The following is a 144,179-nucleotide window of genomic DNA, read 5'->3' as shown; positions in this document are numbered from 1 at the left end:
ACTGTTTTACACTAAAAGATCACTATCTCTAGAAGTTCTCAAGTCAAGGAAAACCATAAGCATCTGTATTTTTTGCTTAGCTCAAGAGACAACTTTGTTGGCAGAGGTAGTACTTGAACAAAAGATGCAGTCAATAATACATTATTAACCTGCAGGAAAAGGGTCAGCTCTGTTGTCCCACCCTTTCTTAGATTAACCTAAGAAAAGCATACACATAGAGTACCATTTGATAGTGAAGAAAACATCTGAGCTCTACTTTAGCTATCTATCATTGGATCAGGAATGTTTTAGACTTCTTTTTTCATGCAGAAAGCCAAGAAGCAAACAAACAATAGATCTGGAAAATAGAAAAACTAACCTTCCTGTGACCACAGACATTCTTAAAAATTGCAGTCAAATGTTATTGCCCCCATCAGAGAGAGAACAGAGATACTGTTGGCTTAATGACCCATAACCGTATACTTATTTCACAGATATGTAGTTTCTAGCTCTCTGTTTGGCTGGAGAGATCTCATCTGAATAATGACTGCACAACTGTTTCTGCCAAACCACAGTGCTTCTGCATCTCCCCTCGCTCTGGTTTTTCCATGTGAGCATGCTCCCAGTGGTACTGGCTTCCTCCTGATGTGCCCACCCCACCATCGCTCCTCCGTGCTCCATCGCATCCATCATCGTGCCTGTCCACTTCTTTTGCAGATATTTAATTATGGAAGAGGAGTAGTATGCTAGAGCTGTATAATGGAACAGGAGGGCACTTAACCTGTTCCCACACACACAAAAAAAAAAAAAAAAGATTAAGTGTTGTATTAAATAAAAAGGCACCAGGAAATTGTCAGAGCAGAAATGAAGTTAAAAATCCTCAGAGAGGATAAAGCAGAGGTTTGTTGCCAGGATATGGCTGGGGAATTTTGACGGTGGTAGAAAGTCAGAGCCACATAAATATTCAATAAGGAATGCAGAGATGAAAGAAAAAGTAATGTTTTCAGTAGTTACTTATAAGCTTGGCTCTTAGCAAGTTTTCAGTCCAATATGCAGCACTCCCCAACAGGCAGAGTAGGATGCGAGTAGTTGCTTGGATGCAGTTTGAGGAATATAAAAAATAAGGAGTACTGGATGTTACCATCCCTTTTACCTACCCCAGAGCTCCCAGTGTTGTCTTTGTGTCAAGAAAGCATGTTGTTTTTCTCCTAAAGAAACAGGCTTCCTTTGTAACACAAAGCTTGCAAAGATGTCCCTCTTATGAAAGGGAGAAGTTATTTTATGTTCTGTATGGGAAAAAAAAAAGTCTTTCCTGAGCTCTGACACTGTGACAGCTAGCTGTCTCAGAGCTGGTATTTTAACCTTATTTCTTCCATTAATAGAGCAACAGCTACCCACAGGCTCATTTCACCTTTGGGTTGCACTTGTTTATAAGCTATTTATTTCAGTGACTTTTTGTCCTCCCTCTGCTTTCTCTCCCCTTTGCACTGCAGTTTGCTACTGTTGGCTTCTGGGCCAGAGAAAGTATCTGTGTCAAAAGATTAAATTGGTAGTCTCAGCTACCAATCTCAGCTACTCTGAGTTCCACTTTAGGAGATGATGTAGGATTCCTTGGTGCATGAACTGAAATGAACCTGAAGTAGAGCAGATATGTTGCCAGAAGAAAAACAAAGAAGCCCACATAAATGAGCAGAGTAAAAATGAGAGATGAAATAGTAGCTGTAAGGCTGGCAACCTAATCAGCCTCCAGAACATGTTGAATTTTCAGTCATCAATACATTACTAACAACAACTTTCAATAGGGGTTGCTAAGAGAAAGGTTTTTGGGACACTGTATGAGTGTGTGGTAGATGGCATAAGGATGCCCTGCTGGAAGACATTTTGAAAGGAAACTGGGATTTTTCTTCTTTATTCCTTTACATATTTTGCTTTTTCCATTTTCTTTTCCATTATACTGTGCTCTTCCTCCTTACTTTTCTTGCCAATCGTCATTATATTCCAGTGTTTTGTCTTTATAATGAGCCCAGTATGTCCTTTTTTACACATAAAATCATACTCAATACAAATTATTGTGAATTAGAGAATCAGCTACAGAGGTTTATAAGTCATTTAGATTCCAGACCTGCCAAGTGTCAACCACCCTTTTCCCTTAGTTATACTGGTAGAGATGGGTGTTCTTAACAAAATTAATAATAACTGAGATTGTAGCCCAAAGAGCATGCAAGGAGCTATTTCCACTCTAGAGCTGAATGTTTTCTTGTCTTTATCTGTATTGTCAACACAAGAACCTATGAATGCGTAGAAGCGGAAAAAAAGCACAAGTAAGCCTCCAGATCAGAATGGTATCCTTGTACTGTTGTTGATCAGGAGTATTCTCCTGCCTGTGAGGCCAAGGAATGATTTGTGATTTGGGCCCTGTCCCAGTGGATCAGCACTCGCACGGTAAATCCCGGCGTGTCATTTGGGGCATTTACGGGATCGAGGGCTTTCCCACTGCGCCAGGCTGGCCACCGTCACATGACAAATCATGAAGCTCCAGCTGTGAAAATTATGGACTTAGTCAAACTGTCAATCCAGTCATGAAAAACAACTGCTGGTACAAGTAACCTTGGCAAACGTTTGTTTTAAATGTGGTAATATTTGCGATCTGCAATAGGTGGGTTTCTGCGGCAAGATACTCACTATCCCTCTTCTAGTGACACAGTATACTGCTCCTATCAGTGTTTGGAAAACACCCATACTCAGCAGACACCATGTGAGATGTGGTGCTCACATTTCTTGACAATTCTTGACTTTTGAGTTCAAAAAACCCCCTTCAGTGTGTGGTAGAATGAACACTGTTATTATGCTGAACTGAATGTACCATTTTCGTAATTGAAGCTCCACAAGAGTCCATGTTCTGTTTGAAATTCAACTTCAATTAACATATCATAGTTAATTTTCATGCTCTGTGAAGTTCTTAGTATTTTTCCTTTCTTATAGCTAAATTTAATTTAAATATATTCCAGATTTACCAGGATTTCATTTTTAATAAATACATTTATTTTTAAGAATGTGGGAGTGGAATTGTTTGCATATGCTTTTCTACTAATAGGAATGTAGATGAAGAACCATGTTTTAAACAGAGAAAATGAAATAGAATAGCTACAGCATAACAATGTATAACCTAATGGAGTTCTCTTTTGGAGCTTCTGATGTCTCCTTTTAATATACCAGTGAGGAACACCAGGTTCAAGATTTTACATTCACTTTACTTAGCTAGCAAACTTTTTTTTAAAACAAATGTTGCTTTGCTTTTTGTCAAGAAAATTTCACAAAGCTTTTAATCCTTTTTAATTCGATGGATTTTATGTAAGGCTGAACTAAAAAAGCACAGTTTAATCTTCTACTTTATACTTTCTTGATTTCTCTTTTTAAATCTCTTTCTTTTATATCCATAAAACTGGAACTAAGAAAGAAGAAGACAAAGCAATCAAATATTTATGTTTCATTAATATAGTGGAAATTTTATACCTATGGAAAACATTTTCAGATCAGTCATGATTTTTTATGCCTAATTATGTTCTTGATGCATCCTTCTTCCGGGGTTACAATCTACATCAGTTTTAGTTTTGTCCTTTCAGACATGACTTACAGTGTTTACTGCATGTTCAGATTTTTATTTCTTTTTTTTTTCCTTTTTTTATTTTTCTAATTCCAAGAGGTGTTCATATATTATAATTATTCTAGCAAATATATGGAAGTTTTTAACAGCGGTCTGAAGAAAATAAAACTTCCTTTGTTCTGAATAGCAGAATGGTCAGTGAAAAAGATGTCATGATTGTAAGATTATTACACCTTGTAAGAAAGAATGTAACAGGGCCTCTCTGCATGAGCTTACTCAGCTGAGGTGTGTCAGGGCTGTATGGAAACAGTAAAGGGAGACATCAACTTTGAAAGACGTAACTTTGGAATCAGACAAACTTCAACCTTCACCCTTAAATTCTTTCAGAGCAAAGAAAAAGAGTGTATTAAATTGCATTATCATATGAAATCATTGCATTAATTTATTATTACAATATAGCAGAAAATGTCACATTAGATAAACTGCTGGAGGATGACTAACATATACCCATTGACTTCAGATTGTTCAAGACCTGGATGACAAGAAAAAGAATACAACTTGTCACAGCTGAGGAGTACATGGGAATGGCTGGAATCATAGAGTTGTTTGGAAGCAGCGTGAAAATCTGTGGAGAGCAGGGAGCCTTACTACTAAGTCATTCTGAAGACTTTTGTATTTGCTCACTGTAGTTTCACTGATAAAGCCATGTCAAAATATTATGGTTGTGAACAACCTTTTTAAGACACTGTAAGCACTGTTTGTGTAGGAAAAACTGCTACATTTTTTCAGGCTCTTCATAGGTAGAATGGGACAACTGGGACCATACCTAGTCCATGTGTAATCTGTAATTATTACCTCGAATCTTTAGTCCATCTGGCAGGTTTTATTTTTTATACAGTAGGTGGTTTTAATTATGAGTGCATATGTAGAGAAAGGCCAAACAAAGGCTTACAAAATCTTTGTGACTACACAGCATTTTCTACTAAATGTAATTGTTTGGTTAGATTTTTTCCTAAGTATTCAAAACATTGTGATTATGGAAATATCCCTCAGTCTTGCAATGTTTTAATTTTATAATGGGTTTTATAACCTTTTCATTCTCAAAATAGAAGTTCCTGCAATACCGTAAAAACAGGCACTAATCTACTATAAATGAAACTGCCAGCAACAGTATTTGTCATATCAGAAAGTATTCTTTGTTAGCACTGGAGCTGTGAGGGAAAAGGGAAGAAAACAAAGAGCTGAACACAGGCAGAGAAGGTCTTAACATTCCCTTAATTATTATTCTGCACAAAGCACGTTTATTTTAACATTGCTGTTGACCAGCATTCATTAGGTCATGATTGTAAAGCACATGGGCAACAGAAAATTAAAAGAGAACATTCCCCAAACTGCGACAAAGGTTTTGTTCTTGTAGGATTCACCCAATAACAACTGGAGTCTGGCAGTCCTGTGGAAGCTGGTGCAGGTTTGGTGCCTGATTCGTGCACAGCCTCGGTGCTGGGAGTGTTCTGCAGCACCGCAGCGATGGCAGCTGCACAGGCAAATGTTTTAGGTAAGCTTCAGTCACTGGGATCTCTAATTCCTCTCTCACAATCATGTGAAGCGTTTTCTGGCCTTGATTATTTTAACTCATTGGTCTCTGACAAGGAAATGGCAGAGATCATCCCCTTCAGATATGCCTGGGGTTCTGTAACAGCGGGGACACCATTTGAATACACACATAAGTCCGGCTTTAGGGTTTATGTCACACTTGACTCTGGGCCTGGTTTCAAGCTCTCTCATAAAGCCAGGCATCTCCTCCTGTAATTTTTCCAACAATGGGCCAGTGCTGGTGGCAGCAGGCAGCACTGAATAACACAGATGGTGGCGCATCTGACAGTGCGGATTATTCTACAATAAAAAAAATGGTTGTCATTTTTATGCTTGCTATTATGAGGCCACCTGTATTCAGTCTGCTCTTGGGCAATAGGGAGTCATGGGAAGTATGAGTATGTTGTGCTGAGTGTTGCAAATGTCTGCACTCTGTGTGTGTGTGTACAGAGAGCCAGGTACATAGACACATGTAAATGGTGTGTGTACAGAGACAAGTGTACAGGCATGTGATGAAAAAGCATAGTAGTTTTTTCCCATGGACAGCATAAAATTTTGAATTTTGACATTTGAAGAAGCATTTGATCATATTTATTGGTTCTTATAAACCAGTTTTAAACAAGAGCGTCATTTTCTGAGAAAAAGAATTCTTTCTCTGTTCTGTTTGGGGTGGGGCACTTATTTAATAATTGTGTTTAAAAAAAGGAATTGTTTGGTGTCTCACAGGCTAAGAGAGATGCACTGCAGCTTGCAGCCATCAGCATGTTTTCCATGCTAAGTAATTCTGGTAGACACAACTGAACTAAGAAGCAGAAGTGCTTGGAATAATCAGACCACTGACACTGGTCCCCACCCTTATCCAGGTCTCTTCTCTATGAGAGGTTTGTGAGAACAGCATTCTGCTTTCTCTGATAGTTTCTGTCAAGAAATATTTTGACCCTGTGGACTTAGATATTTTTTCATCACATTAGTCTGTTAAAAAGGACTGGAGTCCAATGGTGTGTGTGATGTGATACTAAGTGAACAGTCATGATTCCAAAAAAGGTTCTTGTCTGGTCTTAAACTAATATTAAATAAATATTATTTTCTTAAAGAAAGAGAGTACATAAAAAGATCAGTGAGGAACAATCCAGAAAGAAGAAACACTGTAATCAAAAATCCAGTCATTTGACCCAGCTGCTTCTGGGGATGGACTACATTTAAAAGGCAATGCAAGGTAGGACTTCCAGTCCCTCTTTAGGAAAAAATATCTACAATAATGGGAATTTTGACCCTCGAAACCAAAGCTTTTCTGGAGGACAACCTTGAACATTTGCATTTTACACAGGATCTGCAGGATAAGTCAGACCTCCTGCCCATTGTACCCTTGCAAAGAAGGCCATCTTTTCTCTCAGTCCAGAAATGTTTTCTAGATTCCTTCAGTACAGAAAACCTCCCCATATTAACATCTGGGTCCTCAACTGGAGGATCTTTGTTGTTTTTTTAGAGCTCTGGATGGATACCTGCTGTTGCTATCCACAAGAGTGATGACCCCAGTGCAAACATGTTGATCTGTTTGAGGTTTGGAGACACTGGTTCGTCTTTTTTATACTGGTAAACAGTTTTCATATCCTAAGCAGAGTAACAAGACCGTAGAGCTTTGTTTTTCAGACCTTTATCTGTTTTCCTGAAAAGAACATCTCTGACCACAGCGATATAAAAAAAACCCTCTGAAAATCAAATGAAGGTCAAAAACATTTTAGTTTACAACCATTTCTGAAGATTATGAGGCTTTCACTCTGTCGCAGTTTCATTTTTAACCATTTATCTGCCTAAGTATAAAATGACAGCTACAGGATTCTCTTAATTCATGTGTTTCTGAAAATTCAATAACAAGAAATCAATAGAGAGAAACAAGTACATGAATTAAGATTCAGCACACAAGCCTTTACTTGTGTATTGAACTCAGGGAGGGCGATAGTCACCTGCAGGAATTAATTTGTTAATTTGTAGGAACTAATATGTTTCAGGACAACATAGCTGCTTCTTTCACCTTGCACTTCACGGGAATGGCATATTGTCCTCTTCACCCCAGGCCCTAGAAGCCCCCAAAAGGAAATGCCTTTTAGGCCTTAAAAAATCTACCCTTAATATTTCAGTAAGTTGCAGAACTGTTTGAACTGCATCAGCAATGGGGCAGGTACGAAGCAACATTAAGGCTAAGCCTTCCACCTTAGAAATATACATGAACATTGAACATCTATGGGGTCAAGAGATCATGGACAAGTTACTAAAATGTCTAATGACAGGCAGGATAATCAGAGGGCTCAGCCTATTCACTGTGGATTTTATAAAACTGTTTTTACCAGCTTAGGCCATTAGCATGACTGTGTGAGGTCTTCATTTGAAAGCCTTGTTAAAGGAATCAAAAGTGATGAACACTGACAAGCATTTGCAGTATTTTTTTTCAATAGTGATTCTGTGTCTAGCAGAACAGGTTTGAGTAGATATTAGTAAATTATTTGAAAGTTCCCATAATACCTGGCTCAGTCACTGTCACACGCACTGGGAGTCCTTCTTTTACTCTTTCAAATGTGAAACTTCGATTTGGTTCCAAACTATTTGTCTGGGGTATGGTTTGATGTATTTAAAATCTGCTATAGTATATGTGGGAATGACCAAACCTCAATAGAAAGCAAATGCTGGTTTGATGTAGAGCCTAGATGACTAGACAGAATGAGCGTTTGTTACTAAGATTATGTAATCAGTAAAAGAAAATCCTCACACTGTATTTAAAAACTTTTTACAACTGCATTTAGTACTTCCTTTTCCCTGGACCCAGAATCACAGAATAGATTCTTTTCAAAATAAGACTTTATGTTCTCATGCCTGAGTTGGATTCATTTCCCCAAAGCAAGTGTCATTTCCTTCCACTGAAATTATTTGATTACATTTATAGTGATATACATCAGGACTACAATGGAATATAGCTCTGTGTGCACAAACTGTGTTGTGTTCCAAAGTGTAAGTTCAGCTTACCTGGAAAGGAACATATATCTAACCTTTGAACTGGCCTAAAGGGTCTGAGTGTCAGCGCATCAGCTGTAGCAGGCCAGAGAGCAGGGTGGGCCACCCTTCCTTTAGTTTCCCTGGTCTGTGCACTTAACTCCACATTTTACCTCTACCTGTACCCATACCCAAGCTGGTTAGCTTAAAAGTAACTTGGAGATTGTGAAAAAATTCCTACTGCATCTTCATCTATTACGTAGTGTTTCTCTTTTTAAATATAAACCCACTAAAAGTCGTCCATTCAAAGAAGTGTTAAGTGATCATTGTGTCTTCAGACATGAGCCTGTGCCTCTTTTCTCACACCAGACTCAAACCCGTTGGGATTACTCAGTCAAAACTGAACACAGCACATAATTTTGAAAGTTATAAATGCTGCAGAGCTGTTTGGAAATACGAGGCTGGGTGGAGAAGAGAAGCTCTGTAATATCCTTGATTGAAAAAAAAATACTACAGCATGAGCTCATACCTACCAGACACCAGAGAATCCACACAGGAGATGTTCATTTAAGCAGTTCCACTCATAGAGAAAAGCTTGCATTGGAGTTTACATCATCCTAGACGTGAAAGTCAACAAAACTTAATCCAAGGAAACCAAGCCTCATTAGTTCTATTTTTTTTTTTCTTTCTAGAACAGCAATCTTGGGTCAGGTTTTCTTGCTACATTGTTCTGCGAAAAGAGTAGTTAATAATGTATGAGATGGTAAAATAATAATTGAAGCAACATTAGTACCACAACTGCAGTAAGTTAAAAATTTTACGGTGGTTTTTTTTCGAAATGTTTTTTGGGATGTGTTTGATATGACCCTGTGTTGCAAGGCTGTATCTAGCTTATGTTTAAATTTAAAGCTTTAATCCTGTCTGTGTTTAGCTTTAAAACATCATAGTCTAAATCTCCAAATCTTCTTATCTTCAAAATTATGTCAGCAGCTATGACAAAATGACATCTGTTTGGAAGCTGTAACAAGGATCCTGCATTACTTGACACAAGGCTCAGTCCTGTTACAGAGCAATGTCTGCCTCACCCCATACAAATGCAGCAAGTCCTCTGCTGTGTGTATGTGATTCAGCTGGCAATCATACTAACTGCTTAATAATTAGTATCTTCTGCTTCCATTCCAGTGAAAAATTTCAGTATTTTGTATATTTACATTGGTCAGAGGAATGTGAGGCCTTTTTCCAGAAGTAGGGTGGGGCAACACTTTTGTTTTTATCGTTTCCAGAACTTGAAGGCTGGAGAACTGAACAGCAAAACCGCCTGCTATCTCTCCTTGCTATTTATTGTGTGCATTTAGTCTGTCAGAAACGCTCTGCTGCTGCAGTTAATGCTGAGCAGAGATTGATTGTGGGCTGTTGTTCCACAAGACATGGCTGAGGCAAATTAATAGCTCGTTGCTACTGAAAGGGAGTGGGGGTCTCATTCCCACCTTTCCTATTCCCCCTAGTAATCATGGCCCTGGGCTCTTGCTCTTTAACTTGTCTTGGGAATTAACCTCGTGGTTTCTTCAGACCCCCACCCCCCATCTAAAGGGGCTACAGGATAGTGAGCAATCCCCACAAAAACCTGGATGGGTCTCTGGGGAAGGGGAATAGCGGGAGCAGGATGGACCCTTTCCCCTCATGGGAGCAATATGCTGTTCATGAGCTAAATTGTCCCCAGAGCTGTCTCCCCTTTGCTAATGGCACATCTGGACAATAGTCCCTCCGAATCAGGGGGTGGGTTGTTTTTTGCTTTGTGCAGAGCCTGGCTGCTCACTGCTGTGTAATCTAACACTCCAAACAGCACAACAGCCCCAGCAGTTCAGATCCCCAGCCAGCACCGACTTCCTACAGGTACAGCTTCCCATTCCTGCTTTCTACAGCCAAACACAGTGATGTTAACTAGTGACAGCAAAAAGGATGGTGAGGTTACACAGACATGTTCCCCCCTACAAAGCAGTAACGTCCCTGTAGCCTCTGAAGTGCCACGTGTTGCTCCAGAGACATCTGTGTTTCTCCATGGACTCCAGCAGTGCTATTTTTCTGGTCTCTCCAAGCCCCAAGCCCAAGCAGTTGTCAGCCTGTTGTGTCTAACAGAATGGTGGGAACACCAGCTCTGGTCTTCCCTATTATCTCCCACTGTGGAAAGGGATATTTGCTTTTTCCAAGTGCATCTTGTGAGACCAGGCCTCCGGTGCTAATTCCCAGATGCTACCGCTGTCCGTGACCTTATGACTACTAACTGTCTTTTTTGGGAATGAATGGAAGTTTCCTCACCTCCAAATCACAGTGAGAGTTTGATCTTGTACATCTGGAAGTCTCTAGTGCTTCTCACATAAGTGCAGAAATTCTTATTTTATGATTTCTGTCAAACCAGAGGTTATCAACTTGCAATCTATATTACACTAGTCCCAAACTGTAATCTAGCACTGCTAAATATGGAGAAAAGTCTGGCTTTAGAGTGGTTTTCCATGTATCATATTTAGATTTTCAGCAGCTTATGTGAAAACATGTAATTTTCTAAAAATTACATAGTCATACCCACTATTTCAGAGATAGTGGGTAGCAAAAATAACTGTTGAACTGAAGTATTGTCTAGTAGGTCTGCCTGAAGGAAGTGAGTCTAAGTAGCCTAGAACAAGGATGTACTTTCTTACAACCAATATAAAAATGTCAACTACGACCTGCTAATTTTCTGCTAACAAAAGAGCTCCATTCATGATTCAGTTTTTGCTGTAAGATATCTTCTGCACTTTTGAGATGAACATAGAACTCTGTAATCTTCTTTTTATTGTTTTCTTTTGTTTCAGTCCCTAACAGACTTCAGATTTCCTTTTAGACATCTTTATTTCCAATGCATTGCAATCATCTGACTTATCCTTTTCAGGAGAATTCATTTCATATCTCATGGTTTCATACTTTGTGCTACCGAGGTCATTCCTGACACTGGAGGTGTCAGGAGAAAAATCAATTTCAGTTGTCTGCCCTTGGCCAGTTATCATTGTATATAACAAAAAAGTTTTTTATATATGTATATATTTTATTTTATTAAACTCCCCACATTTTACTGGTTATGGAGGGCACTGAGACTTTTGATCTTTGTCTTTGCTTTCTGTTTCTTGAAGCTTCAAAAACAAGGAGAACTTGACCATTGACTTTAGCACCTAGTTCTTCACATCCCTTTAATAATTTGTTGAGATATTTTCTGTGCCTGTTAGATTATTTCTCCAGTGGCTTTATCGCACCTTGCAAATTGTAGTGGACCAAGGACTGCCATGTTCTTAGCCCACAAAAGTATGTTTTTTTCTTTGAGATTATTCTGAGTTTTATCTTTTCTCATTCCTATTCAGGAATGTCATGCATAATCTGCTTTAATGGTCATGAACTCTGCCCTTGGTACATTTAACAAATTCCTTCTCTGTTGAAAAAATTAATGCAGCTCTTTCTTCTCACTAAGGGATATTGCCTTGGCATGTTCCTTTTGCAGCAGCCTGTGCAATCTTTTGCAGACTCCAGCCTTGCACAGCATATGAGATTCTTTTCATCAGATGTCTCCTCTTGAAGCGTTTTGGTTGACTTCTTTGATTTCTGAGTTCTTTCTATCAACTGTTCCTGGTTGATTCAGTCAGAATAACTTCCTGCTTGGTCAAGTTGGGCCTTTTCTTTGGATGAAATTGTAGTTCCAGATTCAGTATGCTTCCCCAGGCCCCCTTTATTTTTTCCCAGTTCTACAATGACTTTTCAGATATTCAGGCATTCAAGTGCTTTTAAACAGAGAACAACATGGGGGAAAAAAAAGAGTCAAAACACAACTCATTTTGCCTTTGCTTTATACTAAGTAAGTCTCTTTTTTTTCTTTCATAAATGATTCCATGCTTAGTCTTTTTTGCCTGCATTAACTAGAAAAATGTTAAGAAAATTCAAGTATGTCACGAAAGTCGTAGCAGTTACCAGAAATAATATCACTCATTCCTCAAGAAAAAGAAAGTGCAACTTGAACAAAATCCTACTAACAGCAAGGCTGTAGAGACTTTTATGAGTTAAGGAGCTTTTCAGACAGATAAAGAATAAGACACTGGAGGGATAAAGCATAGCAAATTGTTAGAATAAATATTTTTGTAGCCAGTTGCTCAGGAGTCTTTGGAGTGGATACTGTCAATCATTACATAGTGGAGAGCAGCTGGTGAACGGTTTTTTCAGGAAAATATCACCACAGAGAGAAAGTCTTTGCTGCCCTGCAACAAAGAGTGAGTCACCCAATCTTCCAAAGTATTATGGCATCATTTTGCAAGCTTTATAATTACCCTTTATTGTAAAGGGGGAAAATTGCATCGAAATTATTTCTATATGCAAGTACAAAGTTTGATATTATGGTTTACAGATGCCTGAATGCTTTCTTTGTGCATAACATACACTCACTCTTGCTTCCAAAATATTGGAAGTCTGTAATTTCTAAATAGTGTGGTAATCTAGGTGTTGTTATGCAACTGAGCAAAATGCATCATGAAGTTTTAGTCACTGAGTTTTGGTGTCCTGTAGTTGCAGCAATATTTTTCACTCATTTTGTCTATGCTAGTATGTACAACAGATAGTTTGTCTTTCCTTCTGGATGTGGACTGAGGCACGTGCATGTGGACTGGATGCAAAACAAGCTCAGGAGGAAAAGCCCTGCCAAAATTAAAGGTATAAAGGGAGGTTTTCACACAAATAGTTGTTTTTATTGAGGGTGCTCTCTTTCCATGAATGGCCTATTAATTCTCAAGGCCATCTGGGTTAGAATTCTTAAACTGAATTACGTTTTCATTCGTGGCCTCATTTTGTGTCTTTTCATCAACTTCTTTGTCTGGTGGCTATTTTAAATAGGTTTTTAAGAATAGGATGGGTGGCAACAAAAGAATGTGTTTACTTTATCCATCATTGTGGCCTGATTCCACTATACTTACCCTCACTGAGGCATGCATTAGGTTTCAAGTGCCCCATTCATCCCAGTGAAAATAATTGCAGAGCAAAACAGACCAAATGTGAATGAGGATTCAAAGAATCCAGTTTGCAGCAATTATTGAAGCAAATAAATAAATTTTGTTTTGGTGACTTCTCCTCTAGTGCCTAATGGCTGGATATGAGTCCTATGGGGAATCATTGTGCTCTTGAATAAGAAGGATGACTGCTGTATACCAGAAAAGATGTGACTTGGCAGAAAAAGCTGAGCTAATCAGAGAGGATGAGACCTTATGATACTGGAATTGAAATTTCTTCATGTGCTAGATCGAGCCTAAAGTATTGTCTCTGTTCAGTAACAGGAAATGTTTGCATAGTCAAAAGGTTTGAAATAGTATTTATTTTGTTTTTCATAAAGGTATATATGGAAAAAACTGGGTAAATATGAAGTTTTGCTCTGGAAATTCTTAAGGAGGTTAGCTTTCTGCCCAGTAATTTTTAGTCAGAGGCAGATAACATCTTTTATTAGAACTGATAGTACAGTTATCAGAGGAGATAAACTTTCTTGCACACATTTCAAGTTCAAAATAGAAAATTCAAATATAAGCTGACTTAAATTAGCTGAATCTCAGCTAGACCAGGAGACAAACCGTAGTAGGTCTGTGGAAGTAGAGGATGTGTCAGTGCTGGGGAAGGGTGATAAGCTGGAGGAACAGAAGAGAATTGTTCAGACCTTCCAGAACTTGAAGAAATTTGTAAGACTGCAAGTGAGTATGAGACCAAGAAAGATTTTTAACTAATAACTGTGAGGGCTATGAAATTTACAATAGACTTTCAAAAGTTTTAGTTCCCAGGTTCGTGTCTGGAAATGTTTTACCCTATTCTCTCGAGATCAGGGCTGGAAGATCACTGACAGAGTGGTTGCTTTGTGGGAAATACTCTCATTTGAGTCACTTGGGCTTTCTGTGCTTTAATAATCTCCCAGGAGTTCATTTTAGTGTGTTACTGTCTTGGTGAAGACTTTTGGTGCCTTGGGAAATGCAGCTGTCAGACCTCAGGATCCTGATAGCTCTGTTTCGGGGGGATATTTATTATGATTATTTTAAAGGTATGTCAGCAAGTTTGCCAAAATTTATGGTCTGGAATTATTCAGCACATGTCAGATTGTGACATCCTCCTCCTATACATAAACATGGTCAGACCCATGAAGAGCTTACAGTCTAAATAGCTGACACAGGCAAAACACTACACTAGTGTAACTCAGTTTTCTTCTTCTCTCTTGAGTAAAATAAGGCCTGTGCTGTGTAAGAGCAGGCACAGAAACAAAAGCTGGCTCTGAGCAAGGCAGCAGGCTGGTGTGGCGTGCTGTCTGTGTTCTGCAGATCCAGGACAGCCACTCTGTAATGTAGTAATTACTCCAGGGTGGCACTACATGACGTGGCTGTGCTGCATCCAGAACCTCAGCTAAACTGTCCTTAGTCATAGGGTGTCCCCGAGCCGTCTCCCTGGGCTTAATTTACCGTTGTTGCACTCACCCTGCACTCCTGCAAGGGAGCTCTTTGTCTTGGTAGCACTGACGGCCTCTTTTCAATTAAATCCTTGAGCAAAGCACTCTTCTAAGGAGAAGTAATCAGCCCAGGAGAAAGTCACATCCATGTCTGATGTAAAATGGATTGTCTCCATCTGGTTTGGACTCTCCCCTGGTATTTTGTGTCTGACTTCTATTATCTGTGTCTGATTTAGAGGATAAACACCCTAGGGCAGTGTTTGCACAGTACCACATGCCATGACAGCACTCAATAAATTATAGGAGAAGGTGGTCACACCAGGTTGTTCCCAGTTTCACATCCATGATCCCACTATCCATAGATCCCAAGCAGTGCAGAGGAGCTGTGTTTTCTGAGTGACACTGTTCTACACTTGATCAGATTTCTCTTAGAACTAGGATTTTTCTGCTAAGGGGCATGAAAACATATTCATTCATAATTTAATGAGGAGGTTTTTTGCTAGTTATTCATGCTTTAATAATTCAAATCTTTTCCAGACATTGAGACACCTAGGACAGTTGTAGACAGCTAAACATTTAAAAAAACCAAACCCTAAGCAATTCCCTCATCCTACCTTAAAATCAAATGACTTCAAAATTACTTTTTCTCTTCCTCTTGATCTCTTTTTTACCCCCTTCACTGCCCATCTCTCTGCCCTTTCATTACACTCCTTTTTCTGTGCTCGTTCTCCCCCAAACCCAAGCTTCTCATGCAGTTTTTCCTCTTGTGTGACACAGAAGTATAGCCACAAATATTCACAATCATCTTCAACATTTGAAAGTGCTTAGGCATGACTTCAACACAAAAGAAGCCCTTAATTGGGTAGGTTATATTCTTAATTTTAGCTTATTCTAGCTCTCTCGCAGAAGCCTGATGTTTATGCTTTCAGCATTTTTATTGTTCTTCCTCAGGCACTAATGAAATACAAAATACTGTTGGTTTGAAAGGCAGTGTTTACATTTAAGGGACAGGATGCACAAGGTCATCGAAGACTCTGTCCCATATAGTTATTTTAACCTTTTTTCCAACTGACCCCTTGGGTTTTATGGTATACTGTGTTGTTTATTTCCATTTCCCTAACAGGCATAAAACAAACACAGCAAGAAAACCTGATTTTTCTCACAACCTCTCCCCCCTCTAAAGTGCAAACAACGACAAAAAAATCTATCTGTATGGATATGTTAAATGTTTGCAAATTATTAGGCATGACGTCTAATGGGTGTGCTTCTTATTTTAAATGTATAGATTCCTTTAAATCCCTTGTTAAAATCTCAGCATTACTGAAATACTCATTCTCTGGGTTTCAGAGAGTCAGACTGAATGCTTTTCTACTTACTCTGCAGTTCCCATTAATGTTAACAGGCATATTTCTTTTTTGCTTCCGTTGGAGATGACTTGATACACATGTGGGATCCTTTGATAACCTCTTAAAAAGACACCCTTCTGCTTTACATGCACTTTAGAGCTTTAATGAGCTCACGGTGCTTCTTTGTGTCTCTGTGGCCAAAATGTTATCTAATACTTCTTGTAAATAATACAAGATGGCTTTTTACTCTGTGAGTGACCTCTGTAGCATGTGCTAACAGTCTATTTGAATATATTTGCCCACAGGCTGTTTTGCTGGAGTCAGGGGAAAGCATTAGGAAGCAAAGCAGAACCACCATTCCCTTGCTTTTCCACAGCCCAGAAACAACTGTATCTATTCAGCTACTGGGCAAGACAAAACCTGGGAGAAGGAAAGGTGAAAGAAGGAGGAGCCAATATCCTTATCTATGCTTTCCAGTTCATTGGTCCAGAGCCGTGTAGGAGCAAGTCATTTCTCCTGGGGAGCCTCTGAGCAATCCCTATTGTGATAAAGGGTTTTTTTATACCTGCTTCAAAGGCCACTGCAAACACAGAACAGTGAATTGAATGTGTCTGCATGTATATTTTTTCCTCCTGTTTATAGATTCAGTGTTTAAAACTCTGAGTCCTCAGCTCACATCTTATACTAACCACGATTTTTGGGTAGATTTTCCATAAAAAGCATGAAAATCAGAGCTTTGGATTCCTTTTTCTAGCTATGTTGTAGATGTGTAGGAAGTGTTAAACAACTGTTGAAATACAGCCTTATGTGCAGAGCTGTCTGATCTAAAGGTGTTCAAAGGAGTAGGCTGCGAGGCTTTTGAGTTCCAGCATGCACGTGCACATCCCACACTTCGGAATGGCTTTCCCTGTGAACAGTGGGGGCTTCTGCCATCTGTGGACCGCTTGAGCAGGATGGCTTTAGCAGTGGGACATGAGATGGGCTCATCTGTTCACCCTCTGGCTTTGGCCCCTGCACCAGTGGCGCCTCAGGAGCACTTGGAGAGCAGCCCTTGCGCCCTCGGCTTTGGCCACCAGACAGCAGCTCTGCAAGAGAGACAAAGTAATGGAAAGTAATGGGGAAAAGCCTCCCTTCCCTCCCTGAAGGCCTGCAAGCATGTTCCTGTGGTGGGATCCAGGTGGGAGAGGGTGCTTGTCCTCCCTCTGTGCTCCTGAGCCTCCTGCTCCCAGACCCCACCCTTGGCTGGTGGCAAAGGTGGTAAAGCTGCAGGATCTGCTAAGTAAAATATGAGTGCTCTGCTCTGTACAGTGGCACTGGTGGCTGCTTTACAAGTGTCAGCAATGGAACAGGTTGCTTTTGTAAATTAAATAAACCAGGAGAGGCATAATTCAGATCTGGGGTCTAATGGAGGAGACTAGAAAGGGTGATACCTGCTGTGCATCCCTTTGCATGCTTGTCACGGAAAGAGCGCTAAACACACGCATGTGGCTTTGGATTCCTGCAGTTCTCGAGCTTTGTTTGATGTCAGTGGGAAGTGTGAAAATCTAAAGTAACTGATCATCTGCATGTGTAACATCTGAAGGCAGAGGAGCGAGCTTCTCTTCAGTTCTCCAAATATAGATTCTGTTTTGTTCCTTTTCACCACAGCTGGCCAGATAATTTGCACTTATCTTTTTTCCATTTTCTGTGCTTCTGGTAGTGTCTCTAAAAGATTTGAACCAACTGAATACTGAGGTTGTTAACTCCCAGCATCACTCAAATCCTCCTCCCTCTCTAACCTGTATAAAGCTAGTGTGACTATTATTTAGGACAGAATAAGGTTATTAAAATTATGTTCACTTTTTCTGATGCTTACAGCAATCCCATGTTTAATAAGTTCAATGTTAAAACTATGTTTTAGTAGTTGGTAAATTCTGGGGTTTAGGTTTTTTGTAGATACTTGCATATTGAGGCATGACATTACAATGAATATTAATTTTGATTGCATTGCACATGCCCGTCAATGACAAGACGAGATTAACTAAAACAATATTTTATTTCCTACTTTAATGGTGAGTACATAGTATTAATTATATTATTAAGCCAACTAGAAACTCTTGTTCAAAGCTATTTCAAGCCATTAGTTGCCCCATTGTAATTGATGGATTACTGCATTACCATTTAATTTAGTATTGTTTTCAAGGCATTACATTCAGTTTCATTCAAGTTAATTGTATAGCCAAATAAGGAAAGAACTTTCTTCATGAACATGAGTGATGCAAGCACGGATTCTTCCTGATTTTGGATGTAATGGGATGTGATCCATATAGCAATTCTGTACAAGGCCCTCCAGTTAGCATTACCTTGTAATTTATGGCATCAAGAAATGAGGGAATGGACCAGAAGATTGCATGGCATTTGGATTCAACATTATGATAGTCTTCTCTGCAAATGGAAATTAACATCAATTATTCAAATCTAGTTATGCTTTCAACCCTCTTAATTGCAAAGTGTTTTCCATTCAGTGATCAAGCCCAATTCCCTAAACATAATAGCAATTATAACTGTGCATCCAGAGGAAGATATACTCTCTTTGGCCCAATTTTCAGCTTTGATATGACCTCTTTATGCTGCTTTTTGCACTGTGGGGTTGTTAAGCTGGAGCAACCATCCTCTTTGCAGAGAACACATCCCAGGGCCATTGAGGAGCCTGGACTATAATCTTCTTTATTGACCCAGCACAAAAAAAGAGAAAGCATATTTGGTGGGATTCAGCTGTCCAGATTTAAGTATGTAGATAGAAGCCCTTAGGTAGCTCAGACACCTTCACAAGGGTAGAGAATGTACTGTGGGACTGGGGAAGATCCATGGCAGCTGGAGGCAAGGCTGGAGGTAATACTCTAGGGTATCTAAAATAGCACAGTGGTTACTTGCCTGAATTACCCTGGTTTAGCCTGGCAACTGGGACAGCTCTTCTGGGCTAAAAAGCCTAAATGTAAATTGTATTACTCTTGGAGCTGAAAATTGCTTCATGCACTGGATTGGATAAAGGCATAATGAAGCTTTTTTCTCCTTAGTGCAATTCCTATTTTTTCTTAAAGAACTTCAGGCCACTCTTGTCCCTCTTCTAGTTGGGTTTTGGTTGGTTGGTTGGTTCTTTGTTATTTTGGTTTTTGTTGTTGGTTGGTTGGGGGGTTTTGTTGTTGTTTGGGGGAGTTGTTTGTTTGTTTGTTTATTTGTAAGTTTGTTTTTGTGGCAGAATTGATGACTCCGTTGCATTGTCTGAGTCCCTAACTGGTTTAGGATTTGAAAGTACTGCACCCTTTACTGCAAATAAACAATAATGCATACTGTGTGCCTTGAACTACAGTCAGATTTTACTGAACGGACAATAAACAACAAGGCTTAATATAAAGTCCCAGCCCTCTGGTTAACCACAATAAGAACTTGGTCCAAATGGGCCATGTCACCTTCCCAGGCACCTTTCCTGACTATTTTTCTATGTAGAAAATAGAGAAATAGAGAATAGAAAGGCCAGGCAGCAGCTGGTAATATCTTTGGCGTAGAGAAGGTGTCCTGTCTTGATACTTGGGGACAAATCTAGGTCTTTTATTCCTTTGCCTTCAGTAGGCAGTTGCATGAGACATCAAAAATCAATGATGTCTACTGACAGGGAAGAAAACATTAACCCTTTTGAACCAAATATTTTGTTGAAATTGGTGTCCTCTGGCTTATATTCATTAGAGATAGAAGCAGTTGATGGAGTCAGATCATTCCCTGCTGAGTTCTCCTTTGATAAAAAAAAAATCAAAAAAAGAGAAAAAGTCTCAGTTTTCTGAATTCTTTAGGATTAAAATCTAAGTTTCATTGTTCTTGCTTACAGTTGATTATTTCTTACAAATATATAATCTAGAGCTCTACATGGTTTACCACTTGTGTTTTTGACAGATTATTTTCTTGCTGCCTTTTCCATTTCCTGATTTGATGTTTTAGATTCATCTGACAGCAAAAACAAAAAAATTCATTCAGTCATGACTGATTAGATTTCAGCCAGTACTGGTTGGCCTGCATTTGGGCAGTGATTCCTGCTTCAGCTCTTTCTGGCAGAAAAATTTGGTTTATATATTTGTTGTGAACAAAGGTGTGTTGCTTTTCCGACCATCTTCAACTAAACTATAGCTTCCTACTAAAACAGTGCAGAGAGATGAATAGTCAGTGCCAGGGATGGGCTTCAACCGAAAAAGTGGGATCCTTATTTTGAAACTCTGGAGCTATGTGTGCTTAGACAGGAGATTTTATTAGCTACAGTCTACCCTTCTCAAAGAGAAAGACCGCTTGCTAATGGTGTTAGAGGTTGGAACAAGGACCTGTCTTACCTCCAAAAACAATCTGTAGAGATTGGGAAAACTGCCATGGTTGGTGACACTTTCTCCTCGTCTCCAAAAATGGTCCTTCACTTCCAGAGGATTAGCCTGAGATCTATGAAACACCTCCTGCAATGTAAGCCTCATATTGAGGGATCAGAGAGGATTTCACTTGTGCCCAGAGGATTTATGTTTTGTTTCTCTACAGAGGCATGATTTTCAAGCTTTGAAAGAGCTGGAAATGCCATTTGACAGAAGGAAATCTGAATCCCATGCTAATGCTTGTGCAGAGCCTACTCCTTTTATGAAAGACTGCTGATCATATATGCTGAAAGCTTTGTTTTGTTTTACTCTCCAGATACATATGATGGGCTATTATGCTTATTATAATTGGAGTCTAGATGTAATGATAGACATAGTGAGCTTACAGTTTAGTTTATCTCTTCTTGTAACTTACCACAGGGTGTGTATATATTTCTAGTGGAGCATATTACTGGTGTCTGGACACTGCTCTTCAAGAAATGAGATGCATTAACTGCAGTTATCAGACTGTTGTCCCAAAACCCAATACAGTATGATCTACTAATTTTAATAGGTGTCTTCTTTTACTCATTATTACTTTAGAATGAATGTCTTATCCGAGGGAAAAAGAAAATAAGGGAAAAACTGCGACACAGAGAAATTACTTTAGTGGTGGTAGCACTCGGAAACATTTGCCATGGGCATTGATTAGAGCAGTTGTCATATATTTATGTCATGATATAATGGCATACTGTGGGCTATTCTTGTATGCATTCTCATTCCAAGCTCGTTTGTCACTTGTCTGTGTAAATTCAACATCTTCCTCATCTGGGGGAGTTTATATATGTCCTTGCAGTTGGCTGTAAACAAATTGCAAGTGCTGCTTGGCAGGTGACAGATAGATCCAGTTGGTTAGGTGAGGCTGTTGCAGTCTCAGTGCAATATGAAAAATTTACACATTTGAGAAATTCCGGGCTGCTGCTTTCTGGCGTGCTATTTGGGATATGACAGCAGATGTTAGCTTTAAAAAGGAGAAGAATGAGATTCTGTGGGGGATTGAACTAGTTCGTTTCATTCTTATGAAAAGAAAAAAAAAAAGCTCAGACACTTTGCTGGCTTGCTGCTGTAATTGGTTGCTTTGTGCACACCCTGTGAAGTGAGCCCATATGTGGGGACTGAGTTGCTACATTTTGCTGAGGCTGAGGTTGGTTTCTGATTTCCAGCATGTGACAGCCTCTGAGCCTTACATGGCAGCTGAGCAAAGGCCTCCATTGGGTACAGCTGGATCAGGGTGCTCAGATCCCTCCCAGCCTGTCTGTGAACACATTCTGCCACAGAGCTCACTGCAGCCCTGAGGCCTCAGCATATCTCTGCCTTGGATGATGGAAAACTTTAATAACACGTACAAAATTAATTTGGACCTTCTCCTAACATGGGTCTTTGAAGTCAGTGGGAAGCACTGAGGGCTTTTGGCAATGGCATCTCTTTATTTCTGTGTATTCAGCTACCATACCTACTGACTTCAGTTGATGTGAGTCACTGTTGATTCAATAAGTACCTCTTTTAATATGTAAAAGCCATATGTATTTGTTACTTCTTCTTGAGCAGCCTCTCACCTCTCAGTTGCGATGAGAGGTGCTATACAAATAGATTAAATTGGTAGTGCAGCTCTTTGTGCCTTGCTAAGATAAGGCTCCAGCCATATGGCTTAGTGCTGGGCACCAAGAAAGCAGCTGAGAGCTGGTGGGGTTGGGAGAGTTTGTTTGCTTCACTGTGATTAGGCACTTCTTTTAATTATTTCTTTTTTTCTTCTGACCACTGAGAGATGAGACCTTGTGGTTCTGTATGTAATTGTGCTAGCCTTTATTCAGGAGCAGTCATATGGTGGTCTATAAGAGCATAGGAAAGGCTCCTGGGGTTGTCAGGGGCAGCCACAGTCTGCCTTGTGTTATCTAATGACATTCACAGGTTTGCTGAATTCCCTTTTCAGTCAGGCTCCTTGTGCTGCCTAATACTCCTACTAGAAATGTGCTTTAAAACTTCACTTCCCTGGAAATCTCCTAATTTTCTGTGCAAACTTATTTCTGGACATGTTTTCCTCCTCTTTGTTCATGTGCCAAAGACTACACTGTCATTTAGTGTAAATGGTTTTTCTTTTGAATGTTTATCTCTGTCTTCCCATAACACACACAGACACACACACACATTTGCAAAATATACATATCTACTTACATGAACAGAACTTTTTTTTCTCTGAGCAGAACAAAGGAATCTCTATCAGTCCTCATATTAATCTAGACAATGTTCTTCTTTCTGTCCCAGTTTGAAGCTGTCTCCTTGAATGTACATGAACTACACAAAGTATCCCCATAATATTCTACATAAATTGCTGTCAAAACCTTATACAATAGAGTTAATGTTGCATCTCCCTATGGAAATATTTGGCTTACATTGTTATACAATCATATCAGCTTTTTTTAAAATAAGAAATGCACCGATGGTTCATGTTCATCCTACTTATACATTTAATCAATTCATCTGGGTTATGTAGCTAGTATACGTATATTTTCTTCTCAGTCATTTAGAAACCCTGATTGTGCATAGTAAGTTATAAACCAAGGTAGATGGAACAATAGAAAAATACGTATTCCAGTACACAGCAAATAGAGTCGGAGACTCTAGCACCTGGCCCCAGCAATTTTTTTTCCCCAAAGACAAAGCGTGTAGAAAATGTATCTTCCAGCTGCTTTTTGAAAATGCAAATTGTAACTCAGGTTAACAGGTTAACCATTTCGAATACTATTGTATAGTCGACATGAACCAACCTAATTCTTACTTCATTAGTTGAAAAAAGAGTTATTAACTTCATTGTGTATAATTTTGAAATATCATGCAGGTCAAAACAAAGAGCATTTTCATTAGTAATCACTCTGTGTCATCATTTCAGTGCAATATTCCAGAATATTTGAGCTACAGATGAAAAAGTATTAGAGATTTGCTTATAAATGTTATTGTATCAGAATCCATCTATTCTTAATAATATCATTTGTTCAATTCAACAATGTGTGTAATTGTCATTTTTATAAGAATAATTTACATCTTGACTTTATTTTCCATGTTAACCTTTACCAAATATTATTCATAAACTTGGCAGTGTACATCTCATTGGAGTAAGTCACACCAATCTCTGTGTTAATTTTGTCCCCTTTGCTTATATTAAATCTGTTAAAATAAGGTTTCATTCTGATTTTGAATTATCGTAAATACGCTTTGAAAAGATCCTTAAAACCTTCCGTATTTGCATATCATTCTAGAAACACGAAAAAACACACATAGACAAAGAAACCTGTAGTATCCCAAATCCTTTGTTTTAATGCTCTGCTTGTAAGTTTGAAACCTCTGCAAATCAGCAATGTTTAATGTGCTGACCACTTTTTTTAGTGAGAAAGTGCATATCTGTGTGCATATATCTAGATAAATAAGGGTAGTTACCCAAAGGACTGGCTACGGATACATTATTTATTATGAGTTACTGATGATCTTATAGCTCATGAGTGACAGAGCAAAACAGAATGACTAGTTGGTATGAAAGCTCATCAATAACTTGAAGTAATAAATAATGTATCTGCCGTCTGCCAATTGAATATATTTTTTATGCATTATTAGTATTTTTTCAATGTGCTTAATAATTATTTTGGAATAAGACAGGGAATTGCATCATCCAGATTCAAGGAAGTATTTAAAAAAAAATCTCATTTTATTTTGTGGCCCATGCTTGTTTTTGTTTAAATTATAAGGAGACATACTAGAGATATGCAACTAGTCTCAATGAATAATTTATTTGAATTTAACCTCCTTTTCTACTGTTGGAATATTCAAGCAATAGGCCACAACTTATTCTGATTCATACGTTATTAAAATTTTATTTGACAGATGTCTTTTTGAATTTTTATTTTATGTCTTCACGGTGATTATTTGAAAATGGAGCTATGTACTATAATTCTGCTGAAATAAATGGGACGCTTTTTATCTGATCCTTGATTAGGTGCAATTGGCCTCATGAATCCCACGGTACTTTGTTCCCTGGATGGATGAGAATACAAGCAATTCTTATATGAGCATTTTATATACAGGCATAAAGGCTGGTTTCTGCCAAGTCTCAAATACATAATTTTGAAGTTGCTTTGAAAGAATATATTGGTCAATTGAGAAAAGCTACTGCAGATACAGAATGAAATAACTTTCTCTAAAATTTCAAACATTTTTTCCTTTCAGGTTTTTAACTTAGTTCACCATTAAGGCTTCATATTATACATAATTTTCCCTACTCTGTATGATGTGGTCTGTCTTGCTGTTCTCCTGCCGGGTCCTGAGAATATGATCTTCCAGTAGCTTCTTCTTCTACTGTGGAGTGAAGGTGAAACTAAGTGTTACAGGTAAGTCACAAAAACCAGTGATACAGTACTTTGTCTGTTCTTGTTCCTCATGTGTTTTCTATAAAGGCAAATTGTTAAATTAACATCTAAGATTAATGTATAGTCCACAAATCCCTGTTAGACAGAAAGGCCCAGATGCCTTCCACCTAATTCCAGACACTTAACTGAGAATTTTACGTGAGCCTCAAGAGGTAAGCCTCACTCTCAAAGTGTTTATTTCATGATAACCACCAGTTTTGGTTCCCTTTTCAATCAATACAGAGAGAGACAGGAACCACACAAGGACAATTCGGATCACAAACACTCTGGGTTGTTCTTTAGATCATCTTGCTCACTCTCATCACTGATTGCAGGTGAAGACCAGGAGGACAAATCCAGGATTTATCTAACTGAAGTGTAGAGGGCACCAGTGAAATAGGTATTTTGAGACAAAGGTAGTTTTTATCCTAAAGTAGCACAATGGTGATTAGCTTAAGGGGAAATTTCTACATTGCTAGTATCTGAATTTAGGTTAAATGGATCAATACAATGAGGTATTTTACATCACAGACTTTTTTTAATGCAGCAAAGTATGTGAGTGAGGACCCAGTTCTGCCTGGAGAAGCAAAATTCACATTGCCTCACTGGGGCAGCTCTGCTACTTACCTCACTTCTGGTTGTTAAGGTTTTAATTACGTGTTGCAGGTCTGAAGTCCAGGCCAAATTTCTGATTTGATTTGAACTCAAAACTCAGCAAAATGGCCCCATGCTGACTCCCCAATCCAGGGTGTATCCTCTTGGTACATGATGATTCCCAGGCCATCTTGATAACCCCCTGCTGCACTGGGGCAGTTGTTCACAATTAATACAAAGTAATGCAAATGGTCTCATAAAATTAATTTGGAAATATGCCCCTTTTTCACAAACTCCCACAAATGGTTTGAGAAGATGCATTTTTGGGAATGCTGGGAACAGGCAGCCTAATAATTTCATTTTATTTTCTGACAGAATAGTGTTTGTGGAATCTCAGAGGCAGAATCCCAGCTAGTATAATTTGCCGTCTCTCCCTTGGATTGCCCCTGTTTTATTGCACCTCAAGAATCTGGCCCATGACTCTTGTTCCACTCTGACTTTTGTGATTCCTGTGTGCCCCATATATCCCTGTTTTATTAAACCGTACTGAGGAGGAGGGGTAGCTTTCCTTTGTGCCACTCCAGAAATACAAAACAACTTAATTGGCCAGAGCAGGCAGGTTTACAGCTGCTTTATGTTGACAAAAAGGCACAGAGGAGCCAGGCAGTACTACTGAAATGAGGTCTGTACCTGATAGTGGCAAGATGTATAAAGGAGTGTGTGAATCATAAATACATTTAGATTTGACAATAAGTCTTCTCACGCTTGATTCTCTTATTCACTGCAAGAAAAAAAATATTTCTTTGGGGAAGAGTTCTGTTCTGAATTGACATTAGAGCTCTGTTCTCTGCTGTGTGATGCAGGCTGCTCCCACTCCATCACAAAGAGGGCTGGGAAGTCAGAAAATCTGTAGTAAAACCCAGGTCAGTGTATTTTTGAGTTGTAACACGATGGTCAGTCCCCACAGTAGTTGAAGGAGCTGTTCTGCATGTTCTGAAGCACCTAAAACACTTGCAGACACTAAGAGCTCCTACTAGAAGCCCTGCTGTCTTTAAGGACCTTCTCCTTGGAGGAAGCCCTTTTAATTAGGTTTTGCTCCAGTTCTCAGACATTGCATTTCAGAATACTGAAAATAAGTATTCTGAGAATCTGATGTGCACATGACACTTCTATATTTTCTTTATTCATAGCACTGCTGAAACCCAAACAATTAAAAAAAATGTTAGCAGCAAATAAACAAGCTGCATTATGGGAATGACTTTCTGATCAGTCATAATTTATTTTTCATGACATTATTTATCTGATATTCCCTCCCTCCACTCCCCTTGCCTAACCCTCAAAGGAAAAAGGGTGAAGGAGGGAGGATGGGAGGGAGTTCACAAGCAAACGAACCTCTGTGTCTTCAGAAGTCTGCAGTTACCGAGGTTACAAATCACATTAGTCCCCAAACAACAAAGAGGATGCATATGCCATCAGCAGCAGTGGGGTTAATAAAAGTGTGTTCTTCTGTATCTAGCTTATTTTATAGATCTCTGTGCTTTTTCAAAATTTCTGTAATGAGCATGTTGTGCCTGTCAGGGGTTGGTTTTCTCAGTGAAACCTTCACAGTCACTTTCATCCCCAAAGTCTCAAACTTCTTGTCAAAACCTATAATTACCTCCCAGAGTCAAACCTGTCATTAATCATCTCAGAAAGACTTTTGCTAAGCCTTATCACTAAGAGTGCTGAAAATGAGTAGGGACCTCCTGTATCTGCCACTTCTCTGGACTCTGTTGTCCTGTTCTGGGAAAACTGAGAATTAAATAAGCTTTGCTGAAATAACAAGGCTTTCAAACCGTAATACTGTACAATGGGAAGGTAATCCAGATGTCCTTCTTCCTCTTTTACTCCTTCCTTTTTTTTCATCAAAGGTAGACAGGTGCCTTCCATCCTTTGCAATAATAGAGCTATAACAATTACAGGGGCATAATGTGGGAAATATTTTTCCCAGTGTCTATATTTTACAGAGAAGACCCAGTCAAAAGGCTACAAAGAGGATTTTTTTTCCGGTCAATTATAAAAAAATCAAGGTAAATGCCATGAGGTGGCCTGAATATTAACATCAAAATACATGCAGTTATTTGAATGAATATAAAAGCAGAGCAACACCCTCTTGCCTGTATCCCTAACCCCAGTGTATACACTGAATTAAAATTACTATGAAAATAAGAGATTCAAAGACAGTAATATTTTGATATTGTAAATTTTCATCTACTCGATGTGGATAATTTTCCAGCATAGGTAAAAGAACAATGTGGACCATTAATGCCATTTTCAGGGCATCTGCAAACTGAGAGCTCCATGGTCATGTCTACACCGCAATCATGATGTGAACAAAGGCCAGTGATAAAAAAGAAAAAGGAGTCTTGATGACTCTCCCTCACTACCTAGCATTTGTTTTTAGCACCTGACAAATGTAGTTGATTTAACTAGAGTGGATTAAAGGCAAAGTTCAGTCTTTTATTTTTTTTCTGTCTACTTTTTTCAGCTTTTATTTCTTTTTTTTTTTTTTTTTCCCCCTGGAAAAAGTGAATTAAGCTCCATGGAAGATGTTTATATTTAAGACATTTATCAGCATCTTTTTTCTTTTTTCCCCAGTGTATTCGAAACTACTATCAACATTCTGGTTGATAAAACCAAAATAATGTGATGAGGTGTGATGGAGGAGCTGTGATAGAGTATGGATGGTCAAGCTCTGGAACAGGAAAAGGTTGCCTGTCCATCTGGCCTCTGGTACTCCTCTCCAGATTCTGCCGTGCCTCTGTGCCTGCATTAGAAGAGCAGAGTTCGTTGTAAAGACACCAAATTGGTTTTGGTGCTCATTGTGAACAAGTTTGTGTTCAAAGAAGCGAGTGCATTTATGATTCTTCTCTGTTTGTACTAATGCTGGTCTGGCATCCTCACAGTTGAGGGCAGCTCGAAGTCTCAGATGTGCCCTGTGTAGCTGGACAGCAGGCTCAGGACAATATGCTTTGGGCAAGACCTGGTTCCTCAAGAACCACAGTTTTAAATCTTTCCCCAGGTTTTCTGTACTCCAATTTAATCCATTACAGAGGAATGCAAAGGCAATCCATATATTCACCCTACCCTGCCTGGGATTTCCAAAGTAAGGGGTTCCCAATGCTGAAATTCTCCTAGTGTATTTCCAAGCTATTCTTATCCCATTGAACACACGGGAATTTTAGAGTTTTAAAATATGAGGTAGTGCCATCAGTTTGGAACATCTGGGCCTTGATGTAAATGATCTCATAATTCCCTGAAATTCAGAACTCAGTTGAAGTTTTCTTTCCAAATTCATCACTATTGCTGGATTCTAAGACAACAGTTAGAAAAATTGTATAAAAAACTTCACTGTCTAAGTGGCTGAAGATTTTGTAGCCATTTGTAGGTAGATGGACACTGTGAAAGTTCTACCAGAATGGAGTTAATTTATTTGTGTTTGGATACTCATTTAAGTGAGAACCATAAGATTAGTTGGAAAACGATTATTCAGCACAGGCCAAATGCTGGTGAAGATAATGAGCAGGTTGATTACTGAGCTGAAAGAAATCCAGAGTCACAGGGTCACAGAATATTCTGAGCTGGAAGGGACCCACAAGCATCATCTCTCTCTTAAGAGAATGGCCTGTATGGGGATCGACTGAGAAGGATGGACCTGCTACAGACTGTTGTGATCTCTGAAATGAATAACACATGGCAAATATACAAGCAGAAATATTTTAGAAATTCATGTGTCAAATTGTACCTGTTTAGAATAGCCCATGGGAAACATGCCACTGGAAATATTTTAAAAATTCATGTGTAGAATTGCACCTGCAAACATGGAAGGGAGTATAAATATTTTTCTATTTTTTGCTGATGGTAGGTGAAGTAAAAGAAGAAAAAACATTAATTTAGGGAAGAATCATGAATATGGTCAGGAGTCACAGAGTACATAACTCCAAGTATTTTTAATGACCTCTGAAATTTTCCACCTTTTGTGTTGAATCCTGCAAAAATCCCCTTGATTTTGTGCAGGCTTTTCATCCTACTTATACAGGTAACCTCCCTGCAATTCCAGCTGTCTTTGTGCTCTTCCACTGCCTGAGACAGCTCTCAGCTACTGCCTTACTTCAGTGACTGGGATATTTTTCTCTCTTCATACCCCAACATCCTCACTCATGCATTGCACCCTGAGAGCTGCACCCCCATTTTTCAATGACTCTGGGATCTAAAATCTAATTAAACTGTCTTCTGATCTCTGTTTCTCTGTCTGTCTGATCTATCAACACCCATTTTCCACTTGAAAGATTAAACAGATATCCATTTCTACCAACAGCAAGGAAGAATCATGAGTCTGTGACTACAAAATCTGTAATTCGACTAAGGAAGTCAGAGAGACTTTAGTATGGCTTTCAAATTAAATCCTGAAGCAGTAATTCAAATTCTTTTCTGCTGTGTATATGCATCTTGCCAATGTTTTTCTGTGCACTTATATTATGCTTTTATATTTTTTATACTTTATATATGTATATATAATTTTATAATTTAAATACATTTAAAAATAATTTCGCAAAGAAACCTCTTATAATATGAAGAATACAGAATCTGCCAAAGGGTTAAGTAAATTAAAGCAGTAGGTAAGTGAACTTGCTAGGCAGAACGTTGATTTGTGAAAAGAAATATTGTGGCTGACATAGAAATCTGTGTGGAAATTAGAGCCATGAAATGGTAAGTTGGTTCTAGGATGCTGCAGAGAGAGTTTACATCTCTAGGGTAGTTAAAACAAAATAACACAGAATCAGCAAATGTTTTTATACATTGGAGATTTCTATAACAAGGCAGGATGTTTGATCCTGACAGAGTTTTAATCACTCAGATGTTGATTTGGATGCCACTCAATACAGAAATGAAGAGGAGGAACACATTTTGAGAGGTATTTCAGGATTGCTTTCTTCCATGGATTATTGAAGTATTCAGATGGTTAGAGGCTATTTTGGACCAACTCCTAGGAAAGATATCAAAGATGATTAATAGGACTGAAGCAAAGAAATGCCCAGACATTACAACATCATGACTTCAAGATATTCTTGGGGGCTGGTGGAAGCAAAGTGAACATTCTGGACCACAGGAAAGTTGACTTGGAGAAAACATGAAATGGCCCAACAGGTTTTGGTTATTATTGTATTGGTCAAGACTTTATCATACAGGGGGAGTCTAGTGGAAACTCTAGGAAGTGTTTTAGAAACAGTTGGTGATGCAATTAAAATCCATCCTGGTTCAGTCTAGAGGGAAAAAAGGCAACAGATGCAAGTTTGTTTAAGTGGCAATGTAAAAATAATTATAAACAGAAGACTTCTTTAAAAATATACACAAAAAAAAAGTGAAGGGTGGATTGGGAAATCTCTTAAATAAGCATAAATAAGTCAAGAACATAATTAGCAGTACTGAATGTTCAATTTTAAAGGGTATTTCAACTAACAAAGGATTCTGCTGCTGTATTTTCAATAAATGAAGAATACAATGGGAAAATGATCTACTTAAGATGGAGACTGGGGAGCCAAAAAAGAAAAACCACAACAGATTTTGAGAAAAGACAGGAGATGACAAACTGCTCAGGGTAAGGATTACATTTCCTAATTAAACCAATTATCAACACTTAACACTGCACTGAATGAATTTTCAATTTTTTACAAACCTTTCCACACTAGCAAACAACTTTCACAGCCACAGTGATGCCAGCCATTGGGCAGGTTCCCACCTAACTGGAATTGTTTGCAGGAAGGGGATCTAGTGTTCCTGTAGAAAACAGGAACATGTTGAATAGTTTGTGATATGTGAGGAGGTGATAACCTGGTCACACTCACTAGGGAAGAGAGAAGATGTGTATTTGTGTCATATGGAACCCAACCTGTGTGCCTGGGCTGCAAGCAGGCTTCCTTCCATCCTTCCTTCCATTTTCCAGTTCTCTTTTCTCCTACCACTGGCTGACTTGTACAGCCCAAGAGAGAAAAAAATCAGACCTTGGCTTGTAAAACACATGTATTACTTCAAATTATAAATTTTTCCAGCAGCTTCAAAAAGACCGCGTATCTTCTGAAGTTGAGAACAAGTTTGTATTCTTAAATGATTCAGGGCCATAGTCTTCATGATGTAGACCTGATCATAAAGGAAAATTTCTAGTGTCCTGAGAAAAGAGAGTTACTAGAATGCAAATAATTCATAGCTATGAGAGTTCAAGAAAATGAAGAAAGAAGTAGATGAAGTCTTTGGGAAATTACTTTCCAAGTTCCTTGATGAGAGAACTAGAGACTTGCAAACATAATGTCATTAGTCTGAGATAGGTCTTTGACATCAATTATGGAAAAATATTAGCAAAAATGTGCAGGGTCATTGATGGAGCATGCTGTGGTACTTAATTTCTTTAGAGACAAGTTACATAAATTTATGAGAGTTTGATATTGCTTAATTCAGTTGTCATTTACCCCCCATTTTTTTATTGTGTAGTCTTGTCTGCATTCAATATAGAATGGACATAATTTTATTTTTTAACGTATACCATTTTCACCTTGACAGTGATTAATTTCACGAAGGAATCATCTCAGTGAAGAATGTAAAGATATTCTTATCCTTTTCCTTTGAAGACTGAGCCTGTTTCCACCATTTCATGAGGTGATGCTTCTAGATGTACGATTTGGGCTTGCCCCTTCCTGAGTTCTGTCTGTAGCAGAGAGGTGAGATATCACCTTACTCTCTATGGTCCTTTATGGCTACCAACATGGGGCTTGAATGGTTCAGGATAATGACAGATTTGCTTGGAACTTGCCTGATAGGATTTATAACTGTTATTGCCATTCAGCTGTTAATGGATGGCTCCTGTGCTTGCTCATTTGCCTGACTGTGTGTTAGAGCCTAGTGCTTATCAGTGCTGCTCTTTGCTTTCTCTGCTTGCTGAAGTGCTGTGCTGCTGATCACCTCACTCTGCTGTGCCTGGGAATGTTTTGATAACCACAGTGGGGATGCACCTGGGCTGGCAAATGGCCAGGGCAGCGCTGCTGTTCCCGTGCCGTTGTACTGGACAGGCTGGAACTCCGGTGTGAAATTAAGTTGAAGGGACTCCACTGTGTGAAAAAGACCACTCCAGAGTTTGTGAAGAACTGCAGCCTATGAGATGGACTCACATTGGAGAAGTTCATGCAGAACTGTATCCCATGGGAGTAGGGGTGAGTGTGAGATTCCCCTGCAACCTGTGGTGAAGACCATGAGTCTCTGCAGCCCATGGAGACTCATAGTGGTGGCTGTAATTACTATAACAAGAACCCTTTGTTGCAGTCAGGCTGAGAACAAGGACAGGAGTTCATTGCATTATATAAAATCTGTTCCAAAAGGACCAGGGGTGGATATTGCCATGGGTATACCTTTAAATTGTTATAATTCATGATTTGAGCTGCATGTTATAGGAATTGCTGTAGCAGGAACCACCTGGACAGCAGAGAACAGGTCTTACAAGAAGCAGTTGCAGTGCAGCAGTGACCTGACCTGAGCTGGCTTTGGTACCCAATAACTCCACACAACAAAATGCCTCCCCTTTGGGGATCCCGAGTCACCACCATAACAGATGGAGCCCCAAGTCATGCATAAATGAACTCAATGGGCATTTTATGGACATTTTGTAGATATGTTCCACAGACTAAGGGAATGACATTTGTGTATGATATCAAAGCATGGGAAGGGTGGTGGTGGTTAATGAGGTTGTACTGAAGAGTGTGAGACCTGATCATGATGCAGGTGATATGGAGTAAGGGGTGGATAATGCATTTGTTTTTGCTGGGCAGAGTTGATTTTCTTCACAGTGGTTAGTGAGGGGCTGTGATTTGGGTTTGTGCTGAAAACAGTGTTAGTAGTGCAGAGGTTTTGTTATTGTTGAGCAGTTTTTGTACAGCAACAAGGCCCTTTCTACTTCTCACACCATCCCACCAGCATGTGGGCTGGGGGTGCACAAGAAACTGGAAGGGGACACAGCCAGCACAGCTGCCCCCAACTGACCCCAACCCCATACCATATGGTGTCATGCTCAGCATCTAAGGCTGGAGGAAGAAGAAGGAAAGGGGGGAATGTTCAGAGTTATGGCGTTTGTCTTCTAAAAGTCACCATTATGTGTGACAGAGCCCAGCTTTCCTGGAGTTGGACAAACACCTGCCTGCCCATGGGAAATGGTCAGTTAATTCCTTGTTTTGCTTTGCTTGCATGCATTGCTTTTTCTTTCCCTATTAAAGTGTCTTTATCTCAACTCACGAGGTTTCTTACTTTTAGTCTTTCAATTCTCTCCCAGATCCTGCAGGTATCAGTGTGAGCACTGCTCCTGGCTGCATTTAAATGATGACACTCTCCCTCCTGTGCGGCTCTGCATGGCTACAGCTCAGCTCCTCATGTCAGATGCTGCTGAAACACATTGCTTCTGGCTTTGCCATATTACACATCACTTTTGAAAGCAGGACTGAGGCTATCAGTCAATTATTTTTCATCAAAGGTGATGATTTCATGGTTTTCACATTGCTCAAATTGTTTCTTGAAAATATCAGGCAAAGGGTTACTACTGAAGGACCATAATTAAGACCAGCCAAGGGGAAGTGTCCAAAAATACATCAAAATAATTCAGATTTTGAGACAGATTTTACTTTTAGTCAGCTTTATGATGCATTTCTCTTTTTCAGTTCTTTTTTTTTCTCCTCTTCAGAAATTTTCCTAAACATCTGATGCTGTAGTTTACACTGGACTTGGGAGGGGAGTTTTCTCTGTCCGCCAGGCAGCAGGATGGTACTGAGGTTTCAGAAGACTTTTTCTTTCACACAGTTGTAAAGTACTGATTGTATTACTGTTCAACAGGTGTAGAGTATTCTTGGTCAAGGACTGCTACACATGCAATAGTCACCTCAGAGCAGAGTGGCAGGGTTACTCTTCCAGGTAGAAGGCAGATTGCTCTATACATACTCACCATAGTGTCTGGAAAATCACATTTGTAGGCTATAAGCAAGTTATTTGTTACTCATATAAATATCTCACTCTTTATTTGTTCTACCTGATACCTCGTTCCATTCCTCTTATGTTGTGGCTCTTCAGAATGCAGCACTGGGTTTTGTGCTTGAGAAAGCAATATGGTTCAGGAACCCAAGTGACATATTGAGGTAATTCTGGAAATGCAGGGAGATGAATGAGTCAGTGATTTCACTTGCAAGAGCGATTTTTTTTCGTATTGGAGCCTTGCTTTGCCACTGAGGACTGCACTGAGCAGTAGCTTACCTGTGGAGCTCATTGTTTCACTTGCTTTTCCAGTTCCCTGTCCTGAGCTTTCTCCAGCTGCTTGCACATACTGACTCATACTTTCTGAGGATAGAAAAATCCTTTAATGATGATAAATAACTTCCTTACAAAAGCTTCATGACCCAGTTAGACACTGTACCTCACCCTGTCACATTACATCTAGTGTCGGTCGAGTCTCTGACTAAAATCCTTAAATAGTTGTGTTTTAGACATGAGTATGAATTATTGACTGCCACACACTGAACTGAAAGGATTTGTGACACTAATCAAAAAACCAAGTAGAGAATATTGCTGAGAGATGTGAAAATGCTTCAGATATTTGACCAATTGTATTCCCATGCAGTGTGTCTAGCTTGAACCTCACCTAGTAATTATCATCTCTGGGTATTGTTAGTATGGGCTACCTCTTCTTCCATGTGACTGATGAACACTTGCCAGCTGCAACACTGGTCATGCTAGCACAGTTTGCTACTGGGAGCACATCTGTAAACAATGAAGATTTTAAAGAATGGTTGACAACAGGATCAGAAGATATCGTGTTATTGGTCAAACAGATGAAAATATAATTAACTTATTTAGTTAGAACATCAAAAATAATATTTTTAATTAGCAGCATTTTTTCCTCTTCAGAAAACTTCATAATGGTGAATATGACCTTGATATCCTCCTTTGGCCCCAGTTTCTGAAGCTGCCACATGTAGGCTGAAATGCTTGCCTGCGTGTGAGAGGAAATGGATGACAAATAGTAACAGCTATGGGAAATTGAAGACAAAAGTGACAAAAAAGGGGTTTTATTGTCTGATGGTCCTTGAATTTCTGACTGCAGGTAATGGCGCTGGAAAAGATAAGCAAGCTATAGAAGCAACTCCATCGGGAAACTAGAATTGAAATGCTATTGTTTGGAACACAAGCTACTGGCCAGGTTTCAGCTTGCTCACCATGTTCGGTTTCAGTGACCTTTTCTAACAAAGAGTAGTGCCCTGCTGAAGGTACAGAGAACAACATCAAGGATAATTCAAAATGATGGGAAGAAGATGTTCTTTATGGTATGTAATAAATAACAGGACAATGCCTGGGTGGCTATACTGTGGATAGTTATATTTATGATCCGATAGAAGTCCCTGACATATGTGTTTGTGTTGTGCTTTTTAGGAGGAAGCAATTTTCTAACTGAATGGAAATTATTCTTACTGGGAAAGATTGAAGGAAAAATATAAATGAACCTTCCTCTTTTTATTCCTCTTTAGATAAAGCATCTTATAGCTGAATACTGCTATAAAGCTCCAAAAAGAGATTCATAAGTTTTAAGCTCCTGACCAAGGAAAGTCGTTAAACACATCGTTTAAGTTGAAGCACATGAATTGCATTTTGAATTCAGTAGGTTTACCTGAAGTTTTATATTTATTTAAGTTCATGGCTGCACTGGGACCAAAGCTGTGTGGGAAAGGATTTGTGACTTTCTGTTGTTGCTTTTACTGCAATGCAAATATTAACAAGTAGTAGTAATTATTGTGCTGTTTTGCAATCATTATCAAAATAAAACTTTATGTAGCTTGTTGAGTGCTTTGATTAAAAAGCATCTTTTTAGTATTTTATATTATATACATTTGTCTCATTCTTTCCAGGTTCTGAAGCAATTTTAAAACATTTCCTTGCAGTTTCTTTTGGTCTTAATGAGAATGTTGCATGTAGCAATTACTTTGTAGAACAACTAAAAGAGGAGATATCAAGCAATAAAAATTAGCAATGGCAAAGATAAACAAAGACATTTAAAAATAACTGGTAGCTTCTTCCTCAAAATTTAAGATTTGATAGGACTGGGCTTTCCCCCCCACTGTAAATGGCATTACCTCCTGTAACATATTTCAAGTATACAGAGCTGTATGTCGACATGAAACACCCAACTAAAGTTTGCTGTCAATACTCAAAATTTAAAAAAAAGACCAAACAAAACCAACCAAAACACCAAAACTTTATTAAGTAAAAGGCTCTCTGATTTTTGTCTCAGAAAAGTTTCTCACATAGCATATGACATATTAGCAGTGTTTCACATGTCCAGAACTGATTAGCTATGCAGTGCCTGCTCCATATAATTGATCTGATGTGGACAGACTAACCTACAAGAAGTTCACTCCAGGACCCCCTAATCACATTTATTGCTCATATGCATGCAGTCTGCGTCAGTTCTGAACTGCACTCACAGTGGGACTTCTGCATTCCAGAGTCAGTTCACACATGTATGATGACTGCTTGCCTAGGATTTTGTGTGAGCTACCATCTTGCAAAGAACTTAATAAAAAAAATGATTAGCCAAAGGGGTTTATTGAGTGGTAAAACCTGCGAGTTAACTCCCAGTGTTTTCACAGTAAACCCATTACAGCTATGTCCCTCAATTACTTACCAACAGTTCCATGCTTATTTTGTTTCCCTGTGGAATGGTTTAGTGTAAAAAGCAGCGATATATTTCACAATAACTAATTATTGTCAATTAATAAAACAATTGGCGATTAAATCAAACATGGTAATAATTTTGCATGGATGATCCTTCATACGTGTGGTGCAAGCAGGCATTCCATTTTCTGTGCCCCCATGGTGAGACAGGCAATTACAGCAGCAGACATTTTTTGGGAAGGGAAATTTTATTTGATGGGGTGAAATTTGGACTATGTACTTATCTAAATATAACACAAAGGATGGCACTCCACGCAGCTTGCAAATGGAAGGGAAGCAAATTTTTGTCAGGATTGTGCACCTGGAAAAATTATGGAGGTGAGAAACATGAGATAAAACTGTGAGCTGCTGACAGCCTTAAAAATTGCCTAATTGAGAATGAGACTGTGAGGCACATCTAACTGTTGCTAGGACCTTGAAAGGACCGGCACTCAATCTTCTAATTCCATATTATGGAGTGAACCTGCAGTGTTTGTGACCTTGCAAAATCAGTTTGAGCCTAGCTGACTTTTAAAGCCTTAAATCAAGATCCTGCCAGAATGAGATGATTCTTGTAAGAATGATAACCCACAGATAAGGCAAAATGAAATCTAGTTGGCTCTTGAAATGACTTGGACAAACTCAGGCAATGGAAATGTCAATCACAAGGCCTTCTGCCAAGGTTAAATCTCAACTTCCCTGTGATTCAACAGTCTGGACACCTTGGCAATTGTTTCCAACAGAAATACCATAGGAAAGCAAGATATTTCTGTTAACAGCTGGTGTGAGGAGACTTGAAATAGGCTTTTTAGCTTTACTTGGGAAGTAAGTGTTAGAAAAAGGGGGAAAGTGATTGTTTTGGACAGCAACTGGTCTCCAGACATATGGACCCAAAATACTTTTCTGCTTGCTTATATATTTGAAATGTAGAGCCAAGTCAGAGGGCTGTATCTCCCAGGTAAAGCTGGGATAAAGATACAGTAGACAAACACCCTAAATTGAACCTATTCATTCAGGGCTCCAGGTAAATTGCCTTTTTCAAATTCTTATCATAAATTCCAAACATCACCTTTTGCTTACCGGCATTTTGCTCCACAATTCCTCATTGCTCATAAATTAGACGTGCCAATTTTTAAAATGTGAAAACATGAGGACTTCCGTTGATTTACAAGGAGAGTATAGTAATAGATTACCAGTGCTGCTCACCCCAAGTTTATTCTCTATCCTAGTATTTCCAGAACAATGACATCTGTCACTTCTAAGTGTCAGTCAACGACATATTTTCTTCCTTGTGTTCCTGGCTGGAAAGTTATAACTAGAAACACCTTTCTCTTAAATTAAATGAAATTACAGTACAGAAAATGTTTCTGGCTGGACTCCAAACTTAATTTTATTGAAACAGAATTGTCTTTCATTACAAGTAAAAGCAGAGAGGTACATAGGACTAATTTCCACTCCGTGGCACCTAGTTTCAAATCACTTATTTATCTTTATGGGATAAGAAGGGTGGATAACAGAAGTAAGCAATATGTTTATTAGGAAGTTTTAAATTCGTGTTCCAGAGGTGGATTTAGTACTAGATACGTTTCCACACTTAGTGGGGAATAAATTTCCCATGGTGAGGAAAATTATCAACAGGCGGTCCAGGTTTGTGTTATCTTCCCTTGCAGCTCTTTACAGAACTGGTTACATGTACTATAATATCCTGTAATTCCTAAGTGCAGAGAGGTTCATTAGTTCCTGACAAAGGTTTTTGCTTTCACCAGCCAGGCTCCTCTCACCATTACAGACCCAGGTTCTCCACCATACCCCACTGTTCTGTCTCTTCCCTGTCACTTTTACCATTTCTCTACCACACACCTTTTAATCTTTACAATACTCACACAAATGGAGTGCTTGAATTATTTGAGCCTTTCTTGGGTTAACAACTAGCCAGCATGGATCTTTATTGTTCTCTTCCACACCTCGACCAGGCATGTCACAGATGCAACACCTGCCTAGAAATATGCTTCTCTCCCATTTCCTTCCTCCCCTGTATTTTCATGCTGATGCCTGGTAGAATGTATTTCCCAGGGAATGCTTTAAAACCTTTTGCTTCTCTGCTTCCACTTCTTTGCTGAATCTGTTCTAAGCAGGTCAAATCTGATAGATAGATGATGTTATAGGAGGAACTCTGCTGGAGTTTTCTGAAAGGCAGAATGTAGTGCAGATCTGTACGAAAATAGAAAATTCTGCAAGGCAGTTTTGCTGGGTTCAAAATCATTTTGCCTGTAAAGTCTTTTTGAGTGTCTGTGCAAAGAACCCTGTTGGGCCATTTGATCTGGGATGAGAAGTAAAAGAGACTATGTGGATCAGTGAATTTGTTCTCTTTAGGAATTGAGAACTCTCCATAAAGCACTATATTTTGTTTCTCCAGGCACCTATAAACTGTTGTGTTTGATGTTTCCTTGTCCTTCCAAGCAAGTGAGGTTTTAATTTATTTTCCAAGATTTTGAATATGTGTCATGCCTTTTGGAATAGGAAAGAACTGCAAAAGATTATTGATGTGCCTCAAAACTGAGCCATTCAGTATTTGAGAATAATACTTTCACCACTGTCACGGAATCAGAGTAACATCTACTTTAGCAGGTTAGTTCTTTGTTTCACAGCATTCATGCAAACCCTTGTTCCAGTTGGGCTGCATTGAAAAAGATACCAAATGTATTAAAAAGGGTTGGAATGCATCTCCTACAGGCTTTATGGAGAAAAAAAAACAGGTTTCAAAGTGGTGTTTCCAGTGTTTTCCTCCTTATCTGTTACCAGATGTTCCATGCAACATACGTGCTAAATTATATTGGTTATTTCCTGTTTTAGGTGATGGTGTGGAGCTAGGTCAGGATGGCCAACCTGCATCTTTTGCTCTCAGAGATCATCTCTGGTCTCTCAGGTATGTGGGATGTGATAAATGGACCTCAATCATATGTTTTTAGTAAGAAGTTCACATGGCTAAAAGGATTGTCTGTCTCTTCTTGGGTCGTAAGTTGTCTTGGTAAGGAGAACCCTATGCAAAAAACTTTCCATCTTTCTCCTGCAGGACAATATAAGACATGGACATGATGGCTGGCATTGTACATTGTCCCTGCCTCTCCTTCTAGGGAATAAAACATTGAGAATAGGATAGGAGATGCAAAGAGCAGGCATGATCTCCAAAGCATCCTGAATACGTGTTCTACATTTTCATCCATGCCAGGTTTTCTGGTGGAAAAAATGCACTTCTAAAAATATGGAATTAAATTCTTATTATTACATTTTGACTGACTATTTTCTGTGCCCTTTTTGGATTAATTCTGATCTGCTTAGTGAAAGTATGGTTGCAACAGTTATTGAAATGTATCATTTTTCAAACACTAGCTATTTCAGTAAATTAAAAATATTGATCATGTGTCATTTTCAAAAAAGAAGAGTAAAAAGTAAAAATTAATATCTCTTCAGTTTCAAATGCTTTAAACTAATATAAAAATAAAAGATATTTTTTCTTTAGCACTGCTTCTAAATATTCGAAGCCATGAAACACTTATCAACACCCCTGGGAATATTCTCTGTAACTGAATCAATCTTTTTCTCAAGTGCATTCCTGAAATTCAGTGTAAATTATCCTTTTCTTAATATCATTTTGCAACTCCTACATGTCTTCAATCTGCTTTTGAAGTATTTGTCATGAAGCTTCAGATACAACCATTACTAGGGTTTCTTTTTCAATTATTGAAAACATCTTCCATTAGAACCTACTTAATATGGGCTCCACTGGCTTCAGATTAGAATTTAAAGGACAAATTTGGTTTGAACAAGTAAGTGGAGAGAATCAGTGAAATTCTGTACAAAACTTTATTTTCTCATCTTTTTGTTTCTGAAAAGGTGGAGAGAACTTTTTTGTAAGCTCCTGGGTCAGTGTTCTTAGACAAACACTGACTCGTGCTCCAGCAGAGGATATCAGTAAAGTACTGTAAACACCTATCAATTACATTTAAGCTGTTTTATCAAAACCCAGGTAAGTCTGTGTTTTGATGGAGTCTTAAAGCCACGTAAAGTTTAAAGCTCAAAATACTTTTCATTGAGCATGGAAGTAATCCAATATCAGATTTCATAAAGACAAAGAATCTTTTATCTTGAAGTGTTGAGAACACCCTAAAAAAATGTCTCATAGAGTTACAAATTCAGTAAGATAAATCATGGTGTCTGTGCCATTGAAAATGAGTTCCCAGTTAAAATTCTAGCCAAAAAATGGGATTGTTTAGAGCAAAAACATAGGGAACTGATGATGACTATGGTTTTTCTCTCACCGAGAATAAACATTTGTAGAATACTCAAGTTTACAGTACAATCCTGAAGAAAATAGTTAAACATTAGAAAAGGTTCAAATAAGAATAAAGAAAATAGTTAAAGAAAATTGATTGTTTTGAGAGATTCTACATGGTCCATTTAGTTTAACAAACCAGTATTTAACTTCATCTCCTTTTTTCAGCGGGGAGAAAAAATTTGGTAAAGAACAAGATCCCATGACTGAAAGATATAAAAAGAAGGAATTGGATATTCAATTTGAATATGAATGGCAACTTGTCACTTGGAATATCGCATATTGTTTGGAATTCCCTAAAAATTTACATGAGGAATTTAAGGGACATAACACTGTTCACATCTGGCTATTCAACTGAAAGTGGAGATCGATACAGTCCTCTGTATTGATTCACAGATAGATGTGATCCCAGATCTTTAATTAGAAAGCTTTAAACATCTAATACTGAGCACAGTTTTTGTGGTTGCCATACTTAAAAATAGCAGCAAAGCAGAAAACAGAATGGAAAATAGAAACTCAATGTGCTTTCCCACCCAGCTTTTTCAATGTGACATTTGTCCTGGCAGGGCAATTTTTTACCTTTCAACTTTTCTTAGAAGTGGGCTGTGGTATTTTTAAAACTTTATCTTTCTCTGCCTCTCTCCATCCCCCTCTTCCTCTTTATGCTGGTTTTTTTAAACAAAAAAAAAAAAGATTCACTACTTATTTGTGCTCAGCAGTCTCAGCAGAAAAATGTGCCTTTAGCATTTTGCAGAATGATTGCAACAGCAGCATTCGAGGGATTGTGAGTAAATAATTGTTCACAGGCACAAGTGATGCTATGTTTAAGATTCAAACATTGGAGTGTATAATTCTGATATCAAAGACATGTAGAAATATTGATATATATAAAGAGATACATTGTGATGCACTTACAGTTTATTTTCAAGTGTACCTCAGCTACTTCAGGAAATCAAAATGTAGTGGTGGCCCTAAAGAAGAGTGAAAAGTCTCCATACCATTCATATTACATATGAAGCAAATGCCATTATGAAAACTTCATTAATATGTAAATTGCAACATTTTGATTAGCACTTGCAGACCCCTTTTGTTAAGAAAAGAGACGGAAGGAGCTAACCAGATTGCAATAATTTACATAATAGCTCAGTGGTGGCAATGCCACCAAGAGAACCTAAGGAAGGTTATTATGACTTTTTTTTAACAGCTTAACACAGTATTAAAACCAATTGTACAAAAGGAAGGACAATATTTTTCTTCAAAATGACAAACTCTTTCATGGAGTAGTAGGGTATATTAAGGATAGGCTGGAGCTTATTTTAAAATAATAGGATATTCATTTGCTCAACAAAGGAATACTAAAATTTTGTGTCATTATGCAGTGGTTTGAAGCCAAGTGAAGAGTAGCTTTTGTAACTTGTTTCTCTACAGTGATTTTGCAGTGTGCTAGATGCTATCCCTTTGGAAACAATGCAAATTTGTGCATTGACTTCAACAGCCGCAGGATTTATTCTGTGGTCTTAGTTTTCAAGCTGGAATGTGTCAGTAGGACAGGTAAATCACTCAGGTGACCAAATCACAGCATCATAACCCTACAATATGGCATTTAAATATCTAAATTTGGATAATGCATCCAGATATGCCCTTTTCTGGCAACATCTGTAAGTGAGTTTTATAGGTCTACCAGGCTTTGAGTTTCTTAAACAATATAAGAAAGCTAATACATTATGGTTTTGCTTATTCCTTACACTTCAAATATTCAGAGTAATAAGTTAATGAAGCTTCTAAGTATGAGAAATTCACTTCTTTTATTTGAATTTCATAATTTGAAAGATGTTTGCATATTTGGACACCTTAAAGGGAGCTCAATAGCAGTCATGTTTGCTGGGCTCTTTGGGTCAAGAGACACTGGAGCACCTACAGCTGGCTTAAACAGCGTGGCTTTTTCAGTAGTAACCCAGAAGATGGTGAGTAACAGAAGAAAGAGAGAGAAAATCGTGGGGATTCTGAGGACTTTCATATGCTTGCCAAAGTTCAGAGACCTCAGGGCAAAACAGGAAAAAGAAAAGAAAAGAAGATATTTGAAAAGCAAAGTTCAACAGCTCTGCTTGGTGCTACTTGAAAGTATATTACAGGCATCATACCAGATTTATCAGAAAAAATAACTGTGATCTTTTAAAATTAGTGAGCTAGGTGGCACATTCTATTTGTTACTGTTCCATAGGGACTTTTTTGCCCCAGCTGACTTCCATAGAAAGTGTTTCATTATGATGTAACTAAAGCAAATATTGGTCTAAGAGTTAAGAATAACAATACGGCTTTTTGCATTAAAAGGATATTCTGTTACATTGGGAAAAGAGTTTCTGTGAAGCAGTGTGCCCACAGGGAACTTCAGAATTGGAACGGATGAGCCTGCAGAGATTTTTTTTTTATTTGGCTTTGTTAAATCTTTAAAACATTTACAGAGATTTTTACTGTTTTTAGAACTCATTGTAAAAAGCATGAAACTTTTGTCAAACTTTGTAAAGGTATTCAAGATACAGTTAAAAAAATACACCCAAAATAACTTGTCATGCTTATAGGACTGGGCTTTCAGCTGGTGATAATCAGCCTTGCTCCATTAAATTCAGTAACCTTACACTGACTGTCTGGTGTTGCAGGCATCTGTAGGAAGGAGTCTTTCACAGAAACATCAGCCTAGCTCCAACTAATGCCAAATTTTTTTGAGTTGATGGGTTAAGACTCATTTGCAACAGATAAGTATATAGGATGCATGGGAGTCAGTATGCATGAAGAAATTACCTGAAAAAGTTCCTAAATGGAGTTATTAGGTATTATTAAGCCTTTAAGACCAGTAAATTTTGACTTGTCTGTGAGTCATCAGTGTTTGTGAAATGAACTCCTAACCAGATTAGTAGAATCTTTTGAATGGATAACACTGTGACCTTTTGGGTTTCAGATATATTAACAAGTATGTAGCACTTTCAGGGGGCATTTTAGGTCCTGTAAAAGTTATGAGCTGTTGTATAATAAACCAGTCTTGATAATGGGCATTTGATGAATTTGCTTACAGAAAAACCAGCATCAAAGTCCCCATTGTATGTCCTTGAAAGCAACAGTTCCTAAACAGATGAAGGGCTGAGGGAGAGTAGTAGTTGGTGATACAGTGTGCCTGGCACCCTCTCCTCCTAGGTGGGAGGTGACCAGACCTTTTAACTGCCTGGTCCAGGTTCTGTGACTTGGCTGAACTGTGCTTTGTGCAGGCTCAGAGGGGAAAATGTGACATTTCTGTTACCTTTATGCTTCTTCTTTCAGGACCCGCTGGGTGCCAGTTAAATCTGTGCCCTAAAACATTTATCCTCAAGCTTGTCTGTTTTATGACCAACAATCCACAGCTGCTGGGGCCATTCCAGCACAAAGAAACTAGGAACTCCAACACACAGGAGACAAAACAACATCTCCTTTTCAGCTGCATTCATGTTGGCAAAGTGGATGCTTTAGGAGCTATTGAGCTGCTGTACATGCAAAGGGGTAAGACTAATGAGGGACTGGGATGAATCAGACTTGCTAATCAGGTCTGCTGTCCACATTGCCAGAGCTGCTGCTTCATGATAGCGTAAACATTTCCCCCAGCCATTATTTGTGTGTAACAGAAGTGGCTGGGATTGTGTTTGCATTTTCTTTGTGACAGGGCTAGAACTGCTTCGAAGGGAATTGCAGATCGTCCTACCTTCCCAGGCATACATTTGGTTCACAGTTAGTCTGCTGTGTGCAAACTTGAATCCTTTCAAGGGAACTAAGCTGGATGTTCTCCTTCTGGTATGCACCAAATGTGCTCCAAGTGGAGGACACAGGGGTGCAACACAACGACTGTCTCACAGCAGCACAGGGGCATCCTGTGTGTGCCAACCACTCACGTACCACTTGAAGATCCACAGACCAGTGGATGCAATGTTCAGAACAGCTCCTTTATGGTATGCTAAGGGACAGAAGACATATGCTCCTTCACATTTGCAGTCAGTCTTTTTGTTCAAGATCCTTTCCTTAACTGCTTTGCTGAGCCTTTTTTTTGTATTCTACCACTGTTTTAAAGAATTGTAGCTTCTTTCTTCCTGATCACCGTGAGCAGGAAATGGCAACACACCTCCCTTTATTCTCACACAAGCTGCAGAAACATACTCCAGTGACACTGACATCAGCCTGTGCCCTAAAGGCCCAAAACTTTTTCTGATGGCAGAATAACATATTTCATTGTTAAAAATCCAAGCAATCCACTAACCTTATGACAGCAATCACATACACAATGAAGTGATACATTACCTTCAAGAAGATGAAGTCCCTTTTATTGAAAATATGGCGCATCTGTGTCTCTACTACAGACACTTCTTACAGGTGGTCAGGTGAGAAAACTCAGATGAACCAGTCAGACTATTGGGTGCTCTGTGGCTCTTGGGCTCATACTGTGGGGCACCTAGGGGAAGCAGAAAGTTTTATGGAGCTGAAACAGATCCCTATTTCTGAGCCACACAGATGTCAACAAAGGAATATCTGGAGACTCCCCATCATGGGCTACATCAGGACCCTGTTTGGACCCTTGTTTGGACTCTGCTTCAGATTTCATCCAGAGCAAGACAACTAGTTTTGCAATCATGTTTATAGAGGGTGTGTAAGAGAAAGCAGATGGGATGAAAAGGAATATCCAAGGCTTTTGCTGGAGTTAGGATGTCAGTCACAGACCTGCAGCAAGGTGATACATATCACTCTCACAGTCTGACTGTGAGGGCTGTCAGGATTTTATTTGCTTGAAGACCCCTTTGTGCATAGTTGAGCTGCTGTCTCTTAGAGATCAGGGTGATAGGGTCTCACAGAGCCATGGCCACTTTCTTGAATGCAAGTTTGAGCTTCTAGGATCTGTCTGGTGAAGGAGAATCAGCAATGTCACATCACAGCTAAGAGCTTCTGCTTTCTCCCTCCACAGCTCATTTCTAGACAACATTGCAGTCCCACCTCTCTGGCTGATTGAGCCATGCCAGTGCCTTGGATTAGCTGGTGATGAAGTGGTTTCCATGGATAGCTGTGACTTAACATGTCTTATTCCTCCCTCTTTCTGCAGGAGGATCCCTGTCTGCTCACTCCCAATATTGTCCCACAGTAGCACAACCAAAGTTTTCATGTGCTCTCACAAAGCTTTGTTTGGACATTGAATGAACTCAGAGTAAGAAAGGAGGCTGGGAAGAAGGCACCAGAAATGAGCAGAAAGAGAAAGAGACCTTATGGCTGCATGCGAGACTTCTCAGGCAGTCATGGGGGGAGCAGTGACATGCTTCAATCTTCTGCATGAAAAAGACAAAAAGACCATGCAAGGCTTCCTGTAGTTGCCTATGTAGGGACCTGTATCCAACAGAGCCAAGATTTTGGTATTGCTTTACTGTGAACATCCCGTGTGGGTGGATTTTTGGCTCATACAAGAGGTCTAATCTGGTCTGATGTAAACCCCAAACCATATTTGTTGCAAGTGTAAGGGTGTCATCACCTGCCAGTCTAATAATCCACTCCTATTCCACCAAAATACTTGAACTTGGCAATGAATGACTTGTTTCCAGGTCCTTCACTTTAGTGATCTTTTAGGGAGACCTGGCTAGTCCCAGAGGATTGCACATGGAATGATCCCAGACTCACACCTATAACACAGCTTTCTGTATCTCACCCATAGGCTCCTCTGGCCCGTCTTATATTCTCTGCGCAAAATTTGCCTGTTCCATATTTTTCACATATCCATGCTAATTTTCATGATGTACCTCCAAGTGGGATGCTTTTATTTTTTCAGATTCCGGTGGCACTGTTCTAAAATTCTCAGCAACAAGCTGAGCTGATACACCCTCCTCCAAGTGGCCATGAAGGCTTTTGCATTTGTGAACGACTCTTCCCCCCCTCCCGGTTCTGGGGTGTTTCGAAGCATGATCCTCATGACCCCATTCTCTGATCCTAAGGTGTTTTAGCTATTTTAAGGAATTTTAATAATCTATACCTCTTTGCAACGTGCCAGAGATGGCAGCCTTACATGTGTGCTCTGCTAAGGTGACACTGCAGGTTGTGCCTGCGGCAGGACACGCCAAGAGAATGTACCAGGATACGAGACCTGTTGGCGACATAGGACAGGTCTCTGCAGCTGGAGAGAAACCTGGTGCAGACCTGTCTATACCCCCCACCTGAGCAGTGCCTGGGCTGATCTAGCTGTGGTGCCATGCCTGGGTTTTAGCTGGTGAGAGAAGCTTAACTGTTTAGCCCCAGAAGGGATCCTGTGGGCGTGCAGTGGGGCTGGTCAGAGCAACAAGGCATTGAGATGAAACAAATCTGAATTGACAGTGGAAGTTCCACCAATGTTTCTACTAGCTGTGATCCAGGTAGATTTATTTGAGACATGCACATGGTGCAAATGCTGTGAGAATACGAGTAAGTTAAATGTGCTTCATCAGCTCTTAATTTCTAATTTCATGTCCCTCTATATAGTTATTTTCACTAAGAAAATTCGTTGTAATGTCAGCAATGAATGTGCTGAATTTCAGCCAATTTTATTTTTTGTTATTGAAGCATTCAGTTGTTTCTTTTTTTCTCTCCTCACCCCACAGTACTGATACAGCAAGCCAGATATAATGAGAGGGTCTTAAATGTTTCTCTTTCAGTGCAGGAAATTAACTTTGGTTCTCTATTTTTATCATAAAACTTGAAAAAGCCTACCTATATTAATTGTAGGGTTGTTCCATATATAAATATAATGCTGGTTATGGTGTCGCAATATTATTTTCGACATCTCATGCAGCTGTTGTACCATTCAGTCTTTTCAAATAGAGAGCAGTGCTCATGTGAAAACAAATTGTGGTGAATGACACTCAAAAAACGTTAATGTGTGTGAAGCAACCTAAAGCAATAACTGTGGCCTTGAACATACAGGCAATCATTCACTCAGACTACAAAGCAATCATTTTGTCCAAGAAGAGAGAAAAATAGGTTGGAGCAACAATTTGTTCCTAAAAAAATTGGAATCAGTTAATCAATTTGCAGTAAGTATCTGATTTATTTGTGCAATAACATGACTGACAATTTACAGCCTTTTCCAATAAATCTCAAAGCCATGATTTGCTGCAGCCATAAGCCATTTATTTTGTAAAGATGACCTTTAATCTCTCTGATGATTGATTAATCAGTATATCATAAATAGAGTCGTGAGAGGTGAAGAAATATTTGCTTGATGATGACCAATCTTCTGTTCCTAAAGAGTTCTGCAGGTGTGTCCAGCACACAGAAAGCTTCATTAAAGACATCAGAGGAGTGAAAGTGGTACCTGGTGCAGAACTAAAAAACCAATAGTATTGCTTAATATACGCTCATTAAAAAAAAGCCACGATGATAAAAACAACCCTCCACTTGTAAAGAGTTAGCCTGTTGTTTTACGATACATCCCAAATAAGAGGGAGATGGGTGATTAATCCCTGGGTAGAAAAGAGAATGGGCTGTGGCTGTGATTTCAGCATCCTCTTAACCTGATCCAGCTGGGGTGCTGAGTAGGTACTTTAGCCCATTTGGCAAACATTGTTTTCAGCTGTTCTACCTAAGGACTAAAGAGAGAGAGGGAGATTATTAGAGCTTCTGCTGCTTGTCTTTTTCTCCACTTTTGCTTCCTAGCCACGCACTTGGAAGAGTGAATAGCAGGTAAGTATTGCTTATCCTCCCGACTGTTTAGCTAAACCTGCAGGATTATTCCCCACTCCCTGGAGATGTGTTTTCGTGACATGGCTTCAGCTGATGTAATTGCTTTTGGTCTCTGAAAAGGGGCTCCCCTCTCCCACAAAGTCCAGCTCTTCCCTCTCACACTCCTCCTGTTTCTCTTCAGCATGGTGTGGCGCTCAGGTGAATGTACAGTAGCTGTTCCTAAAAGAAAGGGAAGTAAATACTTGGAGAGGGCAAAGGGGCAGTGGGGAAAGTGAATTTGTTTTCTCTCACTCAACAACAGCTCCTGTGCCTGGTGACTGGGTGGATGTCAGATCCAGTACAAGGGAGGTGTGTGTTGTGGGTGAGCAGTAAGAGTCCTTTCCATGGAGGTGAGGATTCAGTTGGCTCTGTTACAGGTCTGAAACTGTATCCACAGAGCCTCTAAAGTGCTGTTAATGTGATTCCTTTCCTCCTTGATTGCATCCGCCTTGCCTTCTTTGTGCCTGTGGTCACACAGTCAGCTGTATCAGCATGATGCTCTTGTCTCAGTACAGAGGAGAAGACAGGAAGGAGCAAAAGGCTCTGGAAATGTGTTTGGTTGTTTTACAGGCTTTAGCTTTAATAAAAAGTGAAAATGGGTGTTTTGGGGTTTTTCTGGTCAAAAACTTGGTTGCTTACTTACAAACTTTATATTACAGGTTGTTCATAGAGCATTACTAAAATTAAATAAAAATACCTGCCACCTGGCTTTCACTTGATTTGTAGAGATGCATATGACTATGACAGAAGTAATATAGTGGGGAACCAGGACCATAGCATATTAAAATGCTATTGATGAGTGACAGCCGAGGAAAACATGGTGATAGTTGGGGAGGTGGTCTGTGAAGTTATTTCAGGGCACTCTCCTTTTCCTGCATTGCAATTTATTTACCTTATGAATCATATAAGTGGCAGATTTGCTAATTCTTCCACCTCTTATTGCTGTCCGTATATGGATAGTTTCTCAGAAGCAGTGGTGTAGAAAGGAAGAAGGAGAAGGAGTGTGAGCTGCTGAGCTGGGAAAAGGGCAGTCAGAGTAAGGGGATATGCCCCGAGGGAAAGCTGGGCACAGAGGAGTAGTAAAACCCAAACCATGACCTGACCCATGCTTTCCTGTCCTTCAAAAAGCCCTGTAGGCCATTCAGACCTCTGCAACATCTACAGTGAGTCTGTAGGCTGGCTGATCATTTTTCTTTCCAATTTTACATTTCTGCTACTCAGCTTTCACATGGGGCATATTGATTTTGATGGCACAATCTTCCTGCATTCTGCTGGCTTTACAGAGGCTTATTTAGTAGTATTTGAGTCTTTGGTGAATGACTCTCTGCAGCTTTCTGTGTGCAGTCCTAGTGAGCAGCTCTACTTAGCGATTCACTGGATTGGGTGCTCTGTTACAAGCTGGATGAAGTGACAGTACATCCTTTTTCTGCTCATAATTTTCACAGGCATTTCAAATCTGATTATTTTGCTAGTATATGTTACCCAGGGGAATCATAAATATCATTCACAGGGTTTTGGATTAAAAAGGAATGCAAAACTTTGGTTAAAAGTCACAGATGGTTTGATTGTTATGATTGGTGATGCTATATTTATTTTCCAAAAACGTCTTCTACAATAGCTGTATGCTATTTAGCAATTTACTTGTGCCAGAAGACTGAATCTGAGCTGAAAAAAACCCTGAATCTCAAACTTTGGGTTGACAAAATTCAGTATCTGAAACCCAGGAATGCGAGCAAAGCTGGCCTGAAATACAGTGATTCTTGCAACTCCACCTCCTCTCCAACAGTGTATGTTTCCAACATATAATTAACTCTGGATTTTGCCTCATTAAGCCTTTATTTTTAGTGAAAAGAAATAATATTATTGTCAGTCCCATCAAACAGACACTACCATAGGCTCAACAATGTCTTGGAGCAAAGCACTAAGAGAAGGAACTATTGCTCTATTTTGAGTCTTAGGAGGAAATCATCAAGTCATTGGGATTTTTTAATGCATATATTAAGTTGGCTGGCAGAACATTTCAACAGGAATGCCAAGCCAGCCAAAAGGCTTAGCCTATAACCTCTAATCTTATGGAGCTGAACTCTATTATTTTCCATTAAAATTAGATGTTACCGAGTTCTAACAGATGTCTTCAGCAGACACATTTTTATTATTGAAGAAGTTTAGGTAAATGGAAACTGAGCCCCAAATTTTATTTTGCAGATTATGGGACTGCTGTGCTTTGTGGGTGAAGCTGGCATTTGAAACATGAATTATAAAAGCTCTTAGAAACCACACACAGTAATTGATGTCTCAGCAGTTCTGCTGAATCACAATAAGAACACAGGCTGCCATGACAAAAAAAAAACAGTTGCAACACACTGGCTCATTTTTTGCACAATGACTGACACTAGTTAGCAGGTCCATGTTGTGCATCTCCATGGAAGTATTTTAATTAACTGTTATGAGGAAGCAAGGAAGTGGGTAAGGGGAAAATCTTCCCAAAGACCTTTAATAAAAACCATCTGGAAGATGCATGATGGGATATGAAACATCTTTATGAATATGGCCCAGTACAGGTGTTTGAATAAAAAATGAGTGATTAAGACAATCTCTGTATCTGTGCTTTGTTCAACCAAAAAAAAGGTCAGAAACCACAGGAAAACTTGTTTTGACAAAACTGTTTAAGCTAGGATATTGCATTAGTATGAAATTGCCCTCTTCAGCTTGCAATGTCTAATTTAAATCTGAATATATCTTCTGCAGCATGTGGGTACAGTTCTCTGTGCCTCTAGCACTGGATTAGAGACCTTGGCTTCAAGAGTGCAGTGATATTCTTTTTCCAATTTAACAATACTATTCAAAGGCACTAGACAGTAAAATGAACTTAATAATTTCAATAATATTCCTCTCTCCCTGAAGGTACAAGGGGAATAGAGTCTTAGGTTTATGGATCATGTTTGCTTTATGAACTTTTCAGGCAAGAGTTTGCTGTTTCTCCCTATTTTGCCTCAGGGCATGCTATTTCAATGATGGTAGAGGTAAAGGCATAATTAAAGAAAGGAGAGTCTTTTTAGTGTTCTGCTTCCCAAATGTGCTTCAGTCTGATAGCAATGGGAGTGAGAAATCTGGACTTTGTGAGTCCTGAATGATACTGTGAATGTTGTTGAAAATCAGCCTTTTCATTCTTTTAGAAATATTTCTGTTACTTTCATAAGCAATTTTAAATTACAAGACAGACTGTAAAATATGATGCTGTGTATGGCAGGTACTTCTCTCAGTAGTATTTAAAAATAGAGTAAAATAATAAAGCTTCCACAAAAAGGAAAAATATCTTGGTTATACTTTCAAAAGCCTGCTACTAGGGAGGTCAATAAAATAAGTTAGTGAGGTTATTTGTGAAGTAAATCAACATGAATGAGGTGGAGAACATTGCCCTAGGGAGGCAATTCTATCTTTTCTCTTGTAGTACCTGAACCAATCAAGGATGCAGTCACTGCATGTGAACCTCTTATGTTATTCTGGTAGTGTAATTAAAATCATCATTTTGCACCTTGACACAATTAATTGTTGTTTTTAATTGCCATGGTAGATAGAACAGAAAAATAATGTATTTTCCATCCTCAATTATCTCTACTAAGGAAACACTTTATGCAGAAGGATATGCCACTTCTGTACTGCTTTAGAAAAACTATGCCTCCAATATTTAAATTGAAAACCATTTCTGACTTGGAAGAGGTTTTAAAGGATGTGTTTGTCGGGGAGCATATTTCAGTGTGCTTAAAATGGCTTTAGGAAACATTTATTCTCTGAGCAGTTTATGAGCAATGACTTTGTAAATACATATTAGATATAATCTACCTTATTTCTCTGTGTCTTGTACATGGTACCATACATTCATTGCTGGTGTTTTAAATAGACCTGACCCATAAATCCATAACCTGAAGAAATCATGATGTGAAGAATGTACTCCCGAAAGCTTCCATGTTTGTTTTTTGGGGTTTTTTTGTCCAGCTTTATTATTTATCCTCATGAAAGATTTTGTCTCTCCTTTTGGCATGTCCCGTTCATTAAAGACTGAGGTTTGATTTATGGTGGTGTTGTGTTATTTTCTCCAAAAGAGGAAAGAACTTTGCAAAACTTAGGAGTGTTTTGTGCAGTACGTGCATTTTGTGGCTGGGTAGAAAGTGTGACAAGGTAAATGCATTGTGTTACCTTATGGATGCAAGAGGAGATACAGACTGTTGTTCCTTTGCCATCTGGAGCTCAACAGAAGGGAACTAGGAGCAGCACTGCTCTTGTGAAGGGGATCAGCATTTGAAAACTTGCGCTCTCTTGGCTATAAACTCCTTGGTTACGCTGGGAGCTGTACATTCAAGGGTGTCTTGCATAAGGAAGTTGAAGTTGGCTCCCAGCGAGTGAAGGAGATCTATGTCAAAGCCTTTGGCTAAAAGAATTGATAATTTTGTCCTCTGAAGAATTAATAGCTGGGTAGGCAAGAGCTTCAGGATGTGTCTTCCTGTTGGCAATCGAAGTCCTTACCTTGGCTTTTCTGAACTGGTTCTTGGTGTCCAAGAGAGAAAACAGAGAAGACCTCTCAGGTCAGCTCCATCCATAGGGAACACTCCTCTTCCTCTGCTGCTGCACCTTCCCCTGCCTTATTTCAGAGGGAATGATGAAGGAAGAGCAGTACAGAGAATAAAAACGAACCCAGAGATGTAGAGGTGCTGCTGAACAGTGGAGTTAGAGCAGCTTGGGGTCCAAAGAGCTGAACTGTGATTGGAGACAGTGGGGAAACTGAGGCAGTGAAAGAGGACAGGTAGGTGACTAAAGGAAGGAGCTTGGGGGTGGTAGAGAATTACTGGGGCTGTGGGGGAGGATACTAGAAGAGGTGATGTCTTCCAATTCCTAAAATTGCAAACGAGACAACTATCTTCTTTTTCCCATGCAGTCCCAATCCTTCCCCTTCATAAACAAAGCTTTAGTTTTTTGCTTTCTCCTGTGGTAAAGAAATCAGTGTTGCTAGGAGCACCTCATTGAATTTGGAGACCTTGAGGAATGAGAAGGGTGTATAGCTTTCGGCAAATTGTCTCTGCTGTGGCCTGAGTGGGCCCCAGAAATACCAGACCAGTTGGTCTTCCTGTGTCTCTGTAGTAACAAAATACAACTTGGCTGAAACTTCTTCATCTCTGCTCAGACCAAGCTGCCAGTGCCCAGGTGCTTCTTTCCCAGTGGGTGTGGGTACTGAGATGCTTTCACTGGGTTTAGGTTAAGGCTTTAAATGCTTGAGTCCAGATTCGTTCCATAGTCTGAATTGACATTATATTAATTGAGGAAAAAATTGGCCATTAGGGAAGACACGGAATATCTTTCTGCAGGGGGGAAAAGCCCAGAGGGCTGTTCTCATTGTGTAGAAGACATTATTAGCAGTTAAATAGCCTAATTCCCTTAGACTATTTGTAAATATTTTTTCTAATTTTGATTGTTTTAATTTCAGTTTTCAAAAAGAGTATTTTTAATTGTCAGGTAATAACTTAGAAACACTGGTGGTCAAGCACAGTATTAAATGAGATGCTTTAAACCCCTGTTTTTATTAATAATTTAAAATTAAATAACAGCCCTCCTTTTTGCCATGCACTGAGATATGGTCTTTACATACAATTATTTCCACAGTCATATAATTAGTAGTTCAACAGTGCACATATACAAAGAGGAGGAGTTAAGGTTCAACATACAGCCCTAAATTTGTCATTTTCTGACTTTTCAGTCCTTGACTTAGTAACCTGAATGCTTGTCTTTTAAGGTGAGTTTCATGGGGAATATGCTTAAATTTTCTGTTTCATGACCTAGTTCCTTTGTTCTGAAGATTCAGTGCCGAGGTAAACTGTCAGGGCCCTGACAGCTGGCACCACAACAGAACTACTGGAATTTTTTTTTAAGCTTCTCTCATAGATTAACTCCTCAAAGAGCTTGCACACTTGAATGGCAGACCCTTCCAGATTCCACTCCATCACAGTCAACTCTTTGACTTTTGCTGAGCAGAGATTGCTCAGGACTCATTTGTTCTCTGCCACTTTTTTTTTTTAATACATAAAGCTGAATTTCTAGCCAGTTCTTTCTGGAAATGTGTTTTTCCTGGCTAGAAATTGAAAGAATTGTGGTCCTGGCCATTGTGGCCCCCTGGGTAGGAACCGCATCAGAGCAGCTGAAGATTTCAGTAGCTCTGAAACTCTGTAGGTTTAATTTGAATTGCTTTAAGATGATTGATGAATTGTATTTCCGTGCCAGGGCTAATGGGAAGGAAGCAAAATTTTAGCTGTGCAATATTTTTGTGAATGTAATTATGAAGTGCATAGCATCCTCAGCTGCTGCGTGTTGTCATAGTATGGTAACGTTTCCACCTGCCCCTCAAACTGAGCAATTTGGGTGTGATTAGGTGCAAAAATCCAAGGTGAGCAATGTAATCCTAAAAACTGAACAACAGGAGCTCCTACCTCAGCAAAGGTTGGGTACCACGGTAAATGTGCATTCCAGGGTAACACACTGGTTGTGATTTGTTTGAACTCTACAAGCTACCTTATTACTGAACTAGAGAAACAGCTCTTTGATCTTTTTACTTTTTAATTTTCCCTTTGTCCACCAGCTTTTCTCTCACCCTTTCAACCCAGCTAATGCTCTAACCAGGAATGAATACATTACTCTGCTGAAATTTGAACAGAAGGCTAATTCCTAATCAAAATAGGCACTAATTTCTTTCACTGCAAATTATCATCATTCATTGCAAATTTGCTCTCCTTGAACTATGCCAACATGTTGTACAAATTTCAGCACTTGGAGCCAGCTGCTTATATACATCAAATCAAACAATATACTGTTGGTTTTTTATTATTTCTGTTGCATACTTGCATGAAAAAAATTTTGTCAAAGACAATGAGTAAATATTACTGCTACTGTTACCATGAAAATAAATGTTTAAACTTTTATTGGGTTCTTACACTAATAATGGATTATTCCATTTAAAAAAAAAAAGAAAAAGAAAATCCACCTGAAAATGCTGAGAAACTAAATAACATGATACATTGTTTGTCTTTTTGTTGCTGAAACAGATTGTCCATAGGGAATACCAAGCTTTCAAGAGAAAGATACTGCTAAGGTACCAGTGGAGATTTTTATTCCAAAACCCAATGGGTATTATTTTACAAGCATTGCAAAGGTGGCATTTGATATTATGAAAAAGACATACTGATCAGCCATCCTGGGAAACTGGATCTCCCAGTTGGTGTACTTACCTGTTTTACATAGCTTTTGTGGTCTTGTAGGTGCCATCACATGTATGTCTATACATGGAAACATATATACTATGTTTTCAAACACCTCTTCCCAGATACAATAGAATTTTATAGCTCCATCTGTTCAAAGGATGGATTTAATAGATTTATAATAGTGCCATCAGCCAAATAGCTTTGCAAATTGCAAATATGGTTAAAATATACACAAAAGACACAAACATTAAACAGAGCAATTATGGATTTCTTTTGGTCTTGAAATGTGTGTAACTGGATACAATTCCTTTTTGCTGGTGCTGAGGTATGGTGCATATTTGTATGCAAACAGGGTCTGGAACATTTTGTTAATCATGGTTTTTATTCTTTTGTTTGCTGGTTTCTCTTTCAAGATAGAAATCTCTAGTCTAATATAGTGTTCCTTACATGTGAAAAGCATTGATTATAGTGTAAATGAAATAATTGAAAATATAAAATGTGTGAAATCTAATTACCTGCTGCCAAAGTGTCTGCTCCAAGTAGTCTAGCACTGGGGCTGTTTTGTTCACGGGACTTACCTTTTAGGAGGGAGAAACTGCAAAAAGGGGGGAATAATATATGCCAGAAGTTAAAAGCATCTTGGAGTGAGATACCTAAAACTGAACTTCTGCCCTCCTCTGTTTACAGTATGTTAAAATTAATAAAATATTTTCCACTAGGAAGTTCATACAATGCCTTTCATTTGTTTGCTATTCAGTCCTGGCTTTGGAAAGCTCCCAAACAAAGTATATAACATGTATACAGTCACCTGGAAATGTCAAAGTCTATTGGAAAAGGAGAAGGTGGTGGGATATTTCCTAAATTCAACCATGGATGCCAAATCGCAGAAAGGCAAGGCTGTATTTCACTTGACAATAAGATGATCTTAAATGCTATAATTAAAAACAAGAGTTACTTTCATTAAATACTGAACCCCCATTGTGCCGATTATAGTCATAATGCTTTGCATAATGCTTGTGAATCTATAATGCTTAAAGATACAAGATGAAACACACTGTAAAGGCAGCAAGGAAAAAACCACCAACAACTCCTAAATCATTAATTGAGATTTTTTTCCTTTTATTGTGTTATAAGCTTTCTAGAAAACTGATAGGAAACTTCTAGTTACCTGTTCACCTATAATAAAGGTGCATATTTACAATCTGAGGAGAACAAAAGCTTTTCACAAGCAATTTTCTTAGCCACAGATAAATTTTGTTGGAAGCGGGAATTAGAGATTTATTGGGGTTTTTTTTGGTTTTTTGGTTTTTGTTTTGTTTTTTTTTTTTCCTGGTTTAGTAATGCTTTTTTGTTTTGTTTTGTTTACCCTGCCTTTATTTAAAATTTCTTTCTGCATCTTTGAGTGAAGATGCTTGGGTTTAAGCTGAATTAAAATACTGTGTTACATTCATGTCTGTGTAGTGATCACATACCTGGCAGATCAGGCTTCCTTTGTTGAGGTATTTCTTAACTGATGGTCCAATGGCTTTAGTTTCTTGTTCTTACATCATGCAAGAACATGACCAGGCATAAGGGTTTAAGCCCAGGACACAAAGCACACAGGAGGTTCTCGGATGATGTGAAAATCCCTCTGGAATATCAATGGCTTGACCAAGAGAAGCCTTTGGATGCCAAGTGAATTTACAGTGGGTGTAAGCCACTCTGCTTTGTGCTGTCAGCAGTCCTCATGCCAGTAAGTCTCAACACTGGAAGGTCACAAACAATTTCTCTGCTTACCTTTGAGGTTTTGCCCAGCCAAGCTGCCATAAGAGACCTAAAGTATAATGTTTATAATCGTGGTGCACTTGACCCTGTCTGGATGACAGGTGCCCACCAAAGATGTCCTTTCAGTACACTCCTCATTTAGACAGGGGAGAGAAAATATAACAAAAGGCTTGTGGGCTGAGATAGGGGCAGGTAGAGTTTGCTCATTTGTTATTTTCATGGGCTAAAAAGACTCAACTTGGGGCAATTAGTTCAATTTATTGCCAATCAAATCAGAGTAAGGTAATGAGAAATAAACCCAGACCTTAAAAACCACCTTGCCCCCACCCCTTCCTCCTTTCCAGGCTCAGCTTCACTTCCTGTTTTCTCTGTTTTCTGCCCCACAGCAGCGCAGCAGGGACAAGGAATGGGGACTACAGTCAGTTCATCACACATATTCTCTTCCTTCACATGGGGAGGATTCCTCACACTCTTGTCCTGCTCCAGTGTGGGGTTCCTCCCAAGGGATACAGTTCTTCAGGAACAGGCTGCTCCATCATGGATCTCTTCCATGAGGTCACAAGTCCAGTGTGGGCTCCTCTCTCCATGGGGCCAGAGGCCCTGTCAGAAGCCTGCTCCAACTGGGGCTTCCCATGGGATCACAGGCTCTTTCAGGCATTCACCTGCTCTGGCATGGGGTCTTCCACAGGCTGCAAGTGGATCTGTGCTCCTCTGTGGACCTCCATGGGCTGCAGGGGCACAGCTGCCTCACCACGGGCTGCAGGGGAATCTCTGCTGTGGCACCTGGATCACCTCCTGCCCCTCCTTCTTCTTCATTGTCTTTGATGTTTGCAGGGCTGTTTAGCTCACATGTTCTCACTCCTCTCTCTGTCTGAAGTTGCCCAAGGTGGTTTTTTTTTCCCCCCTTCCTTACATGTGTTATCCAGAGGCACTACCACCATCTCCAATGGGCTTGGCCAGGAGCAGGTCTGTCCTGCAGCTGGCTGGCATTGGCTCTGTCAGACATAGAGGAGGCTTCTGGCAGCTTCTCATATAAGCCACTCCTGTAGCCCCCTCCCTGCCAAAACTTTACCCTGCAAACACAACACGAGTGATTTGGAAGGTACCAGCAGAGAGAGAGCTCTTTCCTAAAGAACAACAGTTTCACTGGCATAACAGTGCTAGAAGGAGCCTAGAGAATGTCTCATTTAGTGTGTCATGCTAAGTCTTGCGTAGCCCTGAAGAGAAAAGGGAGGGAAGTGACTATAACTTGTTCAGAAAACAGCAAGAAAAGGTGATGCATGAGGAAGAATATTGTGAAACTGAGCAAAAATAATATTTAGGTGATAAAGCCATTTCAAACACCACAGCAGCATCGATTGCTATGGCACCCAGTGAGCTGCAGATTTTCTTCCTGTCACAAATGAGAGGGGGAGAGGAGGCCCTGGGGCGGGAGAGGGAAAGCTGTAACCTGACTCACAGCTGTCATATTTGTGTCCACAGCTGCCAACATGCTGTCGGCTCTCATGTCTGATAAGATGAGCTTCCTTCCTTTGGCTTGCTCTCCAGTTTCTGCTGCTAGGAGGCCCATGGTCAGCTTGTCTTCCAGTAAGTTGCAGGATGAATCTTCCCATCATCCCTTTCATTGCCTTGCACTCTCCAGTCATTTCTTATTTTTAGGCATACACGCTTTTGGCTGATTTGTTCTGCCTAAGGCACGAGCCCTTTGTGTTCTTTTTCAGTGTAATCAAAAGGAGCCTGAACCCAGAAGATGCCAAAAGACATCCATCCCATGTAGGCAGTGTAAGCTGAGTGTGCTCATCGCCTCCAAAGATGCTCAATACACTTTTGAGATGGGTCCCTGAGTACCTACTTATCCAAATCCAGTGCTCACAGGGCTGCATTTCATTTTCATTGGTGATTAATGCTGTATTCCAAAATTGGTTTTCTCCAGCAGCAGTGAATTTTGAGACTGTAAGGAATGCACTGTGTCCTAAAATCAAACTCATTGTGTTGGCTAGTCCAGATGAACTCCACAGAATTGCAGGCAGTCTAAACCAGTCTCATCAACAGAATCTATTAAAACTTTAGGAAACTGTTTAAGGTACCTTTTTGGTTATAATCCCTGAATTTATTATTTATTTATTAGCATCTTCCACACATCCTTTCCTTTCTCTTTGGTTTTTACTAGGCACCATCAGCAGTGCTAGCCCAGTTGTCAATGTTTTAGAGTATACCAATGTTTAAATTCGTTTTATAGGGAAGGAAGGTAACTTAATAATTTACGTATAGCAACATGTGGACTGGTACATGTTGACAGTGGCTACAGTCTGTATCCACAGCTGTGAGAGCAGAGGTGTTTGTGTGTATGTGTCTCTACATCTGTGAATGAGAAAGTTCATAAATACTAGCAGCTTGTTTCATATACAGAGTATTTTGCAGGTGTGAGTGTGTTTGTAGAAATGTCTGTATGTATTTCTCATTGTGATATGATGATTATAGTTTTAGAATAGCAGCACTACAACTGCTGGGTACTAGAATATGATACCATGTTGGCTTATCTATGCTGCAAGTACACAAAGGCAGTGTTGCAGCATGCCAAAATTTCGTCAACAGGGGACCTCATTTTACTTCTCCGAGTTTCTAAATAAATTATGAAAAATATAAAATACAATTCATGGAGTACATAAGAGAAGTGCCTACAAAGCATGGCAGATCTCAAGGAAATGTTGATGTTTTTAGTTCTGTCATCCATCACCATAATGAGTGCCAAAACTCCTTTGAAAATTAGCTGTCTGTGATTAGGCAGGTTTCAGAGTGCGGGTTGTTTCTGTATCTGATTCTGAAATATATTAATATGAATGTTATGCTAATTTGTCTACTTTTGACCTAGAGCTTATCTCAGAGATTCAAGAGGATATTGCCTCATTAACTATCTCACTCGCAAAGTAAAACTACCTTCACCTTCTCACTTCATTAGACGGAATCGTTCCTTTTTTTTCTTTTAGGGAAGAGCGAATAAACAAGAGTCCTTCAAGATGCGTTGCTTATTTCAACCTCAAGTATAGTTGTCTTGTGCATACATAATAGAGGTATTAAAATTAGTATTCAGCTCTAATTCTCTCCAGTCTATCTGATAGTGTTTTGATGAGTTTTGGAGTTTCCGTTCTGTCTGGGAATTTTAGTGATGAGGTAGGGGAGACAGACAGCAGCTTGGTTTTCATAAGCTTAGTTGACCTTGCAGGACACAGAAGCATAAAATGTTTATTGTGAAACTGAATAAATGTTCCTAACAGGAAATGAGTATGCATAAAGGAAAATAAAAACATAGACACCTTTCTAAATATCCCAGACTGACCAGGATTTCATACTATTACATTTCTGCAGGACAATATCATCCCTCTCAAAATGTATAAGTCACATTTATTTTTAATACTGCAATTTTGACTTCTGCATTTTCCTGACGTTGCATGGAGGACACTTTCTCTCCCCAGTTAGTGGGACGATTTAGCTAGACTGTCCTCCCTCCCTAAAGTCCTCCCTCCTACCTGTGCCCACCTGCAGTTTGGGGTATATTTGCTGGAGAGGGTTGAAAAGTGGAATTTGCATCCATACTCAGGTCTAAATTGCCTCAAATTAGATCATGTTGAAACCAGTGGTTCAACTTTGAACCTTGCAATTTTTTATTTAAACCTAAAATGAATATTAGAGGAATACAAAATATTTCACATATCCTCCCTGTCTATTTTTAACTCTTCTTTGAGTCTTACATTTGAATGCAAATTTAATTTAAGGAAAAATGACAAGAAATCTCTTCTGGCATTTTACCACTACCATCAAATATAAGGAGTTCAAACAACCTCTCTAAAAGGCTTCCTTGTCTTTTCAGCCCCACTGCAGGTCTGTTCAACTATTGCACAACCAGACGGGTTCTTTTCTTTGTCTTCTGGCCTGTCCAATGCCCTCAGTGATCCCTCAGTCTTTCTCAAGGAAACTTTCTCTAGCACTGGGGGTGCACCCTAATTTTGATTTATTTCTGGCAACAGCCACAGAAATCCAGGGACTCTGTGTGCAGCCCTGGTCCCTAAAGTCTGTAATTATTGCTTATATCATTTGATTTAGCCCAGTGAATAGCCCAAAGAAGATTAAAATGTTTCCTTCTGCCTAGCTGAGATATACTGCTTTGCTGAAATATGTCCCTGACCTCTTCTGCTGATCTGTAATATGGAGTCTAATAGCCCTTATAACTGTTATCCTACCTAGTGGAACTGCAAAGGCTGTACTTCTTCATATGTTTCAAGTGGTTTGGTGTGACTTTTTATTTTTTTTTTCCTTTTAATCTCAGTAAAACACCTTCATGCAGTCTCCTGAGGGTAATGTCACATCTCTCTGCTCAAATTCCAGCATATATGGCTTTATTTTTTTCCTTCTTACAGCAGTGCAGCTAACACGAGTTATTTCAGTAGGAATGACTCACAGACCTCTGCACCTGCCTTTAGCCAGGTGATGTTCTCAAGTTACAGAAATGTTCCACTGCTATCCAGGGAGAGGTGAGACCCTCCTGCTGGCCAACTCATCCTTCTGGGACAGTTCCAGAAAGCTTCAGGGGCAAACTTCTGTGGAAGGCTTTAAATGCATTTGGATACTTCCCCAAATTCCTTTGAACCAGTAGATTGAACACTTGCTGTTTCCAGTCCTGTAGTACTAAAACATCCTGGGGATGTTTTGGATCAGAAATGTGCCTCATCCCCACTAGTAACACAAATTTCCAGCCAATACTTTAAAGATTGTATTTTGTCCTGTGATTGCTAATGTAAAAATCAGTCACTGGGAGATCTGTGTGGATACACCTGAGTGAAGGTGTGTTGCCTTGCTTTACCCTGAGGGCAAATCTAGACCTATGTAAAGCCACTGTATAGAAACAATAACATTTTCTAAATCTATAAAACTTGGCCTTTATGAAGGAGTCAAGGTACTGTAGCACAGTAAACGGTTGAAGGTCATTGAATGAATGATAAATATCATGCTATATAGAGAGCAGCAGAACCCCCTGATGGAACTGGAGCAGTGCTTATCTATGCAGACTACAATCATGCTGTTTATTTTTGGGATAAGAACTAAATTACTTGTATATCCTCTTGGCTATGCCTTCCTTCATATGCTCACATATTTCTCACGGCTTTTATGGCACAAAGCAGCAATACTAAGAGATAAGAATATATAAATCTTATTTGGGCCCACTGGAAAATATTTGCACACTCTTTTTATTTTTTTAATTGCTGAGCCTTAAGATAACGTAAAGCAGAAACGCAAATACTTTCACAAATTAATAATTTCTTAAGGAAAACAACCAATGAGCAAACAAAACCAGAACAAAACACAGTAAGTAGCAATATAAAAGCCAAGGCTCAGTCCTGGTTTGGCAGCAGTCATGTAGTGTTTCAGTCTCAGATATTCCAGTGGAATCTACCAGTGCAGCCAGGGGTAATATTTGCTAAGAAGTCAGTCAGATGTCAGCTTCAGCTTCTTAAAATTGCTGTATGCACTGCTGAGAATGATGGCACAAATCCTATTCTTTCTTTCGTTATTTACAGTTCACAAATACTTCTGCTGTTTTAATGATCTGTCCACTCTATAATATTTGTGTTGCCATATTCTGGAATTCTGATTTTTTGAATGATTCATCAATTAATTAGATGCTATTTTCAGGAGATTGGGGGGGACAGAGGTGGTGATTGATGGAGGGGGTCACTAGTGTTTCTCTTAGCAAAGTAACAATGCCTGGTACTTGTTATCCTCCTATTTCTTATTGCTGCTTTGCAATATGTTCTTAGGAGCAGATGTTATTTACTATAGAAACTTAAATGTCTTTATTGACAAATAGCAGGAGACAGACCCTCAGGAAGAGTGGCTTCATTAGCATGCAGCTTATACTATTCTTCAAGAATATGTTTGAGTCTTTACACTTTTTTTTAACACTAAAGTGCTGATAGTAAATGACAGTGGGAATAAGTGCAGTTGGCAGGATAAAACCAATGGTTTAAAAAGCCTCAATCTGTTTTCCTGATCTGTTTTCACCATGTGTGATACAGTCTTAAAAGCTATATGTTTTAAAAGATGGATGCAGTATTTATAGTAGCGATTTTTATATTTCCTTTTGCCAAAGAAGGGCAAAGAACTTAATTTTATATCACACAATTTACAAGCGAGGTATCACAACGTCCTTTTCCAAAGAAATGCTACTGGGTGAGGACAGAAGCTGCGTGGACGTGACTGAAGTGGTAACTGCTTCATTTTAAGTCCTCAGCTTCATTTTTAAGCGCCCCGGTTTGTGTAGACTTTTTATTGATGCAAAATGTCAGAAGAGAAAGAGAAAGACTGCCTAAAGGGTTTTCCTCCACCTGTGTGGGCAAGGAGCAGGAATTGCTTCCACATTTTTCCCTGAGAAGATTTCCATTGGCCACGGGCAGCAGGGGCAGTCCCAGGGGTGCAATGCACAGCTCCTCTGTGGCGCACACTGCTTTCCTCAGGTGGAATTCATTCCCCTCACCAGGGTGCTGAAGGGGTTATACTAGAGGGGCTGGGCTCACAAGCCATGGCTGACTTTATAGCACTGCATTCATGTATCTAACACATTTATTTTCCTCTTCATATTATTGAGCACCCCCTGATCCCCCTCTCCCCTATCTAGGAGAGCTGATGAATCAGCACAAGTTACTGCCAGGACCCTGTTCTGGCTGTTCAAAATCACACTGAGAAGTGAAAAAACCTGTTTTTCACTAGGAACAAATAATCCATCCTTAATGTGACCTGTGGGCTCCTACCCATGAGCAGTTACTTGAGCATCTTCCAGACCAGTTCCTCTTCCTCTCTCTGACAACCAAATGAAAGCAAAGTCCTCCTTGCAGTCTCTTCTGGTGAATTTACATTGAATGAGAAAAGTTATAACCCCATTACCTGGAAAATAATCACCTTATCTCTCCTTATTAATTCCCAATCTGGTTAACTTCTTCCTGTGGGCTGCTAAGTATCCTCTCACTCCTTCTTTTCCTTCTGTTCTCAGAGCTGCTTGCCTTCCTCTCCGGAATCTATAGTTCTCCTGACTGCACTACAGTAACAGTCATCTAATTGGCATCTAATCCCTGTGTTATTCTAAGAATTAAGAAGTGCAAACAGATGAAAAAGGGGGAACATTGATGTAGTTTTGGAGCACTGTTACTGTAAGCATGTGATACACGTTTTGTGCCTATCTGCACACAGCGGGAAACAGTTTTTGGACTACACCATCACGTAGTCACTTTGTACAATGCCTTAGTTGGAAAAGATGATCATAGAACAGAAAAACACAAGACTGATAGTTCAAAATTAAATTTTCTAAGTATTAAGAAAAATCAGAAGTGATTGAAATGAAACAGAGGTGAAGCTGGGCGGTGCAGTAAAAATTAGTGCACAACTCTTTTAGAGGAAAAGGGTATTTGTTACTAGGCTATGTTTTCTGAATGTCTTGAGCAAATAACAGTGAGGCCCATTGGAAAGGAAGACTGTGAGTACTTTCAAGGATGATCTTTTCACATTGAAGATAAACTGGACTAGTAACCTAAGGACACTGGCCTGCTTACAGTGTGGTTTGTTTTTTTTTAGTTCATTAACTTAAAGTTTAGTTGTAAAAGCTGAACAGTTGAAAAAAAAAATAAAACAGCTTCACACACACCTTTGAAAGCATCTGCTGAAAAGAATTGCTTAGTTTTGTACAAAATAAGGACAATGTGCTTGCTTGCAATTGTGCATTCAGGCTACTCGAAGCTATGATTGTAAAGCTAAGGTGGTATGCCCACTGTGAGTTAAACAGTACTCACATTTGGTTACGGAGGAATAAAAAATATGGTGCACAGTTCAATTGCATAAAATGGTAAATTAATTTACTTTACTGGGACAGGAAAATGTAACAGAATTTTCTTTTGGTGTCAGCATGATGATAGTCAAAAAGATAGATTCCTATTTGCTTATTCTGTATTTGTAGGTTAAGAGATAAAATATTGTCATATATAATGCTTACACGACCAGAGGTCTGACATACTGCTTGTGAAAGATTGGCCACTGAACTTTGGATTATTTCTTAAATTTGTGAGAATTGTGCCATTATTGATAATACTGAGGCTGCAAATTTGAAAAAAAGCAACTTGATAGTTTAGCATAATTGATTAAAATGATAGTAAACTATATAACAAGACCTGTAAATACATCTACAGTCAAAAAAAATTGAGGTTTTTTGGCATGTAGCCTTAATATAGAATTAAATAGATGGTATTGAAGTCTGTAGCATTTCTTTATCTTTATTTATCTTTTCCATTTTATCTCTCTTTTTTTTTTTTTATAATGCTGGGAGAAGTCAAGGAGTTGTGATAATGTCAGGTCAAGTATAGGTCTGTAATTACAAAAGTAGGAATGGTTTTGTCACTGATATTTTATCAATCTAACATATTGAAATTGGGACATAGTCACATATTGATATTATAACAGTAAGATGTATCAGCTATGTTAATATATTTAACTTAAGACACATTTACTCATATTGATGTTATGTCAGTATAATGTAATAACAAAGAAATTGATTGTGTCTTAATTTTGAGTTTTCCAGAAGACAGTGATTCTGTTCGATCCTGAACTCATACCTCAGCTTTGAAATGTTTTTATACTTTTGTTTGAAATATAACATTTTCACCACTTGGGTGCTGAAATGTCCCTCTTTTTATGTGCAGAATAACAAGTTCCTCAATTTTGGGTGACATTTTTGGCACAAAGTTTGTCCACTTCCTTGTGAACACACTTGTCCTTTCTTTGATAATGACAAAAGCTTCATTACCCAAAACAATGCTTCCTCAAAACAATAACAACAATGAATAATAATCTGTGAAAAAAAACCCCACATAAATCTGTGACTGGTTTCAAAACAATGTTTTTTCCCACTTATCTGATAATGGCTAAATATGTTCCTCTACTTTCTGTTCTGCTTTAATTCAGCCTACTAATTGTTCATTGATTCAAAATTCCTGGATTGTTTCTTGATAGTTCCTGATTTAAAAAAAAACAAGTAATCCAAGCCCTTACTGCAGAATCACTTTCTCTGTGTATGTATATTTGTGTCAGACAGGCACAAATGGTATTTCTTACACTTTTAGGCCCTCCCAGGGCAGGCAGGTAGATAACAGCATTCTGCTTGACAGTACAGAATAAACTGATATAATATAAATGAGTTCATTTAGATGCTACCATCCTCTTCTGTTACTGATTTGTTATGTTCCATCTGGTAGTAATGGTATTTGTTTACAGCGAGTTTTTTCCGTTCATCTTTAGCCTATTAGTGTGTTTTGAGAATTTTTGACATGTGGTCACTTCATCCAGAGGTCTCAAGGCAACAGCTGGAACACAGGGAAAGTCTGAGCAGCCTGGAGATGTTTCCAGACATTTCATTTCAGTTTCATAGATTGAAGTGGAAAAAATCTTTCTTTATGGTCAATCTTGAGAATATTTTTGATGGCAACTAATTTCTGAGTATGCAAGGACACAATAGTATGGATTATGATGAATATCAAGTCTTTTTTAAGGACTGGCAGGCAGTCTGCCTCATCAACACATCTACCAAGATCAGCATTTATAATATTAAGAAAAAACAGTCTATTTATAGCGTGCAGAGATCTTGCCATTCTGAGATGAATGAACACAAATGAACAGAGAGCATTGTAAACATAGAACCATTGTGCTTCTGGTTGTGTGTACATTACATCTGAGATGGAATTTGATGTAGCTACTCAAATCAGTGCAAATGGGAGAAGGCCCCTTTATGTATGGATGCAAATTTTACCCTGTCCTTAGGGCATGAATTCCACATTTTTCCTTTATTTTTTGACTAAAAGGAATTCCAAGTCTCTTCTACATTCACTCATCAGTGACTCTGCTATCCCAAAATCTGTCCTTTAAAAATGGAAATCCATAGTTTATTAATCCTAGTTTAAATTGAATTTGCTCATGATCACCCCGTTCAAGGTTATTTTCTGCAATCAGCTCTTCGGTCTTTGCCGCTTAGCAAAACCTCATCTAAAAATAGCATAGAATCATCTCTTGCTGACTCAGTAAGTATTTGGTGAAGTCTGTTTACTATTACATCATGAAATACCTGCACTTTACAATTGTATTTAGGATTAATTAGTCTATACTAGTTACCCTGTTTTTCTTGCTTCCACATTTTACTTTCTAGTGTGTATAACCTCTGATGTTTAGATGTTTAAGATGTTTAGAATTAGATTTTCTACTTTTCTTGAAAGTGATATGTTAAAACCAAGCTTTGATTGCTGATCTTACTGGTGAACTGTAATTTCCAGGTAGTTTTAGCCTTTTTTTCCCTTCAGCAGCTTTGGAGACCCAGAAATTCCCCTCCAGGAATCCACAGTTTCTGCTGTATTGTTCGGGAACTATAATCATGACATAGATATCCTGAAAACTCAGAAATGGACAAAAATCCAGCAAAAATCCAGTGTTTACTGACCTTAACCAATTAAAGCTAAATCCTACAAAACTTGATGCTGTTTCTTTAGCATCTGCTCTTCCATTTTATAATGGTATTTAGTTTTCCCGTTTCATTTTACAGCGTACACACCTGTCGTGTACCCTGCACACAAACACCTCAGATGTTTCTTACTGACCAACCAATTTCTGTCTTCCAGCCCATTGATACTCCTTTATTCATTGCTGAATCTCTATTTGCCTGTTATTTTTCTTTTGTGTACTAAAACCAGAAGGCAATTTGCCTGGCTTTTTTCCTAACCTTCTTCTACTGCTACTTTGTTTCTTTTCACCATTTAAAGCTCATTAAATGCTATTTAGGTGGATAATTTATTTTTTTTTTTGTTACTCGGCATTTGTGCAAAGGGGTTGGTATTTCAGATGGAGCCCTGGCCTCTTGGGACATGCATTTTGTAATGAGCAGCCTGCATGATTATATGCTAAGAACATACTAAAAATAAATCATTTGAATACATTTATAACTCAACCTTATTATGAGTATTTTTATTTCCTCCAGGCACATTCCCTTTCTATTTCCAATTCAAGCTGAATCCAAACAGTTCCAACCAGTTCAGTCCAGTTCCAACAGGTTCAAACTAGGCTGAACCATATCTCATCAGTTCAAACCAAATAAAATCTGTTCAATCTGGATCTAACTGGAATAAACAGAATTAAACTGTATCCCAGTAGTTCAAACCAGATCAAACCAGTTCAGTCTGGATCTGACTGGATCAAACTGTTTCAAACTGGATCCAATCAGTTCAAAATGGTTAAACCTGGATCTGACTAAATCAAACCAGTTTCAACTTGTTCAAACAAGATCCAATTGATTGAATGGCTCATATTCAGATTTTTAGAGACCTAATGGTGGGGAGGGGGGTGTTAGGATCAATTTTGGGGGATTTGGATAAATTTTGATGAATCTAGGGTGTTTAGTTGGCTTTTGATAGGATTTTGAGATAGTTTAGTGAGGAATTGAGTGAATTTTTGGTGATGTGGGGGCATTGTTGATAGATCTGTGGTGAATTTGGGCACAATTTCGGGTAATTTGGTATGGCTTTTGGTGAATTTTGGAGAATTTTCAGAAATTTTTGCATTTTTTGGATGAATTTTTTTATGTTTTGGGGGAACTCGAGTAATTCTGGAATAAATTTTGATTGATTTTAGGTGGATTTGGGTGGATTTTGATGGAATTTGGGGGCATTTTGTGATTTTGAAGTAATTTGGAGTGTTTGGGGGGCATTTTATGTGCATTTGGGGGAATTTGGAATAGATTTTAGGGGGATTGGGGGAAATTTTGCATATTTTGTGTGGATTCAGAGTTGATTTGGGGGCATTTTGGTAGGAATTTGATGGGAATGTTGGGTGCAATTTGGTGGATTTTTCTGGAATTCTTCGGATATTTTGGGATTCTTGATGTATTTTTGGATATTATTGGGAGATTTTGTGTGGATTTGTGTGAATGCTGGGGTATTTTGGACATATTTTTCGTCTATTTTGGGGTCTTTTGGTGTGATTTTGGGCTGTTTTGGTGGAATTTTGTTGTGTTTTGATGGAATGTTGGGGAATTTGGGGATGTTTTAGGATGTTTTGGTGTGATTTTGTGTGGCTTTGGTGGCATTTGTGCTGAATCTTGGGCTATTCTGATGGGATTTTGAGGACTTTTTGGCTATTTTGATGGAACTTGGGGCTATTTTGATGGAATTTTGTGAATTGCTGCTCCCTGTTAATACCCAGCCCATGTCATAACAGCTGCTCTGAGATTTTTTACTTTACCTCCAATTTAAAACAGAAAATAGACAAAGCTCCAATTAAAAAATGAAGCAAGCTGTGCTTATCTTGGGTTAAGCTGGGGCTTTCAAAAGATGTTCCCCCCAGTCTCTTGGAACTGAAGAGCAATAAAGCTCTGTAGTGGTCTCTGTTCAACACCTTCAAAAATCCCAGCCTTTCACATGGGCTTGAGCTGGAAATGCAAGGAATGCCAGAAAATGGCTTCATTCCCCAGGGTGTCACTCTGCCTTCTCAAACAGGGCCACACATGTTCCCAGGGCAGCATCCTGGCTTGTCCGTCCTCCTGCCATTGTTACTGCTCCTGGTTTGTGCCCAGTGAGGGAAAATTTACTAAAATCCAGATTCTCATTAGCTGGATAGAAAAATCACCCAGATACACCTGTTGGCCACAGAGTTGGCTTTCTGGTTGCTGAGCACATGTTGCTCGGAGATTTACCCCACTCCTGAAAGAGGGACTGGGTTTAGAAATGAGATTTAGAGTTCGGATTAGAAAGGAAGAATTCATGGGGAGGGGGGGAACCCCCAACAAATGAAGGTTATTGATTCATTACACTAAATGCTTTGCATGTCTCAATGCCAAGGCCTGCTGCCAGCAGTGGTTCTCCATGAAAGCCCTACAGATGTGCTCCCAGCTAGTCATAACTTGGTACCTTCCTTACCCACTAGCTGCTGTTGGAGACGGATTTCAGAAGGGACAAGTGTTTCGCTACATCCATGAGGGGTGAAACTTAAGGCTTCTCTCAGCAGCATCTCCACATCATGAGCTGGAGAACAGCAAGATGAGCTGTGCATCAGTGGCTCTCCACTTATCCAGAGCTCCATGGCCAGCCTGGTGCAGTTTGCAAACAAAACTCAGATGTGGCCCCAGCCCTACAGGAGTCCAACCAGCATCACTGGAGATGCATCACCCACCCAGGAAGGCTCAGGCAGGGCAGTGGGAAGAGCAAACCTGTCTTAATAGATCCCTTCACAGGGCAGACAGCAAGCCATGCTGGAACACTGTGCTGACCTTTACAAACCCAACTCTTTCCCCCCATCTCCTGCTCTCCAGAGAGGGACATTCATCCTCGTTTACCATCAGTACTGCAGGAGAGGAAGTGGAAGGGCTCTGAGATCAGGTGGCTGTGCTTGGCACTCACGGTCCTATCACCACTTCCATTTATAGAAGTGGAAGAATATAATAGAAATTTCTTTCACTTCTAATAAGAAAGTGAAGCTGGCCATAAGGATCCAGCCTCTTCCTAAAAACAGGCATCACTGGCAGCAGCTTTGTAGCTGCCAGTTCAAAGGCAAGACAGCACAGCCTCCGCTTTCCAGAGCTTCCTGAGGATATGTCAAACAAATGTATGGAGGGGAGGCACCACAGGGCATCCCCACCCTGCAGCACAGAGCCCACCATGGCACCTGTGAAGAGGGATCCCACCAGAACCCTCACTGCGGGCTGCTGGAGAATGCAGCGAGGAGCGTCTGTTCCCCTGGATGAGGGAGGTTAATTACTGTGATCAAAAATATCCAGAGGGAAAAATGTTACACCAGATATTACCAATTAACCCATAAATCTAAACATGACAATTGCTGCAATTAATACAGTCCTACACTTGCACTAATTACCAGTCTGTGGGAGGAGGCTGCGAGGGAGGGAGGAAGGAGCTTGCAGACCCACTGAAGCAGCAGATCCCAGGCCCAGCTGGGGATGTTACAGTGGGTACAATCTGGAGTCATGCCAACATGGAAGTGTCAGAGGTGACCAGAGGTCTCAAAGGGGTCTCCTGCTTTGAAAGCTAGGCCAGGGTGTTCAGGGCCTTCACAAAATTTGTTAAATCTTCAGCAAACCAAAACCACTCATAGTAGCATCATGGTGTGTCCCCAGCTTCATGCAAAGGTAGTGTTCTGCAACACTGCCATCATGCAGGATTTAAACTGAGAGAGGAGCTGATCCCATTCCCAGCCTCACCCTCCTAAGTTCAGGGGGCTGCAGATTCCACCATGACCACACCAAGGGTGGTGGTGGAAGATATAAAGAGAAAAATGAGGCATTCAAACCACAAAGGTTTGTTGGTAGGGGTAGCTGAGCTTGTTCAAAGTGATGTAGTCATTGTATGTGAGCAGCGTGTCCAGACAGAACATTCAAACAACAAGGCTGAATATTTACTTTGTACCCAGTGCTAAGGATAAATGAGTTCTCTGCTGTCAACTTGTCTTGTGTTGTAAAATCAAATCAGTGGTCAGTATTCCCAACATGCTTAAATACAGAAGAATTTTCAAACACACACGCACACACATATTTTATTCTTTACTTTTATGTTTCTATTTATTATCCTATTAATCTGGGATAGGAGGTTACAGAACTTTAATGGGACATATATCCTAAGACAAATGGGCTTAATCCATAAACAGACCTGTGTGCTGGAGCTCCCAAACTGATGTTATGTGTGTGGATGTATTTTTACTGTAGTAAGCAATGCTCATGTGACTTCATTCTACGAGGTTCGTATGTCTATAAACAGGAATATATTAAGAAATGTAACTACGTAGAATCTTTTCACCTCTGATCTCCTTCTACAACAGGGTGATCCTGCTTAGTAGATGACAGAAGGGCTTTGGATGTTGTCAACCTGAACCATACTAAAGCCTTTGACACTGTGCCCCGCAGCTTTCTCCTGGAGCAGATGGAATTCCATGGCTTGGACAGGTGCACTGATCACTGAATAAAAAACTTACTGAGTGGCTGGGCCCAGAGGGTGGTGGAGAATGGAGTAATATCCAGCTGGTGGCTGGTCACAAGTGGTGTTCCCCATGGCTCAGTATTGGAAACAATCTGGTTTAATATGCTTATCAATGATCTGGATGAGGGGACAGATTGTCCCCTCAGTCATTTTGCAGAAGACACAAAATTTGGCGGGAGCGTTGGTCTGCTGGAGGGCAGAAAGTCTCTGCAGGGGGGTCTGGACAGGCTGAATTGATAGGCCAAGGCCAACAATATGAGGTTCAACAAGACCAAGTACCAGGTCCTGCACTTGGATCACAACAATCCCAGGCAGCGCTACAGGCCTGGGGAGGAACAGCTGGAAAGCTGCCCAGTGGAAAAGGACCTGGGGGTGCTGATCGACAGTGGCTGAACATGAGCCAGCATGTGCCCATGTGACCAATGAAACCCTGGCTTGTACCAACAATAGTGTGGCCAGCAGGACTATGCCCTGTAATCGGCACTGGTGAGGCTGCACCTCGAGTCCTGTGTTCAGTCCTGGGCTCCTCAATACTTTGAAAGACACTGAGGGGTTGGAGCAAGTCCAGAGAAGGGCAATGGAGCTGGGGAAAGGTCTGGAGCACAGGTCTGATGGGGAGTGGCCGAGATATCTGGGGCCGTTTAGCCTGCAGAAAAAGAAGGCTCTTATTACTCTCTACAGCCGCCTGAAAGGAATTTTTAGTGAAACTGGTTTTGATCTCTTCTTCCAGGTGTCAAGCGACATGACAGGAGGAAATGGCCTCAAGTTGTACCATGGGAGGTTTAGATTGGATATTAGGAAAAAATTTCTTCACTGGAAGAGCGGTCAGACACTGGAACAGGCTGCCTAGGGAAGGGGGAGTCACCACCCCTGGATGTACTCAAAAGACAGTAGATGTAGATAGGGTGCCTAGGGACATGTTTAGGGTGGCCTTGACAGTGCTGGGTTAATGATTGTTAGAGGTCTTTTCCAACCTAAATGATTTTAAGATTCTATGATTCTTCTTGTTTACTGACCTATGCCCAACTCTGTCATATCCTTCTGTTTTGAGAGATGAGATTCTTTGTTTCTAATCCTGGAGAAGTAGACCCAGGATCTCTCACCATCTATCATTGATGAAAATGTAAAAACAAAAAAATGCCAAAACAATAAACCCTCCCCCAAAACCCATATAGATTGATTTTTAGAGTTGTTACTGTGTAAACCTATTGGCTTTGTTCACCTTAAATTCTGGAGTATCTTTCCAAAACAGCTTTGTGAACCCATATGTTCTGATAAAGACTGTCACACCAGCTCAATTGCCTTATGAGACACCAGATTCTACACTGGAAGTGTGAATGCCCCACTGAAAAGAAAAAAACTGACAGATTGGGAAAATTCAGAAATAAAATATGAAGACACAGGAAGGTGAGTTTCTTAAGTTTCACTTGCAAAACTACTTGTTTTTCTTGTTTGCAGATTTAACGACATAGGACTGAGCTGTCAGAGTAAGATGGAGGAGACAAAATGAACCACAAATTGTGCTGTCTGATTTACTCAAGTATTTCAGCTCTCCAGTGCTTCCAAACAACCAAAGCCTCCAAACAAAACAAGTTGCTTTTGTTCTTCTGCTTTTGACTTAGCTAAGAAAAGGTGACTTCATGTTCAGTTGTACTGAAAATAATAAAGTGACAATGCCCTTCTCTGCTTTAAAACTTCAAAATATGTTTGTGAAATGAGACTTGCTTACAGCATTAATCTAAACACAGGGATATTTAAAGGGATATTATATTGGATTGGGACCTATGTCTTCTACACCCTTCTTGATACAGGTTGGTTAGGTCCTTATCTCTTAGCATGTAACTAGTTGGGTGGGTGTGGGTGTATTGCAGAAAAAGAGGAAAACGTGTGACAGTGTGGCTGTATTAAAGCAGCCAATGTATATATAGATTGCTGCTTTCAAATCTTCTTAACTAACCTTTTAGAAAAAAGCAATGCCACTCTCAAATCCTTAACTTATTCTGTACACAATTGTTTCAGTGTCTTTCTTCAACTTATTTTTTTTTTTTAAATTAGGCTAATTATTGGATGTTTATTTGTGCATTTTGTTTTTGCCTGATTTATTGTCCCATTTCCTTGCATTTGCAGGAAGGTGAGTGCATAGTTTTCACATGATTCTGTAGTCACTTCACACACTATATCTGACAAGTCAGTGTTGGTCCATGGACCACAGGCAGAGCAACACCACATGAGATTACCCAGGCAGCTTTTCACAGTGACAAATGATAATAAATAGTACCAGAAACTGGAGTCAGAAACACGCTAAGAGCAATATATTTTAATAAGTTTGCATTTCTTCTGGTGTGATACCCTCATATAAAAATCCTCCAGAGTTTAGATTTAATGATACTTCCTCAAAGTATTTTTCCAATATGTGGTTGAGACTTCCAAAAACAGTGATTTTTTTTCCCTATATTTAATAGCCGTCAACAACCATCTCTTCCAATAATTTATTCAGTTGTCCTTTGAACTTTAAGCACCCTTAAGCACCTTGGAACCTTAAGAACCTTAATCATCTTGGAACACGATGCTGCAGTGCTTGACCACATTGTGTGAACAACATCTTCCTTTTTACTGTTTTCAACCTCCCATGTTTCTTTGGTGTCCCCCCATTCTTGTACTACAAGAGACAGTAACCAATCAGTCTTTATTAATCCAGTCCATGGAGCCACTCTGATACTGCTCTTGTTGCTACTGACTTTTCAAAAATAATTTCCTTCTATTTTGTGACGTGTAGCACTGTTCATGCTAATATGCTGTATTTTTTTCTCTCTCTCAACCTCCACATTAGTTAGCCCTGCTCTGAGCAAGGTTATATGATACCGAAAAATGGGTTGGCTTCTAAATTCTCTTGATGCTATACTTTGAGTGTTCGTTCACTTTTTCTATGTTAAAGTTAAGCAGTATTTTATTGTATACTGGTATTATAGACATATTCACATACATATATATACACATATGTAAAACCATAGATGTTTCTGTAGGGACTCTGTGCACAAGAGGCTAAATTGGTTGTATCTCCATCAGCTTTTGTTCATTTGTAAGCAAATACTGTGATTGTATCCTTACGCTGCATTTTGGTTCAGTTTTCAGGAAATTTTCACATATTTTTTTATGAGCATTTCTCAAGTTCGTTGGTAATTATGTACTTTTAAGTGAATTTTTTTTTTACTACCTATTTGAAATTCTAACGTATTCTTACATATCATCTCATATAGCTGGTGACACAGTAAGCTTGCGGAAAGAGTTTTACATTCTCTGTTTTGTTTCAAGTGTTACTTCTCTCAGTCACAGAACCTTGTAATTTCACTGTTTTGTTGACTAATAGGTAGGTGTGTAGAAAAAAATATCTTTTCTTTGAAAAAAAATGACTACAGAAAGTAAACTAATGGATTATAATGTTATCAGTGAAAAAAAAATGTTCAACAATATCTAACTAGAATACATTGAAATCTCTGAGGGATAAATGATACATCTTTTATTGATTCCTATTGATATACCTCTTCATTAGTTCTGGAAGTATAAATAGCTAATCACATAAAAAATAAGGTACAAATTGGACAGAGTTGCACTGAAGGAAAGGACATACATATGCAACTGAGTCCTTAGCTATAGAGGTAAAATTCTCCACTGAACTGGTCATCTTGCTGGTTGTGCTTTGTTGGAAAAATATTTTGCCTATGGATGGTGTCATAGGTCACTGAATTTGTTTCTACAAGTGATCTTCTCCATGATAGTGCGTGTGTATCAGACCTATTTATTGCTGGAACCATAGGCCTGAAGGCTCTCACAGAAACCTCTGTACAATGCAGTTTGTCATCAGTGGCCACTTTCAAGTGGCCACATTCATTGCAGCTGGACTTTGTGTGACTTCTGGCTATAATGTGTATTTGCTTGGCAGAGGAATTCTATGAGTCCCTTTGGAAGTTATTTCAACGTGTTCTGCTGTTTTGTAGATCATCCTCATTAGCAAGTATACTCAAGATGCAATGTAGGTTCAAGGACTGTTCATTCATTAACCTCAGTTTAGAAATTCAGGAGATAAATTCATGTAGATTCTTCCAGAGCTGAATACAGACTTCTGCTGATGTTTTTGTTGACAATATTTTTGAGGTAAACTAGAGACAAGGAGAATAATTACTGTATTACAGTTTAAAAAATAGCAAAATTTTAAAAAGTGAGAGACACCAACTTTTGAGGGTTTTGTAAAACAGTTCAGTTTCTTATTGGCTTCCAGGTTGGAGATTCATCTTCTCTGTATGTGTTGATATGTAATATACAGTTCCCACAACAGGAAATGAACAGAAAAATACCTCTTTGGGTTTTTAAACCTCTTTCTTTTTCAGTAGCAATTTGCAATTTTGACTCTTGCGCAATATAATTTTATTCTTCTGTGCTTAATTTAACATTTAATCCCTCAAATGTGTTCAGCTATCTCTGGTTTTGTACAAGCACAACATAAATCTATAATTAATCAACGTGTTTATATAGAAAAAAAATCATATCACTTTCCTTCATGAAAGGTAAGGACAAAGCAACAATAGTTGGAGATGCGTGTTCTTTGTGTTCTTTCAACGCATTCTTTCTTGCGACTTCATTAAATGGAGCCAAGGATCAAAAGGAAAACAGCGTGAACTTTTAATCAAGAGTTTTAACAAAATCCTCAGAAGACATGAAACAACAAATGATGAAACTGGAATCCAGTAAATGAGCATTTGGCTTACGAATTAGTTATTCCAAGATGAAAGGCTAAACACATTAAATAAGAACTACGCTAGCCAGGGACCTAAAATATCAGAAGGAGACTTAGACCTCTGACAGTTTATAGTATGAGGCATATAGTTTAAGTCTTTCTATCCACATCAGATGATGGACAAACTCTAGGCCCAAAGCCTCTTCCCATTCTCTACGTGTTCTTGGGAATGAGGGTTACCAGGACTTTTGTTGAATATCACAGTGGTTTCTTAAGTGGTCTCTGTGCCACTGAAATGGCTGTTCCACTTCCAACTCACGCACCCCTTCGTGGACTCTCCCAGCCACCCACATCTATGGACTCTTCCAGCTTCCCACCCACATCTGCCCAGCAAATTGCCAAGAACAAGGATGTAGAAGATGCACAAAAGCATACAAGGAGGGAGGAAGGGGAAGGAAGAAAGAGGGAAACAGAGGTTTCACATTCCTCAACGAATGATGGCTCAAAATTTGAATGTAGTTTACTAGTGATTTTGTAGCATGTGTATGAAACCAACCAGCAGAATGGAGGAAACCTTCAGCTTGAGGTGCTGCTGGCTGGTGGTGGTACAGTGGTTGTCCAGATGAGGATGTCACACATCCAAGTCACAGAAGGTCTGTCACCTTGAATTCTGGATAATTTTCACTAGCTAATGGCAGCAAACCCACACAATGTTAGTTTTGTGAGTGCTGTGCTGCATGTTTGGACAATGCCCTTAATAACATGCTTTAACTTCTGGAGCAGTCAGGCAGTTTCACTAAATGATCACTGTAGTACTCTTCAAAAGCAAAGTGTTCTATCCTATTCTAGTCTATTCTGAGATTTGGCTATGTTGGAGAAAGAAATAATGATATTCAAGCCACCTCAGAGTACCAGGTATTTGGGAAGCCACCAAGCAAGGGTGCCCTTGATCACAAATGTGCCCGCTGCTGGATTTTGTCAGGTCTGTAGAGCAGTGAGTACCTGCCTGCCTCCCACCACCAAATCCACCCATTCCTGTGGAGAAGCTGTGGCTGCTGGGACAGTTGGTCTGCTGTCAAAAGTTCACCTGACAGAGAGCACAGCTTCCCCCTGTGCAAACAGTCGGGGCAGCAATAGTGAGGGACACACATCAGCACAGAGATGGTGGTGAAGAGGCACGAGTGACTGCTCCAGGCCGCTGTGGGGAGGGCACTTGTGAGGTCTGGCCACGATAAGGATGCAAGGGAGGTGTGAATTTTGAAAGGGCAGACTTGGGACAAGTCTGGAGACACAAAGTGCTTCTGCTGCTCCCCCTGGCTGAGGACCATGCTGTGCTGTCTGGCCCAGGAACTGAAGGATGCTTCCCCAGGGCCTCCCTAGAGAGGAGTGGATGTGACCTAATGCTTCAGTAAACACTCTGACTCTTCCCTGGGTTTGAAGTGGAGAATGAGGTTTAAAGTTTAGGATCTGTTAAAGCATTTTAAAAGCCTTAAAACTCACTTTAATGAGTGAGTGAGATCAAATTTATACCCATCCTTTCTACTGGAATAAGTTTCTGCATTTTGTTTTCTTGCATCTGAAGAAGGAAGCCCTTGGGGTAAAAAGTTAGACGTCAGAAATATGCAATAATAGGTCTTTTTCTTGAAGGATCTGAAATAGATGCATTTAACTTCCTGGAAAATAATTGCAGCCTTCAATTATGCAACAAACACCCTTTTTATTTAGCTCATGCAGTATTTTTGTTTGACTTTTTAAGTATGAATAGCTACACAGAGGATAGGGTTTGTAGGAAATGCAATTTGGTTCTGAAAACTTGAGGAATGGTAAATGCCCTATTACTGGAGCAAACTCTCCTGTGCTGAAAAAAATAGGAATCCTATCAGAACTATTTACTAGCAGATGAAACTGCAGGCTTTTTGCAGGATTTTTAGCTTTCCCTTAGATGAGCAGGCTTTGGCTGTATTTAACACTTTGTCTTTCTTTGGAAAGGGTGGAACAGTTTATTAAATATTTGCTGTCTCATGCTTTTCTGTTTCTAATAAAATTTCACTCATGAGCAACAATGTTCTCCATCCAGATCTGCTAATGAGTCTTTCAGTGTGTAGTGACTGAAAGTAAGTCCTTCAGAAACAGAGCTTGCAAAGTGTTACTTGTATCAAGATTATCCCCAAAGGGAGAGTAAATAAGTGCCTGTGTTTTATCTTAAACCTAGAAATGTAGCAGGGTTTGATTGCTGTATATGGTAAAATTGAGACTGAAAATAAGCAAATGGCTGATGTCAATATCAAAAAAAAAGAAGGGTGTGGTTTCATGAACTGAAGATATTGCTCAGAAGCCATCGAGATTTCTGTGGCATAGTAGGTTGGCTTGCAACAAAATCGGAAAGGGCAATTAGGATTATATTTTCTTAGTCTCTGTCCCTGGACTAGTTTAATTTTCTAATACTCTTATTTTCAGTGCAAGAATATCTACTCCTGGTTTTTAAAAGTGTCATCACCTTGTCTTTGTCTCATGACAAAAATATTTGGGCTTAATTGTGGTCTAGGGAATTTAAACAAACAGAAGAACTGGCTATCTTTATTTTTGTTTATGACCCTACAGGCTGTATATGCAGTGAATGAGTCAAAAACTCTGCAATTAAGGTACAAAATTTAAGAAAGTGAGACTTAATATACCATCTTTAAAAAAAATTGTCATGTTACTTAACTGGATGTTTTTGTATGTCTTGTCATTCTTAAAAAAAAAAAAAAGAGATTAATCAGATTATTTCCTGTATTGAGTATGTTCTTAAATGGTTGCTATGACAATTGTCTTCCATTTTCCTCCTTGTAGGCTTATCTCTTTTTGTTTCTATAGAGGGAGTTTGCCAAGGTAAGAATTAAGAAGTTTTTCCTTCCCTCCCCCATTTCAAGGATTTCGTATTTTGAAGAAAAAACCCAAAAGTTACAGTCAAAGCCTTATCTTTCTGGTGTGTCTGTTCGGATTCTGCCTTTTAAGGTTCACAAAAAAAAATATATAGGATTTAAGTCTTTACAAAAGACTTATGCAATAATTTTTCGCTTAACAGAAACTAAATGTTCTTGTCATCAATTAAACATTTAATGGCTATGAAAATTTTTCTTTATGAACTTACTGTAGAAAATACCACATATACAGAGACCACAGTGCCTCTGCAGGATAGTTTAAGTGACTGTCTTACACAGCTGTCGAGCAGGATTTTCAGTGGTGTGATTATGCAGAGAATCTTGCAGAAATCTATTTTTAAAGTGTTTGATAAAAAGAAAGTTGTAACTGGAAGGAAGAATAAAGCCTGGTTTTACACTTTGCTAAACCACATTTATTTGTTTCTTGTTCTGAAAGTACGGATACATTGAAATATGAAATTTTAATTTGATTTCTCTGGAAGCTCTGGAAAAAAATTAATTAAATAATTTTGTAAGCACAATGCCTTTAATAAGTTTGAGGTCATATTCTTAAGTGTTGGAAGGATGTGGTTCTGCAGAGTCTTTTTGAAGCTTTTCAGAGAAGGGTAAAAGCAAGAAGAGGTTAAGTCTGTCCTTTCCTGTGTAAGTAGGGAAGGTGTGGCATCAGATTCACAATTCTGAAGAATGATAAAAAAGTTTTTTGTAACAACTCCTTCACCCTTTCTGTTTTATAAATATCAACTGTGCATTTGTATCTGTCTCCTAATCTATTCTTACATTTTATGTGGTCTTTTAAACTCAGAATAAGCTAGCTGTTCTTGGTTCTGAAAATCTTCTTTACTGTTTTTCTTTGTGATCTTTACCTGACCTTCCTTAGCATCTTCACCTTCAGTTCCTACTTCTTCCTGCAGAGAGTAAAGAAATATTGAAAAAGGAAGTAAAATAAATGCCATTAGACATCTAATACAAATGGATTGGAAAGTATGTCTAGTAAACTAAAATATTGTTACATTTATCTTAAATACTTCGCTTAAGCTCTGTAGGCCCTGGTTCATTTGCTACCTTTCCTTGGATTCATTTTCATAATGTGCCTGGGAAATTTTTAGGGTAGGAACATAAGAATAGTCATACTGTACAATACTTCAGCTCAATGAGGTAGGATTTGACAGTGGCCATTATTATATGTGGATTGAAGCGTACAATAATGACATTACATGCAAAATTTCTTCTCAAACTCCAAAAGTTTGTGGCTCAAGGACTTCCTGTATCAAAGGTAATTTCTTCTCATATTAGGTAAGACAAATGTTTTCTCTCAAGAATTTAACATGTAGGAGGCATCTGAATTTTAAGCATTCACATCATCCTGCTTCAGGAAGTTCCACAACTTCACAGGGAGAGGATCCTTTGTTTTATGTTTTGCACTCAACACCTGCTAACTTTCCCAGTTCTTATGTAGGAAGTTATAGTAATTTCTTCAGAATTCTATTTATGCCACTCGTGATTTTTATTGATCTCTATTACATCTTCTATTATTTTTAACTTTTCAAGCTCAGGAGTCCTAGTTGATTAAATCCCCTTGTAGAAACAATTTCACACCCTTCCCATCCTTGTTGTCCCTGCCTGAATCTTCATCACTTCCGTGTTACTCTTCCCAGGTTGCAGAAAATCAGACCTGTACACAATTTCATATGGTGTGTGTATTACAGATTTATACAGGGGTGTAACACTTTTGCTCTTTTTTTCTATTTGTGTTTTTACCCACTGCCAAGCAATCAGTCTAGAACTGCTATCCCTCCATGTTCTCATTCCCAAATAGGGACAGCCATCTTAGAGTCGATCATTTCGTGTAACTAGCTAGAATTATTTTTGTGCAACACTTTACATTTACCTATCTTGAACTTCAGCTGCCATTACCATCAGTTACTGTCTCCTTTGGTAGGTCTTTTGACTGGTTCTCTCATACTTAATCTGTGCCACCATCCTTAACAACTCAGTATCATCAACAAATTTGGTCATGCCCTTTTTCCAAACCACTTATGAATATTCTGAAAAGCAAAAGCACAGGCCCCTGCGGGCTTTTCCTTTCCTATGAAAACCTCCCATTTACTCCCACATTTTTCCTTTCTTTTGACCAATTATTTACCTATGGAAGTAACCTTTCTCTTACTTCATGACTGTATCTTTTCCTTAAGAGCCTATGGTGTGAGCTTTTGTGAAATCCATTGAGATTAACATTACCAAGACCTCTTTTATCTATGTGCCTTTGACCCCTTCAAAAAAAATCTAACAGTCTATGAGTCTGGACTTCCCCTCCAAAGGGTATGTTGGTTTTTCTTTTCCTGTTTTTGCAGCAGTCCATCTGTTCCTCCTACTCATTTTTCTGGTAGGTTTATCAATTTGATGTTTCATGTATGTCAGATCCTCAAACCTTTTGGTTAGATTTTTGGCCCCATCCCAGTGGAAGTGCACAGAAGTTATACACCACCATTAGTAGGCAAGGTATTTTATTCCTGAAATTCCAGCTAAATTGCTGTGTAAGTATCATTTGAGCCTGAAAATTTGTTGGTGTTCATTTGATCTATTCAGTCCACAACCTATTCTATCTGCACCTTGATTTGATTCAGATCTTTTGATGAGAGAGACTGAGACTGAGATCCAAATTCCAAAGTTAAAAACAGAAAAACTAAATACCAAAAAATCATTGTATCTTTCTGCTCTCACCTTGTATTTTGCCAGTGCTGATCCCCAGATGTTCTTCACAGATTTCTGCTTTGATGTGTTTTAGGAAAGGATCTTTGATGATACGAAGGAACCAATGATTTTGTTGCTCTTAGAGATATTAAACATATGCTGCTTTACCTCAATTCTCAATTATAAGGAGTCCTTTAATAGCTGTTTCTCTGGAAAAAAAAATATGGCTTGCAGATATTTAGGAGAAAATACAGGTTAGTACAAAGTCAAAAAAGGAATGTTTCTTTATGTTCGTACAGCACTAACAATTAGTCTATGTGTCAATGGATTTGGAGTGTCAACAATGTTGCAGGTTTTTCTCATACATGTTATAGAATTTGCATCACAGATATTCATTTTGTGTTCAAATTGTTCTTCACATTGATTTTTTTCAGACGGGGCATTTGTTCTCAGTCATTTGACAAACCCAAAAGAAGCTTGGGACTCAGCTGGCAGAAGAATAAACTATGCTTATTTTCAGCAGAGTTTGGGGCATCTTCTAAGTTACAAATCATGCAAGTCCTAAAGCAATGTCTTACCAGTTTTGCTAGGTAATCATAACCTGCAGAGGACATATGGAGAGTACAATTTGCTCACAATTGTGAGCAATTTGTTGGGTGGCCCTTCTCTTACCTTCCCAGGATGGGTGAGACCCATGAGGTAGCTACTATTGGCACCAGAGCAAGATAACACTGATGAATCAACGAATGTACACATTTCTGTGAACACAGATCATTTTGCCATGCTGGAAACCATAGCAGAGGATCACAGAACCACGGAATGACTTCGGCTGGAAAGGACCTTTAAAAGTTATCCAGTCCAACCCCCCTCTCTTGGCAGTTCAGGTACAGAAGCAGATATAAGTCTTTTGTTAATACTGTATTGTATAGATAAGCAAAAGACACTATATATTTAGGAATGCAGCTTCTTGCCTGTATCATACAACTGTCCTGTTTTGCTGCTCCAAAGAAAGGCTAGATTTTTCTCACAACTGCTTTCCACAATTGAAAGGCTCAGGTTTTAGAAAACTGCTTTATTTTTCTTTTGCTGTAGTTAAATTACTTAAATTGACACCTTTCAGAATCTATTTCTCCTATATAAGTGTCCTCTGTGGTAGTTCTTTGTTTCTTGTGTGAGCATTATCCCAGATTTACTGTAGACATTGTAACAAAGAGTAGGCAGCTGTAGCTGTGCTTTTTTAATGTCAAACAATCTCTGTCAGCATGCCTGTCCTTCCTGTATAGATTATTTTAGTTTGTGTTTGGTTTTCTGTTCATAGTGGAGCCACAAGGGATATAACACTGCCCCACCTGCAATGTCTAAACCCTTACAGAGCTGAGTTTCTCAATATGCCTGTAGAAAACCAAAACATGCAAATCCCATATTGGATGGCTAGCATAAACAAGGTTGGTTTCCACAGCACAGCTTTGAACAATTCTAAGTATTCCTGTCATGTTGCATTTTACATAACATTGCCATTATACATGGAATTCATTTAGACATCTCAGAGGTGAACATAATGGATGTCATGATGAGGAATTAAAAACCTTTAGGAACGTTTGCTGGCCCTAGTGAGATCAGAAATACAAAGAATCAATTAATAGCTCTGCCAGTCAGTCTATCATGCAGATCTCAGTAAGGGAGTTATATAAAGCATTTTTGCCCAGGTAATAATCACATCTTCTCCAGTATAGCCTGATAAAATTCTGTTTATATATTACTTTTTAATGAACTGCATATTTTACATGCTTGCTTTCTTGCTACGTTCCTAACTAAATTTAAAAAACAAACAAACAGCAAAAAACCTACCCAAAAACACAACAAAAAAATCCCCCACACAATCACATTTGCTTCTAAAGAAAAATTTCCCCAGTCTGCACCTGGATCCTGGTGGGTTGGTGGGTTTGCACCTTTCCCAAGGCTCAGGCTTCTCCTGAGACCTGTGGCCAAGTGGGGAGAAAGGGCAGGACTTCTGCTTTTCTAAAGTTTGCTCCACTAAATTTGGAGTTCTCGTGATTTGTGAATCACAGCTCTTTAAATAGATGGAAATTAGGCTTGCAGGAGAGGCAGCAGCTCCTGCTCCCATTCTACTTGCAGGCAAGTGGGATCCCAGACCTGGGATCTAACTTCCCGCACAGCCAAGGCAGCAGCCAGCAGGAGCCCATTTTTCTGGGGAAAATGAGTTCCTTGTCCCCGCAGGAGACTGGACATTTTGCTGAGTGCTGATTTCAGCAGGAGCTGAGAAACAGAAGCAGCTACTTTCTACAGAGAGGAGAGACTGCTGTGCACCAGGGTAGTGAGAGCTGACTCCCAGGAGAGGCCCTTCCAAAACACCTGTAGGATGCCAGCTACAGCAGTATTCCCCAAATAAGTGGTTGCACTGTGATGTAAAAAAAGCCCAAATCCAAAAAAAGGTATTGTTTTCCTACTCATTACTGAGACTATCCACATAATGGCTTCCCAGAAACACGTGCTCTACACTCTGCTTCACATGTTGTTTCTTGCTTAAAACCCATGGCAAGTTAATGATAAATCACGCAAAAGAAGTCATGTGATGTGAGAGATTTACTTTTTTATACACATGGTAATTTCCTCAAAATATTCCATACAGATTTTTAAAGAAGTTGAGTTCTGTGTGTGGATATTCAGGTGACCGTGCTGTCCTCCCTCTCTTCCTTTGGCCATGCATAAATGTTTCCACAGCTGAATAACATCCTGAAGTGATACCCAGAAGCTTGACACCTGTTGTAACCTCTGCTCTGATTCAGGTAGGTAGCCCTTCCAAATCATGGCTTCTCAGCAGGGCAAGATAGCTCGGCAAGTCTTCCCGTGGCATTGAAAGCTGTAAGTACCAAAAGCTAAGCTGTGAAGCAGAGACTTTTCACAGGATAGATGTTTTGTTTTGTTTTGTTTATTCTGGTGTACTGAACTGAATGGAACTCGAAATGGTGCCCTTGTAAATCATACCAGGACATCGATTCCTCCCTCTGCTGGCAGGTGGCACACTGTGGTGGCATTGGTGGCTGGGTTGGCCACTCCCTGGTGCTGCAGGAATTCTGCCCAGTGACGTTCACGCCACAGGTAAATAAAATCTGTGCAATAGAATGCCATTTTGGAATTAAACAGGTAGGTAAATTTAGCTTTAAGCTGGAAAAAAAAATTCATACTGCCTTGAGTGTATAGATTTTTTAGAGTGGGATTTAAAAAAAAAAAGTAGGTCAGTATGCTTTGTAAATCTTGGTGCAACTCCTCTATAGAACCTTTCAGAGTGGTCTTTTTTAAGGTACTTTATCAATTTTTCTACATTGGATGCTAATTTTCATCATTATTACTTAAAAGAATTCATAAACATTCAAAGCAATCAATAGGAAAACTCATTTCAATTCCCATTCTTTGGGAAATTATCATTTGCCAGTGTAGGAAAGGGAAATATTTATTTTAATCTTGTTTGTTGGCTTTCAAATAATCACCGTGGTAATATTTGCAAATCTTTATATAATATTAGCAGTGGATTTTGTACGTTCTTTTGGTGGTTACTCTTGTGGATTTATATAAAAGCATCAATAGCTATTCTTCAGCCTTTTAATGAAAACTTTTTTTCCTGCTTTTTACTGTAGGTAAGAAAGATTGACCTAAATAATTCCTTCATAGGAGACTATAGAATGTGGGACATGCAGGGCCCATTGCAGCATTTCTTAGGTATTCTGAATTGATTGGAATGAGCCATTAAACCCTCAAACAGCAAAATAATTGGAGACGCTCTCAGCCCAAATGACTAAAGCGAAAATCAACTCTAATGACGTGATCAAATGTCTTGCCAAAACCATCATAATAATAAATACTTCTGCTTTGAATGGCATGTTTTACTGTAAAATACTTTCAGTTAGAATATTCCAGTGGTGAGTCACCTAGATTCCACCTTAAAGCTTTCATTTTATCTTTCTCTATGTAGGTTATACAGTGAACAGCATTTGGATCAGAAGTCTCATTGTGCATATTAATCTGAGGGGGATATTTTCACTGTTCATACGTGGGGTTTGAGACAACGATTTAAAAAGGGATGGGATTTTTTTGGTACGTCCTCTACGGACAGTTAGTATAATTGCCATGAATTTGGCCAGGTGTGGCTAAATAACATTTCAGGCAAAGAACTAAGAGCAAAGCTTTTTACACAATAATTTCCTGGGTAAGATTCAACAAAATGAAAACTCATCAGAAACCCTGCTGGGATTCCATCAGCAAGCATTTATTTGCAGTTGCTGTTACACCTACTTACACAGTAATAATATAGCAGTGAGTTAAGTCACTATGCCAATGCAAATTAGCTTTATTTTGAATCAAACACTGGATTTTAAAATGTATGATGAAATAGAAAAAAAATCTCTGTAATGCCACTAGATGCATGCAGAAAACTGACAGGACTCAAAAAAAAATAAAAACACCTGCACATTTACTCTGGCCTCTTCTATTGCTGCTGTTTTGTATGCTGATATATCCCATAAGAGTACATAGTCTATTTATAGTATGTATCTGGAACATATGCTTTTCTCCTCTGCTATAACTAGATTTCCTTTAGCCACAGCCTTACCATCTGTGATATTTTTTTTTTCAGTAATGGTCCCGTATTTCAATCTGGGGAGAAATTGTCCAAAGTGGCCTTTTCTGTCTGGTTTTTAATACACTCTTTTTTCACCCTCAGAGGGACTATGGTTTTCCTGAGACCTGTATGTCCTGCGTGTGTTTGGTTTTGGTGATGCAATTGTTAATCTTGGAAAAGGATCTAACATTAAGAAATTAATTTCTTAATGTCATGGACTGATTTCTGGTGCTTGACCCCAAACTATTAAAAAAAAAACAAACAAACAACTTCCAGAATAAAATAAAAACTTATAAAAAGACTAAAAATAAAAGCTTTTGTGTACTGGGATTATCTGGGTATCATGGGAGAATTCAGGTTCCCAAATCTCACCGAAATTCAACCTCCCTTAGAATCCTTTGAAAATCTCAGATGTTGCCAGCAGGCACTCAATGATCACAATGATGAAGCGTGGGATTTGGAACCTGAACAGAATAATAAGAATTCAGATGTCGAGCTATGTAACAACAATAGAGATCTAAATTTTATCCTGTATTTCAATCTTCAACATGTTACAAATTTATTCAAACATTCTTTTCCCTTAAGTGCTTTTCCTTTGTTTCCAGGAACTAAGCACAGATCTACCTTGGATTCTGCCAGCAAAGCTATTTCAGTCAGGGGTGTGAAGGCAAAGCTGTGGTGACAGAAGAGCAAGCAAGACACTTGTTCTGGCACTGAAGCCCCTGGCATCTTTTGTGAACACACATGGAGGGTAACAAATGCTCAGGAAGCATCAAGCTCGCACATGGCTCAGTCAGCCTGAGAAAAGCCCCTCTGCAAAAGCAGAGGGAGGTGTTTGCTGGTATATTAGCAGGACCCTGTCATGCATCTGCATGAGTCTGTGCAGTAAAATCATGTAGCTCTGGCATCACTCCTGGATTCTGGAGCCTGTGTTGTCTGCTCCACAGATTCTAGTTCATCCCAGGGCTTCTCTTGAGGGAATCTTGTTGAATCACTCTTTGTGAGTACTTCTTTACTAGTTAATAGAGGTGAGACTGTCAGACTTGTCCCCCTCTTCTCAAGTTTCCAATGCTATCCTAGGAGATCCTACACTCAGGCATTTCATTTTTTCTTATGGAATTATCCTACATTACTTATTTAAAAAAAAACCTGCAAAAATCCCCAAAACAACAATGAAAAAAACTCCAGGCTGATGTTGCTTTAGCAAGGGGTTGAACTAGAGGATTTCAAGAGGTTCCTTCCAGCCTCAACCAGGCTTTGATTCTGTGGCACACTTTCTCTACCTACCAACAAAGGTGTGTCTGTCAGGACAGTAATACCAAAACTGCTGTTCTATCCACTCTGGAGTGGGTTTGCTATTGCTGGCTGGATCAGCATAGAGTTAGGCAGAGTCTGGATGCAAAGGCAACACAAGCATAGGATGCAGAGTAACACCAACTCTCTTTGGCTTCAGAAGATGTGCAGAGACATTCACCTCCTGTTTTCATTTGTGGTGCTCCTCAAGCTATGACAGTTTGTCACTACTCATTTCTGCTTTGTCAAGGTAAAGCTTTCAGATGCTAAGGAAGTTAGTTAACTTGTTTACTGCTGTTTCAGTTCTACTAGGAAACTGCTACTGGCCTCATTGCTGATTATTCACATCAAAGAATGCCAGATCTGGCCTTTAAACTATATCCAAAACTTGCCCACAGAGAAATAATTTGTCAATAGCTCAATAAATAGAAGGGTTTGCAGTGTATGTGCAGGCAGACTTTGATGTGACACAGGGCTGTTTCATCAGGAAACCAGTTGAACCACAGGATAATTTGTGTTTTGAGCCAGTTTCATTTTATGCTGTTCTAGGAGAGTTCTTGATTCTATGGGAAAATTATTATCACCACCTCGTGACAACAATGCACTGGAACAGTTTTTTCTTGCTGGAGTTAAAAGTTTTCCTTATTTGGCAGACTGTGGTACAGCTCTTCCACTGTACACTAAGCTACTGAATACCAATTAACTGACCCAGTGTAGTATTACTGGGTAGTGATACTTGTAGCTTGTAGTCAGCAAACTGGATCCTATGTTACATCTGGCAAGCCAACAGAGTCATTTTTGAGAAGCTGGAAATCCTGTTGCTGGGTCAAATTCTTCAAAGAAGCTGCATGCTTGGCTATCAATTAGCCTTTCCCCCAAGTGTACTATTCAAGCAACAGGAATATTTTTAGCATGGAAGATACACGACCGTAAACATTTTGACAGTAAGGAGAAAACGTTATTCAAAGATGTCTTTGACTCTACTGGTGGTCTCCAAATTAATTTTTCCAGGCTACTTTGTTTCTCACGGAAGGCATGCATGCCCCATAGAGCATGTGTCCATAAAAGGTGTGCTCCTGAGGGTTTTTCTGATAGTGGCTCCTTTGTACTTTCACAAGATAACTGTTCAGTAAAGCCACTATATGATTTCTTTCCTTATTCTTGCATTATGTTGTATACATTTTCAATATTCACTAAAACCCTATTGTCATAACTGGTAAATAGCTGTTTTAAGTAAACCATTTATATTCAGCCCATTAAAATAGAGTAGTTTGACAACATTGTAAATTCATCTGTTTTCATCGTATTTGGGGATGTGAGCTACAGAAATGCATCAGCACTCACATGCTGCTTTTCCACTAATGAATAGCCTTAAGGACAAGATAGCTGGTGAGATTGGCAGCTGGATCTAAGCTTTCTGGAGGTTGTCACCAGCTGTTATAAAATAGCCAGCTTGGTGAAAAGCAAAAAAAAGAAAAAAAAATCTTTTCCATGTTCATTGATCAAATATGAGTGGAGCAGTTCATCCCAGTATTGTTCCCAAGGAGTAGGAGTGACAGGATAACTACTACCACAGCTGGAAAACCAAAGATAGAATGGACCAAGGTTGAGAGACTCCCTCCCAGGTAAGAAGCAAAGAGAAGGGTAAATCTGAATGGAAGTCCTGCATCTCTACTGACTAGAGAAATGTATTGTTGTTGATGATCATCTGATATGATTCTGTTTACAGTTAAAGCCTTTACAAAATCTGGTAATGCTAACAAGGAGGTTTACAGGTGTACTAAGGTTAAAGTTAGTTATATTTGCAATAGCTGTATTGGCTATCAAACAAGTGTGAAGTCCCTTTCTTAATGTAAAACATCTGGTTAAGAACCAAGGCTTGCAAAACAAACAAAAAACAGCAAGAAAAATAGGGGGGAAAAAAAGAAAAAACATCAACAACAACCCAAACCCCAATAAAAATCACAACAAAAACCAAATGGAATTTTTATTGAGTGCATTCATCAAAATAAGAGCTACCTGTGGGATTTTTTTGGTTTCGTTTTTGTTTTTTTCCCTCTGTATTGTTACACCTGTATGGCCAGCATATAAGATGTAGGGTAAAATCAAGCCAGGGTCACTGTCATCTGGGTGGATGGGAAAAACCTTTATCTGACTGAACTGCTACATTGGTTCTGGTGTGGAGGCTTGATGGCTGGCAGATTGCCAGTTCCTAAAATGAGAATTATGTGAAGGATGACAGCTGTAGGCTCATGGGTTGAGGGGCTTCAAGGAATAGTAAAGCAGCAACCAATACCAACTTTTGTTTTGCCACTACAGGGAAACTAGAAATGAACTCGTCCTGACAAAGCAAGTACACTTTGTTATTAAGGTATGTAGGGCAGTAGTCACATTAAAGAGCCAGACACAAATTATCTCTAATACAGAAGGCATATTTTCATGCTCCTGAGACAGATCTTGGCAACAAGATTAGAGGAATAGATTTTTATTGCTAGATTTGAAATAAAAAGCTCTGTATATCTGAAATACTAGGTGTTTTTGTTATGTTTTCTCTATTTAGTGCTCTTTCAAAAAAATTTAATGGTGGCATTTCCTCAGCAAATTTCTTGTTTGAAAGAGAATTCAAAGTGTGTGTTTCAATGTGGTGATGAACAGAGTATGTAAACGTTTAGCATAGCCATCTGAAAAGGAGTGTTCATTAACTATGGTAACATTGAATATTTTAATCAACATGAGCTAATAGTTTGTCTTTAGAATCCTGTAGCCAATGAAATAGTAAAAATAAGCAAGCTATCATAGAGTATTACTGCACATGTTCTGCTGACAAGTGCCCTTTGCATATGATACTTCCAAATGATTTAGTGAGAATATGGTTCCTGTTACATTTTACTGTTTTGAAATACCTTTCTTCCTTCACAAAAGATTATTTGGATTTACAAAAGAAATAAACATTTGAAATAATTTCTCTGTGTATGTGTAAGTGCAACAGTGGAAGTTGCAAATTATCAACAGGATGACACAAAATAGCTGACATTTCAGATGTCTTTTTCTGAGATGTTGCAGGTCTATACAAAGCAGGAATATTGGAAACATATATTTAGGATGACTAAATTTAACAGTACAATCCAGAGACAAACTACCCCTAGGTGATCTGCTTTTTATAAAATACATAAATATTTTTTGAGAATTAGTTGTAGAAACAATATGTCTTATTCCTCTTTTTCCCTTATGTAATAACATTGTGGTCCTGAGGGATGACAAGAAAAAATAGTTTCATTTACTAGGGCTTGAATTTTAGTGGTTTTAAATCTATAATTTTGTGACAGAATGGCACAACAATATTTTCTATTTGCAATTTATGTCCAAGACAACAAGAAAAAGTCTAGCAGCATTGTTGATACTATAGATCTTTCCATAGTTGTTTGTGTTTTGCTGTTCATTCTTAATACTTTCCTCCCATAAATAATTGATACTGTAACATTTACATATTGAAATCTGTAGTAATGTTTTCCTGAAGAAGAGATCAAGTCTATGCTCTAGAACAAAAAACTCTGGATATATATGTTGATGCTGGCTGCAGACATAAGACTCATCACCCCTACAAACACTACAGAACAACCAATCCTGTATAATCACCTTACAAGACAAGCACCTTCTGCAAGAAACACAGTGAATTAATTCTTATTTACTTCAAAGATGCAAGATCAGGCTCTTTGAAGTAATAATTTGAACATCCACTAGCCTTTCTGCATACACCTATTGTACATCCAAATCCAATGTTTAGATGTTGCAGACTAATTTTAGTGTATTATTGTTGTTGATTTTATTTCATAAGCCATGGAAGTATTTAGCCTGGGAGGATGGGAAAGGTGGTGTAAAGCTATTTATTCATCATACCATGCTTGAGGGATGTTAGCTTGCACTTACCAAGTAAACTGCAGCTACAAAGGCAAGTGATGCCATGCTTGGGAATTTTGAAATAGTAATGAGAACAGAGCACTGGGATCTTTGTAAACCAGGAAGAGATATTTGAATGAACTGTTCTGCAACATCTTAATTTGCAGTTTTTGAATTTCCCAATGTATCTAAGTGCTTAAGAATCCTTTTGTGCTACACACTGTTCAGAAACTGAAAAATAGGTAATACTTCAAAGAAATTATATGTAGCTCATATTCTATAAGCTTTTTTTTTTTGTAAATAGGTAAAATAAGCAGATACCATTTTTTCAGTGCTTTAGTAAGCATTCAACGTATTCCTGTATAGATAATATTGTATTTTTTTATAGCTGCAATGCTAGTAGATTTCAGTGAAATATTAGCTAAAGTGGAGGGAACCTCACTTGATATATATATCCCAGGAATCACTTTTAATGGTTTTATATATAAAGAATCCAAGAGAACCTCAGCATAACCTCCACAAAGAAAACTCTTATTGTTATGTTTCATCATTGAGAAATGTTTATGGGTCCCATAAGATTTCACTCAGATGTTTAAATAATTTGTGTAACCTTTTGGTCATGTAATTTATTTGATTTATCTGAAATGATTGTAGACTAGAAATTTCATCAGCTCTGCTTTGTTTGAGTTTTCTTATAAAGCAATGGAACTAAAACAGTTATCAAATTATATTAGACTTCAGATTATTGTAAGTAGCTCCCACAACAACTAGACGAATCGTGGGTTTTCTCCTAATTTCATCCAGATTGTGTTTGTCCTAGGTGTTTGGTATAATTTGATACGAAAAGACAGAGCAAGGATTTGCCTAAAAAAAAAGCACTTGTTTTTGAAGTTAAGGAAATTTGCAACAGCACCTGCATGAAAGCACAAGGGGATCACAGGGAGACACCTCTGGGAGCCCCCATGCCACAGAGAGGCACAAATGCATCCGTGTGCTCTCTCAGGTATGAGGATTACAGTCTGTTTCTCACAGTAGTTTTTTGCATACAATTTTTTTTCCCCTTTATGTTTGAATAAAAAGCATAAGCATTAATATCCAGCCCAGTTACAGGTTAAATAGTATCAATAGTACCTTAGGTATGTACTAACCAAGCACGACTTTAGTTAGCAAGCTATTGTATGCAGCCCTGAACAAATTCTGAAAAGTTTCCTGTCTCTGTGCTGACACTTGAGGTGCCTGGTTATATTTTGAATATGGCATTGGCTGCTGTACCTCCTGTAGGCGTATTTTCTTCTCTCTTGTTGCATATGTACAAAGTACTGAGCAGTGAAACTATGGAAGCATGTAACTATACAGAACTGGCAAAAACTGGTCTTCTCTGTCCTCAACCAGCCCCTTGGATGAGTTTTTTAGGATGTTTTGACTGATATGGGAGAAGAGAGGTCACTGATTAAAGGATTGTTTGGTAGTAATGACAGGACTTGAACAAGTTAGAGGGACATCTTCCAAACAGCAGACCTAAATTGTACCCCTTCTTGTCAAGCCATCAAGGGAGTTTGCACAGAATATAACTCAGTTTTTCAGTTCAAAGGAGCACATACAAACAAAGGGTGGCCCCATTCACTGTTTCTTCAGAATTTCATGTATGAAAAATGAAGACATTGTTGAAACAAAAGAATTTGGTTATGATTATTTTCAAAACAGGATACAAAGCAGAAGCAATCTCAGTAAAGTCAGAGGAGCTATTTTGATATAAAATAAGTGTGAGGAAGACTGAAGGCAGAACTGTCTAATTAGTTATCTTTATTCTCATAGTGATAAAAGCTCATGACTACTCATTAGGCTTTGAAGAAAGACATTCCTAGTGAATTTATTAGTGAAAAGCAGGTACTTTAATTTGAGATCTTCCCTAAGCAAACATTTTTTGCTAAAATTCCTGAACAACTCAAAACTGAAAGGATTCATTCTGGTAATAACATGCTAGTGTACCTGGCAATAACGATCATTTTGGACTGTTGAGAGTTTATGAGGCTCAAGGGGACAAATTCTTCAAAAGAAGAAAGCACAGTTCAGCTATGATAAATTAAAGTCTTTTGCCTCTTTTAAGATGAATTATCACAAATAGGAGGAGAATATTAGATGATGGTATTAAACTTCAGTGTTACTTTTTGGTTTCTTTCACCTATAAGCATATTTTTTGTCTTGAAAACCTATCCAACTGAGTTATTTTGTGCTGTTTCCATTTCTTCCCTGTCTTGTAGCACAGTCTTCCTTTGGTGGCTCTGCATGTAATAGAGACTTCCTATTCTGATGTAGGGCACAGAAGCAGTGAAAACTCTCCTACATACAGGACACTTAAATTCTACTGTAATGCTGTAGGAGGGAATAACTTAGGGGACCATGAACAGCTAGTAAAAAGAGAGTAAAATCTTGATATCCTCTCCATTTTATTGGCCAGTGCAAAATACCATATAGTGTCAGTATATAAGAGAGAAAAGCAAACCGATTACTTTAATTAAGCTGTCCTTAGAGGACAGCAGGTTGCTGTTCCTTGGTCAGCTCAGCTTTATCTTCCTATCTGAATTGTGTCTGTACAGATCTGCACAAATCTGTTGAAAGTGAAGCCTGGTAACTAAAGTATGAGTTCAAACTCGCTTCATCTTTGGTGCATCTGTTTCGTGGTAAGTGTTTTGATGAGTGGGAACGGGAAATGTTAACACCTTGTAAGATGATTTGCTATGTGAGAAAACTCCACTTCACAGCAAGATAAATAGCAACCCATCCAACTTTGCAACTGCCAAAGAAGTCTCCCAATAGCCCGGGGAGCAGAGAAGGTAGGTTGAACTCCAGTATACCTAAAAATAGTGCAGGAGAGCTGATGATTTGTCACAAAGCCTATGGATTACCAAAAGTTTCATTCATGGCCAAAAAGCCTTGGAGACTGAAGCAGTTATAGTTATCTCTTAGAAGTAGTACCTGTCAAAGACACTGAAGTCTATTTATCCTTTACTACATTTTAGGAACATCTTGAATTGTCATATTCCACCTGTTCTCACAACCACAATGTTTTTCGCTAATCAAAACCCATCAGATTTGTAGCCTCAAGGCACGATCAAGGTGTCAAACAGAATTTGATTTTTACCACTTCATATTCCTCTGAAGTGCAGATAACTCTGACTTGGCAGCAGTATTCCATGCAGAAGCAAATTTTCAGGGCTTCCAGGTACAATAAATGGTCCTCAGTGGAGAGTTTGTGTAATACATCTGGATTGAACATTGATGAAGTAAGCCAGAAAGGTTGTAGTTTACAATCACAGTGTGTTTGATGAGAGAAGGCTAGGAGATACAAAACATAATTAATATAACAAAGAAAGTTCCATTTGGAATAAAATAACTTTTTTTTTGATAGTTAAATATATCCTCTTAAGTAGTACAGGTGAAGCTCTTGTTCAGCTGTCTGTAAATTTTATTTTGAAAAGTCATTTAAGCCTCAACCTCAGCAAAGTCAGTAAGTCACTTGACCAAGAGCCAAGAGTTTTTTGGCTTTGACTCTCAGAAGAGACTGGATATCTCTTCTAACAGTCTGTAGAGAATACCTGGACTGTGATACCAGACACAGACTTTAACTTCTAGGAGTCTAGAAGAAATCAAAGGCAAGGTATTGCCTCCATATTCATTGACTACAGCTATTTCAAAGTAGACATGCACAAAATTTTCTGCATTTAAGGTTTTTGACAACACTTATTATTTTAGACAATTTTGATGAAAATGACTGTTGTTGAATCTTTTATGCTTTCTACCTATTTAATAGCTCTCATAAAACCTGCATTTTGAAATTTTTAAAATCCCCTGCAGTTCCCTGTCCATCAAATGTATATTTGCAAGAAGTAATTTCTGATGATAGTGTATTTGCTCTACAGTTGATCTTACTTCTGCATGTATTCCAATTCATTAATTATACCTCTTTCTTGACACCTAATTTCCAGAGGCTAAAATTTCATGGGAATCTTTATTATCAGCATATTACATTTGTTCTCTTTGCTTAATATTTGTTGGTGCCATTTTCTGCCTCCTTTACGAGAAATACCAGAGGTGGTATTTTGCTTCGGTTACTTGTTTATTTTTGAGCTACCTAAATATTTAGTCTTTACAGAAGAGAAAGAAATGTCTTCAAATAGCTTAATTGATAGCATAAATTCAGCTCAGCAACCCTTATTCCTGTCCCTAGCATTTTGCCTGAATGTGTATTTTTGGCTATTGAAGCAATTGAATTTCTCCTTTCCTCAGAGTTTTCCAGTATGAAGTGTCTAGATGTTAATGATAGAGCACTACAGGAATCTTTCTTCCAGAAGGTATATCCCTCAAACAGCTTTGAATCATACATTTTAATCTTTCTGGGTTCAGGTGGTCAGCAGGCTATCTATTTCAGCCCCCGTGCTTCATTATGTGAACATTAGAGTAGTGTTGGAAAAAGGTAGACCCCCAATGAATCTTATGAAAATATTGCAGCGTTCAAATACATTGTATTATTGGTATTAATAAGATGAAAAATTAGACAGTACAAAGCATGCAGTGACATTTTTCAATTCACAAAAAGAAGCCTTCTTCAGAATATATCTAAAGGAAAATATGACAGCAGGGAAATAGATCTAAAGAAAGGTTTTTCAAGCTTGTGAACCAAAGAGTGACGGTAAAGAATGTAGAGTCTGGGTTAAAATACGTAGGTGAAATAGGTACATATTTCACATAAACAGAAGAAAAGTCTGCATCAAGGTTGCCAAATGATATGTTTTCATATGGAGATGGTCTGCTGAATGAAAGCCCATCATGTTACAGAGGTGCAAAGGAATCAAAGAATAATTGAAGCATTTCTATTTATGAAAGCACATAGCATTTCACTCTCTTTAGAAAAGGCTGAAGCCCTCTTTACTGGGAGGGATCATATTGCAACAAAGCAAAAAAATGACAGAGAACATAGGTCAGAAAATGGGACTACAGACCATAAAAAGAAATTTTTTCAGTTTAGCACAGTGCACATAATACAAAGCTGAGGAAAATATGTATGGTACTTAACAGATTTAATGTGGTTAATAATGAGCTTCTGGATATTTGTGTTGGATAACAGTACCGGGGAAGGTGGTGGATAATTTCTCTCTGCCAGGGAAGGCAGAGAGGCTTTGCCCCCTGTATTGGCAATTGAGTCACTCTTGAGGCTCTGAGACCTTTGCCATCTTAGCTCCAGGAAAGTGGCAAGGGGAGCGAGGCCAGACCTTTGGCAAATCATTTGTCTTTTGTGGTCATTAAATCCTGCTGTTAAAGGCAACTGCTGGAACAAGAAGGCAAAATCTTAGCATATTAGCAGAACTGTTTCAATGGCAATAAGCAATAGCACCAAATCCTGGGTCACCAGCTTTCTTGTATTCTCTATATGACAAAGGATAACTAAAATGTTTTCTTATAGATTGCTCTACAATGAAAACTTTTTCTAGTTTGGCCAATTGCATATGTATCTCTTCACAGTGGCTGTGGTAGGGTGAAATATCTGGGTTTTCATGGCAGAAGTGATACCTGTGTGCCCTCTTGCAGCCCCATTTTCTATGCACTGGCTGCAAACAGAGGAGGTGGGTGGTGGCTGGCAATCCAAATCATGTATTTTAGAAGTAGTCAGAAGACAGGGAGATAAATCTGCCCTGTTCCTGGGTCAGAGGAAAGAAAATTCTCTCGTGAAAGAGATATTGCTGTTATTGTTGTAGTTGGAGAAAGAGGCCTTTAATAGAGAAGCTGTTAAGAAACAGGCTTGAAAATGGCGAGGAAAGAAACGGATTGTTTTCCTTTTGTCTTCTAGATCTGGGGAAATAATTCTTGATGAGAATTTTGTTTTTAAATGGCTGATCTAAAGGTATCTCACCTAAGAAATAATCACCTGTTATACGTAATTCTTCTGAGCAGTTAAGGTATAATGTCACTTTTTTTAAAAATTGAAATATGATGTTAAAGTGCTGCTTAACAAAGTTTGTTGGCAATATTACTATTACAGTCATTTGAACAAGACAAACCCCCAAGTTACCAAGATAAAAATCAGAATTTCCAAGAAACAAAATCGTAGTGTATTACAGTACAAGGTTATCGATTATATTGGTCATTTAGCAAAGGTTTGCAGTTGGTGTCTCAAGGAACAACCTCAAGAGGTGTTCTGTCTCCAGGGGAGATCCCCATCATGCAGCCAGGCTTCTTAGCCTGGCTAAGAACTCGAAGGCGGCTTGCTCAGACTGTCATAATTATAGAATAAAGTGGTTGGCTTGTAGGCAAATTTCATGGAGTGGAAAAGGTATCCACGAAACTCCTTGTACCCACAACTTTCTTTGTTTCTTGATCAATGAGCCTGGGACAAGCCACCCGCTGTTCATGTGCTAATTGCATAATCAGCCTTCCAAGCTCATATTCACTGATGTTCACTGTGTCACTCTGCTCCTTTGAGGGTTTTCAAAAAACAGATTGGAATAGGAGAAGTTCTTGGCCTGGTCACAGCTTAGGCCTTTGCCTCCTTTGGACCTTGTACCAAACTAGTTTGGTTAAGGAGTTGAGTGCATCCATCACAGAAGATAATACTTTAATTGACTGAGACAAAGGACAGAAGTATCAGTAGGAGGGGACATAATTTTTCTTCTGAATGATATACTCAGACCCAAAAGGTACAGCAAGAAATACTATAAACATGAAGGAAATCAGTTGAAAGTTAGAACACACTGGGCTTTGTTGCCCCTTCTTAAACATGGTAACAGAAGGAAGGGATAAAAGAGCTTGAACACTGATATTATATTAAATAAATGCTCCATATGTCAAGTATAAAGTTGTAACAAAAAATGTTTGGATTTCGGTGACTTGGTAAAAAATCTTTATTATGATTTATTTCCAGGCACTTTTCAATCCATCTGTGAACAATGAACCTTTAGTATTAAAAGGACACTACACAATGTGTTTTTTTCTTTATAACAGTGTAAAAGAATACAGAAGCATTTGGGGGAAAAAAATGAACTTAAGCTTTGAGTGTTTTATCTGGCTCCACTCCAAAACAAATGAAGCACATGGAGGGCAGTTACTCTGGGGTGCTGAGAATAACTGTCAAACTTAGAGTACTGAATGGTCTTTGTTCACCTCTTACAAGAAATAGTGAAGGGAGATTATATAGTGTATGTAGGATATACTTGTGTGTTATGTGGGTATATACATTGCTGGTTGTTCCAGGAGCACACTAGAAAGTGAGAGAAGCAGAAGGTGATATTATCTTATTTTCCACTGAATGTTTCTAGTCAGCATTTGCTGGGGTACAAATTGGTGGTCACGCATTGTTGGAGTCCTCATCTGTTCCAATTACTTCTGTCTGAAGCTGATTTTGAAGCTGTTGCACACGGAAACATGAAGTAGCATCTGTGGCTTCTGTGGTGGAAGGAGAAAAATTTCTAGCTCAGCCCAATGCTCATGTTTACTGTATAACTGAAGTTAAAATCTCTACGTGAACATTGTTATGGATTTTGAAGCAGAAACAGGTTAGGAGGCTTTAAATGAAGGTTATCTGCAAGGAGAATGGGGTCTTGTTCATGACAGCTCTACACATCTTATTTCTTTCCATGATTTTTCTAGTTAACCACAGAGATCCCACAATGAGACCCAATGCTATTCTTCTGAAGGGGACTCTAATCTTACACCTTGATGTTTTTTTTCTTTTTATTTATTTTTGTTATTTACCTTGGTGTTGTTGGGCAAGGGTAATATACTAAAGTCAGAAAAATGGAGTTGTGCTAGTGTGGCAACCTGTGTGTAATACATTGCTGTTTCTGCTCAGGAAAATGTATGTGCTTTGCTCTCTTTTTTAATGGCTTGTCCATTAAAATGGCCTTAATATTCTTCATGGGTCTGATTTGAGATAGTTTTTAAAATCTAAATACGAGAAAATGTATTCCCTCCTTGATCTGCTTTAATGGAAGTTGTGCCTAGGGATGAGAGGACAATAGATCTTCGTGTGTCTGAGTGAGATTACTTCTTTGGAGATTCAGAAAGGTAATTTGTCTTTAAAATGATGTTGTTTAAAACTGCTTTGTTTGTTTCTTAAATGCAATAAGCCAGAGATGTCAGCTGAATGGAAGTAACTGGAATATTGGAAAAATACTCAGGTATCTGGAAATTATTTGTAGGAATCTTGGAATATGGGATTTACAGGTTTATGGTATATGCAAAAAGAAAATCTTAGAACTGTAAATTAAGCCAGACACAAAAAGCTTCTGTCTACTTTCAAGTGTTTATTTCCTGTGTCCTTCTAACATCTGGCAGTGACATAAATTCTTAAGAAATGCTGCACCAGGGCTTAATTTTTCAGAGTGAATGCAGTTTAAATTACTTGCTGTAAATGCAGGAAAACATAAAAATTAAGCAACTAGTTACCAGGATGGATCTGCCCCAGTGCTCTCACTGCAATAAAGTATCAAGCTTAGAAGCCACCTTTTAGTCTGGTGGCTTATGTCTTCCTAGGAGGAACTGATGTTTGTTTTAATGTCTTAGAGGAATTCAGAGTCCTCCCTTTTTTGTTGTTTACTCTTTGTTTATTTGTCCCTCTACTGGGCACTGGTGAGGCAGCACTTTCAATTCTGTGCTTGATGTTGGGCCCCTCACTAGAAGAAGGACATTAAGGTGCTGGAGCGAGTCCAGAGAAGGGGAACAGAGCTGGGGAAGGAGCACAGATCTTATGAGGAGAGGCTGAGGGACCTGGGGGTGTTTAACCTGGAGAAAAGGAGGCTCAGTGGAGACTACTGTTCTCTACAAATACCTGAAAGGAGGTTGTAGCCAGGTGGGGGTTGGTCTCTTCTTTCAAGTACAAGAGGAAATGACCTCAAGTTGTGCCAGCAGAGACATAGGTCAGATATTAGGGAAAATTGCTCAGTAGAAAGGGTTGTCAAGCATTGAAGAGACTGCCCAGGGAAGTGGTAGAGTAACCATCCTTGGAGGTATTTAAAAGATGCATATATGTGGCACCTGGGGACATGGTTTAGTGGTGACTTGGTACTGTTAGACTTATGTTTGGACTTGATGATCTTAGAGTTCTGTTCCAACCAAAGTGATTCTATGATTCCATACTTAACAAATATTCATTTTTTAGAGGATTGCTTGATTTGAACTTTGTATCCCAGCAGGAGTAGTCAAAGGAGATCTTAAGATTTTTGAAATACTGATTCAGTTAAATACTGATTCTTAAACTATCAGGTTTAAGTGCCCACCTGCCTACTGCTCTGAGAAGGAAGTAACTTTTCTTTAATGATCAAAATCCAATTGACTACAGCATACAGTAACATGGGGTACCCACCAGTAGCTGTCCTGAATAAGATGTGGTGCACATGTATCAAAGAGTAAGCAGACCAAATATTACTGTTAAATAGGTAAAATATGTCTTGTGGTGAAAGAATTCAGTAAATGTCAGTAAAATGTTGGTGGCCTTCATTATAAAATATTCTGTGTTAAATGAGTGATTTTTTTCATCAAAGACAATCTAAAAACCAAAATGGAAAGCTATTTACTTCACCAGCTGTCTGTTTCCAAGAAATGTATTCAGCATAACTGTTTATTATAGTTCCCTCACAATACAAGATTATTGTACACACTTCCTACCTGATGTTAAGTTCCAATTTCAGTTCTTTTGGCCCCTCCAGTTTTCAATGCCTATTTTTAATATATATTATTGTTATTCTATAACCTGTAGGGTGCAGTTAGTTTTGTTCTCCAGATACTGTATCTCTAATCATTCCCCAGCCTAACCATTCTACACAAACCTTTTTTCAGACCACTTCTCCTGAGAAGTAAAAATGTTGTTTATGAAAATATCAAGGGGAGAACATAAGGTCTATCATTAGGTAAATAATTTCAGCCATGACATGGGAAATATTTTCAAAAGGAAAACATATCCATACCCGAATAGATTTTTGTGAGGAATAAGATGTTTCTAACAGGAAGCTTTTAAAGCCTTAAGGCTGAGGCTGAGGGGGCAATGTTCCTGAAGCCCCATGTAGCAGCTGGTATAGAATAGGGCTGATTTCACATGCATGAAATCTACTGTTCATTCACCATATAATCGCTTTGCAGAGATGGAAAAATGGAGATGCAGATTCCAGCCTCACTGAACAAAGTGTCACAGAGCCCTCTCTGCACGTGTGTGTCTTGCCTCTGTAAGCCCAGCCACTGCCTGTGCATGCACGTCCTTTGTAGCTACAAACTGAGACATCAGATGGGAGGATGACATTTCCCTCTCACAGAAGTCTGTGCAAATGCTAAGGCCCATGGTACAGTACTTTCCAAGCAGGTGGTACAAGGATGCCAGCAGGAGCACATCCCAAAGGCATTTCTGCAGCGTGGAATAACTCACTCAACCTGCTGGAGGCTTCTAAATGAAAGACGGGGACGCTCTGCTTTGGACAGCTGTTGCCACGGATTCTTATTTTTCGGGTTTGTTCCATTCCATTTTAACCATTTATCAGCATGGTCTGTATCATTTACATAGTTGATGGTTCTGGAAACAAAAACCCCCAAACTAAATTCTTTCAGTCATCTTAGCACCATTTTTCTGCTAAAAAAAAAGTGCTCAGAGAATGATGAATTACACCTCTTTTCTTCTACCCTACCCTTCTGCTAATTTCTCGGTTTCCTTTGAGAACAGCAAGTGGTTACTATATCACTGACTTCTGGTCTTAAAGTCACAGTTTCAAAGAGGTCCTGCTAATCTCATGTTTTTCTCAGCTATAGATATTTTGGATCTGTAGGTAAGCTCTGTCTTCTAAATGGAATGCAATCCAGCAAAACTTACATTATGCTGTACTAAACTAAACTTTTCTTGTCAGAACTCTGTTTATTAATAACACTTTTCTATGAACTGCATTTACAGCTAAGTGTTGCAGCCATTCCCTGTGCAATAACAAAAAATTATTACCCCCTTTTTTTTGGCCATGTTTTCTCATCTCCAGTAGAAGAATTACAAAGCTAGCCAGTTAAATCATGAGCCTTATTTTTCCAATTTAATACTGGTATCCTTTTGCCTGGAGGATACATAATAGCTTTAATTATGCCCATTGTTTACTAAGGAAACAGCAGCATGACACCTAAAAAGCCCCTTTGCCTTATAGTTAAAGGACAAAGTTCATGCAGTTGATGAAGGACTCTGCATGCAGGTGTAAAACTTCAGTGCAGCTATTGCTCTGTTTTTACAGCTGTTGATCTTTCACACCACTCAAGCAGACCATGCTGTGCAAGAATTGATCTGTGGAAAATAACTGGGCACAGTGATCAGGTATCACTAACCTCGTCATTCTTCTGCAGCATTTCAGGGTAGTGCTTATGTTTTCCTTCTACTTATCATAGATTAGGTACAAAAGGAATGAAATTGGTCTGGTTATTTCGGTTGAAAATGAATCTTAATGCCTGCTCTATATCCAGTTGTGGTTTGGTTGTTGTTTTGTTGTTTAGGGTTTTTTTTCTTCTTTTAATTTTTCTTATTATTATTCCAGTTGTGTAATTTTTATTTCTAAGAAGATGAAATTCAGCAATGACCTTAGAATATTTCACTCAAATCTTGATGAGGACACTGGAAAATTTCAGAAGAGAAACCTCTTTGAAATAATTAAGTCCAAATCTTTACATGGCCCTGATGAATATTTTGATAGTGCTAAGAATGAAATATTAGCAGCTCAGTTGCCTGCTTGGTAGAGACTTTTCTCACTAAAATGGTTCATTACATCATTTAGTGGTGGTGTTAAGGCCAAATGTAGAGTCTTCAAGTCAGTGAAGAACATTTTCAGTAGCAATAATGACTTTTGGTAAGTCAAAAGGGACTAGAAAGGAAATTTTGTATGGAACGAGATCATTTTTATATATGACAATGTAAAAGTAAAAGTGGGGTGCAAGGTTCCAAACCAGACTGAAAGTGGTTCTGAAGGAGAGGGGGGATCAGATGACCGAAAAGAGGTTGTGAAGGTTAAAGCCCCTACAGTCTCTTGGGGAGAATGGGCCAGCAGCTCTCCCAGATCTTGTGAGACGACTTCCATCATTTGGGATAAAACCTGAGCTGAGTCTTAGTCTAGGAATTAAAGCTGTTTCTGCAGAAGCTGAGGCTCCTTTCCACTGTCTCTAGCCGTACAAAAGTCATTGCAGAAATGAGGGAGGGGTTTTTTTCTGTAATATATTACCAATAATAGGCTGCAGTTCATAATAAAGCATAGTAGCATCTCTGGTGTAAAATATTATCAGGCAACTGGGTGCATTCTAAAATTAGACCCTAATGCTGCCAAATCTCATCTCTCTCTCTCCGGCTTTGGGATGTTATAAACACAATTTATAAATGTTGTAATTTTCACAGAGGGAAATAGTACACAGATGTACATCATCACTCTGAACTATCCAGAACATTTAAGCATGGAGCTCCCATTAAAAACACATTTTTCAGTGAATCGCAAGGAAATTGTTCTCTGAACCTACCTATCTCTTACAAAATTGAATCAAATTAATAATGTAAGTAGTTCAATTTTTATGTTATTCCTTGTCCATTTTATTTTAAAGCAAGAATTAATTTTTCTTAGGGTATCCTTACAGAATGAAAAATATTATCATAGAAAGGATGGAATTTACCTACCACCTTCAACAACCAAAGGTCTGGATTTTATGCTTTTACTTTTATTCATGCCATAATATTTTATGTGGCTTTCTAAACTATCTATTCTTGAATATGGAAACATCTCTACCCTAAGGGTGGTGGGCTGGTAGCTGGGCTTGAAATGAAACATAAATCTTTTTCTCTTTCCATAATGCACAGTATTCATGCTTCATAATATTGTTTGACACTTCTCCAGAAAAATGCAGTGTCCTGATGATGTGTCATGCTTCATTATGTTAGCAAGTTCTGCTCCTTGGAGTTAATCAAAAGGCCAGTGGAATTTTCTCACGTCTTTTTCGTGTGTGCCTCATGCAAATTTCTTTGCTGAAGGAAGGCATTTTATATCCCTCTGAAATTGCTTTTGGGAGCAACTCTATAAATAATGAAGAGCATGATAAGGTAAAAACTATGGGATGCAGCAGGAAGGTGGCCTAGTTCTCCAGTTGTTTACACAGCTGCTCTGCTGATGCAATCCTGTTGTCCTTGGGGGTCTTGTATCTGCCTTGGGACCAGGATGATTTTCAGTTATGCCACCAAAGGAGAACTCTGCAAATGATCTCTGCAACTGTGGCCCATGTAGAAAGATTGCATGAATGCAGTTCCAGAGCAGAAGTAGTAATATGGTAGAAAAAAAGGACAAAGAAGTATGCATGTACTGGTAGAGGAACATTATTCTATAACTTTGCATGTACTGGTAGAGGAATATTATTTTATAGCTTTAAGGCCATAACAGTGTATTCAAACTCCAATATTCTTGTTTTTTTGGTGCTTTGGAACATCACAATTTCCCAGTAAGAAGGTTAGGGTTACATGTGTCACTGATGTTTGTGCATGTACTTTTCTTATTCTGCTTCATACTTAACAATGCATGTTTTCCCTTTAGTTAGTTCTGCAACCAAAACTCAGCTTTAATCAAATTTTAAAAAATCAAGCAATACATTTTTTATGTGAGGAAGGTCAGCTTCTGTTCTTCTGAAAGTTGAGAGGCTCTTCATTCAGCATAAATCAAATCTATCTCATCTCACAAGTCCCGTTGAACTTCTGATCTCTTTTCATTTTTTACTAAGAGGTGTGATTCTTTTTCGGGAGTAATGAGATCACCCTGCACTCTGACATCACCCTTTCTACCTTCCTCTTCAGAGGAAGGAACTACCATTGTTTTGAGAGAGGAACTATCCCTTTACATGGAGCCTGTGGATGCTGCATAGGACAGGAAAAACTTTGCACCAAAAGATGCCAGAATCATAGAATGATTTGGGTTGGCAGGGACCTTAAAGGGCATGCAGCTCCAACTCCCCTGTCATGGACTAAACCAGGTTGTTCAGGGCCCCATCTAACCTGGTCTTGAACACTTCAATCTATCTCAAACTCATTTGTATTTTCCTGTAAACCCAGTGAGTACAAATTTCCTTTTATGAAAACACTATTTATTTCTTCTCATCTCTTTCAAATTATTTTTAATAGGAAGTCTTTTGTACATACATGCTCTGAGCATCTGAGTTTAAACCCTCAATTCTCCTTGGTTAATAAGCCTAGCTGAGGCCTGATCAACCATTAGCTTAGGCTGAGACTGAAAATCTTAATAGCAACAAGTATCTGGAGAGAATTTGCCAATATCTGTACTGTTGCAAGTCACTCAGTCTCACAGCCTTGCCCCAAGCATTGGCCAGGAGGTGAATTTTGCAAGGCACCTTTAAGTTCATCCAATTCAAATAATTAAAAATTATTTTTCTATCAATCTCAGAAAGAGAAATGGACTTTTCTTCTAAACGGGTAAAATACATGTTGCCTTTCTAGTTCTTTTGTTTAATAACAACAAAACCAACCACATGAAAAACCACGCTGAAAGTCAGAGTTTGTTATTTCTGCTCCTTCATCACCAAACTGTGTCAAACAGCAGAGCTCTGGGTCTAGCATTTGTCAGCTACCTGCTGCTCCAGAACAGCAGAGGGAGCACAAAACACTTTGTTTTCTTTTAATTGCTCAGCAATGATGGGATTAACTTAAAAATGACAATCACAAAGGTTGTTAGAACCCATAGGGCTTCATCAAGTTGTGTATCTTTCTATCTGTCTGATCAGAATTGGTACTGACGGTGTCTCTCATCTCCCAGAAAATCACACACAACTTCCAGGTACTGCTTGTTTTCATCAGGAAATCTGTCTAATATGTTTGTATTGGGTTTGACTTTTATTTTTCAGCTGAACTTAAGATGCCACAATCTTTCATCACGACCCAAAGGTCCAAATAAGTGGTAAAATACTTAGGACTATGTGCAATTTTACACTTCAAAATAGACTATCTTGGCTGATGTAATTCTGGAACAAGTTAGCATCACAATCTTGTCAATTCAGTTTTTGTTTTATGCAGCTATGTGTGTGTTCTGCAGCTCTTGAAATATCTTCTTCCAGCTTCAGTGCCTGAGGCCACAAGTGTGCAGCACAGTTCTGTCTCCCAAAGAATGTCAAACATAATGAAAAAATGAACTTGCAAAAGAGCTGATTTTTTGTATGCCTTACTGCTTGATTCTCCTGCCTGCTCTTTTTGCTTTCCCCAGTTCTCCTAGGTTTTATTTTCTGCTTTTGGAACTGTGTCCAAGGCTTCCTCTGAATGAATTGCTTTTAAAAAGCTTCCTTATAATGAGGCTTGTCACACAGATGAATGGAGCATTGCTGAACTCTCACAATGTGGCACAGGCTGACTCAACCTTTCGATGCTCACTCTCAGAATTAGCATTCTTGTCTAACAATGGTTTTCGCCCCTTCTCTTTCTGCTACTGAAGATTGTGACCTGATATATTCAAGAAATCACACTCACAAAAATGAATGGAAAGTATGAGGATTAAAGTGAAGGTTAACCTTACAGAATAGGAGAACCTTAGAGTCAGGCTGTCTTCCTTATCCATTGGACCTAAGAATTATAGCTGAAGCAGAAGAGTGAGTGATCTTGCATTCAGTGCCAAAGGTGAAGGCAGCTTTCCTCACAAGGGGCAAAGCCTGCATGCTTTAAGAGTAACTTCAATGAAGCTACTCCATGGCTGAGGCAAACGGGGTTGGGCCACTGATACAACTCTTCTTCTCCACCGAGCGGGACAGAAGCCCTCAACATCTGTTGAACTCCTTGTGCCCCTTTAGACCTCTGAGCAGATGAATCGCGAGGGAAAAAGGATGTGAGGTACCTGCTCTGAGCTGGTGGATGCTGGGAAAGTATAGGTTAGGCTTGAAAGCCTTTCTGCCAATTTGTTGAAGGCAGTAGAAGTAATTAGAATAAAAGAGGGCAGCCTTGCTGCCTGGAGTTCTGGGAACTAAACAGTTCTCTCTGGAGCTCAGACCCAAATTACTGCTGCTGAGCAACCCTAGGGGTTGTGTCTCCTTGTGTCTGCCCCAGAGTGCAGCTAATCTTGCAAATAATGGAGAGTTTTTGAGGGCAGTCTTCTTCCCAAAGGCGACACAGTGAAGAAGAAAAAAGAGTGAAAATTTATCTGAAATCCTGAATTTCCATTTTGCATATAATCTTAACCTTGCAAAGAAGGGAATGATGACAGATAAGTGACGCAAAGAGAAAAGGGGAATGGAAGGAGAAAAAGAAAAGGTCATCAAGACCCCAGCTCAGCATTTACTGAAATGTCCAGTGGAATGGAAACTTGACTTCTTTTTTTTTTTTCTTTCCACCTTTTTTTTTTTTGAATAATCACAGTGACTTTTTACTTAAACCTTTAGAAATCATGTGTGACTCTCCATGCTGATCTGACAAACTTGCATTTGGGCTTTCAGCCAGCTATAATGATACTGAAAAAGCCTAGTAGTCCCAGCTCAACTGAGTCTCTGATGTGTTGGATGGTATGCAGGATATCCTCTATGATCAGAGTGCAAAATCTGATGGCTACACAAATTCTTTTCATGTCTTGGCTTCTTCTGCTTAATATTTTGCAAAAGAAAACAGTCTAGAAGCACTGTGTATGGCAGACAACAGCACATTTCTTCCATGAAGTCTTAATCCCTGTTTTCACTGGTGACCTTGTACAACCTTTGAAAACCTCCATTGCTTCACTGATTAATCTGATGGACTGACAGTTTTCTGCTTTCTATGCAAAAAATGCATAACACCTTGCTTGATTACAGATACAATTGCACAGAATTATTAGCATTATGGAGTAGAAATTATGAAAGTGCAATTTATGATCATCTGGCTCCCAGACAATTGTTCTTTACTAAAGCAAAGGAATATTTGGGGGAAAAAAATAGGATGCAGGAGCAGGGTAGCTGATGATCTCATATTCAATTCCACTTTAGGCAGAAACAAAGCATGTAAAATTTAGCTCAGAATGATTAACATTCCTGGGGTTATAAACTAACTGGAAAGCAAATGCTATGAAGGAAATTATTAGGCAACCTTAATTAAAAACATCACTACCAGCTCTCCACATAATAAATGCACTTGATCTGAGTAAAAGAAAATGAAGTTAATGGTGAACAAACATTTGAAATAAAAGGAAAATTTTACAACTTAGTCCTGGGCTGGGGGGCCTTCCTCCCTCCTCTCCCCGTGGTCTCTGCAGCCACATTTCAGCCAGTGGTGGTGGATAATCATGAAACTACTGAATTTGGGAAGGACGTACATACCCACCCTGTCACAAAGAGGAAAAACTAAAGCAGAAATACCAATTATCCCTAAGTTAGATGAGGAAGGAGAAGGACAAGTGGCAGAAAGGCTCGACTCCCTGCCAGCTGGAGGAGGCAGATGAGAGGCCAGGCAGGGCAGGGAGCTGACCTGACACCCCTGTTTGGGAGTGAGCCAAGCCTGGCTGCAGTGGTGAGCAGGACCCTGACGGGGAGCACTGGACAGCCTTAGAGAGGTCCAGGCTGGCTAAAGCAGAGGTCAGGCTGAACAAATTTGATTAACTTCTCCTCAAAAGGGACAATGACAGCTGACAGGAGTGCCACAGCAGACGTACTCTCCTTGGATTTCAAGAAGCCTTTGGCCGTGTCATGGCTTCAAAGGACGGTTTTTAAAACTGGTGCTGCTGGCAAGATTTTACTAGTTATATCAGCATCAGAGCAAAGGAGGCAGGTTGAAAGCTTATTTAGCTTTCGTGCTGATCACCTTGGCAGCGACCCTTTAAAATCAAAAATAGTTGCAAAATAGACTTTACACTGCTTGCAGTTAAGTGCTGCCTATACTTACCCAAGCAAAGGAGGCTGGCTTCAGTCAGAAAGATGAGCTTGATAGCTTTAATTAATTCTTAATAAAAGAAAAATAAAACAGATGAAAGAAGCCAGCTCAAGAATTCAGAAGTAGTAAGCCAAGAATTTCATATTTATGGTCTGGGTCTTGTAAGCACAAGCATCAGAATAAATTTATTTCCGTGTGTGAAAATCAATGGTCTTTGTCATTGTAATTAAAACCGTACTTGAAAGTATAACTGTTTTCGTTGGGGGATGTTTTGCCTGCTTGTTTCAGCAAAAGTTATACCAGCACTTGCAGACAGGGAAAGTCTCAGGGTGCACATAAGTTATCAAAGCACAGTGGCATTACTTGTTTTCCTGTCGAGGCGTTGACTGTCCAAGCACATCCCACATCAGGACAGCACCTTGCAGCTGTTTTCATGGAATCATCAAATCATAAAAACATTACTGGGAAGCGACCATTGAAGGTCTTTCAGTCAAAACCCCAGCATAAATCAGGACTTTAGCCACTGTGGGATCAGGTCAGCTCTCTCTAGGTCTAACTGGGCTGTGAAAAACTAATTTGCAGATTTGACAGCCTCTCTGTGCAATGTGTTCCAGTACTGCACTACTTGCCCAGCTTTGTTGTTGTTTCTTTGGTTTGCATTTTTTTTTAATGTTTACCTATAGTGCTTGAAGCACTATAGTGCTTCACCTGTAGTGAAGAGGGATCCCTGGAAACTAATTTAAAAGGGGGAAAACCTTTATAAAAACTTGACCCATTGTTCCCTAATTCAGAAGCGTGTTGAGGCTGGGTTGTCAGCACTGAGTAGAATTTGTTGCCTTTTGTTGACTTCATTCAGCCTATTATTGTTGAGGGTTTTTTGTTTTGTTTTCAGGGTTTTTTTGCTACTTAATTATTACAGTGCATTGTCTTGGGGCTATTTGAGGCTGAAAAACAAGACTTTAATGATAAAATACAGAAAAAAAGACAGTCTACTCTTGTCACTGTCAGCAAATAAATAGCATTAATCTGTCTTCATTACTGCCATGCATGGTGTAACACAAGAGTCCGCCAGGTGGGAAGAGGTATAATATCTTTTAGCCACTCCATGAGTGCTAAAAATTAAACTGAAACTTAAACTGAAAATTTTCCTTTGATCAGCAAAGAATCGTGACAGTCATTTTGTCTTCAGAAGCTCTTTGACATCCCTCCATTATGATACTGAGAGAGAGCAGAATTGTCTGACCTGACCTGTCATCACCAGTTCTTGATGGGAGATACCTCACTGCCATTTGTGCCTTTGGAAACTCTGCCTTGCCTGTTCTCTGTAGTGGGATGTTGACTCCAGCTGGAGTTATATCTCTTCCCTGGTATATTATTTAAAAATATGAAGTTTTAATTAGCACGTAGTTATGTTTTAGAGTGCTTCAGAATATGTCATATCCTTAAAGGCTTTCAGCAAATGGATGTTTGGTTCCCCCCTCCCCACCTCAAAAATAAGTTATCCGAGCAATCTGTGCTAAGTGTTTTGAAAATAAGGGTTGAACACACATAACTAGATTACGTGGCAGTGTAAATCAGAACCGTGCAATTCACTTCAGTGATTTACATTATCTGAAGATCTGGACTATTAATTGTTGGAAACCTACCTTTTTAAAAGCAGTTTTTTAGTCACTGTGACATCTAGCCATCTGGCTTCAGTTTCCCTCGGTATGCACTTTCAGGCATGAATACTGGGAAGCTTTTTAAAATATGCAGATTACCCAGGCAGCGTGCAGGAGATGGTGATAGACACAGCTTCGTTTGCACAGCTAATTTCTTTGCAAAGTTGTCTTGGTTAAACTTCATATACCAGTCAGTAATGGATTGGATTTGCTGGTCTCTTTCCTATGGATTTTACTATTGTTGAAGATTTTAACTGATGGGATAAGGAAAAAAATGTCCTGGCTGGTTTGAACATCTGCCACAGTAACCAGTTTCACTGCGATGGCAAAAAGAGAGACTATTTAGAGAGTGCCTATGAACTTGGCCACTTTTGGCAGTCCATTGCTCTGGCACACCTCTGTAAAACATAGGTGTGATCTGTTTTGGGAAGAATAGTGGATACTGAAGCAGTATCCACGCAAAGTGGACGTTTGGAACTCTTTTGTTGGAATGTTGGGGTTGCCTCCTCAGGCTGGATGTGCTCACAGATTGCAGCTCTGGCGCTGCTGGATCTTCATTGATCTGCCATTGCTCCATCTGATGAGCAGGTTGAATCTGCATCCTCACCCTGCAGAGCTGATAGTCCAGACTATTATCACCAAGTCAAATGGACAGGAGCTGTAGTTTGGGATCTGAACCCATGGAATGCTAGGCTACCTCTAACAGGCTGCTCTCCAGGGTCAGAGCTCCTCAGTGCCAGCCTGAGATTCATAATATGCTTATAGAGTTCCTACACATGGGCTGTAATTTTCTTCACCATCCGAAAAAAGTCTCATTTATAAAGAGAGATCAAGTATTTGAACACAGAGTTCTGTTCTCCTGAGGATATGATTTTATCCAGCACAATATTTCCTAAGGCAACAAAGTTATTGGCTGCAATACTTTATGTTGCTGCAGAAAGGGTGCCTCTGTAAAATAAGCTGTAATTGTCACTCTGTTTTGTCATTATTGTATCTTCAGGTGTGGATTTAGAAGGGGCTACAGGACACAGAAGAACCTCAAAGAGCTTTGGACCAGTCCACTACTTTTTCCTTCAGTCCTGCTGAGATTTCTCCAGTCAGTAGATGTGGAGACAATATGTGGTCCTGGACAGGGGTATGTGCTCCCCACCTTTACAGTCCCAAGACATTGTCTCCTCACCCCTGAAGCAAGACTCTTGTCAACTGATGTCCCCTGTAGGAGAAAATACCCTAATATTTCTTAATGTTTAATGATATCACCACTCATGTTGATAAAGTCTGAAGACAACACATTTAACTTGTTTAGGAACTGAGGGATGATTTGCATATACTGCTAATTGAAAAAAAAAAAAGAAGGTATCTGCAAAGTTTTTTTGATAACCTCAGTTTTGTATCGTCTGCGACATCTCAGTTAGGCTCAGCTATTTCGCCAAAGGTAATGGTTAGTGGTTAAATGGTTAATTTTGAGTTCCTTAAGACCTTTCCTAGAAAATGCATTTCCTGGTGTCACTGTAATTTTTCTCTCATCCCAATTTAAACAGTTATTGAGTTTCAGTAGCTTAGACTCTTATACACGTTACTAATTCAGCAAGAGAGATGTATCTCTGTATGAAGAAAAATACCCTAGATCCTGTTAAGACCCTTCTCACCCCAAAACCTGTGGCAGTGTTGAGAAATCTCTGGTGTTGATGTGTGCAGCTGAATTTCCCAACTCAGCATGTGCATCTAACAAAACCCATCATCAGCCAATTGGAAGTCTGATTTTCAAGGACCATTGAACACCAAACATTTCTAGGGAGCTGCAATTACAGAAACAATTGTGTTAAATAACTTTGGACCGACGGTGTGTGAACATTAGCCCTCCCAACTTTCCTTTTCTTATTTTGGTTGGAATCTGACAGTGCACAGGGTTATGTTAGGAATACTTTAGGGAGTGTTGATATGCTTCAGAAATTCTGGCATTTCTTCATTTATCTGTGATTTATGCATGTGTTTTATGACTCCATAGGCTGAACAGTGTCATATTTGCAGTTGTATTTGATGTTGAGAAGAAAAAGGGCAGGGTATGTTTTACTGAAGGTGAAGCATCTTAAACTCCCCTCACATAATTCCAATTCCACTTTCAGTCATGACAGCGTAACTCGGGAGGCACAGCATATTTCACATTTCTGTAGTGCTGGACATATGTCGAATATATGAGGCACTTTACCTAAGACAAATAACAGACTGTATCAGAAAACCCACCTTTGTTTATTAACCTTGTGAATTGTTCATTTTGCATTTTTAATTGGTACAGCGGGAAGTGTTAACATTTATATTACAGGGAGACCAAAGGGTTCAACTCCCCCTTAGGTGTCCTACAAAGCATGTGAACAACATTAAGTTTTTGGTCTGAGACTGGTCAATTGATACTGATGCCAAGGCAAGGATTGTGCACTCATGTGCCGTGCTGACCACCAACATCACCAGAGTGCTTGAGGTCACTGCACCCCGTTATTCAGAGTATCAACACAGGCTGGGGGAGGAGCAGATCAACAGCAGCCACAGGGAAGGACTTGGGGGTGTTGGTGGGTGAGAGGCTGGACATGACCCAGCCATGTGCACTGGGAGCCCAGAACCCCCCCGTGTCCTGGGCTGCATCCAAAGCAGTGTGGGCAGCAGGGGAGGGAGGGGATTCTGCCCCTCTGCTCTGCTCTGGTGAGACCCCACCTGCAGTGCTGCCTCCAGCTCTGGGGTCCCCAGCACAGGAAGGACATGGACCTGTGGGAGTAAGTCCAGAGGAGGCCACCAAGATGACCAGAGGGATGGAGCACCTCTCCTGTTATGAAAGGCTGAGAGAACTGGGATTGTTCAGCCTGGAGAAGAGAAGGCTTCAGGGTGATCTAATTGTGGCCTTTTCAGTACCTGAAGGGAGCCTACAAGAATAATGGAGAGAGACTTTTTACAAGGTCATGTAGTGGCAGGACAAGGGGAAAAGGTTTCAAACTGAAAGGGGACATGTTAAGATTGGATATAAGGAAGAAATTTCTTACTGTGAAGGCAGTGAGGCACTGGAACAGGTTGCCCAGAGAAGATGTGGATGTCCCATCCCTGGAAGTGTTCAAGGACAAGTGGGATGGGGCTCTGAGCAACCTGGTCTAATGGAAGGTGTCCCTACCCCTGGCATTGGGGTTGAAAAACGATGACATTTAAGGTCCTTTCCAACTGAAACCATTTTATGATTCCATGACATTTTATATGGGTCTCTGATAGCTCTCTGGATTAAACGCCACACATTGATCATTTTTCACATATGATGACTCTTTTCAAATGCAGATGAAATGATTCAGTGGTCTCACTTAAATTCCCAGATAGGCCTATACACGGTACACCATGTCTGTCCTTGCTGGGTGCACCTGAGTGAGATTAAAAAGCTGCTAGTTGGTTGTCTTGCCATGCTTACAGGCAACCCATCCCAGTTTTCTACCCAAGTGAAAATACAATGCAAACATTGCCTAAACTCTTGAGGCAACCAAATGATCCCTGGTTTAAAACTGCAAACTTGCTACCTGTAGTGAGCAGAGAAGAGACTTGAAATATTTGCTATGTAATATGAATATTAAATGTAATCATTAAAAACAGCTCTATAAACATAAGGTAATCCAGTAGCTTTAACAGGTACTTCTTCAATCCTATTCAAGCACACTGGAAATGCAGCTTAAATTGTGCAAACCAAACCTCCACAAAATGATACATAAATGTTGATGTATTGTGACAAGGTAGTTAACAAAGTGGAAGGATGAACACCTGTCTCCTGCAGATGGATTGGCAGGTACAGTGAAGACTTGGAGGCTTATGAAGATGCTTGCAGAACACTGACAGCGTAAAACCTCTCCCCAGCCTTATTTCTAAAACTGGGCTTTTCCCCACTGTTATTCTGAAAGGATGAACTGATTCAGGAGGACAAGGTAGTAGATTCTTGTATGCCTATCTGGCAGCACAGAGTATTCCTATTCTGATCACAGAATGGAAATCATTGTGATTTAAGGTTAATATTTCTGGAAGTCAGGATTGGAAGACCCAGGGGGGAAAACAGCAAAGGAATGTAAAAAGTGAGGCTGTCATTCTAATAAGAAATATTTAGTTAATAAATAAATATATTACATTTGGATATGTTGCATAGTAAATCATTACCTAAAACGAACAGGTGATAAAGAGGTGTTCTATGTTGTTTTATTGTATTTTTCCACTTCTGATACTGCAGAAAGAAATACTTATGCTTATGAAAATTTAAAAAAAAAAAATAGAGAGAGAGAGATATTTTAAGAAATCGCTCTCAAATTTGTTTGGAATTATATCCAGACATTTCAATAGAAAACAGAAAACAACTTCTTCCCTTTTTGACAATGTTAATACTAATTCTACCTTTCATATGTGCATATAGTAGAAGCGAACTCCTGATGAGTCAAAGATTACATGAGGTCTTTGGGGAAAGAGATATTAAACTTAAAAAAATGGCAATTCACTTTGTTGGGCTGAATTTTTTTTCTCGTTCTTGAATGTTATTACATCCTTTAAAAAACTCATATGAGAAAGATTTGAAATTAGAGAACTTCTAAACTCAGAACAAATAATTTAAGTAGTGTCCACAAGTACTGAATAGATAATAAATTTATACAGTTTGTCACACTTTTGCTGACCCTTTTCTCTTGAGTTCCCAGGTGCAGCATGAGAGAGGGGAGGAGATTTTCTTGGTAACACGAACGCTGGAAAATTCTCCCTGGCAATATCAGCACTTCTCCTTCAGTTCATCTTCAGCTCATGGTGGAACAACAGCAAGGTGAGCTTGAGGGAAAACTTTCTAATTCTGCTCACTACAAATAAGATTTCAAAAGTTTGTTGTCCTTAAAGGCGTGGGATCAAAGTAGTTGAGTGATGGTGGAAAATAAATTGAAAACTTTTCTAAATGTAAGTAGCTTAGGCTGTGAAGTGCGACAGCCATTGAAACCCTTCCTTTCCTCTCCCCATATACAGAATGAGAAGCATGCATGGCCAAACTGAGCTGCATGGGACTGCACAGGGTTCCCACTGCTGTGCTACAGGTCAAGCCACATGCAGATTGCTTTCCAGAGTATGATTATCCCTGATTCTGAGTGATAATAGATGCCTGGGAAGAACAATGGGAATTTAAACAGTACAAACGTGTTTGTTTTCAATTTTTTTTTAATTTTTTTTTCATGGTAGAAGAGCGTAGGAATATGGACCATCTAGGTGCTAGTTGCCACTGTAACCATAAAATCACATCCTCCAAAACCTTTCTATTTAATTATATACATCACTGACTAGCTAGTAGAGTAAATTTCTTTTTTTTTTTTCTTCGAAACTCCAGATTGAAAAGGGAACAAAGCCATGTTCATTGCAGTTTAACCTTTTCTTTGTCACTGATATTTTGGGAAAAGAATTTTTTCCTTTTTACTGGCATTTTTAGCTGATGTTCCATCCAGTTTTATTGACATCATAAATTATTATATTGGGCTGTAGTGCTACACAGTTAAGGGTTAGAGTCTTGTCATTGTTTCTGTGTATTTATAGCCTAATTCTCCAGACTTCTCCTCCTTGATATACATGATTTGTTCCCAACCTGCATTCCACTGGGGTTGTATTTCACCTCTGGAAATACCTGCATTGTGCTGAAATCCATATCTGCTTGAAGATTATGTGAAAAACACCACCTGTATACAGAAAACTGTATATACTGCCATTGAAAACAAAGCCAAGAGAGAAAAAGAGACTAAAATCAAAACTAAGATTGCTCAGATGCACTTTCTGAGTGGCTTTTGTGCACGAGGGTGAATGGCATTAATAGCCAGACCAGTCATTACCCAGGTAATTCAGATACCTCTTTTGTTCCTAAAGTGTCTTCTTTATAAAACAGCAATAACTATAGCTAACTTTGATATCTAGGGAAAGAAGGAAAAAAATATTTTAATTTATTTAATTTCCCTACTTTCATAGATTTTATGACATATCCTCTTTTACCTCAGTAGAAGAGATACACATATCACTGTCTTGGATACAAAAAAATCATAATTTTCTTGCTTTTTTTTACAATATATATAATATGTAAATTTAATTTTTTTCCCTTTTTAAATAATTTCTTTAAAATATGTTGATTTAAAAAAGTAATGAGAAGTGATCTCCATATAGATATATTCATGTTCAATTAATATAATTCTTTGTTTATTTTTCTGATATTGCATTACTACACCTTAACAAAGTGAACCTTTTTATGTAAATATGAATATTGTCCTTAAAAAAAAACCCTGGCCCCTCTCCTAAATTTGTTGTGTGAAGTCAAACTGCACATACTTTTGGAGCTTTTCCAAGCAAGAGGTCGCATCCTAATAATTATGTTTATTAGTTACAGTAGTATCACAGTTACAATAAAAATTGCACACTGCAAATCATTTATTACTGTTTTGATAAGTAAGTAATAGAATTGGAAGGTATGTTAGGATGATTCAAACAGGTAACCTCTCTGAAATCAAGATACAGAATCCAAAATAGCAGACACTTTTAGCCAGGTAATTCATAAATACAGTGTTTGAGTTTTACAGAGTGACTTCCACCTAACCTGAATGATATCTTTAAGCCTAATTCATAATATTCTTTGTATTGGACAAAATAATTCAATATAAACATAATGAAAAAAAATTCAGGTCAGGAAGTTTAATGCTACAGTGTTAGTGATGTAACAAGAGAATATTATCAAAATTAGTACCAATTATTTTTGTTTTGCCAGAAATTAACCGGTTGCTGTAACTCACTGTTTTGCTTTCTAGTCACAAACTAGATTTTATTCAAAAATAATAAGTGCTCTGAAATACATGATTGTACAATTTGGCAAGCATTTTATGAGTTTATATATTTGTGACGGACAGATGGATGGTTCTAAATAATTCTCAGCCCAGCATCATGCTTAGAGCTGCGGATGCCAATGATAGCAATTGAAATCTAGTATGAAGTTGAGACAATCCTGAATTGTTTTTTTCATTGTTATTCTGCTTCCAAACCAGGGGATTCATGGGTAATTTGGGAAGATGCCTTCTCTGTGTGTATGGACTTACATATAATTTTTATCTCCTAAAACAACTCAACATCTTGGTGGAGATGCATCTTCTCACCTCTTTGAAACACCTGAGAAATGCACTGAGGTATTGTACATCCTGCAAGTGCTGCCAGTTTGTTGCAGCCAAGTTACAGAGTAAGTTGCATTTATTCTCACCTGTTTGCTACACTTAACATCTTCTAACATGGAAAATAAGAACATATCATACACAGAGATTTTATTGTTATTCTAATCAAAGTCTTAGCAGATTGATCAGAGAATAGCCATTAATCCATTGTATTGACACTTTTGATTCAAATTAGATATGGTTGAGATTGGTATGCATAAAGAGTCAAGTATCTCCATGAGTCTCTGGTATTACTGTCATACTTCCACTGTGTTTCTGGGTCATAAGATTCAGGTATTGGTTAAGGGTAGGAGAAAAGGATTACAACCAGTCATCAGCAGAATAGTTCTTTTTGGATAGAACTTCAATGCCAATGTATGTTTCCTTCCTCCTCACTTTTGGGTTTGTCTGGAGTAATTTTATATGTTCTATATGATCTATGCTGTGCTACTGCTTCTTCACTGGCTCACATTTCCACATTACTGTACATTTAGCTTGTGTTAGAGACCTGGTCATTATTCTCTTTGTTATCCTTAAAGCTATCTTTACCCTGCTCACATGGTTGCATTCCTTTAAGGACAGTTAACTGATCATTGGTGACATGTTTATAGCCCTGTGGCCCCTGGTGTCATCCTGTGCCCATAGTTTCAACACCACTCTATCACCCCATGCCCATATTCCTCTACTGTTTGTTTTATTGCAGAGTGACAAATAGCTCATTCTGCACTGAGTACCTGCTTGGCATCACCCCATACAGTTGTTCACAAGCTAAAACAAAGTAGGTAATAGTCATTGGATTATTAGATAATTGTTGTTACCACTAAACAAGACTAAATATGGCTCCATTTAGGCCAAAAGAAGTTCAGATAGAGCCTGATAGGTGTCAAATTCTGTGTTATTACCCTGGCACAAAGCTACAGACAGTCATAGTCCCAAAGCCCTCGCTTTAAGGATCCATGCAAGTCTGAGTGAAGTATCTCTCTGTTGGTTAGCGGTGAAACATCTATAATACAGAACACAGAATCAAATATCCTGTTTACTTATAGTTTTGCAGTGATGGAATAGAGTTATAAAAAACAGAATAACAAAAGACATTGCTCTGGCCATACTCAATGAAAACCATCTTAAATACTCCAGTTTCTCAGGCTCCTTTGTTAGTCTCTGTTAGCTGTCCCCATGCTGGCACACTAGAGAGAGCTCTTAGATCTCAAAGTTTCCTCCTTGAACTGCTCATGTTGGTTAGAGAAGCCAATTGGAGTAGTTTCTTCTTTGGCCCACAATCAAAGGACCTGGCTTTTTTTCTCTCTTGTTTACCTACTCATTATTTTCCTGTGTGAGAGCACTGAGACATTATACGGTGCCAAGAGGATTATGTAATCACTTTCCCCCATCCTCCCTAAGTTTACTTGATTAACATTTTTATTGCATATCTTAATTAGTAGATTCCTAGCTTTGGGCTTCAGGCTGCTTTCCTCTCCTTACAACCTCCTTCGAATGCATTGATTTAATTTTAAAAATTCCCATTAAAAATGAGAGATTTTCATGGTTTTAAATATTTGGTTTGTTACAACCTTGTATATAGAGTACTATAATAACACATTAAAAATTATTTGAGAATTTGCTTCTAAGAATGAACATTCTTCCTCTACATTCTACTAGATTTCAGGAAACTCAGTTATATGGTCAAAAAATAAAAGTAAAAATAAAAATTGGATATCCTTGATGTGAGGGATTTAGAAACAGCTTTTGTCATTGGAAAAATATGGAGACATATACTTGCAAATATAAAGGGAAACAGAGGGAAGTATTGATCCCTTTCTAGCTCAAGAGTTGTAAATGTAGACATTTCTTTGTGGGGATCACTTGAGGAATTGATCTGGAAAGCAGCCTCAAACCAATTCCAAATCTGCAGAAAGCAAAGCTGAGGTGAGTGCAGTCTCTTCTTTTTAGCCAATAGTTCACCTGTTATAGAACTTACTTGTAAATTATTTTTGCAGTTACTCAAGCACGTTTCTACACTGGATGGTGTTTGCTGATCACCATATTGCAACATATTCTGATTTGTGGTCTGTCTTACTGAATCCTTTGTACATTTTAAAAACCAATTATCTTTGATGGGGCAGGGACTTGAATCCTACCCTGACAACAGTGCTATCAGTATGTTCATTGTCATTCTTGCATCTCCTTCTTTGTCCCTCAAATATTTCACGATTTGGAAGACAAGGGAACAGCTTCCAAAGAATGCTTCAGGATATTTGAGGGGACTGGATTAAGTTGGTCCCTGGCACCTGGTGAATTCTGGACACTCACTGCCCTTGGTGAGATTCCTCATGATAGGGAATGTCCCTCATGCCCAATATGTGGTTGCAGATTCCATCAGGTAGCAGGTTGCTTACAAGTCATCCTGTGTAATGCAGTTCTTGTGGATCAATCCTATTGCTACCAGGGGCTTGTTAATGCAATGAAAAGATATATTTCCTGTTTTATTTTTTCAGTGTGCAGAAAATACACAGAATTCTTTACACTTGTACTGCCTAGTGAACTGAAAAGATCTTTTCCATGAGTTTTCTCATTCTAGATATAACTGAGAAAGCATCATTTGCTTTCTGTGGAGATACGCAGGAAAATTATGTCCTAGGATCTTTAGGTGTGTGTGAGAGAAACTCCTTGTGCCTCTTGTTTCTATGTTACAAACCAGGCAGCAACAAACATAATTTATCCCCAAATCACTTTAAGAGTAACTTCTCATATTGTTATGCCTTTAAAGGAACTCTGGGCTTGGCACATATCTGAGGCTCTGCATATCTTTCACCCCAGGAACAATTTCTCCTTTGCAAAACTTTCTGGCTTGTTTTACATGCAAATGATCCCATAGGATGGAATGAGACCAAATGTTGCACTGGCCAAAATATGAGGTGATGAGTATAACTGGGACTTTATTTATTATGTGACTTGGCATTATGATATCTGAATTATCTATGCAGGCCTGTACAAGCCATATAAGAAAAGGAGCCTGTTAGCTGGATTCTGTGCCTAGAATTAATCATCCATATGTTATGTCCTCCTGCCCTCTCCTCCTCTTCCCTTCCCTTCCCTCCCCTCATTTGTAATTGCTTTTAATACTGATTTTGGATCATGAAAAGTGAAAAATTCCTTTGTGTATGTATGTTCTTGCATTAACTCAGAAGCCTGCATTCAACAGATTCTGCAGAAGTGTTATATTGAGAAATAATATATTCACAGGAATAATAATACTACCATATATTAGTTCTAAATAATAAAAAAACCCCTCAATTCAATAAATTATTCAATTAAATCTTTTTTGTAAATGTAATTTTTGAACATACTTTGTAAATAATAATATAGTACACACTAAAACTGATATCAATATACTGCTAAAAACAGTTATAGTCCTATGAAAATTCCAGCCTTTTCTGCTAATTCATGAACTGTATATTAAAATGTAATGGAACTCTTAGGTTTACCAAATGAGAAAGGAAGCAACTGGGAAACTAGCCCATAGCAACTTAAACATAGATTATACTTCAGGCTTTGCAGACAGCCACAGCACTTGAGGCTGAAAGTATTTTTCTAATGTACTGCACAATTTTAGTCCCAACAGATAGTCTAAAAATAAAACTGTTGAAATATCTTACTACCTCCCAGAAAGTCTTGTAGATATTCCAGTAGCAGAGCTCAGGGTAAAGACATCCAGGCCTGGTCTCTAACCCAGTGATGACAATGATATTTCACATACTGTTTTGATTACACTTGATGCTTGAAAGTATTTGGAAATACCAATACAGTTCATCCACATTTCTACTGGAAAAGAATTACCAATGCAGATAATTCTTGACATTTTGAATAATATACTTAAAAGCAAATTGTCTTATTATTATTTGAAAATAATAGTAGATTATTAGATGCTATTATGTCTGATAAAGAGCATCACGGTGTGTCTCCAGTCCTTAGTGAGATATATTAGAAAAATAGGCATGGTAATAACTTTAGAAACTAGAACAAGTCTGTCCCTACAAACATAATTTTCCTTAGGGTAGACTGGCAAACTTCTCTGAAGTCACTGATCTTGCCAGTCAAAAAGATTTTAGCAGTAGGCTGAATGTCTGTATTCCACTTTTTAAACTTATTATTTAACTAAACTTTTCCAAGCATTTTGCTCAGTTTACCCCGTACTTTTTCCACTTTCAAACTTTAACTGAAAGAGAAAGCTTTCCACATAAATTGCATCATCTGAAAACTGTCTTCTAAATTCAGCTTTTGCTGCTACGTTTCCCTGAAAAGGGTTGTCACCTACACTGTAAATCCTTTTTAAGCCAAATCACTAAGTTCACTGAATGCACATAACTCCAATTAACTGCAGCCTGCTGGCTCAAAAGCAATTTGGTCTTTCATTAATTACTCAGGTAAACACAGGAAAAAGCTCTTTTAGTTTGCCCGAATTCACAGAACAAACAACCTCCCCCACCTCATCTTTGATGATCCAAGACAATCCTGTCTTTTGATGCTTATCATTTGGTTGTTCAATAAAATGTAATTAAAAACAAAAGCAACATCCCCCTATCAACAAACCTGAGTTGCAGCTAATTGTCGGGCTTTCAAACTGACTCTCACAGTGCAAATCCTATTGCACTTTAGGTCACAAGACTATTTGTTTAATCTCTTTCCTTGTGGACTGACTCTCCTCCCAACGGGATTTATGGAGGTGAAATTCAGTTACAGCGCTTGGAGGTTTTTTCCACTTGGCTTTGTATTGATCATATGCAAAATTGAAAAGATTATGCATGTTTTTATTCAAAGGCATAAATCAGTTCTTCTAGGAATCCAGAACTATTTATGATGCCTAGCAAGCCATTTGATAATCCGTTCTGCCTTTAAAGATGGAAAAGAAAAAAGCGAAACTGTTGATTTTTATTTGATTTCCTAAGTAAATCTAATATACTAGCCAATGGAAGACAACTCAAGTATCCATATGATCATGCCAGGGAGCCAATTTGAAGCTACCAAGGGCTTCAGAAACTAAACTGAGCAATGATATGGGCATGCAAGAAGTAATTATAAAAATTAATGGACTGTTATTCATCTAGGGGTTTTTTTAATGTTAATGAACAAATTAGTCTTGCATGTGAGTGTAGCACATCTGTTTGTGCCTACATACATAGAAGCACATCCACATGTCACACAAGCTGGCTTGATTGCACTTTGCAGGACATATTTGTATACATTTTATCACCGTTTCTGTAAACAGCATTTTCTTTCAGTATGTTCCATGCTCTCTGCCTGGGTCCTAATGGAAGTGTTAATTAGAAGCGCAGTAGGGAAACAATTTATGCTTCTAAACATGTCTTGTGTATGGAGTTTGAGTAATGAGAAAAAACAGGCCGGAACATTTGTATGAACAGATACTAATTACGGTTTCTGAGTCTAACATGGCTCACTGTTATTGCCAAGAGCACAGCATAGAATATGAAAAAGACAGAAGATAAGAGATTTTAAATAATCAAAAAAAGGGGCCAAAATCCCAAATTTCCGTAAAAGTAACTTTAGATGTAAACCTCGAGGTAGAATGATGGTTTGCTTTCATAAAACCTCATTTTGCAGTGTCTTTAATTTGCTTCATGTTTAGTATCTACTGAAGTCTCTGTTGGCTTACCATGATCAAATTCTTAGGTATCAGTGGCAGGATTTTACCTGATCATAAATCTTTTGTCTCAAATGTAGTTTGCATGTGCACCTTTCCACTGTCAAAAATCAGGTTCAGAAGTGCTCAGCAAAACCTTCTGCCCTGTCCTATATTCCTGGCATTAATTGAGAATCTATCAGGTTAACAGGATAGAACTTTGTATGATTAGCTGGAGAACTTACACTGGCATGTTTACAGTGATGGATAACTAACTTTATAAACTAAAGTGTGCCTAAACATGACGGTAAATTTGATGAATCACAATTTCAGAATCCCAGAAGGGGGAGAAAAAAGGAACAATAAGGAAAAGGGGAAATATTGGAAATATAAATGGCAAAAAGTAAAGGACAGTAGAAAACAAAAGGCATTAGCATTGCATGTGGTTTCTTATTGCTTGCAAAACTGTAAAATATATACCAAGGCTAATGAAGAGAATGGTTTGATTATTTACCACCTGGTTTTATTTCTCTTTTTCCACTAGACTCCATATATCATACACAGTTGGAGTGAAACAGTAAGTATATAATTTTCTGCTGCTTAAGTACACTATTTGCTATAAATTGAAAACTTTCAGCTTGCATTAACTTTCCATACAGCCAGACAAAGTGATCAGCAGTTCAGTCATCCAGGAGCATGGTGAGTTACTTTGGAATGATATTTTCTATTTAGTTGTCTGGTGCCTGTAAACTGTTTTTATGAAGTGAGGTGATACAGGCTTTGCTCTCTCTCTCTTCAGAGGTGTAGTCAAATACATGATTTTTTGCAGCTAGAATACAGATTGCCTTTCATTTTTGTATTACTGTATTTCTGTAGGGTGCAGTTGGCACAATCAAAAAGCTCTATCTGAAAGTGAAATGAAATTTAAGAGGTAGATGCAGTATATATATGTATATATATATAACTGTACATACACATATATAATGCCAAAAGAATGTTAAATTTGTTATTAACTAACTCTACACAAAACTCTTTTCTGCTTAGGTATAGGGGTTGTGTTTTTCTAATCTGCTCACTGTCCCATTAACGTGGAAATCAATGGTGAAATCATGGGCCAGATTTGGACCAAGAGAAAAATCTTCTAAGGCCCCACTAAGGACTTTGATATCTTGCTTGTAAGGGAACCAGATGAACATAAAACATAAAATATTGCATCTGGAATTCACAGTAGGTCTTTGAAGGGCAAGACACAAAATGAGATTAGGGTTCCAGGAATACTTGATTTCATAGCAATACTTCAAAGGGAGATACGAGTCCAGAAAATAAATTTAAAAATGGAGGGTAATGAAAGTGGCATTTCAGGGTTAAAGTCTGAAAAAACAGAGCAATCCTCGCTTGGAGCCACATCTGATGTCATTTCCTACTGAGGATACAGTTTGCCTGGTCGGGGCAATTCCCGTAATGCTCCTGGTTTTTAAAGTGTTCTCTTTCATTTCCCAATGGTGGTGAAAGATAGCCAGCAGATGACAGAAACAGGTGGACACTGTCAACAGTAGCTTCTAAAAAACAGCTATCAAGGTGTGAGGTTTCAAGAAAGAAAGACAGGAGATGGATGGATAGAAAAGGAAGACAAGAGGGTTAAATGGGAGAAAAGGTAAGTAAAGGAGGGAAAATACAGGAGACTAAATGATCATGAAACATTGAATGCCAGAGTAAGCAAAAAGAATTTATATCCTCTCCATTGTTCAGTTGTTCCAGCTTCTGGCCTCCTGGTTTGGGGCTTTCACGTAATTTTTCTTTTTTTTTAGTGAATTATTAAAATGCAGAAACTCATCTCACCCCACTGTTGACGTTGATAAGGTAGAATGTTACACCAGCACTAGTCACCTGTTTCCCCTCTAGTCAGTGAAAAGAAATGGGCATTTTTAAGGCATGATTTATCTGACCTATTTTAGGCACTTACATTAGCACAAGACAAATTGTGGCATGGAAGTTCTTGCATTTCTCCACTGCCTGGACCTTTCTCTGTTTCATGAACAAGCAGCTACGATAGATCAGATTACTTAGCTTCTTTGTACCTTTGCATTTAAACAGCTTGGTGGCTTGTGGTAGTTGACTGTGAGTAGCCGAGGGTTTTGGCTCACTGTCAATATTTCTCAATGTTAGTAGGGTCCCAGGTTATTTTTTATTCTTCCATTTTCTGGGTAAAACCAAGCATTAAAAATAGAGGTATGTTTCAGGTACACTAAAACATTTTACACATTCTAAAGAAAACACTTTGGTTTTAACTTTCGTCAACTCTTGAAAATATTTTTACAGCACCTCTAAAATAGATTTTAAAAAATCAATTATTTTTGAAATTGAGGAGACATTCTATTGCCTTTTGAAATGTTATTTTGTTCTTTGAAACTCTTTGGCAAATTTGACTTAATTTTGACCGGGCTTAAAAAGCATTTTTGGCTAGTTAAAGATTTGTAGGAAAATAAAATTGACCAGCTCTAATGGCCAGATTAATCACATTTGTTTGGTTTTTTTTTTCCAAGCTTGATCCTCTTTTGCAAGTCTCAGTTGTAGGCCTGTGAAATGATTGCTTGCCCTTGCTATGAGTCATGGCCAGGTACTGTGCCCCAATTTGCCTGGGCAGTAGCTGGCAGATAGAATGGGTCTGGCTTCTGCATGCAGCCCAGAGTCCTGCTAGGTGTGCTAATTAGGGTGCTAATTGCAGTAGAGGACAGGAGAACTGTAGGGAGGACCTGGGTGTTCAGCGTTTGGGAGAAGCAGATTCAGTGAGTTAATCTGAAGCAGCAAAGAACCTCGGCACCCAGCTGTCTCCTACACCTGCGGAACGGTTTGGATGGCTGCTGGGACATGCAACACCTGTAGCTGATGCTGAGAAGAGGGACAGACTACAAATCCTTCTCTGAGAAGAGAACAAAGGCCATGTCAGCAGGAGCTCAGCTGAGAGGGGTGATGGCAGTGGGCTGGGAACAGCAGGGAGCTGTGGGACGGCAGTGGGAATTCCCGACTGTGGTCTGAGCACAGAGTAAGGAGGAAATGCTCCCGGTGTTAAACCAGGCAGAAAGAGGCTCCAATGAGTAGCCATTTGACATAGCTCAGACAAAGATAAATGCAGGTAAGTGACTCATCTCCACTAGCAGCTGCCTGCTCTGAAAAACTAAGCAATCTTTATTTTCCACGTGCCAGCTTGACAACGCAGGGTGTTTATTTTTATTTATTTTAATCCTAATGTTCTTTGAGAAGTCACCTCTGTTTCTTTTCATGTCTGCAAACAGGACTAAGATGTCTCCCCCCCTCCCATATTTTTGCCTATAACTGTGTCTGCCAGGTAAATACCATAATGACTCATTCTTTGTGTTAAGACTTGGGTTTCCCCAGTTTTGCTGGCACTCAAGTGTTATTAGCATAATGTATTTTTAGTGAACTCTGTCAGCAGAGCACTATATGGCTAATCAAGCACTCATTGGGGATAAATGGTAGACTTAATATTCTTATCAGGCTACTGGAGCTTAGAAGTTACCGACCCTTGTTCCACTTATATCAAAGCCACTTACAATGCTACCAGCTTGTAGCAAATTCATTTTCTGTTCATGTCTGATTGCCTATGATGGTGCCTAGAAACAGAAAACGGGAAATGGGAAGGAATGAGGGTCCCTGTTGCCCGAGGACTTAATGTGATTGCAAGATATTGATCACATTGGATGCTTCAACCTAATCCTCACAGTTTCACCGGCTTTGCAAAAAATGTTTCTCATAAGCACATTTTCAATTACATTTCAACCTTAGTGATTCAGAAACACTATTCTTTAAGAGGATCTATTTAATATCGGTAGTAGCTGCCAATTAAACCAGGGATTTTATTAATTTTCTCTAATATTTAATCTTGTCTGCTGTCCCAGTGAAGGCTGGACAGTTTAGGTCAAGGTGATGCCATGGATCAAACCCAGGAGCTGCTTGCCTCTAGTGCTCTGCCTTTTCCCCAGGAAAGGTCAGGACTGATTGCAGGGGCAGTGATGTCTGCCCAAGCACTGAAACTCACCCTGTGGTGCCTGCTGTGTCCTGACCCATTTTCCCATTTCTTCCACAGTTTCCCCAGTCCTGCCACAGTTTTCCCATTTCTGCTGCATCTCTGGCTGGGCTCCTTCAGCCCCTCCACATCAGTGTCATTGGCCACATCACATTTATTGATCTGTGTGTTGTGCAGTAGATTTGGCATGAGATTCAGTTTTCCTCTGAGAAACCACAACCAAAGGCAAAGCAAATAATTCTTTTTGATACTAAAAGGAAGAATGATAAAGGAAGGAACTGTGCAGGCTGACACATACATAGAGGTCCCTAAGAAACCAATTCTCTTGGGGCAGCCATTAGAAATAGTATAGAAATGGGAAGAACAAGTGTCTCATTCTGTAATTATGGTTTCATTTCTGGTTTGGTTTTTTTCCTGGTTTTTGGTTGGTTGGTTGGTTTTGCTGGAATTTGTTGAGTTTGGGATTTTTTTGTTTCTTTGTGGTTTTTATTTGTTTTTATTTGGTTTCTATTGGTTATTGATATACAAAAGAAACCACAGTTTTCCACTGTTCTGAGATTTTAGGTCAACTAAAATTTGTTCAGAATTCTCATGTGGTGGGTCCAGACAGTCTGTTGCCTTTCTGGATGGGATTTGTGTTTGTGCATCTATGCGTGTGAGTGTCTGTGTATTTTTGGTCATGTGAATGTGGGCACATGTGTTTGTGTTCCTTCATACATGTCCATGTGTATCCGTGACTTTGTGTGACTGTCCACATGTGACCACATATCTTTGTGTGTTTTCCAAAACTTGGGCTCTGTCCCTGCAGCTACTTGTGCTGGATGAGAGCAGTTTACATTGAAATACTGATAATCTCTGCTCATGTCTTGTCACCTACCCTCCACAATATGATTTAGCTGTGTTCCAAAGTCACTCTTTTTAAGTTTGCCTATGCTTCAGTGAGATTTAAAATTATATATTTTGCGGAGAAAAAGGTTCTAGAAGCAAATATTTCAAAATGTGCCATGATGAGGATTTTTTCATGGGGCATTTCTAAAATCAGTTAATTGGTCACCAGGTGACTTAAGGTTGTTAACACAACAGCCTTCTTAAAGGCTAGAGGACACTATATACATTTCTGCTGCAGACTTTGGATGCTTCTCCTTTGCCCTAAGCAAATCTGATATTACAAGACTGGCAAATTTTCAAATATTGATTGTGTTGCTGGTGAATGTAAAGTTTGACTCTCCTACAGTAAAGTCATTCCTTTGAAGGATGGGAACAGCACAGCAGTTATTGTCCTGTTTATCCAGGGCAAACAGCTTTTATCCAGCATTATTGGCTGCCTCTAGTTATACAGTAATCAAATAAATGTCCTAGTGATCTGAAGGTAAAGATACTTTAGGAGAAGTCTTAAAGGTTTCTGAGATTAAATAAGAATTAAAGAGACAAAATTATATCGTTATAAAGTGTTCTATCTCAGAGTTACTACTTCATCTGATCTTTGTCTTGGTTTATGTAAGTGAAACAATTTCTATATAGTCTTCAGTCTGATCTTATCTTGGAAGTGAACTAAACTATATAAAGCTCAGTTTAAATTAATATTTTAAGTTATCAGTGAATACTTCAAGTTTAATGTGATTTATCAAAGCCACAGTAAATGTATTTCATTTCTTTAGATCACTCTTTTTGAGTGATCTCAGCCAAACAAATAAGCAAAACTATTCCAAAGTACTCTGAATGGGATAAGCAGATTACAGATTCAGTTACTTTGAAATAACTGTGTGCATGCAACTATCCCAAACAAATAAGTAAGATAACTTACTCCTCACATTTGCTGTAGGGTAAACATTTGACAGCTGAAAACTTGAGACATTTCAATGGAGTATCAAAGACACTGTGAATGCCTGGTCTAGTTTACAGCACAGTAACTAATGTCTGTAGTTTTGCACTACAGGAGCCAAGACTGCCTATGATATGTATCATTAAAGAACAGAGTCTAGTGGGAGAGGAAATCCTTTTCACAGTACAATTTTATATACCTAATTTATCAGATTTAATTAAGAAATTATTTAGATTTATTCAGAATTTAATGTATCCAATTCCCATTATATAATGTGTATTTGCCTTCTAGAATGATGGTGATTTTATGAGTAGTTTGTTCTTTCAAGGTGAGGGTTTTGTTTATGATTTTACGAGTATCTTCTCTTTTTCATGTGTTCTTTTCTTTTAGATGAAAATGTCAGTTGTCTTGAAATACCTCCAAGCCTTCAGCTGGCGATGGATGTGGTTGACCATAGCTGCTTATGTAGGCCAGAATGCACTAGGCATTGGACAAAATCTGTGGCTTAGCACCTGGATTGCAGAAACAGCACAAGTTAGTGATTTCACAGAATGGAAACAGTCACGAAACTATAAGCTTTGTATCTATGGGCTTCTGGGATTTATTCAAGGCAAGGATGAGCATTTATGACTCTTTTCTCACTGTTTGCCAAATTTGATCTGCCTGAATATGTGTCAGTAAAGAAATAGTGCTGATTGTTTCGTGGTGTGCTACACAGTTAAACTTGGGGAGAGCAGGAGGCATATTACAGATGTGTGGAAGAAAATGCTGATTAATTTGATGATATTTCTGTGAATTCTTGGAACATACACATGTAACTTAATGAAGCTCTGTTGGCATCTCGTTGAGATGGGGATTCATATGGATGTGAAGTGGTGTGCTAGCAGAAGAGACTTAACTGCAGGAAAATCATACTTAGGAAGTAGTAAGATGTATCAACAAAATGAAATATGTACATTTGTAAAACTAAGAGAGGAAGCACAACTATGGGATTGGTCGCTGTGGTAGAAAACAGTGACAGGAACAAGCTCCATCCCTTTTCCCAACCCAGCCATTCATACTGTCTTTCAATTTATCCATTCCCAAGGCCTGCTCGTTTGCTGTGGTGCATATGTGCTCACCAGGGGATCCCTGTCTGCTTCCAGGGCTATGCATGGTCAGCTGTTGGACAACGTGCTGCACCTTCCTCTGCAGCATTTTGTAACTAATCCAGTTGGTCGGATCATCAGCAGGTTCACAAAGGTAAAGGGAACACTCATGCAGAGTTTTCCATTTTATGAAAATGAAGCTTGAGTTGGCTTGGTTTTAATTCCGTTTTAGCATTGTTAAAAAAGTAATGATATGAAAGTACTGCAATATCTAGCAATGGGAAGGTGTTCCAGTGCATAAAACTTAAAGAACTGTCTCAAGCTATTTTCTTACAAAATCATCAAAACATATTATTGGTTGAAGGTGTATAGACTCTATCCAAGATCATTAAAAGGTCATTCCTGAAAGACCATTCCTGCAGTGGAACTGGTTTATCAGACCTAAATCTGGTCTGTTTTTTAAAAAAACCTCTATTTTTCTTTAATAATATCATAGAATCAGCCAGGTTGGAAAGGACTTCTGAGATCATAAAGTCCAACTCTCTTTTTTTTTTTTTTTTTTAAATCCATTCTGTACTCTGGATAAAATCCAGTCTGAGTTTTCCCCAATTTCGTACTCCAGCCAAAATCTAGTCCGGGTTTTTCCCCATTCCATACTCCGGCCGGGAGTGCCAGCACCCCAGAGCTGGCAAACAGAAATGGGGCACATGAGTTAGCAAAACAGTATCAGGCAAAGCCTCCCTTTCCCATCCCGTCTCTTCTGTTGAGATGCATAAAAAAATGTGTTCATAGAATACATTCAAGAATCATTGTCTCAGGAAGTTAAAAAATATTTAGGATAGCTATGGTGTTGTTCAGCTCTTCTCTTTCATGAGCGTTGATCTTTTAGAAGCACTAATATTTCTCAAAGAAACAATTTCTCCTCTCATTGATTATGTGACATTTGGGAAACAAAGACAATAATTTCCTACAATTGTATCATGCCTTCCATCCAAATGATTCCTTAGCTTTTCACCAGTTTTATACTGCATGATGGTACAAACAGCTACAAAAACAAGTGTCAAAGGTAAAGGACAGAAACAAATTCAGATATTTATACCTCCTTTTCAAAGGACAAAAGACTAAAGACAGCTTTGTATTTGTTTAAACACTTGTGGCTCTTGTTGGCTGTGATGCAAACAACTGTCACCTTTGGGAAAGGAGTGAAGTTTTAGGTACATATAAAAAAACCCTGCTCTCCAGTCCTGACTGAAATCCTGTGGCTGCTTAAAAGAGTCATGAAAGACTCACTAAATATATTTTTTAAAAAAGACTCTTAGTATGCTGGATCTTGTAGAGTGTTTTCCTAGAAGTAGGTGTTGTCTGTCAGTCATCCTTGCAGGAGGGGTACTGGCCTGTGCCTGTGAAGAGGAATTCCATCCCAGAGCCTGGTACCAGCAGGACCAGCCTCCACCCTCTCTACACACTTTGGCAGGAGACACCATTCCCCCTCCACATCTTGGGCTGCAAGTCCCCCCCACCAGGGATCAGCTGTACCTACAACTGTGAGGGGATTTCTTATCTTCAAAGCACTGCAACGTCCTAAATTTATTTCTGGAGGTAAACCCTTTCAATTAGTCACATCTTCCCCAGCATATTTGCCAGAGGTGTATTGTTCCCTTTTATGGCAGCTGAAGTATTCAGAACTTAGCCAGAAGTAATCATCTTTCATCTTTAAAGCATTCACCATAAGTCTGTTTCCAAATCTTTCTTACCTTTCTTCCGAGAAGTTTGTTGCATTACATTTTTCACCCACTCTTTCCTCTCAGGTAGTATTAAAAAACCATTAGGATGTTTACCAATATTTCAAATGTAAAAAAATATGAAATGGGAAGCAACTGGGTTTAGTTTATAATTTTTGGCACATACCAGCTTTTCTACAAAGGCTGCATATGGTGATTTAAAGTGCGCTTGGCAGATTTGGTAACTAGGTGCTTGTGCTAAGGAGTCTTGCTTCATTTTTCAGGACTTCCATTTTTTTCTCATTAGCATGTACCACTGCAGGAAGATATCCTGCAATTCCCATGCAAGGAGAAACATGTTATTTCATCATAAGCATGTGAAAACAGGCCAACAAAGCCACTTGAACAGATACATTAAGTCTTTCCCTGTCATCCTCTAATCAGCAGTTTTCTCTTCAGGAAGACAATGTTGTTTTACAGGTTGTACACAGAGAAATATCTTTCAAAATGGTTGTCTTCTTCCATTTTCAATGATACAACTGCTCTTATCAACTTGCTTTCAGTTTATTTTAGAAGGACATCCAATTTTGCTATTTCACCTTAGATCACTGGGAGATAGCCTTTGTTATTCTCTCCTGCAGAAGAGATTACACAACCACTTCTGCTGATTGGTGAACTTCTAGCTATTAAAAATTATGGCAAAATATGATTATCTCAATGAGGGCCACGCTGCAGGAAGATAAAAGGATTTGGGTGAAATAGTTTCAAGTGAGGTAGTGTGGCTACAAAAAGCAGAAGGAAGATGTTATTTGGGCACATGTATGTATGCTCATACATGCACATTTCTGCAGATTGGAAGGAAAATGAAGAAAGTGGTGGAAAGGTTAAAGCAGGTATAAGACAAGAAAATAAAGGTCAATATTTGGGAATCTATATTTGTTCATACCCTCCTTCAGTGGAAAAAGAGGATTTTTTTGGTTTTGTTTTTAGTATGACCGCTTAAAGAAATTTAGCATTTTATAATTTTATTAATAATAAAACAAAATAAGCATTGCAAGATCAGTATATCATTTGACCTATGCTAAATCTGTGGTGTGGAGTATGTGACACTTTTTGGTTTAGAGACTAGCTTTTAATGAACAAGTTTATCTGTAAATCCTCAGAAAATTTGCTATTCATTCAAAATGAGTGGAAGGTTGATAGGAGAGAGTCTGTATGTCTGTGTATGATAAAGGGATTGAATTCCACCTTTAGCTTACACATAAAGCTTCAACTGGCACTTCCACAATGCATGTCCTGAATTCTGTTTGATGTGCATATCAATGTCCTTCAAATACCACAAGCTAAGGAAAACACTGCTAACTGCCAGGTTTTAAAATTCTCTAGTGCTGGCTGACTGATTAAAGCTACCTTGTCTATATGCTGCTATCGTTTATGCTATTTAAAACTTAGTCCCGTTTTCGCTCCCTGTTTTCAGTGCTATTATCCACCTACCCTGTTTGACTGGGAAATAATCTGCATGAGAAATTCTTTTCATGGTAGATAGGTGTTTGGTTTTTTTTTTTTTCAACTATTGCTATGAGTATCAAGAAGATCTGGCAGTGGATTTTATTTGTTCTCGAAAGGATGATGGATACGACTCTATTCGTATATTCCGTATATGTTTATTCTTGGTGTTGTTTGCCAGACTTTATGTTGTGTAAATGGAAAATTTAAATAGCAACAAAGCATTTAAACAGAAAACGAAGGACTATAAAGAACCAAGTTGTAATCAAATGGAGTATTAGGCAGAATGTAAGGCCAGTTGCACAACTCTAATGGGTGGAAAATATACTTTTATAGATGGAAAGAAAAGGTTGTAAATAAGCATTTAAATATATACATTTAAGTAGAAAATATGGTGATGTTGCATAGGATACTTTCTATTTAACAGGAAATCAGATTTTGACACTTGTCATGATATGGGAGGTTGGAATGTGCATTCATCACAAATATTGCCCCCTTGCCAAACATCGAATTAGGCTTCAAGTATGGCTACATCTTGCATCTCTTAGGAGCCATCCCTCCAAACACAACCTTGCTATCTTAATAAAACATGACAAATAGGCAGCCTGGTTAATACATTCAAAGTAATATCACATTGCACATGAAACATCACAGAGAGAAGCACAGTATCACATGGGCAAGAACTCAATGGAAGTCTGTGTTTGTGGTCTTTAAGGGGGAATTTCAGCATGCCAAGGGAGTTGTTCATGTTAGGTTGTAGCAGCTGGTAGTTCTTTATAAGATATTAAAAGCTCTTACTATTCAAGTAGCCAAAGAGAAAATATTCTTGGATAACATATCTGTTAGATGTAAAAGGCAGGAAGTCCAATTCTTTAACAACTGTTTAATAATGTTCAAATCATATTCTGGAATATTTTCATGAGTTTAAGTAACTGAATTCCTTAAGATTCAAGATTCATGTCAGATTTACATAATTTACAAGATTCATAACAGATTTACTGTTATTTTTAGAGAAGGATTTAGTCCAGCATGCATTTGCAACTCGTGTCTTGTAGCATTCATCACAAACAAGGTTGTGCATACTTCCTCTTATCGTAGTTCTTGTGTTTGTTTTTTTGTTTTATAAAGTCACCATTAACAATATGTCAACCATACACCCAAGATGTTTGTCTTTTGGAAAAAATATGTGTTTTTGCCTTAGTTTTATAAAATACTTGGAGAAATCTACAGATCAAAACAAATAATGAAGATCATTATGAAATAACAGTGGGCCTCCAAAGTCCCATTGCTGTATGAAATCAATTGCAACCTCCACAACAGCCCTTCACTGAAGGAAGTTCATTTTAAACTTACCTTCTGAGACCTTTTCATGTACTCAAACAGGCAAACTTCTGAGGGAAAAGGCGTGAGATGAGGTTAACAAGAGAGGGAGTGAAAGTGGTCCGTGAATGGGCTTGTATGTTAGAAGGTTAGTCACAACACAGAAAATGTTAAAAAGCTGTCTGAAGTCCAAAGAAATGTTTCTTTTGCTCTGTGCAACTGATGAAAACCACATTAAAGCTTCAAACTTGATATGCAGCAACAGTAGACTGCATCTCTAAACATATGAAAGGCACTGGGCTGAAACTGGACAAAGCCTTTGACAAGTCTCACCTTTCAGTTTGTTCTCAAGGGGATTGCTGTTTCAGAAACTGAAAGATACTTTTCCATATTAAAAAGGCCTTTTTTAACTAATGCCTTAGTTTATTGTTGACTCATTCAAGTGGCACCCAATAGAGCAACTGAATTTTATTTGGAAACCCACTTAGGACTTAACAGTTTTGGCAGTATAGCTTTCCTCTGGCTTTGGGAGATTTTTCTACAGCTTTTTGCCATGTAAATGTGCCCACTGAGTGATTCAGTTAGAAATTTCCATGAGAATACACCCTGACAGCAAGAACCATAGCTATGCCCCAGCATGCAGGTTCTCACAGGATGGGCTGAAAAGCTTTCTGGGAATCACTTACCATGCAATCTGATTACTTAAACCTTTTCCTTTCTGCATTAAATTTTCAAGGTGAGCATTTGTTTCTAAGTATACCTTGTTGGTTTTAGCCCCTGGTAGTTTGAAGCCATTTTCCCACTGATATTGAGTTGCTTGACACACTTAGGGTTCTTCCCATGTAGAACCTCAGTGACATTTTCTGTGCTGCTCATGATTGTCATACTTTGTTCTTAAACAGTAGGAAGTCTGTGGTTTTGTTTCCTCCAAGATACCAACCTTACTAACATTTCTGTGTAGGTCTGAAAAGTTTCTTTTACAGTGTCTGGTACTTAACAGAGACCTATTTCTTCTAATTGACTAACTTTGCCATGCTGTCATGATGCTAAATGCTATTAAGATCTTATGTAGTTTGAGAGTATATGTATTTTTAAAGTTAGTTGCAGTTTCACTTCTTTCTTGACGTCTGGTATCCTAGTTTTATCTTCCTGCATAGAGCTACTTATATGAGCAAGGTTTTCATAGATGAGAGGTTTGGATACTGTCTCTTCTGGGAACTGGCAGCTGTGGATATAATTGTGTGAGGAGCAATGGGGAGCTGGAAGAACTGATAGACTGAACTGGGTGAGAACTGCTGAACTCAGGGGACAGAACTGAACATTCTCTTTGGGGTCAGAATGGGTTGTCTGGAATGGGATAGAGAAATTTGTTTTGAAAACAACAGATAAAGAAAAGGAGAAGTGGTTTTGTTGAGAATCCTTTGATTAGTAACTGTGGTGTTTGGGCTGGCAGAAGTTCTTATGGAGAAGCATGACAGCTTTCTTCAGCATTTCATAATTTGGAGGAAATAAGTGACATTGACTGGGCAGCAACTTGTTGGCTATGGTATATAAAGTTACTAGGAAACTACTTTTTTGTTTGTTTTGCATGGGAATGGTATGCCAACTGAAACAGTCAGCATTGATTTCAGTTAGTCTTCAGGTGAATCTAAACTTCTAGAAAGCTGTACTATTTCTGCCACTTCTGATGGTTTCCTGCTGCTTTGTTCCCTGTCAGGGCTACTTAGCCAAATCTATATTAAGGTGTGCCCTGTATTGTACCTAAATTGGATACTGACGTAATTCTGTGCATGTATCTATGTTAAAAGTACATCAAAAGCTGCTGCCCAGCTTATTTGAGACTGAGAAGTTAACAGTAACAGTCTAGAATGCCAAAGAACACTCTGCAATATGAGAAGGAGGGGACCTTCTGTATTCCTTTCAGCATCATTCAGGCATAACCCAAAGGTGTCTGGCTATTCTCAGAAGGTCAGAATTTAGATGTGTTTGGTTCAAGTGTTTCTCTTCTCAACCACTTTTTCACATCATTCATGTAAATCTTAAAACATTTTCAGCCATGCATGAATGTTCTCTTTGTTACGGTCGCTGAAATCGCTGCAGCAATGTTCAACAAGGTAAAGCTTTCCTGAAAGTAACTTGAAGTATATTTTCACTTAACCTTGTGGAAATCACAGTTTAACTCCTATATCCTTGAATTTAAATTTTTAACTCCAAGGCCTGAGCATATTCAGTCTGAATGCTTCTTCAGTCCTTTACAGAAGTGAAATTAGTGTTTGAATCTGGAATTAGACTCTGTGAGCAGTTCAGATATGTTTGGATTCTTTCCTTTCTTTGGGTCATGCCCACTTCTTACCACACTGACTTTCAATGCTAATTTACTGCCTAACCTGATTTCAATAAATGATTTCCACAAACATAATTAGTAGATGAGTGACATATTTATACTGATCAAGGTATCTGTCAAAATGTGTTGTCATGGTGACTGTAAGGCCAGAGAGCTTTGTGAGACAAAATTAGATACATCATAGTGTTTTTGAGAGTGGTCACAGATGCAACCCATGACATTGTGTATTTGCTTTGCTTTATTTTTTTGTTTTATTTTTTATGAGGGAGAATAAACCCTCCCCTGTGCTTCCAGGTGTAAAGCATAGAACAGGGATTGGAGGAAGCTTTGTCTAAGGCAAGTCATTCTCTTGCTGAGCTTTTAGTCTCAGAAACTGCCCAGTGCTGGAGAGGGGTTCCCTAGGACCCAGTTGAAGAGGGGCCACTGATATGTCAATTAATTTGTTATTTTGAATATTAGTTGTACAGCTAAGGAGAAAGTTCCTCATTTATGTTTGCTTCCAATATTAAAAAAATAAGAAAATATGTGAGACTTTCTTCTGGAGAACTGTTTTACATGAGTTGTTGCCAAACCACACAACTAATAAATAAGCAAAGAAAAAGAAACATCCTGCTAATGGAAAGCTGTGCTACAAAATGTCATCAAAATGGTGCTTCAGCGATGATGAATTTTGCAGTACTAAGTCCAAGGACATAAATTTTGCTTTCAGCATCTACAGATTATTTGGAAGCTCTCATTTCCGTTGTGAATTTCATATTCTGATTGCTGTCACTTCCATTTGATTGTTGTTCTTTTATTAAAAAAAATGATTTTTAAAATGGGCCTTATTTACTATCTAGGTCATTAAGAAAAGTATCAACTGTGTTTCACTGTAAGTGAAATATTCTCCTCTAGTGACAGTAGTGACAATGAACAAGTTTTGTTTTTTTTTTTAATAACAGAAGCTACATTTCTGCGCATTGCCTCCAGTAGGACATTGACAACATGGCTATGACAGGAAAGATTAAAGGGAAATTACCCTTCATGGATTTTGCAATAATTCTCTTTATGACATTTATTTTGTTTAATACTGTCCAGAGATGGTTAATCAGCTTGTTTTCCTGCCCTCTACATTCTCTTCCAGTGAATATTTGTCTTCAAACCAAGCCTCATCTCCAGTAGTGAATTACCCAATTCTGTGTAATTGCCTAGGGGTGCCCTCTATATTTTTTTTCTTTCTCTTCTGTCCAACAAGCCCCAAAGAAAAAAAATTTAGTCCCTTCTCTCACTGATACCTGTGGCAGTACATTCTTACCCCTATGATTTTCAGTCTAGGAAAAGAAGCCTAATTTGATGCTTTTCAGAGCAGCAAACTATTTAGCAGAAATTTCTATATCTGATTTTCTGTTGCTCCAATCAGAGGTATTTTGCATAATCACAATTTACTTTGGGTAGATCTTATATTATAATAATAAATTCAAAATGTCTTTTTTTTCCCATAATTTCTAGAGGACAGTAATTTTTTAATACCACAGGTGAAGTTTACAAGGAATAATATTGTACCTTTTAAGAGATAATTTTGTACTTGCAATTAAATTCATAGTTACTCAACAGTTTGTGAGAAGTTACAGAGCAATGGTAAATTCACTGAGTAGACCTGCTAGGTTAATAAGTCATAAATGTCAGTTCTTAGCTGGGTATTTTATTGTGCTTTTATCGTGGAGTCACAGAACTAGTAAGATTGAAAGGGACCACACTGGGTCACCTGGTCCAACTTCCCTGCTCAAGCAGGGTCATCCCAGAGCACAAGACACAGGATTGTGTTCAGATGGCTCTTGAATATCTCCAGTGAGAGAGACTCCACAACCTCTCTGGGAAACTTGCACAGCAAAGAAATTCTTCCTCATGTTCAGGTGGAACTTTCTGTGCATCAGTTTCTGCCCGTTACCTCTTACTATTTTCTGTATGAAAACTAAAATACTACAATTAAATACATCCCTGCTGAGATTACTTTGTGAAACCTTGGCCTGCTAAAGAGTATTGTTGGTTCTTTATTTTACAGTTTGAGTGCTGTTTGCCAAGTATGGTGGATGTGTTATGGGAAACTCACTGTACAGGAACTTGGAAGAGAAAGAAGGTACACGAAAGGTGTTGGTTGCAGCTAAGGATCATACCCACAAAAGAGTTCAAAGAGAGGCTTACAGTGGGGAGAAAAGCAAAGAAAACTTTTGAAAGAGAACAGAGTTATGTTCAGATCCTTCAGATCAGGGAAGTAGCAGGTGGAGCTGCCTACCTGCTTTTTGTATACCCTTTCCATCTTTTATGTCATTGCTACTTCAGTAGTATCTGGAGACCTTCAGATTAGGGTGCAGCCTCACTCTGCTAGTTCCAGATGAGCTGCTGAACAACTTTTCTTGTAAATCCTGATACTGCAAAGCAGAGTGTTTGCCCTGGCTTCTTGGAGACACAAACCTTAGTGATTTTAATGCAATTGCTAGCCTAGAGAAATAGGTTTCGGGCACTGTATCTGAGGTCTAAAAGGTGGAGAGAAAGGACTGGGGATGGAGAACAGCAGAAGAGAGGTAAAACAGCTTACCTATATCATGTAGGGTATGTCTTCATTGCTATTTAAAAATAGAAGAAGTAAATACAAAATTAAGAACAACTTATATAGACAAATTAGATTGAACAATCTTCAAGCTAGCAAGCTTGGACAGTGATAACTTTGCCTCTGTTTCCCTCGTATTCCTTTAAAATAAGAACAAGACAATACTACTTGGTTTTTCATAATGAGAAGTCCACTACCATCTGATGGCTATTATATGATTCAAATGATACTGCTTTGTCTGGGACAACAATTACGAGAGATCATCGTATATTCAAGTTTAACTTTATGTGGCCTCAAGCAGCTTTCAGCAAAAGCAGCAGAATCTGTAAAGACAAATTCCACACCAGAAAGAGAGCAAACAAACAGAACACAGCGGTTCGTATAACTGTGGCATCCTATTGCATTTTCATCAAAACTGAAAGGGCTATAGAGGAAAAAAAAGCCAAGGAAAGACAACTCTCATGAAAAATAAGAGGAGCAATAAGAAAGCAGGCTGATAAAATGAAGTATTCTTTAAAATAAACTACAACACAGATTTATATACAGAGGGCAGAAGAGATGTGACACACAGGCTTTTAAGAAACAGACAAGGAATAACAAATGTGCAGTGTTTTGCCCTGAATAAATTAATTCGTCAGGAGCTTCAAGAGTTCTCAGGTTTGGTTTTTTGTTTCATTTTGTTTTGGTTTTTGGAAAGAAGGTTGTTTTCACAGAAAACACTGTGTGTGCATAACAAGTCATCTAAATCAATGTTGTACATTGTCTTTAGGCAATTATTTTCTCTGCTATTTGTCAAAGGCAAGAAGTAAAATCCAAGCAGTTTTGAACTGCTATTTTGTTGTAATTATCTTTCCCTTTTGAAAAGATACTGTGATTTATGATGCAAAATCAGTGCTTGAGGGTTACTTTCTGGCATTCATTATATCAGAAACAATTAAAAACCAGGTACATAAGAGACTGGTATATGCAAGAGTGTGCAGTGCAGCCTGAAATTAATTTGAAGACTGAAGATTTATAAATGCACTTTGTGTACTTGAGGGTAGTGCTAGATCTATTGGCTGCCCTCTGAGTACAATGTATGCCTCCTCTAAAACTTCATTATAAACTTTGCCAACGTTGTTTGAACAGTCTTGCAACTCGCTGTGTGTGTGTGTCTGTGTGTACACGGGCACGTCTGTGTGCTCTGCTCTCTACCAGGAAGCAAGACAGCAAATTCATAGGAGACAAGAAGGTTAATGGTGCTCCACAGAGTGTGACTCAGGGAGAGCAACAGTAATATTGCTGTCCAGAGATGTGAAGAAAAAAAAAATGCACAGCGATAAGAGTTATTAAAAGTAGTAGCTGAATCTGCTCTTAGGGTTATGTTTTCTGAGTTCCTCTGTTTGGAAGGAACCAGCTGTGTGATTTTCATCAGTAGCCCTTAAGAATTTTTACAGCTTCTGGATTGCTGCCAACATAAGTCCCATTGGAAATGCTGTAACTGTAACTGTCATCAGCATCCTAGCCTATAATGTCCATGCTAGTTTGCTTTTTCCACTTGACCCACCTCCTCTGTCATTCCTGGTACATGGCACCGATGTCAAGTTGCAGTCTTACAAAAATAAGGGAGGCCACAGACTTCTTTTCATTGCCTTTACTTGAGTGCTAGAATATTCTCCAGTTGGAGTTTAGGGGTATGAAATTAGCCATGTGTCACAAATCTTTATTTTTAAAAAATGCTTTATTTCAGGAGAAGATTTTTTTGTACAGAAGTAAGAACAATGAATAGTTTGAAAACTACTTTTTATTTTTTTTTTCTGAAGTGCTTGACATATTGTGAATGTGAGGAAATATTCACAAAGATTAGTTTTAGTCATTAAGAGGCTTAACTCTCTAGTTTGCAAACATC

Source organism: Manacus vitellinus, unplaced genomic scaffold (assembly GCF_001715985.3).
Source record: "Manacus vitellinus isolate BGI_N305 unplaced genomic scaffold, ASM171598v3 scaffold_34_pilon, whole genome shotgun sequence".
Taxonomy (NCBI): domain Eukaryota; kingdom Metazoa; phylum Chordata; class Aves; order Passeriformes; family Pipridae; genus Manacus; species Manacus vitellinus.
Note: the sequence above shows the minus strand (reverse complement) of the source record.